This window comes from Cnephaeus nilssonii, assembly GCF_951640355.1.
Source record: "Cnephaeus nilssonii genome assembly, chromosome: 18".
NCBI lineage: Eukaryota > Metazoa > Chordata > Mammalia > Chiroptera > Vespertilionidae > Cnephaeus > Cnephaeus nilssonii.
The window spans coordinates 11,383,108-11,527,286 of NC_137089.1; the positions used below are offsets into that span (position 1 = coordinate 11,383,108).

Sequence of the window (144,179 nt, forward strand, 5' to 3'; positions counted from 1 at the left end):
GGGAAGCCGGGGCAGCATTCCAGGGGGAGGTTAGGACCTGAACCAAGGCTGTGGCTCTGGGTCTGGGAGGAAGGGAAAGGGGGGGTGGGATGCTGGGAGACCGGTTAGAGCTGACTGTGGAGTGGCTGGCTGTCAGGCACGGGAGGAGTTGGAGACGCCCTGAGGCCCAGCCTGGGCACGGGGAGCACGAGGTGCTGCTAACAGAAGTTTGGTGGGGGGCAGGCGGGGCGGGCAGGGGGTGGAAAGGGAGAAGAGGGAGGCGAAGGGGGCCTCTGAACACACTGAGAGGGCCAGGGCTGGGGGCAGGGGTCACGCAGGGGTGGGAATGCTGGCCCAGGTGCAGTGGCCATGCTCAGATTTCTGTGGGTTTGCACCCATTCATTTGTTGGGGGGCTCACAGAACCAGCGGGAAGAGGAGGATGAGGCTTGGAGAGGGGACAGGAACCAAGTGAATCCAAATGGCTGGCCCTGTGGCCACACGGCCAGGTCCTGGCAAGCGCTGGGTGGAGTCACTGGAGCCGTCAGAACTGGGTGTGGGATGTGCCACCACTGCTCGTGGCCAAAGGATACCCTAGGAACTGCCCCGTGCTCCAGTCTCAGGGTGCTGGGGACGGGAGGGGCGGCAGGGGGGAGTCCTGTTTTTCAGCTTTCAGGGCAGATGTGTGGGAAGCTTCCCCAGCGGAGCAGGGCCCCCTGCTGGGAGCCGAAGGAGACAGAGTCCCCGTTAGCTTGCAAGGGGGGCTGCAGCGGAGTCCCACACACCAGGGGGCACGTCACCGGAAATGCATTGTCTCACGTCCTGGCGGCCGGGAGTCTGAGGTCCAGGTGTGGGCAGGGCTGGCCGCTTCCCTCCCTCCCGAGGGCTGGGCCCGGGCTTCTGGAGCCTCGGCGTTCCCTGGCGTGTAGCCGGCTGGCTGCTCCCCGCGTCTTCACACCGTCTCCCCCTTGTGTGTGTGTCTCTCTCTACGTCCAAATTTCCCGTTTGTATGAGGACACCTGTCCTGTTGGCTCGGGGCTCCCGCTAGAGACCTAATTTGTCACTTGATGACCTCTGTAAGGACCCCGTTTCCAACAACAGTTCCATCTGAGGTCGTGGGGGTCAGGGCTCCCATGCATCTTTGGGGGACACGATCCAGCCCCCCTCAGTCCCCACGGCAGCACGTCGCTTTGGCTTGAACTTTGCTTCGCGTCTCTTCCTTTCAAGCACAAAATGGTTTTCGGACGGCCTTTATCGAACGGTCAGTTTTTAAAGGCGGGAATTAAATAAATCGGGTTGCTGCTTCCGTCCCTCATATAAATCGGCTCACGGGCTCCAGCGCCTCTCCGCCCTTCCTGTGGCTGGGTGGTGGGTCCGAGGCCGCCTGCGCAGCGTCCCTGCCGTGGGACACGCCGTGTCATTGCTAACTTCATTACCTTTGTTCTGTGGTGCAGCAGTCCGACAGGGGAGGGAGGCGCTTCTCGTTGCTGCTGGACGGAGCGAACGTGCCCAGCACGTGGGCTGGGTGAGGGGCCAACCGCCCATTTGCGGCAAAGACCTGTCCTGGCCCCCCAGGGCGGCCGGCTCCCCAGGCAGACCTTGGCTCCGAACACGCTTCCCCGGTTTGCAGGACGCGAGGGCACGTGCGTGTCAGGCCTGCTGCCCGGCCCGCTCAGCCCGCTGGGAGAGCCCATGCTGTCTGGGCCCCGTGCCTTTGCCATCGACTTTGTGCATGATGTTCTGGAGGCCGCGGGGCCCCTCTGCCCGCAGTCGGTGTCTGTTCTGTCACCCCCTCTTTCCCCGCACCTTCCTCGGAGGCCAGCGGGCCGGGAGGCCAGCACCCGCCATCGGCCGCCTCTCCCCAGGGCTAGAAGACGGGGATTTGGACATTAACCCAGCGGACTCCCCGGTCCGATAACCCTACACTCAGCAGAAGGAAGGGGAAGAGAAGCCTGGGGGCGGGGGGGGGGGGGAGTCCCTCCCAGGGTCCCCGGGCCGGTGGCCTCTGTCCGGATGCCAGGGAGCCCCGGCCCGCCTGTGCGGGAGGCGCGGGGCTGAGCGCAGGAGCCACCAGGAATCTATTTTTATTTGGTGCTGTCTCTCCTCTCCGGCTTTGGGCGGAGGAGAAGTCTGGATTCCGCAGACTCCTCAGTGAACACAAACAGGAGCGGGCGGTGCCAGGGCTGTCTCCCTCCTCCTCCTCCTCCTCCTCCTCCTCCTTCCCCTCCTCCCCCTCCTCCTCATCCTCCCCCTCCTCCCCTCCCCCTCCCCCTCCCCCTCCTCTCCCCCTCCTTTCCCTCCTCCTCCCCTTCCCCCCTCCTCCTCCTTATCCTCCTTCTCCCCCCTCCCCTCCCCTCCCCCTCCTCTCCCCCTCCTTTCCCTCCTCCTCCCCCTCCCCCCTCCTCCTCCTTATCCTCCTTCTCCCCCTCCTCCTTATCCTCCTCCTCCTCTCCCCCTTCCTCCTCCTCCCCCCTCCTCCTCTTCCTGTCCCCCTCCTTCCCCTCCCCCCTCCTTCCCCTCCTCCTCCCCCTCCTCTTCCTCCCCCCTCCTCCTCCTCTCCCCCCTCCTTCCCCTCCCCCTCTCTTCTTCCTCCCCCCTCCTCCCCCTCCTCCTCCCCCCTCCCCCTCCCTGTCTCCTCCTCTTCCTTCTCCTCTTCCTCCTCCTCTTCCTTCTCCTCCTCCTCTTCCATCCTCCTCCTCCTCCATCCCCCCTCCTCCTCCTCCTCGCGGTTTGGACGGTGCTTCCTGGTGGGGGACCGTGGAAGGCTGGGGCCTGGTGGGCTGGAGCAGGTGGTTTGCTTTAGAGAAAGGCCCACGGGTGGCCAGTGAGGGGAGCGCCGTGCCCGGGCACAGATGTCTGGCCCTGCCAACGCTGGCTTTCCCAGCAGCGGCCGAGGACTTGGTGTGTGTGTGGGGGGGGGGGGGGGGGAGGAGGTCCCTACTTTTGTCCTGAAGACCTCCAGGCCAAAGCGAGAAGGTGGCCATGGCGCACCTGGGCTGGAAGGATGGCCGAACCTTCCCGAGGGCAGAGCCAACTCGCCCTGGGATTCCTGGCCGGCCTGGGGCTCTGGCAGGAGCCTGGGGGGCACTGCTAGGAGCCGCCGCCCTCTACTGCCCCCAGGTCGTTCCTCGGGCGACACCTTGGGCCGCCTGCTCAGGGCTGCGCTCCCTGGAGGGCGGGCTCGGAGCTCGAAGTGCGGAGGGGCTCTCTTGCTGCTGAGCGCTCTGGCTCCCTGTGGCTGGGGTGACTGACCTCTCTCCCCCCATCATGTCTCCCGCCCCCGTCAGCATCTCTTTCTTCCTCTCCCGTCCCTCAGCGGCGTCTTGGCCTCCCGAAATGACCACAGAGCAGCATCCCTGCGCTTCTGAGGGCGAACAAGCTGGGACGCTCATGAGGTTAAGCTTGGGGTCCACTAGGGACTCCTGGTCCTCTCCGTGGGCCCACCTTCTCTGTCTCTTAAAACTGCCCCTGCGGGTGCGAACAGCTCTGCGCTGTGATGTGAGTTCTCCAAGCGCGTCCCTCCAGTTTTCAGGAAGCATTTCTCCCCCGGCTCTGTCTTCCCCTCCTGGGCTCGCAGCCCCACTAACATCCTTTGGGAACGCAGTGAGCGCCGTGAAAACGAGGCCCTTTGGGGGCCGGGCATGGACCGTCTCCCCAGCGCTGGGCAGGGAAGGGGGTTGCTGTTATGCCAGCCTGGCCGGGGCCGGGGGGCTGAGCCTGGCCTGTCGCAGCGGCTCTCCTGCCCCCCCCCCCCCCCCCGCGCCCCCTCGAGTCTTCGCTTCTCTGCGCCATCTGCTCTCTTCCCCATCCTCTGCCCCAGGCTCTGAGCTCTTTGCTGTGGTGATTCCTTCTTCCTTCTCACTTTTGGTCCCTGCTGAGGTGGGTGCCTGCACCCCTAGCTGTCCCCTCCCGCCGCAGCTCTCTGAGCCGTGGGACTCCGGGTTCACCCCCCACTCCGTGCCGCTCTCCCCGCCTCCCGGAGAGCGTGGCCGGGGTGGCCCAGCGCGTCCGTCCTTCTCTGGGCACAGCTTTCTGCCTCCGCCGTCTCAGCGGCCACTGCCCCGCCTGCGGCCCAGGGAGGATGTTCCTGGTGGGATGTGATGGGCCACAAACGCAGAACGAGAACTCAGCCATGATTTGTTGAACGTTTATTACGCCATTTAATATGGATAGTGAATTACTAAGGAAGATGCCAGGCACCTGTCATTAGGTTCTGAGGGGTGAGTTTTTGAAAAGACACTGATTGTGTCCTTGGCCCCCACCCCGAAATGAAGTCATGCCGCCATTTACCTTCCCAATCCAGCCCAGACTCTGGAGTCCTTTTTTTAAAAAAAAAATATATATATTATGTTTTTTTACAGAGAGGAAGGGAGAGGGATAGAGAGTTAGAAACATCGATGAGACAGAAACATCCATCAGCTGCCTCCTGCACACCCCCTACTGGGGATGTGCCCGCAACCAAGGTACATGCCCTTGACCGGAATCGAACCTGGGACCCTTCACTCCACAGGCTGATGCTCTATCCACTGAGCCACACCGGTTAGAGCCAGACTCCGGAGTCTTGATCAGAGCTGGCCACTTGCAGCCGCCCTCCTGGTCCTAGCAGCATCTTTCTCATGCGCCATTGACTCAGAGCTTACTTCGGGCTGCGGAGTTCCTCTTTCTCTCCCGGGCTTCCTCCCACGTCCAAGTTCTACCTGGGCTTCCGAGACCAGCTCAGCCTGTACTCCCGCTCAGCGAAGCGCTACACACCTGCTGGCTTCAACCCGCAGAAGTCTCCCTCGGGTCTAGACGACAGCGTGGAAATTAGGGGTCGGCGGGGTTGGCCCCTCCGAAGGCTCTCGGGGAGGCTTCGCCCACCCCTCCTCCAGGTCCGATGGCTCCAGGCATTCTGCAGCTTGTGCCTTCACGGCTCGGTCTCATGTGGCTTTCTCCTCTGTGTTTCCTCTTCTGTCTCTTGTAAGGACAGTTGTTGATGAGTTTAGGAGTCACTCCGATAATCCGGGATGCTAGCTATCTCAAGACCCTTAACTCAGTTACATCTGGAAAGCCCCCTTTTCCAAATAAAGTAATATTTATAGGTCCCGGGGATTCAGCGGTGGACATATCTTTGCGGGGGTAGGGCAGGCAACATTTAATTCACTATAATCCCCAGTTCCCTCGAAGACGTCCCCCAGCTAGAAGTGACCTTTCTCCCCTGTGGGCTTCCATGTCCTTATTCCAGTCACCTAAGGCAGTGGTCGGCAAACTGTGGCTCACGAGCCACATGTGGCTCTTTGGCCCCTTGAGTGTGGCTCTTCCACAAAATACCACGTGTGGGCGCGCACGTACAGTGCGATTGAAACTTCGTGGCCCATGCGCAGAAGTCGGTTTTCGGCTCTCAAAAGACATTTCAGTCGTTGTACTGTTGATATTTGGCTCTGTTGACTAATGAGTTTGCCGACCACTGACCTAAGGCATCTTTGTGCTTCTACTGGGCAGTGTCGATATGTTGGGACTAGTAGTAAGAGTGTGGGTTACCGAGTTAGCAGTTCTGCGTTCAGATCCCGGCCCTGCCACTTGCCAGCTGGACGGCACTGGCCAAGTCCCCTAACTCCCCTGCCAGGGCCAGGATGCAGCGAGGGGCCACTCTCCGGGGCCCGCGACTGCAGGGCCACCCCCCTCGCCGCCCATGCTGAGCTTCCTTACGTTTTGTGCCCGAGGTGCCCTTCTGCCTTTGCCCTGGTTTTTAAATCTGCAAAGTAGGGATCCTTATCCCGACGGAGAAATCGTCTGGATTGAGTGAGTGGCACAGCTAAACGCCTCGGCCCGCCGCCTGGCACGTAGCTGGGGCTCAGTAAACGAAGCCGCCGTTCCTCTGACCAGACAGTAAGCTCCCGAAGAGCTGGTCTTCACGTCTAATTCGTTTTTAGAGTCCCAATAACTCCAAGCGATCCATGATGCTTGAGTGAATGAATGGGCCCGTGCTCCGCTGGAGGCATGTGGTGACTGGGTTAGCGGTCTAGACGCGGGCAAACCACTCAAGCTTCGCGTCCCTGGATCAAGAGTCCTTGAGCTGATTCATTTCCTTGTTCGTGTCTAGTGCTTAGACTTAGAGGGTTTAGGTGAGGCGCTTTGGAGGGAAGGAGGGGAGCCCAAACCTCAGTACATTTCTGAGGTTGGTTTTCAAATTAGAACCATGAAGGAAAAGGCTCCCAAAGTGGGGTGCGTGCGCGCTGGAGGATTAGCGCGCGTCTGGAGAGCAGCGGCTCCGATGTGCAAAGCGGCTTTGGTCCACGCGGGCCGGGCCCTCGGGAGCAGCTGGGCTCCCGCTCGGTGAGGCGCTTGCCAGCGCCGGGGGAGGAGATGCTTTCCGAGAACTCGGAGGCTATCTTGCATCTGCCTGGAGCGCCATGGAACCCCTGGCAGCAGCGGGCCCAGGTGGGTGGGCCCCGAACCACACGGGCTGGCTGTTGGGACTGATGTTGCTCTTTGACGTTGTGGTTGGGGCTCGTTGACTCTCAGTGAGGACCAACACGGAAGGAGGAGTTCCTCCCTTCCAGCAAAAGGAATGTTTCCTTGGACAGGCCACTCGTCCTGCAACTGATTTCCTCTGCTGGCCCAGGACAGCCCGTGGTGTGGGACCCCAAGGCTGGTGAGAGGGGGGACGGACTCAAGAATTCCTGGATGGGAAGGCTTTTCCCTGCGTTGACCACAATTGCTCAAACACTAGGTTTAATAGCCTGAGAAGGTCTACATTTGCGTGGAGACGGTGTATGTGTGGAATTTTATCTTATTTTTTTGCTTCAAGCTGACCATCAGAGCCAGACTAGTGACGACCGTGACAATTCTAAATTCCCCATCCCGTCCTGGTAGGTTCCGCTCCGAGGTCTTGGTCCTAAACGTTCAAAGTGTGTGTTTATCTAGCAACCTCACTAAAGCACTCGTTTTCGCTGGTGCCAGACACATGGATCGGGTTTGCAGCCGGTTGCCCAGTTCAAGGGCTGCCTCTCGGACCCAGCCGCAGAGCTTAAGGGAAGCGGTCTGGCAGGCTGTGGGGAAAGTTGATTTTGGTAACGGCTGCATTGACGTGCATAAGGTCACCATGGAACTGGCAGGCACGGGGCCGCTTCGGTGAGGCTGAGCGTGTGCAGTCGCCGCTCCTGGCCGAGCTGCGTGCTTGGACGCGGGGAGCACAGAGCGGGCTCTTGGCTTCAGGAATTTGGCTCACTGTTTCCACCCACTGAGTCATGTCCACTGCTGCACCTGCTTCTTTTGGAGCAAAACTTGCACATTATCACCATTACTCTTCAATAGCACCAGAGTGTACTAATCTAGGAGATCTGTTTCTTTCCCTTTCTTTCTCTGCCATGAAATAAGATCTCCAGGACTGTGTATGTGTGTGTGTGTGGATGGGGGTTGAAAAACACCTTCTGAGTCATTGCCTGAGAAGTTTTTTATTGTACTTTTTTTTCAAGTGATTCAAGGTAGCGAGAGCAGTACAGGGCAAGCAGACATTTAAACGGAAAACAGCCAGGGGGTAAAGACTTCTGCCCTTCTCGGCCCCAGGACAGGTAACTCCCCGTCATTTCTGACGCTGTTAGCAAGTTGGAGAGTGGGGTTGGGGAGACTTCTCCAGTCGAGGTGGTGGCACACACACCAAAGAACCGCAGCCTGTAAGAGAGAAACTTCGGCACCAGTGATGGCCTCAGAGCTACCGTTTGTATCCTGTAGAAGCAGGAAGGTCCTGGGGCGAATATGGAGACAGGGTTCCACACGCCCATCACATTAGCTTGTCACGGACAGTGAAATGGTGCTCTTTTGAGCTCCCGAGTGCCCCAGGAACCAGAAAGAGGCCAGGGGTTGGCTAACCACAGCCCGAGGACGGCCACCTGCGTGGGGAAGTCAGGTTTTACGGGCGCCCAGCCACGCTCACTCGTTTCCGTGTTGTCCGTGGCTGCCTTCATGCTACAAGCGCCGAGTGGAGTAGCTGGCCGCACGGTATGGCCAATGCACCCAAAACATCATCTCTCTGGGTCTCTAAGGGGAAAGTTAGCAGACCCCTGGTCTAGACAAATAGTCAGATGAGTCAGGTGTTGGCTAAAAGTCCCCAACTCACGATGCCAAGAGGAGGACAGGGTTGGCTTTGGCTGTTGTCATGCACGGTGTAATTTTAAAACATCTTTACAAGCCGGCACGACGGAAAGTCTCATTCACCCTATTTTGGAGCAGCAAGATGGAAAGTAAAATCAGATCTGAATATCGTTTCTGTGTTACCTGGACTTCCAAAGCATGGCTCCATTGCTTATATATACACGTAAGTCAATGTCATTTCTCCAAACTTTAAAAAGATGCAAATGTTGGTGATCTTTAAAAATATTGGCATTATGCTTTTATCTGTAGCAAAATTCTACAATGCTCAGAATCAAGCGCTGTGGCTATCATTTCAGTCCTACTTCAGGTAAAACTCTTTAGGCTAATGGTTTCCCCATCTTTGAACCAGTTTTAAGAGTCACCAGAAGCCTGTAGGTTAAGACACCAGACACATTTCCGAGCTGAGCCTGCCAGTGCCAACACGCTGGGCCAATTCGGTAAAACATGCCATACAATGACGACTGTTTCATTCGAATTAACGGGACACTTTGCACAATGGCAGGAGTTCAAAAGCCAGACATGGGCTCTCGGCTATCATGCACACGTCGGCAACAGATTTGAATCTTGCCTTTGTGGTCAGGTTTTTTGGTTGGTCTGGTCAGGAGTGCAGGGTCTGACCAAGAACACAGCTCACAGACCTGCAGCCGTGAAAACCACAGTCTCCATAGGGCTGCGTTCACCAAGCTACACAACGGCAAGTGGCTGGAACCTCGCTGTCCTGACAGGTCAGAGGGGACCTGAAGGGTTAGAAATGTCCTGAAGGATAGGGCCTATTATTTGATGTTGGTTACAATGAAGGCTAACTCTTTTCTCCTCGTTTAAACATTGGGTAGATTCATAAGTAACTGATGATGATGGATGCTGCCTGCAGATGTGATCTTATTTGACTTGTGACCAGTGGCAACAGAAAAGCCCTTCAGGGGACAGGAGCCCCGGGCTTCCTCTCTAGACTCAGATGGGCCACCTGGCTGTGTGCTTTGTCTAGGGTTTAAATGGCTGGGACCCCGTGCTGTAACTGTGCCTTCTACCTGGGCGAATTTATAAAGCTTGAAATAATGACGTAGGGGAGAAACGCCGTGTTAGTGAAAATATCACCAGGAATTTAAATATGATTTTTTGAGATGTGTTAAGAGTTACAACATATAACTTATAACAACCCACATGATAAATTATAACAGCTAAGCAAACGAAGGCATAGGATATGAAGTTTTTTCTTCAGTTTCAAGTGTAATAGGATCTTAATAGCTGGAGGAAACGTCACCGTTCTATATTGTTATTTAAAAAAACTGGTCCTAGTTCTTAGGTTTTTTTCCCTTAAGAAGCCAGCAAGGTCTTTAGGTTTGGTCTGTCCCATCTCAGAATGCCACTTGTAAATCCAAACTTAAAGGCACCCTTCATGTTTAAAGGAGGGGCAGAGTAGGGCTGGTTTTCAGAAAAGATGACTCCCTGTTCTTATTGAGGAACAGAAAGGTGAGACCTTGATGGGGCGGCTAAGAAGAGATTTCAAAAAATGATTGCTCTCAAACCTGTGTTCCAGGAGTCAGGCTGCGGGTGGGGGGTGGGGGGTGGGGGGGAGAGTGTCTCTTTAAAGCAAAGCAGCCGGCACTCCCGGACGCTGGGAGCAGCCAGATCGGGGCACGTTTCTGCGTGGCAGTTCTGCTCGGGTAGCCAGGGTCTCATTAGGATCCAGGCGGCCAGAGGCCCGCTAGGGAGAGGCCCCGGGTGTGGGGGGCACTTCAAGTTACATTCCAGGCGAACATTAGACTGTCAGAGCGCAGGGGGGCCCGAGTGTCCGCAGAATGGAGGTGGGCAGAGACCTGGAACGCACGCGAGCACATGTCAGCGATAAATAGCTGCTGACACAAATGGAACATGTGCAGCTTTTTAAGAAGGTGGGATCGAGTAACAGGCCCACAGCCATCGCTCTCGGCACTTTAGACCTCTTTCTTCTCTCCACTTGGGCTCTTTGTTGAGTCACTTCCATCAGGCAGAGTTCCACGGGATAAACCGTTTGAATCTGGTTGTATTTTATCCAGCGTTTGTTTCCCTGCGGAGATAATAATCACACAGAAATCTTTCGAGCTCTTATAGAAGCATAAGTCTTCGTAATGTCTCCTCTATCTAGGCCACGTTTATTCCCTCCTTTTATACGATGTGGTCACCCTCGAAGCAGAAGAGGAAAACGCCAGCGGGGGGAAGGCCCAGGGGCCTCCATGCCCCTCGCCATGTGGTCAGCACTGCCCAGGGGAGAGGGCAGTCTCCCCGCCCAGAGGCTGCCACGCTGGGTACGGAGACCAGCCCGGGTCGGCCAGGAGGTGAACACGGTGCCTTCCCCCATCTCCAGAGCTTTCTCCCTGGAGTCCCGTCTTTTATGTTGAGCCTAACGCACAGGACTACACAGAAAGGCAGCCTTTCAGAGTGGCTTCTAACCGCCACGGATCCTATGCGTGGGGCTTTGTGAAACGAAAAAGAGTGGAAAGTAAGTGAACTTTATTTCCTACCGAACCTCTGACCACACAGGTCACCACCGCTAATGCACACATTGCCAGGAACTCCAGTTCTTAATTCTTGCCCTGAACGCTCTTAGCCGATCAGAGGGCTCACGTGGGAAATGGCACACAGAATTCACGGGGCCACGTGTTCTCAGGCGTGCGGACGAGGCTTTAATGGCTTGTGCTTCAAAGGCTTGGTCCTAACAGAACGGTGGAGGAACCTGTGAGGACACCACGACTCCTGTCTAGGCACCTACAGGTCACCCCCAATCCCTAGCAAAGCTGGAGACTGTTGGGGGGCGGAGGGGAGGACACAGTGGAGGGTGTCCTTCATCCTGGACATTGCTCCTGTGGGCTGTAGGACTAATGCGAGCGAGCGATTCTCAGGGAAAGTAAGGAGCTAACGGGAAAGATGATGCAGGTTAAAGGGACCAGGATGAACGAGGGAAGGAGGAGGGGAGAAGCCACTCATGGTCAGGGGTCCGGGGAGAAGGTCACCCTTGGCCTCACAGTGCACAGGCCGCCTTCCCCAGGGACGATGTTCCCTGGCAGCCTGGCCTCTGCCCTGTCCCTCCAAGGCCCCCCCGAGCACCGGGGCGGCTGCTAGGAGCCGTCCCTGTTCCTCTCCTCCTCTTTTCCAGTTTAAGGAAACTCACAGAGGAAATCGGCAACATCACCCAAATCAAGAGAACAGGGTCAGTTCTTTTGTAGCCCGTGTTCTGTGCAAACCCGACATCCAAATAGGTGAGCATTAGCACAGTTAATGATAATACCAGAGGTGATGCTTTAAGTGCTTATGTTTTGAAAATAATTATGTTTTCTGTGAATTTAACACCCTAAATCAGCGGTCGGCAAACTGCAGCTTGCAAGCCGCGGTTTGCCGACCACTGACCTAGACTCTCGATTCCAATAATTACAGGCTGTTGTTGTTCCTTGTGATTAAGCCCCTATCCCAGTGGTCGGCAAACTCATTAGTCAACAGAGCGGCAAACCGCGGCTTTTAGGAGCTGCAGTTTGCCGACCACCGCCCTAAATAATACCAGCAATGATTAATTTAGGAGGATAACATTTTCTATTGTAAATGAAAGAATATGCACTTTTACCGGGAATAGTCCCCAAGTCAATGTAAGACTGAGGCAGATGTTCCTTCTCTCGATGTCTTGTGACCAAAAACACACCCAGGAATGACAGAAAACACCTGTAAGAAGAACAGGAATACAGAATGCTGAAACAACGCATGGTATTAAATAACAGCCCCATATTCCACACGATGGCATACATTCCACTGGTTTTGTTCTTCCTGTTTCCCATGGTAAGCTGCCTAAAACTTGTCTTAATTGCTGCAGCCAATAATATTTGTCCTCAGAACCAAGCCTTGGAGAGCTTCCAATAAATCTCTGCCCCAGCTTTTCACCATCTGGAGACTAATTCAGGCTCTAAACCCTTTGGGTAGACATTAAGTCTCATTTTCTATCCATGCATGCCCAGACCCATTACTGGCATGCAAAACGAGCACACACACACACAAAAATAATTTATTCTTTAATTTTCTAAGAAATTTAGTTGTCCTTGGCCATAAGAATAGTCACAGTTTCCAGAGCCCAGAAGTTTAGCCTTGCCCAAATATCTTATGAAATTGCATTTTCAAGATAGATGGTTTTCTGTGCTGAGAGTAGTCTGTGCTCCAGTTTGCGTAACAACGGTCATGCAGAATACCAGATAAAATGTCCATATACCCAAAGCAATCTACAGATTCAGTGCACTCCCCCTTAAAATACCAATGGCATATTTCACAGACCTAGAACGAACTCTCCAAAAATTCCCCTGGAATAAAAAAAGACCCCAAATAGCTGCAGCAATCCTGAGAAAGGAGAACAAAGTAGGAGGGATCTCAATACCAGATATCAAACTGTATTACAAAGGTAATGATGCAGGTTAAAGGGACCAGGATGAATGAGGGGAGAACGTCACCCTTGGCCTCACAGTGCACAGGCCACCTTCCCCAGGGACAATGTTCCCTGGCAGCCTGGCCTCTGCCCTGTCCCTCCAAGCACCGGGGCTGTCTTGACTCCATTGTATTTTCTTGCCTCCTCTGTCAAATATTAATTGAGCATAGACCCAAACCACTATGCTTAATTAATATTTGACAAAGGAGGCAAGAAAATACAATGGAGTCAAGACAGTCTCTTCAATAAATGGTGTTGGGGAAATTGGACAGATACATGCAAAAAAATGAAACTAGACCACCAACTTACACCATACACAAAAATAAACTCAAAATGGATAAAGGACTTAAACGTAAGATGGGAAACCATAAAAATCTTAGGAATCCACAGGTAGCAAAATCTCAGACATATGCCAACTCAATTTCTTTACCGATACAGCTCCTAGGGCAATGGAAACTAAAGAGAAAATAAACAAATGGGACTACATCATAACAAAAAGCTTCTGCACAGCAAAAGAAACCATCAACAAAACAAGAAAGCCCACTGCATGGGAGAACATATTTGCCAATGTTATCACTGATAAGGATTTAATCTCCAACATTTACAGGGAACTCATACAACTTAACAAAAGGAAGATAAACAACCCAATCAAAAAATGGGCAACGGACCTAAATAGATACTTTTCTTTTTTTTAAAATATATTTTATTGATTTTTTACAGAGAGGAAGGGAGAGGGATAGAGAGTTAGAAACATGGATGAGAGAGAAATATCGATCAGCTGCCTCCTGCACACCCCCTACTGGGGATGTGCCCACAACCAAGGTACATGCCCTTGACCGGAATCGAACCTGGGACCTTTCAGTCCGAAGGCCGACGCTCTATCCACTGAGCCAAACCGGTTTCGGCCCTAAATAGATACTTTTCAAAAGACAACATACAGAAGGCCAAGAGACATATGAAAACATGCTCAAAGTCACTAATCATCGAGAGATGCAAATCAAAATGATAATGAGGTACCATCTCACACCTTTCAGAATGGCTATCATCAACAAACGACAAGTGCTGGCGAGGATGTGGAGAAAAAGGAACCCTCGTGCACTGTTGATGGGCATGCAGACTGCTGCAGCCACTGTGGAAAAAAGTATGGAGTTTCCTCAGAAAACTAAAAATGGAACTCCCATTTGGCCCAGTGATCCCACTTCTAGGAATATATCCTAAAGAAACTAGAAACACCAATCAGAAAGGATGTATGCACCCCTATGTTCATAGCACAATTTACAATAGCTAAGATTTGGAAACAGCCTAAGTGCCCATCAGCAGATGAGTGGATTAGGAAACTGTGGTACATCTACATAAAGGAATACTATGCTGCTGTTAAAAGGAAGGAATTCCTACCATTTGCAACAGCATGGACCTGGAGAGCATTATGCTAAGTGAAATAAGCCAGTTGGAGAAAGAGAAATATCACACGATCTCACTCATTTGTGGAATATAATGAACAACATAAACTGATGAACAAAAACAGATCCAGAGACAGAGAAGCATCGATCAGACCCTCAAACCTCAGAGGGAAGGTAGGGGAGGGTGGGGAGAAGGGGGAGAGATCAACCAAAGGACTTGTACGCATGCATATAAGCCTAACCAATGGACACGGACACCAGGGGGTGAGGGTGCAAGGACACATATGTAATACCTTAATAAAGAAAAAAAAAAAGAATCATTAAGCATTATTGGACTGCCATTTGGAACCAACGGATGATCCTATACCTTGGTGATCCTCCGTCAAAGTCCTGTTCTCTGCAAGGATGTCGGCAATGATGCCCAGCAATGAAGGGTTAAAGCTGGGCACCCAGATCCAGGAAAGGGATGTCACCAATCTGATGGCATTAGGTCCAAAGCTAGATCTGCCCATCGTGGTCTTGTATTCTAGGTGATCCTCGAGGTGTCCATGGTTCCCTGATTGAGATCTAACCTAGGGCTCCCCAAGGGTGAGATAGGTCTGCTATAGTATGAAAAGGCATGAAGTAGCTACAAGGAGCCAGTGGCTGGAATTGAAAGTCCCCAGTGTTTCAGAACCCTCAGACAGATACCTAAATCACAAAGTCAAAGTCACTGAGCCTTGTGTCGGGTGTGAAATTGAAAAATGTTTCCTTTAGGAGCCCAGGAAATGGTTGTTCTATAATTTTCCAGTTTTCGATGCCTCACGTACAATGCCAACAATCCTACATAAAGGTAATAGAACTTCATATACCTTATCTCAGACATTTACTCACCCAAAAAAATATATAAACATAGCGAGAAAAGCTGCACCCAGGAATTCATTATAAAATATGATGCCTATAACAGGAATAGAAGACAACATTTTAGGATAAGAATATTTACAAAAAGCTACACATTGTTTTTCAAATCACGTCAACAGAGGAGGTCCCCTTTAGCCTCGGTTTCGCTTTCTGTGGTTTCTGTTACCCAGGGTCAAAAATATTAAGTGAAAAATTCCAGAAGTAAACAATTCACAGGTTTTAAGTTGCAGGCTGTCCTGAGTTGCATGATGAAATCCCACACCCCCGGGACATGAGGTATCCCTCTGTGCAGCATAGCCATGCTGCATACACTTAGGTAGCAGCCGTCTTGGTGTCAGGCTGACTATGTGGTAGCGCAGAGCCTGTGTTCAAGTCACCCTTAATTTACTTAATAATGGCCCCAAAGCACAAGAGTAGTGATGCTGGCAATTTGAACACGCCAAAGAGAAGCCAGAAAAATGTATTAACTACTTTTAAAAATTTGCCCACTGGCCCTGACTGGTTTGGCTCGGTGGATAGAGCGTCGGCCTGCGGACTGAAGGGTCCCAGGTTCGATTCCGGTCAAGGGCATGTACCTTGGTTGCGGGCACATCCCCAGTGGGGGGTGTGCAGGAGGCAGCTGATCGATGTTTCTCTCCCATCGATGTTTCTGACTCTCTCTCCCTCTCCTTTCCTCTCTGTAAAAAATCAATAAAATATATTTTTTAAAAAAATTTGCCCACTGGCAGTCACATTGTTTGCCATGAAGTAAAAAAAGATGAGCCAGTTAGGAAACAGATAATGCCCTACCTACAGGAAATGAAATCTCAATATTGGTGAATTCATCCAATAAGCCAAAGAACCAATACCAAACAGTAGGAGTGGTGTACCTGGATCTACTATGTATTTGGGTTGGAACCAAGTTTAAATTTCATTCTTTTTAAAAAACACTATTGTGTCTGACACATTAAAAAACTGTCCATGAAAAAAAAAAATAGAATGCAATAGTAGAAAAATAGAGGCCAGGACAGCAGAAGCAGTTGTTTCTGTTCTCATCTGTCTGGCCTTCCTGGAACACTGGGTTCTGCTTTGGGCCCCACTCTCTGATCAAGGTGGTGAAGGCCAGAGAGGGAAGAGTTAATGGACCGGGGACGCTTGGTCCAAAGACAAGACACAAGAGGACCCTTCCACTGCTCTCATCACCAGCGGGGCTGGCAAAGAGAAGACTTCAGAAAGCAGAACCAAGACGAATGTCTTGAATTCACAGGGAGGCTAATTTCTGTCCAATATAAGGAAATAATTTCTAATAATTAGAGCTCTCCAAATAATTAGAGTAATTTAAACCGGGACTGAGCTGTCTGGGGAGGCGGAGAGCCTTGGGGAGCATTCGCACACAGTAGAAGAGCATGTCCTAGAGCCGTGGTGGTCGGCAAACTGCGGCTCGCGAGCCACATGCGGCTCTTTGGCCCCTGGAGTGTGGCTCTTCCACAAAACACCACGGCCTGGGCGAGTCTATTTTGAAGAAGTGGCGTTAGGAGAAGTTTAAGTTTAAAAAATTTGGCTCTCAAAAGAAATTTCAATCGTTGTACTGTTGATATTTCGCTCTGTTGACTAATGAGTTTGCCGACCACTGTCCTAGAGGGTGTTATGGAGGAAACTCAGACACTGTGTGAGGCTGGCAGGATATGGGTTACGCAGATCCTAATAACCGAAGGATTCCTTGATTTTCTTAGATGCCTGTTGTGGGGGTAGAACACCTGAGTACAGAAAGCCAAAACTCACCTGCAATAATGGCACTGGTTGTGAAGAACATATGGTTAACGGGCACCACCGTGGCTGTGTTGTAGAGTTTCGTGGCTTGATTCAGGAACCTAGAGCAGAAGGCACTTATTGAAGCTCTGGCTTTAAGAGATGCTCAGCAATAAGTTAACAATAACATCAAGAAATGCATGTTCTTCAGCTACAACTACAAAGGGAAAGGAAGTGCAGTAAAAGGGCATTTCCAATCAGCAGTCATAGCTTATATGCATCTGATGTATGAGATCAGATGTCAGGTTTTATGGTCTGTTTAAACCAACAACAGTAACAATGAAAAGCAATTAATCATATTCTGAGGCCACAGAAGTTTGAGTTGGAAGCAATTCAAGCTGCTGGACCGGTATCACACTGCGGCTGATTCATTACGATAGACCCTAGAATCTGTTAAATATCATATCGAGGGAATAGTATAGCTATGCCTTGACATGCCACGTGCCAAGAAAGAAGATGGAGAAGGAAAAGGAATGTTTAATGTTTTAAAAACAATGCTGAGGGCTCCAGCTGCAGAGCACATGTGGGAACTCAGCTTCTCACTTTGGCCACCAACCGAATTCAGGTTCCCGCACTGTGCCGTGCTGCCCGCCAGGGACTAGAACCTTCAACAGAGCAGTGCATTGCACTGACATCACCTGGGTGCTTTCAAAAAGCACGAATGCTTAGGTCCTATTCTTGAGCAGTTGAAAATAAAATAATTTTTGTGGGCAGAGCCCAGGTGTGCCTGTGCATGTATACACATGCATGCATGTGTGTATTCACATATACACATATATATGTGTAATTAAGCCTCCTCAGGTAATTTTAATGGGCAGCCAGGGCTGAAAGCCACAGTTCTCCAGTTCTAGTGTGTTCACAAGCTCCAGTGTGAAAGGTGCAGGGACCGGAACAAGGTAATTTAAAATGGGATAAGGGCGATAAGAATGCGTTTACCTGTGCTGTATCTACCTTTTAAATTCATCAAGCAGAGTTCAAAGATAATGATGCTAATCATTACATTCTAAAAGGTAGCAGAGCAGCCCTGATTAATTCAGAAGAAGAGACAAAACAGCAAGACTCAAGTATTAGAAACACACTCAGTCTTATAAGGAAATGACTAATGAAACAGTGACAAAACATTGGTTTCTCCAGTAATTGTCCACACTCCTAGTTACAGGGCCTATAGCCAACCCCTGACAATGAGACTTGACTTCTAGGACTAAGAAAGGAACCAATCTCTTCCCGAGTTTGGGCTCTGACTTCCTCGCTGGCACTGGGATGGTGGTGGCTTTGCATAGCATTTTGGGGGTAAACAGAAAACTTTCTGGTTGATTCGAGAGTCTAGCAGGCAAAGGCATCCTCACCATGTGAAACGGAGGGGAAGCTATCGGAGCAGAGGGGTGGTGGAGGGGGGGGAGGCGGGGAGAGCAGAAATTAAAAATGTTCCATGTCACCACTATTAGGCCCCAAGAGAAACATAAAACAATCATTCCACAATCCCTTGGGTACGAAGCAAATTCTGGCCAAAGATACAAAGTTCTGGGGAAAGGATTTCCCTCCCGGCCAAACGTCTGGTTTTGTCCATCTCTGGGCAATTAATGAGCATGAGCTAAGAAGCGAAGGTGAAGGGTTCATGTATTTCCTATACTTAGAAATGAAATCTGGATGTGGACCTGCCCCTTTGATTTATTGCTAATGACAACCTGTGTACGATGGATATTAATTACAAGCAGAAGAGCATCAGGAAAGTATCAAAGTGCACTTAGCTGGATTGTGGCTGCACTTTAGAGCTCACAAGATGTGAAGGCAATGCTCAGTAAAAACGTCTTATTGGATGTGAAGGATATTGCAAGGCATGTTAGCTGAGGATAAGCCGTAGACCCTTCACCCTTCTAAATCAGTTGCATCTAATTTTAATTATCATCTGAAGCCAAGACAGACTGATGCTCAGAGCAGCACAGGAATGCTGAAAGATGGGTGAGGACATGGACGCTAACTTACTTGACTTGGAAAACACAAGACGCTATCATGATGATAAACATTATATAGAAGATGGGATAAGTTAGCTGCGTTTTATCCGTCACAGAAAAAGTGATCATGCCCGAGACAGCTTTCACGGAAATAACAGTCAATGAGGCTGAAAGACAAAACAAAGGACACAAATAAAATACATACCTGAGACAGGATGACAAATACACACTGTAAGCGTACATGGTACCGGGGTCAATACCCCACTTATGCTTTACGCATGAAGACTCTAGCTAAGCAGTAGCCCTGGTGTTTCAGCTGGGCTGGGCTTCAGATTGGCTTCTATCAGCTGAAAATCTGCTGTGTGACTGTGCTTTTTATCTTTGGAGTAAGATGCTTATTTTCCAGCCGTAACTGTGGAAAGGATGCTATAGAGGTTATAATTACTAATAGATGGGAAAGGAGAAAACAATGAAGGGAGGAGATAAGAAAAGTCAGATTGTCCACGTGACATGAATGGGAAAATAACTATGAAGCTATACCGAAAAAAAAAAATTTAAAGCCAAATAGATGAGAAGACCGAAAAGTGAAAAGCAGCCCACTCTGTGAGTTGACTAAGAGTTGTACTTAGTCTATGCATGAACCCTTTGTTAATAAGTGCCTAGAAGTTTCATTAAAATATTTTTTGAAGAAGACACTAATAGGAAGCAGGACCAGAGCTGAGTATGCATTTCTCAGAGTCAACCATAAATCTAAGATTTACATAAGCATGTCTACACATTTTCTATGCTGAAGAGGAACCTGTTCTTTTTCTTAGTTCCAAATAGCAATGAAGAAAAAGTGACCTGACAAGGTTATATCAATGTGAACGCAATACAGCATTTTCTGGAAACACCATGTTTCGGTGGGAAGAAGACAGGGCTTCCTTTTTGTCTAGGTCCCTTGAAATTACATTACCTATGGTTCCATAAATTAGCTGAAAGCTACAGAAAAATAAAGAGTTTTACATGAAATCAAATATAATTATCAGTCAAAGGCAATGGGAAGGAGAGAAATACTATTTTTGTTGCTGCTGATATCTGGTCATAATATATCTGAACTTTACTCCTTTTAGTTTCTGAAAAAGATATATACATATATATATATATATATATATATATATATATATATATATATATATATATATATATATATAATGTGTTAAAAATAGCAGGTGAAGTGTTCCAACCAGGAAAAGCCTTCCAGAATCTCCTTTTCCAAAAACTGAAAGTATAAACTTGAAGGGTATTAGGGCACACTTCCAAATTAGGCATTTTCTTTCTGTTATAAGTCACTTAACAGAGGAGACCTGGTAATAAATTCTAAAAACAAACCCCCAATCCCAACAAAGAGGCCCTTACAACTGGGCACCTCTTCATTTTAAAATGTCTTTTGACCTGACCTTTTACATATTTTTCTACAGAGTATGACAACAGTCATATCTCAGCGAATCTAGAGAATGTCAAGTATCTATTGAGATGTGTGTTACTTGATGGTTTAAGTTTGTCAAGTTAGCTCTTGAGGGACCTTGATTTCCTCCTAAACCCGTTGCTTGTAATTAGAGCACAATGTGATTATGGTCCTGTAGTCTGAACAGCTTGGATTCCCAAAGGGATCGCTGATGGAGAAACAGCTGAACACACTGTTCCATTAGCCGCAGAACTTCAGGGTTGCCAAAGCCCTTAAAGGTCACCGACTTTTAAAAAATCATCTAATTCAAAATAAAAATAAAAAAATAAATAAAAAATAATAAAAAATCATCTAATTCAACCACCACCTGATGTTAAATTATACTTAAACACAAAATAAAAACAAAACTGGAATTCTTTACCAAACAGCTAAACCAACTATTAGTTGCTAGAGTTGATCATTGCATTTTCAAAGCATGCACAATCACCAACTGATTAATCACTATTTATTATAACTCAGAAAGTTATTTCTAGACTGGTATCAAGTTCTCCTAAGATTTTATTTTGGTGGGGGGAGGGTGGTTGATGAGGACAGATGGAAATACAAAATTGTAATGCAGTCTCACTCTAATATTGTATATATAAAAATAGAAAGTACTTACGTGTACACAGAAAAAAAAGATTAGAAGAACCTACATACTCTAGGTAGTGGGGTTACGAATAAATTTTAAACTAATTTTTAAAAACTATACAAATACACATGTTCGTTTAAGAAAATTTGGAAAATGCAGAAAAGCCTGAAAAGAAAAATGAAAATCACTTGTAACCTCAACACTCAACTCCAAGTCATTCTTAACATGGGGGAAATATTTTTGTAATTATTTTTCTATCTTTACATTTTTCAATTATTTCTAAGAAAAAAAATCCTAAAGTATTCAGAGAGCAAATATAATGACCAAAAAGTAAAAAAAATTGTTAAATATATATTTTAAATAATTAAATATATATCAATTTTAGTAATAGACATGCAAAGTCTAGTTTACATAATTGAGACTCAGTTTCTTTCTATAAGTCAGAGTTGAAAAGTAGAAACAATGAGAAAGGAATAGAATGCTCAAGTATTTTCCTTCAAATCTTTTTGACTTAGCATGGCTAGATTAGAAAATTAGGAAACAAAATATATCCTTACCTAGAAGTGCCACCAGGGTTAGAAGAATCACAATGTGCTTCATTCCTTTTCTTTTATAGAAATATAGGAGAATGCAGAAAATTAATATTTCTAAAATCTGGAAATAAAATAAAAAGTGTTCAGTATAAATTATTTTATACAAAGTCTTCAGAATGTCACACTTCTTGGGTTTTGCAAGTTATGAGAGTTGGTGAGGTGACTAGAGTCCCTAAGGACAACTATAAACATAGGAGAACAATATTTAAAATCTCAGCTGTCCAGACTCAGAGCTCTAACATCACCTACATGCCAATGGTGCCCAAAGCTAGATCTCCAGTCCTGACCTCCCTACAACTCCAGTCTCATTTGTCCAACTACCTACTAGACATCTCCATATGCATGTTTAACAGCCATATCCCACAAGTATGGGCAACACTTAACCGTTGGTTGCCTACCTTCCCTACCTGTTCTTCCCGGGGTCTTCACCCCCTCAGCAGGTGACATCACCACCCTGCTCCCTTCCCCTCACTCCCTGCCACCCTCTGACCTCTGCAATGGCTTCTCATTCATCTCTGATTTTACTCTTGCCTCTCTACAATCCAACCATTCAGCAGCCAGAGGAATTATTTAAAAGCACAATCTAGATAATAAAATATTTTATTCCTAGATCATACATGTGATATACATGTAAGGTATTTACAGTGATAGGACAAGCATGCATGTAGCCCTAAACCTACGAAATAGAACTGACCAATACCTTTGAAGTCTGTTGTCTGCTCCTCCCCACTTGCACCCCTCTCTCCTGTGACCTCCCCAGGAACCACTGTACTGAGCTTTGCGTTTACCACTCACTTTCTTGATCGTTGACCACATTTCCATGTATCCCTAAACGACACCCTGTTTATTTCTGCATCTGTTTGGACTTTACACAAGGGGGGGGGGGGTCATATTGCTTTCACTTGCTTGCTTTTTTTCACTCTGCATTATGTTTATGAGATTCATCCAGGATGATACATGCACTAAAAATGTAAGTTAGATCCAGTCATTCATATGGTTTCCTATCACATTAAGAATAGAATCCAGGCCCTAGCCAGCTTGGCTCAGTGGATAGAGCGTTGGCCTGTGGACTGAAGGGTCGCAGGTTGGATTCCGGTCAAGGGCACATGCCTGGGTTGTGGGCTCGATCCCCAGTGGGGGGCGTGCAGGAGGCAGCAAATCAATGATTCTCTCTCATCATTGATGTTTCTATCTCTCTCTCCCTCTCCTTTCCTCTCTGAAATCAATAAAAATACATTAAAAAAAAAAAAAGAATAGAATCCAGTCCAGTTGGCATGGCTCAGTGGTTGAGCGTCGATCTACGAACCAGGAGGTCACCAGGAGGTTTGATTCTTGGTCAGGGCACATGCCCAGGTTATGGGCTTGATCCCCAGTGGAGGTTGTGCAGGAGGCAGCCAATTAATGATCCTCTCTCATCATTGATGTTTCCTCTCTCTCTCTTCCCTTCCTCTCTGAAATCAACACACACACACACTCCTTCCTGGATATAAAAGCCCCAGCCAACTTCTCTCACCTCATCTTGTACTACTCACTAGGGCAGTGGTCAGCAAACTGCGGCTCGAGAGCCACAGTTTGCCGCTCTGACTAATGAGTTTGCCGACCACTGGGATAGGGGCTTCATCACAAGGAACAACAACAGCCTGTAATTATTGGAATCGAGTCTAGGTCAGTGGTCGGCAAACTCATTAGTTAACAGAGTGGCAAACCGCGGCTCGCGAGCCGCAGTTTGCCGACCACTGCACTGGGGGATGGTCCAATCTGCACCAGCCCAGATGGCCTTTTCTCCTCCCCAGCATTGGCAGTCCTCAGACTGCTCCTGCCTTTGGGCCTCAGCGCTAACTGTGCTGCCTGGAGGGGTCTTTCCCTGACCTTTGCACAATGGCTCCTCTGGACACTCAGCTCTCAGCTTAAAGGTCACCTCCCCGGGGAGGTCTTCCCCGACCACTTTGATCTAACAGAGCCACCTAGTCATCCTATCCCACCCCCGACTTCAGGTGGCCACTGTGAGCATGTTATCATCATCTGTCATACTTCCTGTTCATGTACTGAGGTGTTTCCTGTCTGCCTCCCCACTAGACACCAGCTCTATGAGGCCTGGTCCTTATCCTTATCGGCTGTGTTTGCCACCCTGTCCCCAGTATTTAGGGAACTGAGAAAATTACACCTCAAATTTATGATGAACAACATGCCGAAAAACAGACCTAACTCTAATAAACTGAAGGTTCAATAAATATTGACTAAATGTCTAAATTTTCCTACCCCCAAGAAAACTCTAGTGTAAGCCTGAGTTCTCAATTTTATTTTTGTTTTAACATTTTTTTTTTTGAGGTCCTTAAGATAACCTGAAGCAACTCTTTTTTTTTTTCCCAAAGAGATGGTATCCATGGACTGAAATAATATGTTTACTTTTCTGACATCAGACAAGTAAACATACCAACAATAGTTGTGTTTTTTTCTTAAAAATTACTAGAATTAGGCACTTCACTACTATTAGGACTGCCTTTTACTTATGGAGCTCAAAGTCAACAATCTCTCCTTTTCCACTGAAGGTTTTGCCTGTTGGTTTGTTTTTTTCCTTTAATCCTTTTGGGCACAGAAAGCAGCAGGACCAAACCTTCTTCATTTAAAAACCTCCTCATCTACAATGGAACATTAGGTCATCCCCTAGTCTTCCTTTCCTGGTAAATTAAACCAATTATTTTAACTCTTCCTTATAAGACTTATTTGCCAGGCCTTTGATTCAACCAAGCAGTGCTACAAAAGCGACTGAACAACTGTCTCTTTGCCTTCCCGAAAGCGGCCATCAGAACACGGGGTGTCCCAGCCTTTGTACCACGCATCGATTGTTAAGAGAAATATCGCTCTTGGCTTGGTCTCTGCTCAACCACAGGCTTCCATTTCTCACAGGATACAGGGACCACAGTTCCCACTGATGGAGAGAAGCAAGCGCTTCCTCACTAACACGGAGCACGTTAGCTAAATGGATGAGCATGCCGATTATTAATTTTTTTTGGTGGGGTGGGGGTGGGGCGGGGATGAGGGTCGTTATCAGTTCTAAAACTCATGTATGACTTTTTGTAAACCCACTTCTGAGGCTTCAGACAAATAAAACATGGGTTCCTATTATTCATAGAATGACTGCAGTTTCCCTGGGTTCTGTCTTGTGTTAAGACGTCATGGCGCTCCCAGGAATAAAATATTTAAGCAGCATGAATTAATGTTAATTTTTTTCTAGCAACATTTCCCCCCCTCTGTGGAAATATCAATATTAGAGAAGCTGTGATTTCTGCAGGTTGCTGCAACCCACAAAGAGGCTGCTTTGCTGCTATCTCTGAGGTCAGAAATAATAACAGCGCTTACTGCATGCTCACCACATGCTTTACTTGTACTAATTCATGGAGTCCTCACAGCAACCTTTGGAGTGGCACTCTCATTATCCCCATTTTACAGATGGGGAAACCAACGCTCAGAGGGGTTTTGCTGGCTGGGCAAAAGAGCAGTTTTAATTACTGTAGTTATGATCTTTGCAGTCATGGTTTACAGAAAAAGCACAGAACCTGCCACATCCAAGGATTAAATATTAATTACTTAGATGTTAACAGATTTAAACCAAACTTTAGATCAAGATATTAGTATATAATTGGTAAGTTCTGGTCTTTAGAGATGCAACATCTAACAGATTAAATTTCAAACTAAGATAATATAGATCTATTTCCCTTAGAGTCTAATGCCAATAGTGTTATTCAAACGTGACTTTATTAAAGGTTTATTTTATGCTATCTTATAAATATCTGGAATTATATACATTTTTGGTGCATTTACTTTCAAATATATTTTTATGGGACTATGGATCTCTCCCAGGACTGTGAAATTTCTGCTACAGAAATTCCTCTCTCTACCCAGGACGACTAATAAATTGAGTTGACTTTGGAAAATGGCAAAATGCAATTAATTTCAGATTTTTTGTGTGGAAACATAAGGTTTAATAAAAAGTAGCCTTATTCTTTTAAAATGTTTTCTCTGGTGTTAAAACAATATAAGATACATCATCATCTAACAATGTTGTTTATTCCCCCCCAAAATAAGTCTTGATGCATCTTTAATCTCCAAAGGATTTAACTTGGGCTATTAAATTTCTGATCATAAACTATGGGACCCCTTTCTCACTGGATGAACAATTTGTTTTGCCTATAGACAAAGAATAACATGTGTGGGTAGGACTTCAAGTTTAGACTCTCATGAAATACAGAACAAGTCCTTCTAGTTCTTAGATTTGAGGGATGACAGCTGCAGTAGTTAAAGGACTGGGTACGGTGAACAAGTAGGAAGATGCAATGGGGTGGGCAGGCAGGAGACCTGAGTTGGAAAGCCCAGTCCTAAAGGCTGATGGAGGGCAGGGATAAGGGGAGCCTTCCAATATGAGAGAGGAGGGCGTTGAGGAGAGAAGATGGTGAGTTCAGTTGTTAAGATGCTACATTTGAAGAACCTCTGGGACATCCAGGCAGGGAAGAGTAATCAGTGGACAGATGAGAACTTGGATGTGCAGCTCAGAAGAGGCCTGGGGAGAACGGTAGGTCTGGATTTGGAAGTCCTTCTAAAGGAGGATGGTGGGGTGGGCAATGAGCTCACCCTAGGAAACCCTGGATGAATATTTAGCCTGAATAGGTAACAGTGGTTGGCAGAAGAGAAGGAGGTGACTATCAAGAGTCTGGGATGGAAGAGTTGGAGAAGAGGAGGAGAAACAGGGAAAACTGAGGAAGCAGAGAGGTGAGCAGTTCGAGATGATGATGATGGGTCACGAGTAAATGCTGCTTAAGGTTCAGGAAGAATTAGGTCCCCCCCCCCCCCAAAAAAAAAAGAAAGCAATTGCATTTGGCAATTTGTGGGGAGGGACCCACTAGATTATAACAAATGGTGAGTGAGTAGGAGCTGAGAAAACAGAGGGGAATAAATGGTGGTGAGTGGAAGAGAAATAAGAGTTTATTAAAGGGTGTGTAGTATGTGAAGATTTTTTTTAAAAAACAGAGGAATCTTTGTTGAGTAAGAGAAAGGGGTAGAGTGGATAGAGCGGGAGACTACAAAAAGAAAAGACCTATCAACATTTATGCTCCAGTGGTCAGAATTGTATATCGAGGATAGTAAGATATACAGAATTCTTGTCACATAGACGAGGAACTGCCAGGTAATAACGTAATACCAGGCAGTTCCTGCTGTGACAGCCCGAGTTACTCTTGGAACAAAAATTTTTACATAAGAGGCGTATAAAGCAGGATCGTACTGCGTTACCTGTTTTAATGGCAGAGGACTAGAGCAGATCGTTTTTTGAGGTCACGTCTACTCCTAAAATTACATGGTTCTGTGTGCTTTGATCCTTTTTACTGAATTCACAATTACTTTACCAATCCAGTTCTTGGTTAAATGCTCAACTATCCCAGTTTTGTTCTTACTACCTGTCTTTCCTGTAATATTCTTATTTTCCACCTAAACCGACTCCTGTAAAAAGTTACGTACCAACCACTTCAATCATGTCCTCTCTTTATACCCACCAGATATGGCCACTGCAGCAAATAAAGTATCCCAACTAGTGGCTTCCAATTTCTGTACCAGCTCACCCCATTCTTTCTTTTGCACATCTCTCAAGCCTTCTCCTCCTGTGGCCTGCTTTTCCACGGACAGCCTATTGCATTGTTCTCAAGGAGAACTTTTTTGAAGAGAATATCTACCTTGAATAAAATTCAGGGAAGAAAAAGGGGTCTTCAGGCACCTCCCTTTGGACTTGGAAGAGAGGGTTTTGGGGGTTTGTTTGTTTGTTTTTACTTTGAGTTGTCCTAAAACATGATGCTCTGAAATTTGCCAGATTCAATGTGGTGGAAATGGTTCCAGTCACGGGTCACCCTCAAGGATGGGATACCTGGGAAACTGGGGACGTCTATTGCTGAGCTAGTGTTTCAAATGCTTCCATGTTGGTCAAATATATTTGCATTGTAATGAGATATTAATGCTGAGAAGGAAAGACTGTGTTAGTTCTCTAACATCTGCAGGTACCAGCGGTCTAGATAACATAGCTCCGCCATAGTAATGAGAATGCTTACCACATAGATCAGGAACTGCCAGCCAACAAAGTAATACTGTACTGTTCTTGCAGAGACAGCCTGGGATATGTTTGGAGCAAAGTTCACCAACAAATATGATCCTGCAAATGCCAGTGTCATACCTTTAAGTAAAACAGAAAAGACAAAGCAAGTTGAAGAGAGACATTTTAATCTTTTGTTGATGTAAACATTACCTATAGACTGAGCATTACTCGTAAAAGTGCTGACAGTCCCGCCCTATTAAAATATAATTCATCAACCATCCCTAGATAGCGTCACACATTCACCTGATAGCATTACCTGTCAAGAGGGATAAGGGCCCTGGCCGGTGTTGCTAACTGGTTAGAGCGTTGGCCCATGCACCAAAGGGTCATGGGCGGGTTCATTCCTGGGTTGCAGGTTCGTTCCCTCAACCCCAGTGTGGGAGGCAACCAATTGATGTTTCTCTCGCATTGATGTTTCTCTCTCTCTTCTATCTCCGTCCACTCTCTCTAAAAAATCAATGGAAAAAATATCCTCGAGTGAGGATTAATAAAAAAAAAGAGGGATAAGGGCCAGGGAATGGTTGGGGCAGGACATAACTTGTGATTTTTCTCTGTTGTTCCAGATAGATCCTGGCCTACGCAGAGAAGTGCTCTAAGATGGGGAAAATCGGAACATGTGCAAATGGAGACGTGAAAACCCAACCAAGCCGGCTGTTTGTGTTCTTATGGGCCAGTCAGTGCAAGATGGACCTGGATTTAGGTTTAGATGGCAGAGCCCAGAGGGTGGGGAGTCCATCACGTGACCATTTATTCTGCACTTACTCATCTTGGGAGCCTTACACACACACACACACACACACACACACACACACACACACACACACACACACACACACGTGGGTGATTTTACACTTAGAAACTCTGGTAAATGAGCATCTTAATCATTGCCACTTTTTTTGGCGTCCCTTTAGCAGAAATAATGAAGGTGAACATTGCCTTTGCTCTAAGATTTATCTAGTCCAATTTAGTATCTAGAATTCCAGGCATAGCTGAGTAAAATATCACATAATAAACCTATGAAAGGAATGTGTTACTGTCATCACTTTAACATAACTTAAAATAATGGAGGAAGGGCATGTGCTGGGGGAGTGGCCGTGGATGGAGGGGTAAAGGAAGGACACTTCCAAATAACACCGAAAGCTACATATTTGTTAATAATTAGCAGCCTGAGAAAAAGTGACACACGTAGCCCTTTTCAGGTAGCACCCTTGAAAACATAATTCAGCTCGCTCCGCTGTCACTGAGGTCAGAGTGTTCTGTACATAATTGACAACCAGCATGGACTCCAACCCGAAACAATCCGATTTGTTGATAAAATCTCACACTTTGAAGACACCAATTTCCTCTTCTTCTTAGCCAAATGATTTATGACTTTGAACTCTAGTTTCTGAGAACAAAGAGCATCGATTTTTCACACAAGCTAAACAATAGCTGTTCAGGGTACTGTAGAAGCTATAAAATAACTTTCATCGAGGTAACAATATATTCTGTAATGCTTTGTGAAGACAGAGATTATATACACAATTTTAAAAGCTTTTTCTAATGAGTTTTAAAAATAAAAAATACATTATTAAGCACTGTAATAAAAGGAAAATAATAAACACCATCTATAAGAACTTGGGCAAAATTACTGGTGAGCCTTGTCCTTTCTTTAGGAATAAAAATTCTTTTATAATTGTTCAATATTAGGTTTCTAGGAAGAAGGGTTTAATAAAAACAGTTTTGTAAACTTGGTAAAGTAGAATAAAAGCACTGAATGCAATTTAGAAGTCTCAGAGACTTCCAACTTTCTTTTGTGAAATCCAAATTTCTTGTTTAGATTGAGCTCCTCTGCCAGCTATTTCTTTATCTCATTTAACTGTCTCTAGTGTCCTTTACATTTCTCTCTAAAAACTTACTTTTGGATGGGTAACATATGTATATGGTAGAAAATGCAAAAGCACACAAGGGTGATGCAGGAAGAGTTAAATCTCTCTTCTACCCTGATGCCTCCATCAGTTCCAAGTTCTTGAGGTTTCCTTTTCTGAGAGATACTTTATGCATGTGTATATGTGGGTGTGTATGACTTTTGGATTTCTTACACAGACAATATTATACATGCTCTTCTGTACTAGTATGTGTTTTATTTGTAATCAACAGAACATCGTGGAGAACGTTTCAGTATAGGTATGGCAGCCTCATCCTCTTCGAGTCTGCATAGTATCCCATTATACGGAGGTTGTGCTATTTATTTAACTTTCCAATATGGTCCCCATGTCACATCCTGACACAACCCCTCTCCCCCACATCACATCTGCTTCCACATTTGTCTACTGTTCCCATTTATACCAATGTAGATTTTCACTGCATTTCAAAACTCCTTAAAAACAAATAAAATGACTAATGATTCCACAATTATACACTGAGTGGTCAGATTATTATGATCTCTGAATGCATAATAATCTGGCCACTCAGGGTATATCCTATATAATAAAAGGTTAATATGCAAATTGTCCCCTCAACCAGGAGTTCAACCAGCAGGCAGGCCAACCAGCCGCCCATGTCCCCTCCCCCTGGCCAAGCTGGCCGGACCCCACCCATGCATGAATTCATACACCAGGCCTCTAATATATATATATATATATATATATATATATATATATATATATATATATATACACACACACACACACACACACACACACACACACACACACATATATACATACACATACACATACACACATTTATACACTGAATGGCCAGATTATTATGTGTTCAGAGATCATAACAATCTGGCCATTGAGTGTACTTTCAAAGTACTTTTTCATATGCGTTATTTCATCTGAGCATCACCTCACTGTGAGTCTGGTAAGTAAGTCTACGGCAGCTCAGTAGGTCATAATATTCTTAATAATTTTAATTTCAGCTACCTCGGGTACTTACAAAGGCAGTCGGGATAGCTGCTACCTGTTATATGCTTGTATATCTGGTGTTATTAATTTTTCTGTGTGATTAACTATCTGCTTCATAAAACATGTGCACATTTTTCAAAAGTGTTGAAGGTAGTCATTAGCAGTTCCTTATGTACATTTCCTTAAAATTTATTTATATCCCACTTTTTTCTCAAAGTGGCGTGAGACGCCAGTTCCTGCGATTTTTATTTCAGTAAAGCCTTGGATATTCCCTTTTGAAAGACACAGGTGTAGAAAACTTGCTGTTTACCTCCTGCTGGTCCATTTGCCCAAAGGAGTGTCTGGAAGAGTGAGCCACGGAAGGAAGGAAAACAGCACTTGACACGCTCTTTGCCCAGGAAACGGTTACATTTCCTGTTAGGAACCGGACTGTGGAAGTCTGATCTCCACTGAAACTGCTCCCACAGAACTGAAATGTCACTGCTACTTGCTGGCTGGGAGTTATTTATCCCTCTGTGACTCAGTCTTCTCATCTCTAGGTACACGTCAAAGGTCATACCTGCTAGATGCCAGGAATCTGGCTCTGTCAGAGGCCAGTGTGGGGAACCGAATGCTATGTTTGAAAAGCTCACCTGCAGGCCTGATGTGACAGAAGATCCTGGGACAGTGACCTCAGGATGCTGACTGCCAGGAGTCACAGGCCATCTGAGTTGAGCTTACAAATGAATTCAAAATTATGTCTCTACTGTTACAGTCCAGGGGTCCAAAGGAAATGACCTAACAGATCACAGAGAAGAAACACTAGCAGCTCTGTATTTGCTGCCCACTGCTGTCCTCAGGGAGCTGGTGCGTAGCCCCAGGATCTGGGTATTGGTGGGCACGAAACTCGGAGCAGCTGTGGGCAAGCTGCAGGTGGGAGTCAAGGACTGGACATGACCTTGATACAGGGACGTGGCCCCACCTGCCACCCTCATGCTTAGACCTGCAGCAAATCCATTTCCCTATCAAATACAGCTCAAGTCACTTAAGAGTCTACAATGATCTGGTGGGAACTTCAGATTTAACTTGATATAATATACAAGCATTAATAAAATCTCTTCCTATAAACTGGCCATAAACAAGTAAACAAGCTCATCCCTGCTGTTTGTAGACCAGGTATACTGTGTGTGGGGGCCTATGCCAAGGGAGGGCCATCTTGTTTCTTTGTTAATCCTCACCCAAGGATATTTTTCCATTGATCTTTTAGAGAGAGTGGTAGAGAGAGGGAAAGACAGAAAGAAACATCGATGGGAGAGAAACACATTGATTGGTTGCCTCCTGCACGTGCCCTGACCAGGGCCAGGGCCGGAGAGGAGCCTGCAACCAAGGTACGTGCCCTTGACTGGAATCGAACCCAGGATTCTTTGGCCCACAGGCCGATGCCCTATCCACTGAGCCAAACCGACTAGGGTGGCAATATTATTTTTAATGTGATGTTCTTAGCACTAGATTTCATAGACAAGTGTGGTTGACATGAGCATCACATTGTGATCACCATCATACTGAAGTGTGATCATCATAACTATAATGGTAATAGCTAATACTTATAAGCACAATTCTAAATGTTTTATATATAACTTAATCCTTATAATAAAACTGTGAAAAAATAATTATACTACTAAGTTATTAAATTATTATAACATATACTATATGTATATTACAAGTATATACATAATATCTCTATATATAAAAGGTTAAGTGACTGACCGACCGTCCGTCTGTCCGTCTGACTGGCTGGTACATATGATGCACAATGGCTATTTAAAAATAAATGTTGACTCGTGCATGCATGATACATATAAAGCTCTTGCTGGTGCCAATTGCACGTGTGTTTTAATTTTATAATACCATATTATAGATACTATTTTGACATGTAATTTTTTGCAGGAACATAATTATTGCATAAATCTTTCTTCTAATTAATATCCTTTCAATGTGCACGAATCTGTGCACCGGGCCACTAGTAATATATAATATTGTATAAAACTATGACTGTCCCTATTGAGCATATGAGGAAATAGAGTCAAAGAGGGAATGACTGTTTTATCTGGAATTTTCTAGCTAAGTGGAGAGTGTGGATTGGAACCCAGGTAGTTACTTAATGATCACACTCTCCTGCCTCTTGTATGCCAGGGCCGATGCATGGACAACTCAGCCCTGCCATTGTAGTCTCAGCAAGTGGCACCCAGGAGTTGGGTGTAGCATGACCTGAGGCCTCATGCAGCGTTCCCCTGGGGACAGAGGAACTGACCTCAATGGCAGTGGGCCTGGCTGGCCTGAGGTTCCTTCAGACGAGCTCTCCAAACTGGAACCCGTTTCATAAGGTGGACGCTCCACCAAAAGAGGTCCCACGTCAAACTGATTTGGGAGGAGGTGAGTTCAACGAACTTAAATGGTTCTTTAACGGAAAGAACCTCAGATCCTCAGTGCCGTAGTGTTCACTGTGAATCTCCTCGAGGAGGATATGGTTGTAATATTCCTAAACATGTCTGACCATTAATATCATCCTGAAGGAGAGCTTTGCGGAATATTTTCTACTCTGGGAAACGTCTGACATTTAACTGGATGCAGCTGTGCGGCCTCTTGCAGGAGGCGCCGCTGCCCTAGCGTAGAAGTCTCCTGTTGAAACTCGCGGACGGAGAATGCAGTACAAAGTGGTTGAATCAGAGTGACGCTTCTGTTCGCTGGCACCTCCGGCTGCTGTGTCCTCTACGCAAGCCCTGGATCCAAGATCTGCAGCCCCGTTCTTCCTCGGCTGACATCCGGTTTCCCAGCCCACCCGTCCTCTTAAGCAAAACCTGAAATCTCTTTTAATTGGTCTCTACCCCCAGCTCCAGGCTAGCGGGTGTTAACTGTCTATTGCCTAGCTTCTGGCATATCACTTGACCTTACTTCTGGCCTTAAGACTTTTTTCAGATTCAGCTGAGCCCGACTCCAATGAAGATTGATGGGGGACTCTCTTGGTCCTGGGAATACGTCTCCTGATCAACAGGGGTCCAGCTATTACTTTTGTGGGATACCAGGAGTCATGGAATAAACTGGGCTCCTGCACACCCCGTGGGACATTCTCTCCCGATTCTCGGGCTATGGCCATGAAACCCTGAGGGAGGCCTGGATTGAGAAGACTCAAGAATGCAGGGAATGCAGAGTCCTGAACCTGCCATCGGAGAGCCTGCCCTTCGTGGGGCAGCTTGGAGGCCCAAACAGCCACTCTGTCCTCTCAACAAGAGACAATGGCTTGTTTGGCTAGATCCGTACTCTAGACACTGGCCCCACACAAGCTGACCTCTGGTGTGGGAGAAGGAAGCGGGAGATGGTCCTCATCTCACAGTGAAGTTCTTGACATTCTGTCTGGGGAAGCCATTCATAGGTGACTTGAAGTCAATACGTTACTGGTCTCTGGAGAGTGCTGATGAATGGACTTCAATTTTTATTTTTATGATAAGTATCTGGAATAAATCAGCTAGGATCTCCCAGACTATTAGATTCCATACTTTTGATGACAAAGGGAGAAGAGAGGGGAACATACTATCATTTTTGGCTGATTAAAGGGGAGAGAAATCTGGTGCTTTTTTTTAAAAAAAAAGAAAAAAAATCATTAAAATAATTTAAAGCTATTAATCCACTGAGAATCAGAACACAGTCCAAAGCTTGTCATTGAGTTAATAATAGTTGGCGATGCCTTTCAGACATAGCTTTTGTGAGGTCATTTTTTGAGGCCAGTGGTGAAAAGCTTCACAGTCACAGAGCCACATTTGGCAATAAATTAGTTCAGCTTGTTCCCACATGGTCCAGAAATCTTCATTTGTTCCATCATGAAAACAAACTGCCATTTGCTTCAAGCAGGGAAAAATAAGTGATTTTCTTTTGCACATTTTGACAATTTAATTTTTAGCATGCTTATATGCTAATCTTTTTTTTTTTTTTAAGTCACTATTCTTTTCCTTGTTTGGTTTTAGTCTGTGTAAAGGAAAAAAAATGCATTTTTAGCTTCTACCAGAAAGAGCCAAATTTGCTCAAGGCAACAGCAATACAGGACAAAAGACAAGACATGTGACAACACATTGCTGAGTGAGGCTGAGGAAAAACCTTTTCCTAAGCATGAGGTGGGTGATTACACTTCAGATCACGATAGCTTATGATACCGCTGTTGGAGATGTGGGTATGGAATTGGTGACTAAATCCTTCCTTATTCTTATACTAGATTGAAGTTAAGAATTAACCAGTTTTGCCTGGCTGGCATGGCTCAGTGGCTAAGCATCGACCTATGAACCAGGAGGTCACGATTCGATTCTGGTTGGGGCACATGTGGGCTCAGTCCCCAGTAGAGCATGTGCAGGAGGCAGCCGATCAATGATTGTCTCTCATCATTGATGTTTCTATCTCTCTCTCCTTCTCCCTTCCTCTCTGAAATCTATCTATCTTTCTATCTATCTATCTATCTATCTATCTATCTATCTATCTATCTATCTATCTATCTATCGAGAGAATTGACCAGTTTTAACTAGAGTATGCAACAAATCAGTGATATAGCCCTACTAAAAAAGCATCAAGTTAGGAAGGCAAAAAAAGGACCCCAACCAGAGCTATGGGAAGTGAAACCTAGATTGCTAAAGTGTGCAAAGATATCCTAATCTGGTTTCCTCTGCTGAACCAGTAGAGTGCAGAGGTGGCTGGGGTGGATGTAGGAGTAGGATAATGATATTATGTGATAGGCTCCATACTAAGAGTTTTACATACATGAACGAATTTAACCCTATGAGGTAGGTAATATTATCTTCACTTTAAAGATGAGAAAATTGAGACTTCAAGACAGGAAGTAACTTTGCCAAGGTCACACAGCTTTCTGACAAGGGAGACGCACCTGAGCCTCTGCCCTGGAGGGCTACCTGGCTGCCAGTAGGGGCGTACTGGCTCACCACTTGCTAGTTCTATGACCTTGGGCAAGTTATCTAACCTAGGTACCAATTCTGTAAGTGGGTTGGTTCCTACATTTAAGTGGGATAGCTCATTTAAAACACTTATAATACCAGGAAAGAATAAATATTTAATAAAGTTTTCTGTTATTAAAATAAGAGAAATTAGTGAAGAATTAAATAACTAACAGAGGTTTTACTTTGGCGTGTGTGTGTATGTTTCCTATTCCTCTTTAGTATTACCTCTTGGGCATAAAGTTGGCTACACAAATGATGACCATGAACAGGGCTTTACATTTTTTCGAAGTGTTTAAGTGAATGGCCCAATTTGATCCTTAGAACAGTCTCTCATACTTGTCAGCCAACAGGCTTAGAGAAGTGAAGTCATATGCTGGCCACACAGTTGATAGCAGAAGCCGAATCCAGATCTGAACCCACGAGAGTGAGTTCAGTTCATGTCCTTTGATGCTGAGCCAGTTAACTGCTGTTAGTAATGCTTAGTTGATTTTGGGTTTTCGAAGTAGATGATCAAACCACCTGCACCGATTGATACTGATATTCTTCCCTTTCACAGTTTGTGACTAGCATTTATTCTTTCCCTAAACCTTACAGGCAGTGGTTGTAGTACAGTACCAAACTGAAACTTACCCTTTTGCACCTTTGTTAACACTGCTCGTGTTATTCCCTCTGTTTGCTTTCCTCCCAATGCTTGGATGTGGCCCTTGCCTGTCCTACCCAGCCACCAGAGAGGACTCAAATGTTACCTCTGCTGTCAAAAGTTCTCTCTGAGCTTCCCGGTTACAGTAATCTCTCTTTACCCTAAACCAGTAGTTCTCAACTGGGGGCAATTTTACTCCCCTCTCCCCACCGCCTGGGAACAGTTGGCAATGTTTGAAGTCATTTTTGGTTGTCATAACTGGTGTAGAGGGCGCTACGGCATCTAATGTGTCAAGGCCAGTAGGGATGCTGCTAAATACACTATGAGGCACAAGACAGCCCCCTACAAAGAGGGAGTATCCAGTGTAAAACATCAGCAGTGCTGAGGTTGAGAAGCCCTGTTCTAAACTAAAGCTTTAGGCCTTAATGGTACGTATTATTTCCTGCTTTTAAAAAACATTCATCGGTATTGTTTGAGGGCACAGATTCTGTCTTAATTAGTCATCTTTTTACCACGAATATTCACGATAATTAGGCATCTCCCTTTATATCTGTCTGTATTGCTTCGTTAAATATCTTAGATTAATTTAAGCATTAGCCGACCATTAATTACAAATGATGGCATATGATAAAATGATATAATGATTAGATAAAATGATTTAAAGTTTCCTGAAGACATTACATAAATGAGAAAAATGACGTAGGGCCTAAGGTTTTTAATTTATAAAACACAGGCCTGGCTCATTCTTATTTCTGATTCCAAACAACTTCCCCAAATGATTGTACAAACCATCATCTATTTAAAAAACATAGAAAAAGAAGATATTTGACAAGATGCAGTCCACATATGAACAGCATTTGGGAGAACATTTTAACCATGAAGAATTTGACAATGTTGACAAAAACTCGAGTAGCAGAATCCAAGCGAGGAGGGAAAGGAACAGCGCCAGCCCTGTCCCGACACTCGCTCCCGGGAAACACGACCAGAGACAACCAAGGCCCAACATAGCAACACCGGTGTCACAGCCACAGCTCCCATTTTAAAAACAAACGTGAGCTCCTCGGAAGCGAGTGGACATTGCTTTATTTCAAGTACCCAAGTATCATCTTCATTGTCATACGTCAGCAGCAATTCAGACAGGAGTTTGTCAAGGAAGAAAACAGGAATGTCCAAAGTCTTCTCTTACCAAGGACATTTCCAACAAGAGGCAGAAGATAGAACCAATTTGCAAATAACCAATCTGTCTTACAGCCAGGAAGGCTACTGTTTCTTTCCACTGACTGCTGTATTTCTAAATAAAATTTTATAAAAGAGCAAAGTTCTATGTTATGTTTGGAGAGAGCTAACCACAAACCAGGTAGCTACTGGTACATCTAATTTGTGTGTGTGGTTTTCCTTTTTTTGTTTTTTTTTGTTAATCCTCACCCAAGGATATTTTTTCCATTGATTTTTAGAGAGTGGAAGGAAAGGAGGAAGGGAGGGAGAGAGAGGGAGGGAGGGAGGGAGGGAGGGAGAGGGAGGGAGAGAGAGAGAGAGAGAGAGAGAGAGAGAGAGAGAGAGAGAGAGAGATGTGAGAGAGACACATCGATGGGTTGCCTCCCGCACATGGTCTGACCAGGGCCAGGGATCGAACCTGCAACCCAGGTACGTGCCCTTGACCAGGAATGGAATTTGTGACCCTCCTGGTCCGAGGGCCAACACTCTAACCACTTAACACTGGCCAGGGTGTTTTGTTTTTTTTCCCCCCATGTATACTTTCATGGGACAGTCTAACAAACACATCCTTTTAAATAAAATTTACTGGATTTTATTATGCTCGTAAAAATTTCATAAAATTCACAATCACAATAGTATAAAATAATAATTTGCTGTGGTCAGTAGTATGGGGAGTGGGTGCAATGAAGGTGGAAGTATTTCCCATGGAAGAGCAAACAGCAGCTCCAAGATCATATCATTTCAGTAATTTGTTCCCAGTTTTCAAAGCACATATTTCTTATGGATAGTATTATTTATTTCCCTGATCAAGCAGCGCTATCATGACATGAATTGAAGAATTACTTACCTAGAACATCGGAGGCTCTCAAATTTTCTTTCAGAAACATCACAGAAATAAAGGCACTACCTAGAAAGAAAATGACCATTAGTGGTGTTTCCAATATAAAAACATATATTATGCAATGGCATTTGAAAGGAGTGAAGCAGTTCGTGTCCTAAGATGGCTAGCTGTGTCCTGGTCAGAGACACCCAGTGGCTGTGGCTGTAAAATAACTTCTTTCCTGCTCACGGTTCAGGATACATGGAAAGTAGCCTGGCTCACAATGGCCCTGGGACTGTGATTGGGATGGTGCCCCATGTACAGTGAGGGCTTAATAACTGCATGAATGAATGGGAAAGAAGGGATGGAGGAAGGGAGGGAGGGAGGGAGGGAGGGAGGGAGGGAGGGACTGTGACACCAGTGTTGCTATGGAAAGGCAGAAAGAGATAGAAGCGAAGGAAAGAAAGGAAGGGTGGATAGAAGTCTTAGTTTTATATCCCAAATGGAAACTCATTATTTCCCATCACCCCCTCCTCTAATCCTCACTCCTATGATACCTCTGTCGAGCACCAGAATCCTAGGACTCCGCCTGGCTGCCCCCTCCCTCACACCACACATCCAACAGGCTACTGGGTCTGTTAAGTGTGCGTCTCTCTCTCAAATCCACCCTCTCCTCTGCATTTCGCTGTCGCTGTCCCAGCTCAGGCCAGCTTCCCCTCTGGCTCAGGCCACTCTCATAGCTTTCACTGGGGCCTCCCATCTCTCGACCCCTTCCCCTTAGCACCACCAGAGTCATCTTTCTAAAATGCAAATCAAATGTCAAGCCACAGCTCATCAACCTCTTGTAGCTTCTTCTCATTCTCAGGGGAGAGGCAGCCATGCAAAGACAGCCAGCCATGATTTGTTCCTGCCACTTTCCTTGCCACGTGTGCCCTTGACCTTTTATATTCCACACTCACTCTTACTAAAATAGTCACAATCCCCAGAACCTCCACTTAGCTTCATGCTAAAGGACTGCTATTTGTGCCATTCCCTTTGCAACTCGGCCTCCATCCTCGCAAGCACCTTGAAACTCAAGCATAACCTCTGGGCCCCTCCCCGCCCGCACCCCCAATTCCCACCACCAGGTTGACCACTCCACCCTTATGGGTGTCACCCTTTGTAATAGAGCTTTCACCACACCTAAGATCTGCGTGTCTCCCCTAAAACTATCCATCCACTTGACTCTGAGGTATAGCTTATTCTCCCAAGATCTCCAGTGTGTGGTTCGTGCCTAGCGCGTAAGTAAAGTGTTTGTGGATCTCTGTCCTGCACTTGCTGGCCCTTGTGATGTGTAAGACCCTCGTTCCATTGCCGATGCTACTGAGTTCGCAGCCTTGTAACTGAGCCATGGCCTCTGCCACGGCTCAGCTATGTGGGCAAGGTGACTTTTCCCACATTGTTCCCCTTATGGAGCCATTCCTCGACGAGTGGAGGCATGGGAAAAGGAAACATGCAATAATACAAAGAACAGACACACAACACGATCTGTATTTTAAATTAAAAAAATTATTAGCTGAGTTTTTTTTTTTTTAAAGTAAATATACAGGGGAAAACTCATTATAAAATAATTTCATCATTTAGAGAAAACTGCAGTTGGTGTGTGTATTTTCCTTAATTGAGATAAACTATAATGCAAGTTTCTTTTCTCGGTTTCCTCAGTTACTATATTATGCACCATTTGCCGTGTCATTAAAAATTCTTCATAGATATCCTTTTAATGAGTCTGTATAATAATCTATTAAATCAGTTCAATTTGAATATATCTGATATTCTGGCAATTGATGTAAAACAAAATAACAATTCTACACCAGAAGCTCTCATTCAAGGTAAACTGGGATCCTCATGGGTTCTCGCCATTTTTTCTCAACGTAGCTCTCTCATTCAAGTTCAACTATATCCTTGCGAACTTTTCCTGGGCCGGTTGTTTATAGGAATGAACGATTCACACAGAATAAACAAAGCACGGGAAATGTCCACCAGGCATGAATTTAATTGTGTGGTATGGCTCCGAAACATTAAAGAAACATTTTCTGCACACAAATTAATCTACCGATACATAGCCCATTACATTAAGAATTGAGTTTGGGGCAGACTGAAAATGTCTGAAAATCTTGTTTCAGGTTCGAACCAACATAATTCAAGTCAACTGATTTCACATGTTAGAGAATTAGAAAAGGTATTAAAATCAAGACCCCACTTCCACCCCCATCACTGACTTCCTGTGTAGTAAGGTAAGGAATGTTTCCAAGCAGAGGGAGACAGATTAACAATAAAAAATAGGCAAAGTAGCCCTATGCTAACACACACACACAATACATTCCACTGTAACGACAGATGACTATTTCATAGCTAAGATACCAGTAGGGAGGGAGACACTGTTGACATGGAACGAGGGAATCCTAGAGCGACTAGGAGACAGAGATAATCTACTCCAGGGCCTACATGTTAGAACTGGGAGACTGAGGCCCAAAGAGGTTGTGTATTCATCGATCTGTTCATCTAACAAACATGTACATTATAGCAGGAGTGGAAGCATTACCCGTGTTTCCTTATCCCAGCCCAGAGCTCTTTCTAGTAAACTACATTCCATTGCTCCCTTGAAGTAAGAAAAGCATCATTTTCCTTCTCTTTTTGTTGCTAAGCCACCCCTTCATAAATACTTTCACTTTCAGAGGAATTGGGGGAAATGTTATGTAGGAGATAATTTCATTGCAAAAAGCAAAAAGGACGTGATTGGTAACAATAAGCTTGAACTACACGAATGCTTCAAATCATATACATTTCTGTGAAGTAGTTACCAGAGTTTTATGAAACATAAATATGCTGTTTTTACTTTCTGGAAAAAAAAATGTCTGATGCACTTACATACTCATTTTTCTGTTTTAAGAAAATATGAGATTTTCTGTAAAATTTTTACATAAGAGAATAAAAAGATTTTAAGTTTCATTTATCTAGCAAAGAAAGCAATAAAAAAGAACACTCTATTAAGATCTATTTACTTGTAACTCATTTACCCTGCAAAACATTGTTAAAATGAGAGCTGGGTTGAGCAAAAACAGTATCAGAACAACAGCTAATCACATGACTTCCAAGTAGAGAAGTAAATGTTTAAGATGAGGAAAAAATAAACTGAAAGTGCTCCCATATACATTGGCAATCAGAGATCTGTCAAACTCAACCCTGTCTAGTTGTGGCTATAACCATGACCATTGTGTAATGAACACTTAGAAAGGGGGAAAACCTATTACACGTTTATTCCTCTAGTAAAATCCAATATTTAACAACAGAAAAAAAAGAAGTCGAGATCAAAAGCATTAAAACAGAACACGCTTGTAAATTAAACAGATTTGTGCTGGGTATAGCTACTACTGAGCATGCACACTGTTGTGTACATTTTGGACTACACGCATATTTGGGCAAAGGTTCATTCTGGCTTTCATAGGAATGGGTCTACACAGAGAACGCTCCCGGCCACTGGTCTACACAGAGTGCTCACAGACACGGGTCTACATGAGTGTGCATAAACTCCGGGGTTAAATTCATTACACAGCGTCACACTGTGACTCCAGAGATAGACACTGGACTACAAATGACCATAACACATTAAAAAAAGGTGAAAAGCAGCATATGAAGTGGTTCTGTAGGAATCAGGAGGGGAAAAGATAGCAGAAATATTATCCATAGGGGAAAGGACAAAAAAAACCCCCCAAAACCCAAAGTATTTTCTCTGGTTCACATAGTGCTCCATGGGGAAGTTTATTTATATATTCACTTGGCCTTGACCATAGAGCTTCATGGCCATGAAGAATCTTAGCAATAGTTACAATGGACTGACTACTATTGATGAGTCGTCTATACTCTCTTCAGCCGTTAAGGGTCACTCAGGTTAGCAATCGGAATGAAGATGCTTTCTGGTCAAGGTTGACATAGGAAACGTACACATGGGCATTCTGATTTGGATTTCCAGATGAAAACAGATAAAGGCCAAGCAAGATTCTGGTGGCTTCCGCTGAACCAAGTCTAGATGTGGGGGACCGTTCCAGTCCCAGGTATAGGTATGCGTCCTGGTATTGAGCTTCCTAATACTTCCTGGTATACTTAGGAACAAACTCTCTATTTGTTCTTCATTTACCTCCTTTCTGGCGTCACTTAGACTTGGTCTGAAACCTGGTTGTTATTATGGAAGAGTTCCTTAGCTTAATGTGGCCAAGAGCAGGAGTGAGAGAAAGAAACCAAGAAGCATAAATTAATTTGGTGCATGAGAATTCAGATAGGTTGTACAAACTTGATTTGGATTTCTTCTGTGATAGCTACTAAGGATCAGAAGTTAGGCACCAGTTTTCTATTTAGACAGGACAAGGGTCTCAAGGTCTTGGCAGTTCTTAATGCTATTCTTGCTAGATGTTAAAAAATGCACAGTGTTTTGCAGATGCAGCTGCAATAGGATGAGCTTGACCAGAACTACACCTACATACCGTATTTTCCGGCGTATAAGACGACTTTTTAACCCAGGAAAATCTTCTCAAAAGTCGGGAGTCGTCTTATACGCCGGGTGTCATCTTATAGGGTGGGTATATCCCAAACTCTATATTTTAACTGGAAAAGTTGGGGGTCGTCTTATACGCCGGAAAATACGGTAAGTTTAGGCAACTGCAAAGAAGAAATGGACAGGTAATCAACCAAACAGTGTACATAAGCAATGGCTAAGCCTCCCTTTGGGAAGACAGAGCTTTGGGTGTGAGTTTCACTTGCTGCAAGAATAAAACTAATGGCAACCGTGTCTTGTTCTTGAATAAGAACATCCCAAGTGGCAAAGCCCTTGACTTTGGTAACATTTCTGTAAGATAGCAATGAAACGTCAGGGTAGATTTTTACATATCATTTTTGATTTTTGTGTCTGTAGAGTGATAGGTAAATTGGCACTTCCTTTTTCAATTTGCAACACTGAATTACCTGTGTACATTTTACTTAAGTTATCTACCCCTCCAAATAATAATTTTTTATTGAAGATTTAATAGCACAGAAGAAAGTTCAATAACTATTTAAATGTGTTATAGTATGGCTATTTAAAAAAGATTTTAATCCGGTGGATTAAAAAACTGTGGTACAGCTACACAATGGAATAGTATGCTGTTGTAAAAAAGAAGGAACACCTACCATTCACAACAGCATGGACCTGGAGGGCATTATGCTAAGTGAAATAAGCCAGTCGGAGAAAGATAAATATCACACGATCTCACTCATTTGTGGAATATAATGAACAACATAAACTGATGAACAAAAATAGGTCCAGCCCTAGCTGGTTTGGCTCAGTGGATAGAGCATTGGCCTGCAGATTGAAGGGTCCCAGGTTTGATTTCAGTCAAGGGCACTTGCCTGGTTGTGGGCTCAATCCCTAGTAGTGGGTGTGCAGGGAGCAGCTGATCAATGATTCTCTCTCATCATTGATGTTTCTATCTCTCTCTCCTTCTCACTTCCTCTCTGAAATCAATAAAAATATATTTTAAAAAAATAGATCCAGAGACAGAGAAGCATCGAACAGACTATCAAACCTCAGAGGGAAGGCAGGGGAGGGTGGGAGAAGGGGGTAGAGATCAACCAAAGGGCTGGCATGCATGCATATAAGCATAACCAATGGACACAGACACTAGGGGGGTGAGGGCATGTGCTGGGGGAGGTGGGGAATGGGGGACCTGGAGAGCATCATGCTAAGCGAAATAAGCCAGTGAGAGAAAGATAAATATCACATGATCTCATTCATTTGTGGAATATAATGAACAACATAAACTGATGGGGGAGGAAAGGAGACATATGAAATACCTTAATCAATAAAGAATTAAAAAAATAAAAGAGATTTTGTTCACATGTACTTTTCATTTTTTACCCTTTTATGACCACTTCTTAAAAGACAAATTTAATCCAAAACTTAAGAATAAAAACAATTACACATTACCTATGTGAAATTATGATATGATATTCTTATTTGATTCAATTGGAAAGAAAAAAACCCATTCAGGTCACGAATGCAAATGCCGACAGTGGCCATTTAGCTGATCCCGTAGCCATGAGGCGCAGTGGGCTGTGGTGCCTCGGACTGCACAGTGACAGGGGGCAGCCATCACTCAGCCCTCGTGCACTGCGAGTCCCGTGCTACCAGATCTGATTCTTTTGGACAAAAATCCAGTTCTTGTGTGTCACGGTCCAGTTTCTAAACATGGGAAAATAATTTGTATTCTTATAAGCATTGTTTGAGCCAAACAAAACACAGCCGAGGCCAGAGCTGGTCGGCAGGCCACCGCCAGTTTGTGAGCACTGACCTAGTCCTCAATTTCCATTTCCTGGGCATTCGGGTTATTGTTTCGTGTCTACGATCTGAAGAGAACTCAGGGTATGTGTTTATAATATAGGAAAGTAGAAGACAACGTAGTAAAGAAAACTCTTCTTTTATTAAGAAAAAAACGACAAAAATACCCATGACATGAAAAGAACAGACTTACATAATCATGCTACAAACAGATCCTCCCATGTAAATATCTGGCTTGCGGTTTCTGACCACTTAGAAGGGCAGCTGTATCGTACGGGGAAAAGCAAACCACAAAGCGCTTTCATGTCAGTCACAGCCCAGCATCAAGCACGTGCACACATGGAGCGTGCTCACAGGCTCAGTCTGCTCTAATCGTATGGAGGCACGGCTGCTCCACCATGACCATTCCCTGTTAGTTGTAGCATTACATGTCAATTACCATGGACCCCGTGGAGTCAGGATTTGAAGATCTGAGGACACCTTGAAAGACGTTTCTTTACAGAGAGAAAAGTTAGCCTACCATCCCTAATGGTAGGAATAAAAGGGAACAAGTAATTCATCTTACTAAAAAAACTGCTATTGTCATTTATTGAAGACAATAAAAAGGTAATTCATAGGTTATTCGCATAATTTCAAATGAGGAAATGTACCTGGATTAAGAGCAATAATCCCTTCTTTTCTACATTTTTTTTTCTTGACACACAGTAGTGATTAAACTTGAAAATGACTCCAAAAAAATGAAAATGCTACCATTGGAAAGATTAACTCTGTATTATAAATTTAAATGTGCATTACTTCAATAATAGCCGTTTCTCTAGAAATACATTGTGGTGTTCTCAAATAATAAGGATGGACGGAAGAGACATTTCAAATAGTTTTTAGGTTTTCAGAATGCTTTCAACTGAGTGCATGAGCGGACAGACATAAGGTGCAAACCTCAGAGTTTTATTCCACACACTAGAGGCCCGGTATACGAATTCATGCACCAGTGGGGTCCCTCAGCCTGGCCTGCAGGATCGGGCTGAAACTGGCTTTCCGACATTCCCCGAGGGGTCTCGGATTGCGAGAGGGTGCAGGCCAGGCCAAGGGACCCCACCGGTGCACGATCAGGGCCGGGGAGGGACGTGGGAGGTTGGCCAGCCAGGGAGGAACCATGGGAGGGCTCCAGGGGTGTGTCTGGCCCGTCTTGCTCAGTCCCGATCGACCTGACCCCAGCAGCAAGCTAACCTACCAGTCAGAGCATCTGCCCCCAAGTGGTCAGTGCATGTCATAGCGATTGGTCGACCGGTCGACTGTCTGCCCCCTGGTGGTCAATGTACGTCATAGCAAGCAGTTGAGCGGCCTTAGCATATCATTAGCATATTACGCTTTGATTGGTTGAATGGACGACCGGACACGCAGCATATTAGGCTTTTATTAGATAGGATGTTACTTAGGCTGGTTTTGGGACCAGGTGCTGAAGCAGACAGCCCAGCAAGTCACTGAGAAAAGGGGTATCTTATCTTTGCACATGTCCAACATGAAGATAAACATCCATGCGAAGGGCCACTGTCACAGGCAGCTGTGAGGTTTGGAGCTCCAGCGAGTTCAGGGGCTGGCACTAAGCACAGGCTCCAAGCGCTGGGCCACGCGCGGTATCTAGGTCTGTGGAACGCGATGCCACTCACTCATTGGCCTGTTTACGCTTCCTTTCATTTGTTTCTAATGAAAACCTTGGAGACCAAAGTTTCTGCTTGGGATGACTTCTCTGGAACTCCAAAAGGCCTCGCCCGGGCGTCTGGCTATGCTATGCCCATCATCTAATGGATCGCAGGCATGTTTCAGTGTAGAGCTTCCTAACAGCACAACGGAAACACACGAAACAACATATATTCCACACCGTGCGTTTCATTTTGAGCAAAAGCCAGCATGTTGGGGGAAATGAGAGACGGAAAAGACTTACCAGTCATAGGTCTCACTCTCTGCTCCAGTTTTAATCCAAATTAGCCACGAAGAGGGTGACTCCTTCTCTTAGGAAACTGCCCCAGGGCCAAGGAGACATAGCTGCTATTCGTTTTTATCATTCCATTTAATATTCCAAGTGTTTGATCTCGTATAATTCACCTCAAACTTCATCTACTTATTACTCATCTCTATTCATCTGGGAAATAATTGAGGAAAATGAGCGTATGTGGCTCAGATGGTACCTGGCACAGAGGATGCACATTCAATGTTAGTTTCTTACCTTTCGCTATTTCTAAAGGACTGCCCGAGTTTAATTGGAGAAAGATGATGTCTTCTCTGAACTCTTTTCTAATTACTTCCAAAAAAACATACTCGGAGACACAAGACTGGAGAATGTCCCTCGTGTCCCATCTGTCCCACCCTCCTGCCCGGGCAGCAGGCTCCCTTCACGGCCGGCTCCCGTGCCTCCCCCGGTGGATTTCATACTGAGTAAGCTGCCCTGAATCTTCTTCACTGTGTGTGGCTTCACCTCTTCGGGTTGTTGGTAACGTAATGATTTTAAATCATCTCTCAACGCACAGATCACAGTCACGGGGATGAACAGAATAAAGGAAAACGTTGCACGAAGGACACCCTTTGTCGATGCACAAATAACCCGACCCAACCCCCAAAGGACAGTCTTATAAACCTCTGTGTATTCACAAGAGCAAATATCCACAAGACCCTTGCAGTGAAATGTGTAACCATTATGCTTCGTCAGGAATGGAAATCTTTGAAACACATGTTCTTTTCGGTTCCAACACCCCAGAACGGAGCCGCCCACCCTCGTTTTATCTCCATTCCGTTTCAAACCAATTCCCCGAGGCTGTGCTGTGTGACTTCCCCGCGCCCCTCTCCTAGAAAGAGCCAACGGCAGGCAACCAGACACGCACAGTCCCAGTCCCCTGGGTCTCTCGGTCGGACGGCCAGGACCGACAGGAAACAAGTCACTGAGAGCACGAGGAGACTTGCCAAAGGGGAGGGGCAAGGTCAGGACCGGCCGGGGCCGCTGGGCAGGTTGTGCAGAGCACAGACAGTGCATCGGAGGAGGCGCCACCCACATCTCAGAGCCTGCTGATTAGTATATTCCCCGGGACAACTTCCTGACAGATGGCCCCAGAGTGTCCTGCTTTAATAAAATCAGTGTAAGTACCACGAGAAAGGCTGCCTTTTGCCAACTCACCAAAAGGCACTACGTGGCCGAGAGGACCCACAGCGGATGGGAAGGGAGCGGAGACCACGCCTACTGAACTTGGCCTAGGAGCCAGGAGAGGCCTGCTGAGGGGGAGGGCGCACCTGAGACAGGCAGTAAGGCAGAAGTTTAAATTTTTAGAACAAGTTCTACAGCTATCCACTTACTTCTTTTTACTAAGTTTTTAGTATAGTAAATAGTTCTTCAGGAACTATTTTTCAAACCTTTTGCACTCGGATGTCGAGTGTGACTTGACACGGTTAGCATTAGAATAAAGGAATCGAGAAAAAAGCAAGCGAGTGCAAAGGGTTAAAAATATATATATTTTTATTGATTTCAGAGAGGAAGGGAGAGGGAAAGAGAGGTAGAAACATCAGTGATGAGAGAGAATCATTGATGGGCAGCCTCCTGCACGCCCCCTATTGGGGATTGAGCCAAAACCTGGGCATGTACCCTGACCGGGCATTGAACCGTGACCTCCTGTGGTTCATAGGTCGACACTCAACCACTGAGCCACACCAGCTGGGCAGAAAACACATTCTTAAATTGCAGTTAGACCTGAAAAACTCCGCCCTTCAGCCTCTCGGAAGTTAGTGAGCGAGCGAAGAAAGCACTGTCAAGGGAGAGTAGCAAGAAGACAGAGTTGCACACACATCTCAGGCTGTTACCACTTGTCCTCTGACTAACTCCTGGGTCCGGTTTCTAGACGCATTTTGTCTTGGTAGGTTACCTGGAAGTCCTAGAATTTCCCAGCTTGTTTTGGTAGGGAATGTGTGGAGGAGTCCAAGCGTAATTACTGCTTAATGGCCCAAGGGAGGAGCCGGGGAGATCCGACTGCTCAGCTCCCTGAAAGTTAACCACTGGGCGGGTAAGAACGAAAAGCTTTTCCAGAACTGGTTCATCCACTTTAGAAACTGTAACCACTGGCCACCTTTGGGCGCCTGGAGGCAACGCCGTGGTAGGGAACTGGGAGCTTCGTTTCTATGTGATGAGGAGGAGGCACACTGTACTGACTGCGCAGCTAGCTCTGTTCTGGGGGGGGGGGGGGTGTTACCCCATTTCCTCCTGTGACCACTTCTGAGGCAAGCACTCTCTTCTTTTTTAAAAACAATTATCTTTATTGTTGGGAGGATTACAGATGTCCCACTCCGACTCCCCATCCCATTAACCTCCTCCACACAGCACCACCCCACCAGGCCTTCACCACACGATGGTCTGTGCCCCCGGATTATGTATAGATGCATATAAATTCTTTGGTTAATCTCTCCCCACCCACCCACCCCCACGTTCCCTCTGAGATTCCAGTCTGTTCCAGCTTCCATGTCTCTGCATCTATTTTGTTCATCAGATTCCACCTATGAATGAGATCATGGGAGACTCGTCTTTCTCTGACTGGGGTGAGCACTCTTTTTACCCCCATTTTACAGACTAGAAATCGAGGCATAAACCGGTTTAAACACCTTGCCCGAGGTCACAGAGCTTTCCAGGGGCAGGACTGAGATTTGAACCTCAGTGTGGCCCGAGAGCTTGTGCTCCTGACCATTCTACTGCCCTGGCTTACTGGGGAGGCCCCCAGCCGAAGGTGAAAACACTACCCATTAAGCTTTCTTAATTATGGAAACACAAACACAAGTCTATAGTTAACCACACTGCTGGTATCACCAGCCTTTCCGGCGGAATAGCATTTGGGCCTATTCTTCACTGACAAAGGTGACACAAGGATACGAGGGCTCCGACTCTCTCTCTCAAAAAGCAGGACCCAGGCCTGGCCACTCCGATCTGCTGACACACCAGGACTATTTCCCGTCATCCGACCCCACTGCCCGCTCCGGCGAGTGGCCTGTCCCGGCCGAGTCCCGAAGCTGAGACTGCTGTGAGCACTGCCTTCAGAATTCCCCGAGGGTCCTCAGCACAGCTGTTGTTTGTAGAGATGCTTCGCAGAAAAGCATCTTGTGATGGACAGGTGTGGGACACCTGGCCCACTGCCCCTGCCTCTGAAAGACTGACCCTGCGCCTGGACCCATCCCAGGCCCCGGGACCCCACACGGACGACACCTGCGTAACTGGAAGCCTAGTGTTTCAGAAACGTGCTTGGTTAGGGCATTCTTTGTCCCTTAGGACACCCATGAGAGCACCGGAAAAACTCCCCCTGGGAAACGCTGTCTCAGGGTGGACACGTCAGTGGGGACCAGCGGGACACAGACAGAGGGCCAGAAAGGACAGAGATGAAGATGGTTTGAGGCGGGAACGTGGAGAGAGTGCGAATGGAAATATCCATAATGCTGACCATAGTGCTTCTTCCATACTGGGCCTAATTAAAAAAAACAACACACACAAAAAGCCTGCTCGATGGCGGTGGACAGAGGGAGCAGGAGCTCTGATGACCAAGACAGAGCCGCAGGTCCGACACATGCGCACCCGTGTGTGGTGAGACTGCACATGGGGTCAAGGAGCACCGAGGGCTGGAAGGAGCGGACCAGCCGGGGGAAGAGGGCAGACGGTACCCTTCACTTGGACTTAAGAGCTAACCTCTCTACAGTGTCTTAGATTTTAATTTCTTTTTTAAAATTTATAAAGCAGCGGAAGAAAAAGAGGCCAGAACAGAATATGCAACCTCCGTGCAACACTGCAACAGACATTATCATTTTTTTCTTAATTCAAAGGGAGATGTGATTTCTTTGTGGAAGCTCCCAAGGAATAATAAGGGGGGAAAAGTTCTAGCAAAGAAGTGTGGACACTCTGCTGCCTTATCTGTAAACACCGCCATAAGATACGTCTGCGTGAAAAATACTTTCCCCTTCGCTTCAAATTCTCTCGCGTTTCCATCATCTTTATCAAGAATCTCAGGATGGTAGGGGGTTGTTCTGGGGGAAATTCTCCATCACCAGTAGTCCCTACCCCATCCACGACAATTCATTGTAACCTAAATTCAGCTCAGGAGTGCTGTGGGGATATTACTTCTGAGAATATATTATTATAATTATTATTTTTAAAAATATATTTTATTGATTTCAGAGAGGAAGGGAGAGAAAGATAGAAACATCAATGATGAGAGAGAATCATTGATCAGCTGCCTCCTGCACACCCCCTACTAGTATCGAGCCCACAACCCAGGCATGTGCCCTTGGCCGGAATCGAACCTGGGACCCTTCAGTCCGCAGGCTGATGCTCTCTCCACTGAGCCAAACCAGCTAGGGCAATGAGAATATATTATTATTTGCAAAGATTGTAAAGTAGGAAATGATTTGTGTCTGCGGCCATCATTTACTTCTTTGAATCGTTTGAAATGGGCAGACAGGGAAGTTGCTAAAAATGCTCTAAATGTGAAGCATTCATTGCGGCCGAGGCCGCACACACAAAGTGATGAGAAGCATTAAGCAAAGCCCATCGGTCAAGGCAGTGGACTCAGAGTTTGAGGTGGGCAGGCTGGCCCCACAGGGACATGGGGGGACAGGGCAGTGAGGGAAAGGTGGGACCCCTTAAGCTTCCTGTGGTTAATGAGAGCCTGGAGCAAGTCATGCCGCAATGAGCAGTTTCACTGAAGATCTGCTACGAGGGCCCTACATTTCTGACAACTTCTGAATTTCCACCTCAGGCACCAGGAGGCCTGGCTATATTTCATTCCTGGGAAGTCTCGGGTCTATACAATAAACCCAGCCATATCCCTCTTTCTTTCAGCTGGTTAGAGTAGTTCTCTTTTATTTTTTGTTCCCATAAAAATGATTTCCCAGAACTGGGTATCTGGCGATCAATGGAGAATTTCAGTACAATCTGGTGCCCTCGGCCCTGCCCCCGGTAACTGCTTGATATCCCTGGGCACTTTTTTCCCTTTAGCAATTTCATGGAAATTGAGGATAAAGCAGAAAAAGAAACAAAACTAAAGATCAGCTCTAACTATACAGTCAGTATGAAGAATAATATAACATTTTCAGAACAATTGGGGAATTGGGGCCTGAAGTCCCACGTTGACAATATAACTAGATCTTTTATGTTATTTCTCAGATTTTGAAAATAAAATCTAGGACATCCGTGTACATGGCATGAATACTAAATAGAAGATAAGATATACCCAAATTGCTCCCTTTATCAGGATGTTAAGAATGATAAAGAATTACATAAACTGTGAGCTTATTCAGAGTAAGAACAGCATGGCGATTTTAACGGAACAATTTCTAGAAGTTAAAAAAAGTGGTCTTTGCTAAATGTTCTATTATCATCTATCATAAATGTATTTAAATATTTTAAATGATTAAGAGGGGGAAACTACTTGCTAAACAAAATGAAATTCTCTATGAATACACATTATTTCAGTTTAAACGATGCATTCTTTAAGACTATTTTATACTTCTTAGGAGAAATACTAAAACTGGGATATGTTAGCACATGTTATGCTTGATCTAGTTGTTACTAGACAATAACCATCAACTTGTTTCTATTTCAATGGTTTCCAAATTCACAGAAATCTAGAAACATGCTGTTTCCATAGCAGCAAATAGAGAGTAAAAAAGAAAAAGATCTTATTGATTTAACAAGGTTTAGAGAATTTGTCCTCCTTTTCAGCAGTGATTTTTGCTCCTTTTTTAGTCTTTTTGCAACATCTCACATTCTCTTTCCTACACTTGATCTTAGCCAAAAGGCCGAGAAGCGATACATTCTCTTTCCTAAATGCATTTAGTAAATCATATAAATTTTAAAAGTAACAAATATTTAATTTTTCATGTCAAAGGGATGCTTAACCTATGCAGTCGAGATCAGGCACCCAAGAGTCTAAGTAAATGCAATGTCAGTTTAACATCTGAATAAAATATAAATTGTATTACAGATGCTTTGAGATGAGATTCATTAATAAGTAACAAGCACAGCCTAACATTTGCTGTTACTGTGAATTTATTAAGACGCAGGCTGGGAAGTGGGCTTTTATGCACAATGGTCAAGCTACCAAAGGCAAGTTTATTCATGGTTAACGTGGCAGCAGGACAGCGGATACCCGAAATGAGTAGTATACTGTTTGACGTTCACATGCTAAGAAGACAGGAAAGAGACCTTCGTCCTTTCTCTGTGTGTGGTTTAAGTTGTGTGTTGTTCATCAACTTTCTGATCTCTTAAAATTTCCATTTGTCAAAACATGGGAAATCGGCTCACCTGTAACAGACATACAGCCTAACGGAGCGACGAGAGTGACGGGGGCAAATCCGTAGGCCACGAAGTTCCCCGCCTCTCCCAGGGCCATCAGGAGCGCCCCGCCCCACCACAGCAAGCTCCTGAAGAACGGCCTCGCGTGCTCCCGGTGCGCCGACTGAAGATGAGAGTATTTCTAGAGGTAAATCAGAATGTATGTAAGAAGATATTTAGAACTTGTTTGAAAAGTGTTGGCCCTCTGCATTTGCACCGTGGCCTTAACATTTATTTGCCAGGATCCCTGGAGAGCAATGATTATGTTCTTGTGTTTGTGTCGAGCATATTCGCAGCCGAAGTGATTCACACTGATGGAGCCTTTTATAGCCCAAAGGGCCCTCTCACCTCTGAATGTTGCTTCATTCTCATAGCAACTCTGTAAAATAAGCATCAATACTATCAAAAGTTGAGGTGTATGTGAAGGAGTTAAGTGACTTTTTGGTCCACGACCAAAACACTTCTTTTATTATTTTTTGGTTCTCATTAAACTTTGTTTTAATGCGTCTCAAAATTCCGTGACAGATTTTTGGTCAAGCTTTTTTTTCCCATTAAAAAAAAAAAATACTGATTTTAAAAACTAATAATTTAAAAATTGCCACACACACACAAAAAAATCCAAATGGCCCACAACACACTCTCCTTTCCTTCTGAAGGGTTTACGAGGCATGAATCGTTCACCAGTCTTTTCCTATTAAACCCAAATGGCCAATGGAGACAAACAGCCCCGAGACTGTCTCCCACCACCGATGAAGCAGGGGGTGGCAGGTATGGGGATGACATGCATTTAGCTCCTGAGCTTTGCCAGCTCCAGCTGCCTTCTTGCCCACTGCTTTGATGACACCCACAGCGACTGTCTGTCTCATGTCACAAACAGCAAAATGGCCCAGAGGAGGAGAGTTAGGGAAGCTCTCCACACACACGGGCTTGCCAGGAGCCCTACCGACGATGGCAGCGTCACCGGATTTCAAAGTCTCTGGGCCCTCTTCCAGCTTTTCCCCAGAATGACAACCCGTCTTCTCCTTCAGCTCAGCAAACTGTGCAAGCAATGTGCGCCGGGTGGCCATCCGGCACCGGTGCCTAGCCAGCACTGATCTGGCCTGGATGGTTCAGGGTCATCACCTGAGCTGTGAAGCCAGCTGCTTCCACGGGTGGGTCATCTTTGTTGCCACCAGCCACACTGCCATCCTTGACAGACACGTTGTTGACATCGAAGCCCTCGCTGTCTTCAGGAAGAGCTTCATTCAAAGCTTCCTGGTGCTTCTCTGCAGATTTTGCTTCCGTTGTAACACCGCCTGGAGCACAGGTGGCCATGATGCTGGATTTGAGAACACCAGTCTCCACTGGGCCCACGGGGACAGCACCACCACCACTGATTTTGTAGACACCCTGGAGGGGCAGGCTCCAGGGCTTGTCAGTTGGACCAGTTGGTGGCAGGATCCAATCCAGAGCTTCAAGCAGCGTGGTTCCACTGGCATTGCCAGCTTTACCGGTGACCTTCCATCCCTTGAATCAAGGCACGTTATGTTAGCACTTGGCTCCAGCATGTTGTCACCATTCCAACCAGAAACTGGCACACATGCTACTGTGTCAGGTTTGTAGCCAATTTTCCTAATGTAGGTGCTGACTTCTTTAACAATTTTCTCCTATTTCTTCTGGCTACAGGGCGGCTGAGTGGAATCCATTTTGTTAACATCAACAACCAGTTGGTTCACACCCAGGAGAGTGTGCTCAGCGGTCTGCCCATTCTTGGAGATGCCTGCTTCAAATCCACCTACGCCAGGGGCAACGGTCAGGACAGGACAGTCAGCCTGAGATGTGCCTGTAATCATGGTTTTTTATGAAGTCTCTGTGTCCTGGGGCGTCAGTGATGGTCCCATAATACTTACTGTTCTCACATTCCCACAGGGAGATATCAGTAGCGATACCATGTTCATGTTTCAGCTTTCAGCTTCTCCAAGACCCAGGCATACTTTTTTTTTTTTTAAATTACTTTATTGATTAAGGTATCACATATTTGTCATCAACCCCCTCCCCCCGTTCCCTTCCCAAACCCTCCCACACGCATGCCCCCCTCCCCCTGTTGTCCGTGATCACTGGCTCATATGCAAGCACACAAGTCCTTTGGTTGATCTATCTCCCTTGTCCCCACCCTCCCCTACCTTCCCTCTGAGGTCTGACAGTCTGATCAATGCTGTTCTTGTTCTTCAGTCTATGTTGTTCATCTTTTCCCCCAGATGAGTGAGCTCATGTGATACTAGGAATACACTTATAGGAACCGAAAATGAGACAAGCAATAATAGTTATGCTGAGAGGCAAATGAATCAGTCTATAGTGAGTTTTTTTCTGGGCCAACAGTTCTTTTGAGTCCCGGTTTCTATGTCCAACAGTTGTTAATGTGTTCATAACAGCAATGATATTTCAGGACCCAGGCATACTTGAAGGAGCCCTTCCCCATCTCAACAGCCTCCTTCTCAAATTTTCGATGGTTCTTCTGTCAGTCCCATCACACCTGAGCAATGGCCAGTAGTGGTAGACTTGCCGCAATCTACATGTCCAATGACCATGATGTTGATGAGCCTTTTCCTTTCCCATTTTGGTTTTGATTTAGTGGTGGCTTTCACAACACCTGTGTTCTGGTGGTAAATCCTTTGCTCCAAAACACTTATTTCAGAATATCGAAAAGTCCAGATGCCAAAATAAACATAATTGAAATGAAGTTAATAAATTACTAAAGAAAAACTTTTTGAAAAAAGATTCAATATTTAAGTCAAAGTAGCGATCACAATGAACACGCCATGGCAAAATGCTTTGGTAGCAGGGGGTTAGGTTGGGGGAGTCTTACTTATATCTGGCTTGAGTATTTCTCTGTATTTTAAACATATAAATTCCTGAAAAACTGGCCATTGAATAAAGCCCCATTTCCTTATTGATTTTATGAAAACTGAACTTCCTTATTGCAAAGTATGTACAATTCTAGATTACTTAAAAAAAATTTAAAGACAATAATAAAAGTACTAGAAGAAAACATAGAACATTAAAGAAAATCTTATCTTATGCCAAGACTATGAATATCTTTCTAAGTGTGGTACAAATTCATAAGCTACCTACACACCTTGCCTCGGGTATACAATACTATCAAGAGGACCACAAAAGCATTTATTTCTTTTGAAATCAGAAGAAGAGAAAACATGACTGTAATCCAGTTGGATTATATTTCTCTTTATATTGGTGAGGTCATAAAATATAATTTTAATATTTTTAATGGAGGAAGAGCCCAAGAAGGCAAAAGTGCCCATGGCCCATTAAAGTCATGTGCTAGAAAAATTCAGAATTAGGAAAACAAGCTCTTCTTACCTGAATATTCAGGGAAATGCTGATGACCAAGTTTCCTACAACAGCCAGCAAAACTCCAAAAAGGTGAAACTGAAAAAGAAAATGTTTTATTTAAATGGTGCACTAAATAGCACTTGCAAGGTATTTACTAAAAAAACAAACACCCCAAACAGCAAAAAAAATTTTAGGTTGATACATTCATACATTTGTTTATTCAGCAAATATTTACTTGGCATCCATTTGGGAGGGTTGTTTGAAACATGAATAATGACTTTATTAGGATTAGTAGCCCATCTTTACTTTCTCAGACTCTAAATAGTGAACATCCCTTAGTCCTTCTTTTATATTGTCATATGTATCATTAGGCTCTATAAATAGATGGCGAATTCTCTGAGGAGAGAGAACCATGTCTCAGGCTTCTATTGGGTCTTTGATATCATCTACTAAACAAAATTAGGGGCTTGAACAAAACTTGCTTAGACATATGTACAGTGGTTTAAAACAAAAACTATATAGGTTAAAAAATTATTTCTTTCACATTGCCCAAGATGTTTACTATAAATAGTGCATCTATTACTTGATGACTTCAAAAGATGCATTAGCAGCTCCTATCTAAATACAAAGGTATAATATCTTCTAGTATTATAAATTGCAATGATTTAAGGGACTTTCCCCCTTGCTTCAACTTCCAAGGAGTTATTTGAATTTCAAATGAACATTTCAACCATAAGGAACCCTTTTCAGAATGCAAAATGTCTTTGAAGTGTTAGAAGTTTATAGGAGCCGAAGTGAAATTCAGTATTTTAAAAAAATGAAGCAAAAAAGTTAAAAACCCATTTAATAGTTGATATATAATATCCATAGTCTTTAATCAGTTAAGAATTTTCTTTTCCTAATATAGGCAGTTGGCAATAATTTTGATCACTATTCCTCCTGGGGAACAATTGTATCATAATACAATGTGCTATTTCCATGTTTTTGATTTCCATTTAAATGCATTTGGCAGAAATCAGGAAAATAAAGATTCAGATGAAGTTTTGGATTGAATGAAAAATTATGAAAATCTCCCATAGTTATAAAAGTAAAATGATAAATAGAAATAACTTCAAAATTCCTTAAATCATTAACTGAGTAGTTTAAATGCCACCATGGCAAATGTTTAGAAATTGGTAGCAGTATTTGGCAATGATTTCTTGGATATGACACCAAAAGTACACAACAAAAGGAAAAACAGATAGATTGGACTTCGTCAAGATTAAAATCTTATATTCCTCAAAGGACACTCTTAACAGAATGAAGAGGCAACCCACATGTGTGAGAAAATATTTACAACTCATATATCTGATAAAGATTGATATCCAGAATATATAAAGAACTCCTATAACTCAACAACAAAATAAACAATTCAATTTAAAAATGGGCAAAGGACTTGAGTAGCTATTTTTTATAAGACAATATAAAAATGGCCCATAGGCACATGAAAAGATGCTCAACAATACTAATCATTAGGGAAATGCCGATCAAAACCACAATGAGCTATCACTTCACACCCAATAGGATGTCTAAAAAAAAAAAGAAAATAACAAGTGTTGGGAAGGGTGTGGAGAAATTGGAACCCTGTGCTTTGCTGCTGGGGATGTAAAATGGTACAGCTGCTGACCTCACACCATGTACAAAAATAACTCAAAAGACCTAAATGTAAGAGCCCAAACTATAAAAAAATCTCAGGAGAAAACATAGGAGTAAATCTTCAAGACTTTGGACTTGGCCATGGATTCTTACTGATAAAACATCAGAAATTTAAGCAACAAACGAGAAAATATTTGGACCTCATCAATATTAAAAACTATTTTATTTCAAAAAACACTATCAAGAAAGTGAAAAAACACACCATAAAATAGCAGAAAATATTTGTAAATCATATATCTAATAAGGGACTTGTATCTAGAACATATAAAGAACTCTTACAACTCAATACTAAAAAGACAACCCAAATAAAAGTGAGCAAAGGATCTGAATAAATATTTCTATAAAGAAGACAAATGTCTTATAAGAACATGAAAAGATGTTCAAGATCATCAGCTATTAGAGAATGCAAATCAAAACCACAGTGATACACCAGCTTGACACGGAGTAAGATGGCTAACACAAAAAGCCAGATAATAACTAGTGTTAGCAAGAATGTAGATAAACCAGAACCTCATAACACTGCTGATGGAAACCTAAAATGTAAAAGCACTTTGGACACAGTCTGGCAGTTCCTCAAAAAGTTAAGCATGGACTTTCCATTGGACTTAGCAATTCCACTCCTAGGTACATATCCCAGAGAAATGAAAACATATGTCCACACAAAAACCTGTACAACAAGCATTCATAGCAGCATCTATATATATAAAAGCCTAAGCAACAGGCCAACCTTATCGACCAGAAGCTATGACGTGCACTGACCACCAGGGGGCTCAACACAGGAGCTGCCGAGCTGCTGTGACTTAGCAGTTGCAGTTTTCGGCTGATGCACCTGGAACCAGAGAGAAGGGAGCCTGATTCCAAGGTGTGTCACCTGAAAACCACCCTCTCACAATCTGGGACCCCTTGGGGGATGTCGGAGAGCTGGTTTCGGCCCAATCCCCGCAGCCAGGCCAAGGGACCCCACCAGTGCATGAATCCGTGCACCAGGCCTCTAGTTATTCATAATAGCCCAAAGTGGAAATGACTCAAACGTCCATCACCTAATGAGCAAGCAAAATGTAGTACATTCATACAATGAATATCATTCAGCCACAAAAAGGAATGACGCACTGATGTATGCTACGACCTAGGTAAGCCTTGAGAAGTTTATGCTAAGTGAAAAAAAGTCTAGTCACAAAGACCACATATCCTATGATTCCATTTATTTGAAAGGTCCAGAACAGGCAAATGTATAGAGATAGAAAACAGATTTGTGGTTGCCTAGGGTTGGGAAGGATGGGAGACGTGGGGTTTAAGCTAAAGGGTGGAGGGTTTCTTTCTGAGGTGATGAAAATGTTCTAAAATTATTGTGGTGATGGCTGCATAACTCTGTAAATATACTAAAACCAGTGAATTGTACCCTTTAAATGAGGAATTGTATGGAATGGGAATTATATTTTAAGAAAGTTGTTATAAAAAATAAAATAATTTTGAAAACACAAAACATTTACATCTTTGTTTTTTGTCCTAAGAAATAAAATGCTACAGATATAGCTATTTGTATGTCAGTCTTTTCCTGGCTGCAGTGTGGAGGATGGACTGGCAGGAAGCAAGAAGAGGGATCAGAAGACCAATTCCAGGAAGGGAGACTTCAGGAGTTCAGAGAAGAAGTAAGTAGGGGCAGTGAAGACAGTTAATTACACCAGGGCCATGAAGTAACAATATTCACATTCATAGCAGCCAACTTTGGTGACAACCTGAAATACGCAATACTTTTCAGATTACTGAGTGGGTTGGACTATCCTTACCACTAATCTCATTGCCCTTGTATGTAACTGAGTTGTCTGCAACACTATCCCAAGCTGAGTTAAAACTAAAATCCCATATGTGAAAGAGAAGAAAACATTTCAGTCAGGAACAGATTTAAAAAAAAATTCTATATATATTGATTTCAGAGAGGAAGAGGGAGAGAGATAAAAAACATCAATGATGAGCGAGAATCATTGACTGGCTGCCTCCTGCAGGCCCCCAATGGGGATTGAGCCCGCAACCCAGGCATGCGCCCTGACTAGAAATTGAACCATGACCTCCTGATCTCCTGGTTCAAAGGTCAACTGCTCAACCACTGAGCAACACCGGCTGGGCAAACAGATTTTTAATTTATCTTGCTTATTGTATGCTGAAAGGTTATTGCCTTTCTTTTTTAATTATTTATTTATGTAAAGTAATTTATTTGTTCATTCCTCTATCCATCCATCCTCCTACCCACCACTCATCCATCTAAGTCAAGAAATAGTTATTGAGTACCTGCTACAACTATGAGTTCCAACTATGGGGATACAGCAGAGAACACGTTAGACAGACTCTGCTCTCAAGTAGGTTATTTTCCTTGGAGACAGATCAGCAACAAATAAACAATAAAATACATCTAGTGAAAACTGGGAGACGAACATACAGTAATGCCATAGAGGGTGCGAGGTGGGTGGCCCACGAAGGCCTCTGCGAAGACAGCATGTAGCTCAGGTGGGAGCACCAGGAAGTAGCCACTATGGGAAGAGGAGGGAAGAGCATTCCAGCACAGGGAACAGCTCGCTCACTGTTTTGCCTACAGATTCTGGAGTTCGTGCCGTAAAACATTCCTCTGGAGATATTCAGGGGGCTGGAATCTGGCCCTTTCTTTGGAGGCTCAAAGCAGCATCTATCTATGAACTACTACAATGGTGCCCGTGTTAAATAGTTTGAGACAAGTGTTTTCCAATCCTTTTTATGGATGCAAGATTTTAATACTTCTGACAGCTGTGTCTTCCCACTCTGCAGTCAAACTCTAAGGCATTTTCTCCTGGATGGTGTTCTCTTCCTGTTGTTTTTGTTGGTTGTTTTGTTTGCTGTTGTTTTTTCATTGTCCTTGTGGTTGGCTCCTTCATTTTATTTTTACTTAATTTATTGGGGTGGCATTAGTGAATAAAATTGTGTAGGCTTTAGGTGTACAATTCTATAATACATCATCTGTATGCTGTATTATGTGTCCACCCCAAGTCCAGTCTCCTTCCATCACCATTTATTCCCCCTGTCTTCACCCTCTTCAACTTCCTTTCTCTTTGGTAATCACAATACTGTTGTCTGTGCCTATGCGTTAAACACACACATACCCACCCACACACAAACCCATAAACACAGACAACAGTATGGTTATTGCCTTTCTCTCCTGAGAATGTCTCATGACACTGAATCCAAATCTGGTGATTTAAAGCCAGCAAAGAAGGTCAGGGTTACATAACACGGCATATCGATGCTGTTGTTCCATGCCATTTTTTTTTATAAACCTTAAAACCTAGGTAGAAAAGCCCAACATATTGCCTTCCAATACAACTAAGAACTATTACATTTTTTTCTTTTACTCTAGAACACATTTACTTACATAATTGTACACTCATTATTTTTAAAAACTGAACTCCACTGAGGATAAGCCTTACCAAGCTTACTAAGAAGCCATTATGGTTCTGCTCTTGAGAAATTTGTTTCAGCAGAACAAATTTTTGGGAAAAGTAATACATTTAATAACACATCCTCTGGGGCTTTTAACACTTTGTTAAAAGGAGAGCAACGATAGTCAAGAAAGGTGAGACATCAGTTAAGGAAGTCTTAAACTTGGTTCTATCACAAAACAAATCTATCCCATATAATGGAAAGGGAATCTTTGAAACAAGGACATTCTGAACATTATTGTTTGCATTCAGATCAATATAAACTCCCCTGAGTTTCACATTTTATAAGAACACTAGAGGCCTGGTGCACGAATCTGTGCACTGGTGGGGTCCCTTGGCCTGGCCTGCACCCTCTCGCAATCTGGGACCCCTCGGGATATGTCAGATAGCCGGTTTCAGCCCGATCCCTGCAGGCCCGATCCAGACAGGAGGGAGCCCGATCCTGTGCGTTGAGCGTCTGTCCCCTGGTGATCAGGGTGCATCATAGCGACCCATCGACCGGTTGGTTGTTTGGTCATTTGGTCACTTAGGCTCTTATAAATATAGATAGTCATCGTCATAATTTTAAAAATCTTTAAGCTTTTTTTAAAAAAATAAATTGTATTGATTTTTTACAGAGAGGAAGGGAGAGGGATAGAGAGTTAGAAACATGGATGAGAGAGAAACATAGATCAGCTGCCTCCTGCACACCCCCTTACTGGGGATGTGCCCGCAACCAAGGTACATGCCCTTGACCGGAATCAAACCTGGGACCCTTCAGTCCACAGGCCGACGCTCTATCCACTGAGCCAAACCGGTTAGGGCAAAAACCTGAAAGCTTTTGTTTCCAAAGAAGCAGATGGCAGGCTGCCTTCTGCAGGGCCAGCCCAGGGTTTGGAAGAGGCTTCCTACCCTAAAGCTGGAAACTTGAGAGCGGGCTTAGTTACCAGTCTTGGCCACACCTGTCTGGGTTTCTGCAGTACATGTCCCCTTTGAAAGCAGTGCCTACCTTGAACTCTGGCTGTATTTTGCCAGATCCATTCCCCTGAAGGCTGAACCCTATTGTCCATGTCAGGCCCCAGCCACAGGGAGAGTTTCTGCCTCAGTATGGGGGAGGGACCATGACATTGCCAATCACTGATAGACCTTTGCCAGACTCCCGTGGCCCTCCCCACCCCCAGACCAGGTCTTTCTGACAGCAAGGCAGGGATCCAGTTCAAGTTGCCTACACCTCTTGGGCATTGTTATGTGAGCTCTGCGTTGCCTCTAAAGGGCCAGTCCTCATAGCCAAGATAATACCTCCTACCCCCAAGCCCCCATTCCTGGCTAAATTCTCACATCCTACTGATCCAGCAGCCACATCCCAACACACTCCAAGGCCAACCTACATATGACACCCACAGAACTTAGCAGTGGTGATTGTGACTTGGGTCTGCAAGTGTATTTCATACGAATAATAAAATGGTCTACGTGTGTGTGGTCACAGAGAACCACACGTTTCTCTGCTGCTGTGAGTCAGGCTGCCATATCCAAAGGTATATGACAATTATTTCCTCCTCTTCTTTGGCTCTCTTATTTATGATTACATAACTGTCCTACCATGCCAGTCCTGGAGGCTTACCATAAAGCATCCATCAGGGAGTATAAGAGGGCAGCGTCACACCAGTCCTTCAAATGTTGTTTTTCAAGTATTTCTAAAGCATATTCCACCCCCCCCTACCACTCTCTCTCTCTCTTTCTCTCTCTCCCACATTATGTAGCTACATTTTGAGGACACAGTCCATGTTTTCTGATTTCTTTGACATCACTTCCCAACACTGCTCTGTTGAGAAGGGCTCTCTGCTTATGATTTGTATTGAGTGGAATGTTGGCTGCATCCAGGCCCTTATTGTCAATGAGCTGATCAAGCTTAACGTGGGCTGTGACAGAAGGGAACACAGTGCACCTACCTTCCAAACAGCCCTGGGACAGTCAGAGCTCTGCAAGTCCAGAGCCTAAAGAAATAAAGAACCCCCAGAATTCACAGGGTTCTCTTTGAACTTGAATTAGATATTGGCAATGCTAAATGGCTTCTAGGACTCAGTGCAGCATTGCACTCACATACCATGCCTTTTTTCCTAAATCCACTATCTCTTGGAAGATTCCTGCCTACTACAGAGGTGGCTGTTGATGGTAAAAAATTGCTAATCAGGCAGAGGCAAGGCAGGGACTGAGCCAGGGACACTGCCTTTGCCAGCTGATTCCCTTTGACTTTGACATCAGGAGGCAAGACAGGCCTTTCTAGTCGTTCTTTTTTAAGTCACTGCTTAGTGATGATGTTAGCAAAAATGTTTTGAAGGAGATGATGGCTCATGTCCCCTCACAAAGACAAGGAAGGCTAAATACGGAGCTACATTTCAGGGGTTGCTCCTGCGAGACAGGATACAGAGGGAAGGTCACAGGTGAGTTGGGAGGGGTGTTAACCTGAGAGTTGCCCAAGAAGACATTCATCCACAGGAGGAGGAATGAAGCCCACCTGGTGGGCTCTGCATTAGGGCCACGTAGTATCCCTTTCTTTTGATCACAGAACCCTCTTTCACCCAGCCCTTCCCAAGCGTTCCCATGTTCTTTGGGGACACCAAGCCCAGCAAGCCTAGGTACGTCTAGCCTTGGTGACTGGTACAGGAAAGGACATGGACCTAACCTCGTTTAGTCAGACTAAAGCCCGAGTAGGTTGAGACAGTTGAGCTTTCTCTTCTGGAAAATGTAGGGTAGAGTGGTAAGCCTACTAAACATGGGACCCACAACCCCGAGGAACAAAAGTTGAAGAGGAGGGTGAGAATCTGTTAAAGCCTCTGAATGAAGGTTTATGTGAACCCATATTTCTTCTGGCCTTTCATGTCACCCACATGGATTAATTTCTTTGATTATTTCAGCCAGTTAATGTCAAATTGTAGGTTTTCTGTGACTTGCAAATTAAGCCTCTTAACTCACAAAGCATTCTTGGTAGGGAAGCCAAGTACAAAGGCCAGAAGAAAGAGGGACTCCTACTGCAAGCTAACGAAGGGAGGCCGGCGGCCCAAGTTATGGAAAGAAGAAACCATCTGAGAGGTGCAGAGTAGGTGATTTAAGACACCATTGTGTCCGCGGGGGGGCAGGCAGCAGGGCGTTCACTTTAGGCAGAGCTCTTTATGCCCTGCCAAGGCCAGGGCGGGTCCCTGAGGAGCCATGCCAGGACAAACACAATCGTCAGAGAGGTGCGGAGTGCATAACTAAACATATGTTAGCCGTGTGGGGAGTGACCCAAGTTCCAGGCAGGTGACAGGGGAGGCAAACGTCTCACAGGTGTGCACATGATGAGAGTTACGTGGAGGGGCAGTGGAGCGTTAGCTGCCAGTCCCCAGGCAATTATGATACTCTCATGACTCAGGATAGACTGGGAACACAGGGGCGGTGGGGGCGGGTTATAAAAGGTATAAACTGGCCCTGGCCGGTGTCGCTCAGTGGTAGAGCATTGGCCTGTGCACCAAAGAGTTGCGGTTTCCATTTCAGTCAAGGACACATACCTGGGTTGCAGGCTCATTCCCTGGACTAGTCAGAGTGTGTGCAGGAGGCAACAACCAATTGATGTGTCTCCCTCACATTGATGTTTCTCTCTTTCTCTCTCCCTCTCCCTCCTCCTCCTCCTCCTTCTCTCCTCCTCCTCCCCCTCCTCTTCCTCCTTCTTCTTCTCCTTCTCTCTCTCTCTCTCTCTCTCTCTCTCTCTCTCTCTCTCTCTCTTCCCCTTCCACTCAGAGGAATGTTGGACTTTCAGGAAAAAAACAACAACCCAAGTTAAAATAAATGGCATCAAAGTCTTAATACTAACACTGTATGTACCTTCCCAGGCTAGGGGTGCTGGTCCTACTGGAGGGCTAAACTACAGTTGGTGTCTGAAGATGTGATCCCACTACTGCCACCAAAATATCTGTCAGCTGTTCCCAGATCCCCAACCCAGACGCCTGGAAAGTGGTAAAAGGCCTGTGAAGAACCCTTGCTTTCGTACTTCAAGACAAGTTTTCCAATTAGAAGGTTCATTAGGAAGTGTTCTGGAATGTGAGTACATCTGAAGAGGGAAGGGGAGGCAAACATCAAAGGGAGTGAGAAAGGTATGAGGTATAGAGAAAGCAGTGATTGTAGATTCAAGAAAGCAACACCTCATCAAATCACTGATACATCTTCCTCTTATTTCCACTTGTCATGAGCTAAGACCGATGACTAATTATTAGAAGTACTGCACCTTTTGTGACATGTCTTATAATCTAGGTGGGCTGCAACCTATTACTAATAGCTAGTACTTACGAGTGCTCTTTGTATGCAGAGCATTTAGCTAAGTATTTGACACACGTTCTCTTATTTTATTCCTACACCATCTCTATAGGTACATAGTGTTATTATCATTGTAATTTCAATAGAGAAAGCTACAATTAGGGGAAATTAAGAAACTTGCTAACACATCCAGTAAAAAGACTGAGCTTCAAAACGGCATGAGACAAGAACAAAAAGGATATCTTGGGGGAATGTCATCCTTGCCCTGGTAAGCTTTCAAATGCCAATTTGAACAATCACCAACATTAAAAAAAGAAATTATTTAAATAATCCTCATAAGCAAATAAAATAAATACAGCATAGCATTTCCCACGTTATCTGGATAAAACATGTGAGCTGAACAGTTATGGCAAGGCCAATATTATTTTTAAACTTTTAAAAATTGTAGAATAGATACAGATAACTGCAAGGAGAATGATATAGATGAATGAAATGAATTATTATAAGGCAAACACCCTTATCACACCATCCAGATCAAGAAACAGAAATTGGGCATGCAGCCAAGGCCCTCCCTTTGCCCCATCTCATCACATCCCCTCCCTTCCTTAAAGGAACCACTGGCCTGACTGTATGGCAATCACTCCCTTGCTTTCCCTTAGAGTTCTGTCACCCAAGTCTGCATCCGGAAATACTGCAATTGAAGGTTGTCTTTTTTCTGATTGCACTGTTAGGTCTATTTTATTTCATTTGTTTTATTTTTTTATATTTTATTTATTTAATTAGTTATTATCATTAAATTGAATTTATTGGGGTGACATTGGTTAATAAAATTATATAGGTTTCAGGGGTACAATTCTATATTCCATCATCTGCATGTTGTATTGTGTGTTCACCATCGCAAGTCAAGTTTCCTTCCATCACCATTTATCCCTCCTTTACTTCTCCTACCTCTTCCTACCCCACTTTCCCTCTGGTAATCACCATACTGTTTTCTGCCTATGAGGTGTTTGTTTGTTGCTTAATCCTTTTTCCTTTTATCAGCCAGCCCCCCTATCCACACCCCTCTGACAGCTGTCGGTCTGTTCTCTGTATCTGTGAGTCTGTTCCTATTTTGTTTGTTAGTTTATTTTGTTCATTAGATTCCACATATAAGTGAAATCATGTGGTTATGTCTTTCTCTGACTGGCTTATTTCACTTAGCATAATACTCTACAGGTATCATAACACTCTCACTCATGCAATCATGAAAGGTAAAATTTCCTTCTTTTTTTTTATGGCTGAGTAGTAGTCCAATTTTTAAATGTACCACAACTGTTTTTTATCCACTCACTTATTGATGGGCACTTGGGCTGCTTCCAAATCTTGGCTATTGTAAATAATCTGCAACGAACATAGGGTGGGTATATCCTTTCAAATTAGCGCTTCAGGTTTCTTCAGATGCATTCCCAGAAGTGGAATCACCTAGAGAACCCTCGTGCACTGCTGGAGGGAATGCAGATTGCTGCAGCCACCGTGGGAAGCAGTGTGGAGTTACCTCAAAAAATTACAAACGGGACGGGTAGGTCTATTTTAATCTACAGGTTCTCTCTCCATTCATTCTCTCCCTTTGTTTTTCTTGTAAACATGACTTATGAAGAAAGTGAGTCTTATAAACCCATAAACTGGCAAAGTTGCCCACAGCCTGAATTTTTCTGATTGCATCAATGCCAATATTCATACTAGTTCGTATGAACCAAGCCATCAAGAGGGTAGCAGGTAGATTTAAACGCAAACACCTGGTCTGCCAAATCCACAAGCGCATTAAAACGCTGTTCCTCTAACAAGAACCACGGGATCCTCATTATGATCACAAACGCTCTGACAGAGTTGCTTTGAGGTAATCTTTCTTCCCTCTTCTTGCTGCCTTACACACATAACTCACAGAATAGCTGGTAAAGGGGATGTGCTTGTTGTATACATAAGGAAGGCAAAAAAAAAAAAAAATCAATATGCATTAAAACAAACAAACAAAAAAAGGGATTTTTCTTGGGAAGAAAATGGAGAAGTTCAGCAACCTGAACCTGGCCCTTTGACTATTTGTAAATTTTGGCACTTTTCTTTAAGAGACAGTAAGATGCAGCTACCAGCAGAAAAGAGATAGATGGAGGGAAGGCAACATCAATAAAGGGGCGATATGAAACTCAACGCTATTTTTTTAGAACACTGTGAAAAGCCATATGCACTGCCCCCTCCTCCCATTTACTCTCACCACCACATTCTTTTCAAGCCGAGTTTCTAAGCAATGGCCTTCAGGCATGGAATAAAAATAGCTTTGCAGTTAAACCTACTTGCTGTAAGAACTTGAGGCAAGTTATTTAACACAAGTTTCCTACGTGAACAGTGAGGATAATAGGTACCTTACGAGGTTGTTGGGGGCTCCAATGAGATAATAGCTATAAAGTGTCACATAGTAAATGCATAACAAATGTCAGTCTCTTTGCTTTGCCTCTTCCCTGCCAAGTTGTATCAGTTTTCCTTTAAAGATGTTGACTTTAAAAATTCAAGTCCCTGAAAATCAAAAGTTCAAATAAAGGACATCAAAAATTCTGAATTTTCATTCACCCTATGCAGAATGAACCTTTTGACAATGTTCTTGTGAATTTATATATTTAGCAATATGCTGTGCATAAACTTAAAGAACCAGTAGCAAAACCCCTCCTTCACATTATTTCCCACATTCTTCTATCCCCTCTAAAACCTTGTTGATTTGCCCTTAATTTTTTTTATTTTAGTTTTTAAAAATATATTTCTATTGATTTCAGAGAGGAAGGGAGAGGGAGAGAGATAGAAACATCAATGATGAGAGAGACACATCGATTGGTTGCCTCCTGCATGCACCCTGACCAGGGCTGGGGATCAAGTCTGCAACCGAGGCATGTGCCCTTGACCAGAATCAAACCCAGGACCCGTCAGTCCGCAGGCTGATGCTCTACCCGCTGAACCAAACCGGCTAGGGCGGTTTAGCATTTGGAGCCTGGAGAACTATTTCAAACCTAGTTTTACAGGTAAAGAAAGTGAAGCTCAGAGTGACTTGCCCAAGAACACTTAACCAGTCAACAGCGAAGAACAGACAACAGTCTCTAACACTGGTTGCAAATTGCCTATAGGGCCAACAGGTTAAAGGATGAGAGCAAAGATAGGGGCTTAAGTGGGGAGCACAGCTGTTCTAAACTGTCAACTCCAGCTCACAGTTACCACGTGGGAAAGGGGGCCAAGTGTTGCTCGAATGTCTAATATTTAAAGAGATCATGGAAACTTCCTATATCGTCTATTCATTTTTAAAGGTTGGCAATGCATTAAACATTTTCTAAACCTCTCTGTAGGTCTAACAAGACATCTCTGTGTTGGAAAGGGTCCACAGTTGGCCAGTTTGAGGCCTCTGCATCCTGCTAACCCTAATTTAAATTTATTTTATTTAATTCGCTTTCTCAAACGCCCTTCTCAGAAAACCTTCAATGGTTCCTTGAAGGAAACTCCAAACTCCTTAACCAGTCCTGCAAGGCAATCCATGCCTATACCTAAGACCCCAAACTATATTTCCACCTTACAATTAGTCTTCCACTACAACCGGAATGGCCACTGACTTCTATTCCGGGTACAAAAATGCCCAGGCCACGCAGGCTGCTCCTTCATTCCCAGACTTTTCCTTTTCTTGGAATGCAAAGCATCTGGATCTCCCATCAGTGAAATCCTGTCCATCTTTAGTGTCCGGCTCACATACCGCCTCTCCACAAAACATCTCTGATGGTCCCTGCCAAAAGCCACCTCGCTCTGAATCTCCATAGGACTTTATTTAACTCACATGACACGCACCACATACTGCCTTGTTTTGGAGTTACCTGCATAGCTCATTCCCCCCAAACACCTAATAACATTCCTGGAAAGAAGGGTTTGAGTATGAAGATCACAGTAGCCTCCCCACCCCCTATCCACAGGTTTGCTTTTTTGTGGTTTCAGTTACCAGCTATCAACTGTGGTCTGAAAATATCAAATAGAAAACTCCAGAAATAAATAATTCGTAAGTTTTAAGCTTCATGCCATTCTGAGAAGCCCAATGATATCTCGGGCCTCCTGGCTCCATCCCACCTGGGACATGTGTTCCACGTATCCATGCTGTATACGCTTCCCTGCCCAGTAGTCACCCCCCATCTTGGTTGTCAGATCAGCTGTTGCAGTATCCCAGCACTTGTGTTCAAGTCACCCTTATTTTACCTGACAATGGCCCCCAAGTGCAAGAGTAGTGATGCTGACAACTTGGATATGCCAAAGACAAGATGTAAAGAAAGTGTTTTCTTTAAATGAAAAGGTGAGCATTCTCAACTTAAAGGGGGTGGGGGTGAGGGCGGGAGAAACACCTTGTAGGCTGAGGTTGCTAAGATCTATAGTAAGAATGAATTTTCTATTTGTGAAATTGTGAAGAAAGAAAAGGAAACTCATGCTAGCCCTAACCGGTTTGGCTCAGTGGATAGAGCTTCGGCCTATGGACTGAAGGGTCCCAGGTTTGATTCCGGTCAAGGGCATGTACTTTGGTTTCGGGCATATCCCCAGAAGGGGGTGTGCAGGAGGCAGCTGATCAATGTTTCTCTCTCATCGATGTTTCTAACTCTCTCCCATCGTAAAAAATCAATAAAATATATTTAAAAAAAAAAAAGAAACTCATGCTATTTTGTGGTCGCACCTCAAACTGCAAAAGCTATGGCCACAGTTTAAGTGCCCAGTTCAGATGGAAAAGGCATCACATTTGTGGGTGGAAGAGACAATGTAAGTTTCAATTGATGGCAATGAGTTGCACCTGAAAGCACTGAGCCTCTAGGACAGGCGTCCTCAAACTACGGCCCGCGGGCCACATGCGGGTGTTTTTGCCGTTTTGTTTTTTTACTTCAAAATAAGATATGTGCAGTGTGCATAGGAATTTGTTCATAGTTTTTTTTAAACTACAGTCCGGCCCTCCAACGGTCTGAGGGACAGTGAACTGGCCCCCTGTTTAAAAAGTTTGAGGACCCCTGCTCTAGGAAGACTTCAGCAAGGGATTGCCAGAATCTGTGACACCAAGCCATTTATTTCAAGTCAGAGGTAGTTACAATATTTTGAGAAAGTGACCACAATCACATAACTTTTAATACCAAAGTGTATTGGTACAATTGTTCTATTTTGCTATGTTATTGTTTATCTCTGATTGTGCTTAGTTTATAAATTAAACTTTATCACAGGCATGTATGTATAGGAAAAAACATAGTATATAAAGGATTTGGTACTATCTGTGGTTTGAGGCATTCACTGGGGGTCCCTCACAGGATGGAGGGAGACTATTGTATGTTGAATATCCTTACTGTGCTTTGTACAAAACAGGGAGTGCAATTACCATTTTAGAAACATTGTCCTTTTATACTGAAAACTTGTGGATCGGACATAAAGAAAATATCTTTGTAGAACTCTACTGCATCCACACTTGTATAGGCAGGCCTCACTTCCCTGTCTCCCCAAAACATTTTCCCCACTACTACTCTCCCCCCACTACTTTCTGCTTGCTTTGAGAGTTCCTCCTTTAAAGTACTCAGATCTTCCTGAGACAACACTGATGCTAGGGGGCCACTGTTACATATTCATCTCTCACAGAAAAGGGTTTCAGGGGAGTTGGTCTTTTTCTAGGAGTGAGGTTAATTAATCAGATCTGATGGTTATCACTGGAGGGACACAGAGAGCTGGGCTCGCAGTAAACAGACACTGTCCAAATATTTAAGTTGTGATAAAACTGATTAAACCCTGGCTTTCCAGTAACCAAGGCTAATTTTGAGTGTGGGAGTCCTAAAGTTTTATTTCACATTTTGTTTTTCTTCAGCCATCCTCATTTTCAGCCTTCTATTTTTTAGTTAGGAGGAGGAGGAGGAGGAGGAGGAGGAGGAGGAGGAGGAGGAGGAGGAGGAGGAGGAGGAGAAGAAGAAGAAGAAAAATTAAACTCCATTTTACTTTTATTGGCCTGGCTAGCACTAGAGGCATTCAATAAAACGTTGGCCAAATGAATAAAGAAATCAATTTTTTACTTTTGCTTAAAAACAAATGCAATTACTGAAAGGGTAAAATATGACAGTCTTATAAGACAGCCTAAATTTGCACAATAATGGGAAAAGTGGATATGGTCTTCCCTCAAACTAGCTATAGTTTAAGTGCCAGCCGAGTCATTTCAATTAGCCTATTTTGGGTACAGCCTTTCGAACCTGTATAAATATATCGTCAAAGGCAAGTCAAGAGTTGCAAACAAAGTCCTCACATTTATGTCACGTGGTCATCTGTATTCAGGCGTCAGAAAGCCAAGACAGTCTTGAATTCCAGGAAACATTAAATAAAGGAAGACTAATGACGACAGAGGCTTCCGCTGCGAACACAATGGTTTCTCCTGTTTTGGATGATGCCATGGTAGCCCACAGGTCTTAACACTCTCATTTCTTTACCAAAAGAGAAAAAGTCATTCCTAAACTCCTATTAGGAGTGCTTCTCCCATAAGCACTTTGTAACACACCCATCACATATACTAGCATTAGCATAATACAACACGTACTCAAAGAACTTCCCCTAGGAAGCAATTTTCTTTCTAACTCCTGTGACTAGAAGAAAGGAGACAGGGAATGTGTTACATACAGTAATCAAGAGGCTCTGGGGCCCCACACTTTTCCTGTTTTAGTATATTTTGTGGTAAGACTTAAAGCAACACTCTTCCCTTCAGTGGAAAGCTACGGTGAACCTGCTTACTTTGTCTTTACACAAATAATCTTGTGTTAAATTTTTGAAAATGATATTTCAACATTTCAGAAACCGACATTCAAAATGCCTTTTATGCATACAAGGATCCTAGACATTTGTTTATTGGCTAAAAAAACTCTGCTTTCGACCAACAGCAACCAATGGCTAGATTGTTGTAAAATAAAAGGGCCCACGGATTTGTTCAAGAACCAGAACAAAGTAAGGCGGGAGGAAGCCTGCAATCCGCCCTCTCGGGTCACTTGTCCCCACTAGAGAGGATAACGGCAGCCAGAGCAGGGCCCCTCCGGGACCTTTTCCTGACCTCAGACCAAGCCCCAAGTTCAAGGGCAGCTCCAAGCCCCTTCGCTGTCGTTAAATGTTTATCTGCGGCGTAACCTGGTGCTCTTTGGGCTGGCAGTGTTCCCTAAAGGGCCGGAGAGAAAGAAGGGGAGAGCCAGGCAGGTGCCCCTGCGAGTAAGGTGCTCCCGCGCGGGCACGGAGAGCTGCAGGGGCTCTGGGAACGCACCCGCGGGGCGCGCACGCGGGGCACCTGCGCGGGGGCCCTTCCTGAGCCCCCTGCTTCTGAGAAGGGGCTGTCACGGTTGTTAACTGGGGGGATACGGATGCAGGAGGATTCACCCCACACCCCAAGAATCCTTCCGGGAGGAGAGGCAGATTCAGGCTGGAGGGGCGGATTGTTCTGGACCCAGCGGCCCAGGAATGACGTGCGGAGGCCAGAGCCGCAGATCTGTGCGCCCCACTGCCGGTGACGGGGGGTGACTGGTGCCCAGGGGTGGAAGCCGAGGGTGCCCCGCCCCCGCCCGCTCTCCCCCTCGAGGGGCAGTGACGTCAGCGTGTGCAAACAGCGGCCCGGCGGGTCCACGTGGGCCGCGGGCGTGCTCCGGAGAGCTGGCGGGCGGGCACGGAGGAGGGGGCCCGCGCGGGTGCGCACCGGGCGGCGGGCGGCGGCCCTTACCTGGTTCCGGCGGTACCAGGCGCCCGACAGGGAGCCGTTGCCGGCGCCCAGCGCCCCGTACGTGAAGTTCCGGGACAGCTCGTCCAGGGCGGCGCCCCCGGGGCCTGCCATGGGGTCTCGCTCCGGCTCGGGCTCCCGCCTCCCGGGGCTGCTCCGTCGAACAGGAGGCGCGCCCGCCCAGGCCGCTCCCGGACCGCGCTGCCTCCGCTTCCTGCTGCGGCCGGCCGGGCGGGTGCTCGGGGCCACCTGGCTCCCGCCCCGCCCCCGCCCCGCAGGTGCGCTGCCGCCCCGCCCCCTCCTCCCGCGCCGGCCCGCGGGGAGCCCCGCCCGCTCCGCATCCTCGGGCCTCGGAGGTCACCGCGCCGGCCAGGGGGTCCGCACCTGTCAGGGCGGCGCCGGGACCCTCGCCAAATGCCCGCCCAGCCCCGCTGGTGGGCGCTGAGTCAGTGTTTGCGGGGCGCATGGGAAGGGAGGGAGACACAGGCTGACCAAAGCAGCTACCTTCGCCGGTCTCACCTGGCAATTCCAGCTCCCTGTCGCTTAGCAGTGCTTCTCACTTGTATTTTTAAATTGTTTGCATGTGGGAAAGTCACGCGTTTCCCCAAGTACTGTAGGCAGCCCGAGGATGAAAGTTGGATGGATGAAATCTCAGTGCCGACCCTGGGTAGAGGCTTCCTGCAAGGAAGGAAAGGACCCCCAGTGGGAGCGGGAGGACCCCAACCTGTGCTTGGGACCCGATGGGGTTTCCTTCCAAGGGAACCAGGAGGACTGGCTGAAGGGCTGCCAGCAGCTGATGTCAGAGTTCGGGCTGGGAGATCGTTGTTGTTAATGGTCTTAAGGAGCTGTAACCAGATGTTCTGGGTTTACCTGTATGCAGCCTGTGCCGTGTTACTCCCAAGGTTTCTCTCTGCCAGGTGTCTCTCACCTGTAGAACTTTGTGATTCTGTATTGTTGCCCCAAGCTCTGGAACTTGCAAATCTTTTGTTGTTTACTCCAAGCTGAGATTCTTCTCATCCAATGTGCATTGACTGCCAAGACTTCCTGAGAGACCTTCAAGAGAAGAGGGCGTTTCCAGTGATTTTTAGGGGAAATGTGCAAATGAGAGAAGAAAATGAGGAATAATAATTTCAGATAGAGAAAAGACATGTCGTCTCAGAAGTTGTATCGTTTCTTGCTTGAGCACCCAAAATATTCAGTGAGCAGTTAATATGGTAGATATTTCCAATTTTAAGAGGCTCATTTATTTATAACTAGAGGCCCAGTGCACAGGTTTGTGCACTGGTGGGGTCCCTCGGCCTGACCTGTGGGGATCTGGCTGAAACCGGCTCTCCGACATCCCCCGAGGGGTCCCGGATTGTGACAGGGCCCAGGCCAGGCCCAGGGACCCCACCAGTGCACGATTGATTGGGGCAGGGAAGGACCACAGGAGGGATCCAGGGTGTGTCCGGCCAGTCTCACCCAGTCCCGATCCATTGGACCCCAGCAGCAAGCTAACCTACTGTTTGGAATGTCTGCCCCCTGGTGATCAGTGCATGTCATAGCGACTGGTCGGATGGTCGAACGAAAGGTCAGACACTTAGCATATTAGGCTTTTATTATATAGGAGGATAAATATCTGAGAGTGTCTCTTTTTTTAAAATATATTTTTATTGATTTCAGAGAGGAAAGGAGAGGGAGAGAATCATCAATGATGAGAGGGAATCATTGATTGGCTGCCTCCTGTACACCCCCTACTGGGGACCAAGCCCACAACCCTTGCATGTGCCCTTGACCGGAATCGAACCCGGGACCCTTGAGTCCACAGGCCAACGCTCTATCCACTGAGCCAAACCAGCTAGGGCTGAAGAATGTCTCTTTTTAATATGTTCTATACACCACCCAAATTTGTGGCGATTTTATTCATGGTTCAGTTGAGAGGCTTTAGGATCCAAGGAACCGAATATTCAAGTAACAGTGGCTTCAACAACAAGCATCTGTTATCTCCAGGGGAATGTGGCTACTTATGGTTCTATGATGTCATCATTTCCATCTTCCTGCTCTGCCATCCCTGAGGGATTGGCCTTGTCCTTTTCCATGGCGGCAGCTCAGGCATCACCTGCCAACATGACCACCTTTAGAAAGGAAGTGGGCATTTCTTCTGATGCATCTTTTTATTAGACAGGAAAACCCTCTTCAGAGTCCTCCCAGCTGCCTTCCCTCTCAGGCCCCATTAGCCAGGACTGGGTCACATATGTATGTTTTACCTGCACGGGAGGCTGGGAAAGTGACGTGGGCATGTTCAGCTGGCAAGGAAGAACCAGGAGGTGGTTGGAAGGCAACCCACTAGAGCCTGGCACAACCAGTCTTCAGTCTATTCTATGAGCCAGACTGTAACGAGTTATACAGTCTCTAACAAGCAAATCACAAATGGGTCATGTTACTCTCCTGTTTAAAATGCTTCCAAACCTCCCCACTGATGCAATAAAGTTCACACTTTTTAAGCCTGGCTTATGAGACCCTTTATGATCTGGCCCCTATCCTCTGCTACACTCAGCTCATTCCCATTTCGTTGTTTAATTGAAAAAATCCTTTTCAGGTTTTTTTTGTTTTTTTTTTTTGTGTGTGTGTATTTGTTTAAAAACCTCCAATTTTAGAGAAAGACATCACTTGGTGCAGAATAGGTGCGACGTGTGCAGCCTGTGTCGAGCGGTTCTGCACATTCCCAGGTGCCCCTGCAGTCACCGCGGCTGTCCCCGCGAGAGAGCGGGGGTGGCTGGGACAAAGGATTCGTGACCAGTGTTCCTTCCCACACGGTTCACAGGGAGGCAGCACCGTGCGCTGTGAGCTATTTTGGTCCCAGCGGTGTGGGCGGAGCTGGAGGCTGTTCGGGACTTGGTGATGGCCTCTGCCTCTTGCTGGGGTGTCTTCAGGGGATACGCTGCTCACTTTGCAGGATGCCGGAGCCTTTGATCAGCCTCCTGTCCTCAGTGCTGAAAAGGCGGAGCTCTGTCTTCCTCAGTTAATTCAAAGAATTCCATTCTGGTGCCACATCATTTGAAGCTGGACTTCATGGTGAACTCAGACAACAGGGTCACATTTTGCCCACCTGGCCTGGGATCACCTCTTAAAATTTTTTTAAAAATTGATTTCAGAGAGGAAGGGAGAGGGAGAGAGAGAGAGAGAAACATCAATGATGAGAGAGAATCATTGACCGGCTGGCTGCCTCCTGCACGACTCCCCTCCCCCTAGCCTCTGGGGATCAAGCCTGCAACTCAGGCATGTACCCTGATCAGGAATCGAAGTTTCGACCACCTGGTTCATAGGTCAACGCTCAACCACTGAGACACACCAGCCGGGCTGGGATCACCTCTTGCAGCATCCACACACTAGTTTGTTTGTTTTTTAAATTCATCTTTAGCATGAATCAGTCAACACTAGTTTCATTAATGATGAATGTCCAAGGGGGAAAGGTAGTTATTACAGTAAAGATTAATTCAGGCATCTCACTTCATGTATAAAAGGCAACTTCAGATTATATGGCTTAAGGAGAAAGGCAAAACTTGAAGCATTTTAGAATAGCATGGCACGATCTCTACCACTATTTTGAGCAGCTGTCAAAATGCAGATGCTAAAGACAGCCTGTTTGGGTTCAGATGCTGACTCCACTGCTTACTTGCTGTGTGACCTCGATCAAGTGGCTTAATTCCTCTGTGCCCTGCACTCATGACCTGTCAGAGGGAGACAATGAATACTGAAACAGAGAGTACTAGGTACGTCCTGGCTTTTACTGTTTATCACCTTAGGATAGGGAAGGATTCCTTAAACAAACAAAACTGCAAGCCACAGACGAGAAGATTGATACAAGCAATTACAATGAGATTAAGGACTTTTATACATCAATAGACCATAAAGTATGAAAAGAAAAACCACACACAGAACATGTATTTGTCACACATATGACTGACAAGGGATTCACATCCAGTATGTATAAGTGACTCCCAGGGCTCTGGAAAAGAGGCGTTTCGAAGGTGTGTTGACCCAGATGCACAAAAACACTGCACAGGGCTCGCTCAAGGCAAATAGAAACCTTTTACTAACGAAGTTATATGCCTGGGGCAGGACTACACATTAGAAATGACCTGCACAGTAGAAATTTGCGATGAGATCACCCTGTGAGGTTACTTTGAGTTGGATTCATTATAGCACCCCTCTTTTGTCCACACTTAGGGCCTCGGCTCGGAAAGGTAAAGGGAGTGTGGCACATTGGGTATTGCTCCCAGGCCTTGGTGTCCCCAGCGCAGGGATATCTGCGTGGTGCATCCCCTCCCACTGCTGAGTGACTGCAGCTCCTCCCACCGGAGGCATCTTCCCTGGGATACAGGGTTCGGCCACATGGCTTGCTTTGGAGATGTGGGCAGCAACACTGGGATAGTTCTGGGCCATGACCTTAAGAGTATCTCACGTTTCTGCTTGCTCTGTGCTCCTGGGCTCCATCCTGAGGAGGGTGTGCCCCAAGGAGCCCGGGGCCAGAGAGAATGAAGACACCCGTGGAGCGCACCTGCAGCTAAACCTTGCTGCATCTGGCTCACAGGCCCACAGACTTTAAAAAAAAATGGATCGCTGAGATTTTGAGAGTATTACACAGCAAAACGGATTGATTAAGGGTATTCTCCACCAGCTTCGTTGACAAAATCCTGGTGAAAAACTCCGATTGGCCTGGTTTGGGACATGTGACCCATTTCGGCACCCATCACCGAGGACAGAGATTTGGTACTCGGAGTGGCCCTCCTGGGTCATGTGCCCTCTTTATTCAGGGAGGTGGGGGCAGTTGCCAAGGTGAGGAGAAGAAATGCTGAGCAGACAAAAGCAACAGCAATGTAGTGGTGAACCTGCCTAGAGGGGTGCCATAGAAGCTTAGGCAGGAGATAGGAACAAAAACGAGGGTGTGTTGAATAATGCCATCGATAGCAAAAAGGACACCGACACAAGAAATAGCATGTTTATTGGCTCCGGCAATAATGACCAATAAAGGTCACTGGTGATTTTTCCCTGTTTCCGTTGAGTGTTGGGGTGACTGCCTGATTACGGTGAAAGATAACATTTCAATGAATTAGAAGTATTTCAATAAGTTAGAAATCACTACTCTATTTCAATAAATTAGAAACCAGTATAGGTATGTTGGTTATTACTACAAAGGACCTTAGATAAGGGACAGGTTTTCAGGGAGAGCCAGCTTTATTTATTTGTGCATCACTTTGAAGCCACAGGAGGCTTTGGGGAGGGGCGTGTTGGGATCGCCCACACTAGAGGGAGGGAGATGATTCTGGAAGGAGGAGAGATTCCCTCGCGGGTGGGACTGGGCTAAAAGGCGGAGCACAGTCCTGGTGTGACCCTCAGGGCCTGCGGCGGAGTGAGTTGCATCTTTGGGGACCACATGGAACATGACGGCAGGATCCAAGTGACGTGGACTTCAAAGCAGCAGGGCTTAGCGCGAGATCACGAGGAAGGTGAGAGAGGCCAAGGGAGGAGAGAGCTGATAAGGCTATCTGGTCGCGGGCCCGGAGAAATAAAAACAGAGCCAGCTCCAAGCACAAGTGTCCAATTGACAGCATGTGACTCCAGTGCAGCCCCTTTTAGGACACTGACCTTTTCTCGACTTCGGTGGAGACCTCTCTCCTTCCCCTTCCCCAGCCCCTGTCCCTCTGCACCCCGTCCCTCCTGCTTTTACTGACCTCTGACTATATAGGACTTGCCAGGGCTGGGTCCCATCCAGCCGGGTCCTCCCCACACAGCATACCAGCATCTCTCCCTCTGCCTCACCTTTAAGCGTACTGTCTATGTCTCATTCCGTTGCTCTCTGCTTTCCAAGAGGCATCTGGGAATGCATCCGTACTAGCACAGCAGATCTGCTTCTGCGTTATTTGCCTTCCAAATGGACTTTTCTGGTAACATGACATTGTGCCCAAAGGAGTAACTTTTGTCCAAGGACTAGGAATTTGGCAGATGGGAGGAGGTAGGGCGTGCAAAGTTGCTCCTCAAATTTTACCACACCATAGGTTTGTCACTGACGAGGCTGGTCCTGAACTATAGAAGGTTTTGAAAGAAGTTAGATAAGAATCTTAGTTTTAGGAATAAAATATTTACTTTTAGGTGGCGACACAACAGATTTTAAATGTAATTAATTGCTAAACAAAAATGCCCTGAAGTGAGAAATATAGGGTTAGACAAATGGCCACACATTTCCCTTCCAGTTTATAGTTACAAACACTCTCACATCTGCTATTTCACTCGATTCCTTGCAAAAGCTTTGTGAAGTAGGCAAAGCATTTGTGTTTCTTAAAAGCATTTTTAAAAAGCAAAAAACTTCAACGTGGAGAGCTAGATTACTTATCTCAGGTTCACTGCTGGTTTGTGGAGTCAGGATTGCCACTGCTGCCCAATCTAAGACAGTCTGTGTGAGTGGGTGTAAGTCAGGGTTCTCCAAAGGAACAGGATCAATAGAGTATATTCTCTCTCTCTCTCTCTCTCTCTCTCTCTCTCTCTCTCTCTCTCTCTCTCTCTCTCAGACTAAGAAGTCCCATGATCTACAGTCAGCAAGCTGATCCAGGGGACCTGATGGTGCAGCCCCAGATCTAGTCCAAAGTCCTGAGAACCAGAGAACGGATGGCATAACTCCTAGTCCAAAAGCCGGCAAGCTTGAGGCCCAGGAAGAGTTCATTTTTTAGTTCAAGTTTGAAGAAAGGAAAAGATCGACGTCTAGCTCAACAGTCAGGCAGTAGACGTTCCCTTCTACTCGGTCTTGTTCTACTCAGACCTTCCACTGTTTGGATGAGGCCCACCCACATTAGGGAGATCAGTCTGCTTCACTCGGTGTACCAATTAACACGTTGATCTCATCCAGACACACTCTCACAGACACACCCAGCATCATGTTTGACTAAATACCTGGGCACCCTGTGGCCCAGTCAAGTTGACCCATAAAATTAACCATCCCCGTGAGCTCCTCAAGGAAGAAATGAAAGAGTGAATCTCATTTTGCATTTAGTATCGATGAAAGGCTTATAAAGCTGATGTGACAAATGTGGCAAGTGGAAGTTTCAGAGACATAAATGCGATCATTTCCATCATTTTCCTTTGGCCTGGAGTTGGATCTCTGCAGTAATCCAACTTGTTCTGTAGGTTTTCCTGACCATTTTACTGTAATAGAATTTACTTTCTATCTTTCGCCTCCTCTCCTGCTCATTTCTCTCCATCATCATTATGATCATCAGCATCCAAGTGTTACTGAGGGCCCGGGGCTCACAGGGCTCTGCACCAGGAAGGAATTTGCAGTTCACAGGGGAAACTAGATCTGTCCCTTGCTCTGAGGGGCTTAATTCCAGTTTAGGAGACAGAACATGTCCATAAAGGCGTGTAAATGAAGTATGAACTGGATAACTGCAGAAGGCTAGTACTCTTAGGTGCCAGAAAAAGGGCTGATTGGCAGGCTGAACACAGTCTAGAAAAGCTTCGGGAAGGCTGTGATCCTTGGGCTGGGCCGGAGGGAAGAGTGTGACCTAAACAAGTCGGGAAGCAGAGAGGCTGTCGGGAGCAGAGAATTCCCAGAACAAAAGTAAAAGGTGCAATGTGTGCCCAGCGCCAGGCCGCGGCGTGGCGTGGCGTGGCGGGCACCTGCACCATGGAACAGGCTGATGCCTGGAGACCAGCATCCGGGAACAGCCGCAGGCCCAGGTGGCCAGTTAACATTACTTTACGGTGTGTGAAAACTTCCAAGGTCAGTGTGGCGTGTCTTCTCCCAAACGCGACTTCTTCAACCTGCCCAGCCGGTCACTGCCGTTCGGCCAAGCTCCACAGGTGTCCTCTGGAAAGCAACTTCTGGATTTGCACATGATTAAAAGAAAGAAAAGCAGGCTTTTTGGGTTTTTGCCTGTTTTCATCAGAACACAACCCATAACTTCAACATCCGTTGCACAATATACGCATATGCAACAGAGAATTAATATTTCAAGGCACTTCTAAACTCGTTATTTAAAGTATCAGCTCTCATCAACTCTCAACTGTTTGACAGGATCAACTGTCGTCCTCTTTTCACACGTCGTCAAAGAGCTGTATCTACTTGGATCTTGCCTATATGCAACCCTGTCTGAGGATTCACTTGCTCGTTCAATTTGCTGAGCGCCTACTATGTGTAATGGAATTACAAATATAAAAATGAGCAGGAAGGATGCAATGCCTGCCCTCGGGAACCTTAAACTTGAGATGGGCGGGCAGATGAGTAAGCAGAATCGATTACATAGTGCGATGAGGGAACTAGATACCAAGTATTCTGGAAGTTAGACAACAAACCTGACACGTGTGTGTGTATGTGTGTGTGTGTGTGTGTGTGTGTGTGTGTGTGAGAGAGAGAGAGAGAGAGAGAGAGAGAGAGAGAGAGAGAGACGGGGGCAGGGACGCCTGAAGTTTGAGTTGAAGTTGGTGTGTGGGGTTGTTGGGGAGTCGAGCTGGGGAAAGGAGGAGAGCATGCCCAGTGAGAAGAGAGGAATCACATGTCCCAGAAGGTACAGAGGCCTGCAGGGGCCTGCACATCGCCCCACCCAGCTGGAGTCCAGGAAAAGGACATTCGTGGCATGGATAGATGTAGGGAGGCAAGGGTTAACTGGCCAATAATTTGGACTTAATTTAAATTCAATGTCTAAGTTCCTGGAAACTTCGGCTCTGCTTCTGATGTCTTACTTGCCTTCTTATTCTGTATTTCCTGATGTTTGCAGGGTACCCCCCTTTTTCACTTCAATTCAGCATGCTCGGATCACTCAACACCTTTCTCCCCTACTAAATATTCCACACTGCTTCTCTGTCCGCCTGTCTTTGTCTGTCATAACGAGATCAGCAAAATTCTAGTCTCTTTCCACAGCTAAGACATCTTTCGTCCCTTCCGTAGCTTCACTCCCTCTACCCAAGCTGACACCAGATCTTGCTAATTTATTTGACTGGATATCTGAAGGCTTTTGGTTCAAGCACTTTCTGGCTTCCTTGGAGATAATGCATCACTCATTCTCCTATAATAGCTTTAAATTTTCGCCAAGGCTATCTAAACTCCAAGTGAGTGGTATAACTTGTACTCCTCTGAGATATCGTTTTGGAATGAAACAGCAGTTTTAAAAATCACATCAGATTATAAAGCAGGGAAGTAATTTCAGCGGTCCAGAAAAGCCCCACGTCATTTTTGTTGGAAAAAAAAAGACAGTCCTTAATGCTTTATTTATTTGTTTTATTCTGTCTTCCTTTATCTTTAAAGAAATTCATCCACCTGCCTCCGGAAACCATCAGGCGTTATTACCTGCACAGAGCATCCATGAACAGGGATTTTTACTTGTCGCACCGTGTCCGTCCCTTTCCGTACAAGCCCTTTCCTGGATTCGTTACCTGCACGTTCGCTCACACTAAAAAAATGTTCAACACTGTTTAAACTTGCCCTTGATTACCAAGTGCCTTACTTCATACTGGCCCGGCTATTCATTATAGCCACACCCTGAAAACTGGACATGGAAAATTTAAAACACAAGGACCAGATTGCATTCTGTGTCTCAGGAAGAAATGAGAAGAAAAATGATAATTTCTCCCAGTTGTATTTTGTCATATTTTAAACAAAATGTCCACTGGCTGGAAATTCCATTTCAATCAGTAAAGTATTTACTGAGATTTAAGGACTGTGTTCAGCATGAAACTACTTACTTGTTAGAGGTCTGGTGACCATATTTTCTACAATTAAAAATCAGGGCACATGGTGTGACGATGGGGCAGGGCATTTGAAATCAGTACTACCCTGGAAAACGTGGGTTACAGGATCGCCCCAGTGACAGGACATGCAAGAGAAATATTGCCCCTCAAATTTACAATTGCATTGGAAACACAAGTCCAACCCACATTCACTTACTTGGCCACTGAGTAGGTAGTTACTGAACACCTAGTATAGGAGGTACTTTGTTAGCCAGTAAGATGGCAAGGATGAAAACTACAGGCAGTCACCTTAAATGCCCGCTCAAACAAGGGAGGCCTCTGTGAGGCTCATCTTCTGTGTCTACTTGGTGGGGGTAGGTGTGGAGTTGTTTGGTCAAGCACCAGCACAGTGCTGCTGTGAAGGTATTTTTTTTTTCTATGTGAATAGCACTTAAGTCAGTAGACCTTGAGTGCAGTAGATTGATTACCTTTCATAATGGGATGGGCCCCATTCAATCAGTTGAAAGTCCTAAGAGCAAAGGTTTCCCCCAAGAAGAGGGAATTCTGCCTTTGGACTCAAGATTGCAACAGTGACGCCTGCTGGAATTTCCAGCCTACCAGCCTACCCTGCAGATTTTGTACTTACCGATCCCCAAATTGTGTGAGACAATTCCTTCGAATAAATCTATCTATACCTATATATCTACTAGAGGCCCAGTGCACAAAATTCGTGCAAGGGCGGGGGGATCCCTCAGCCTGGCCTGTACCCTCTCCAATCCGGGACATCCCTCTCGCAATCCAGGATGACTGGCTTCTAACCACTCACCTGCCTGCCTGCCTAATGCCCCTAACTGCTCCCCTTGCCTGCTGGATCGCCCCTAACCGCCTCTGCCTGCCTGCCTGGTTGCCCCTAATGGCCCTCCCCTGCCGGCCTGGTTGCCCCCAACGTGCATATGGCTGGGGTCCCTCAGCCTGGCCTGTGCCTTCTCACTGTCCGGGAGCCCTCAGGGGATGTCCTTGGGGGAGCGAGCCTAAGCCAGCAGTCAGACATCCTTAGCTGCTGCTCTTGCCAGCCGTGAGCCCAGCTGTGGGAGCACACTGACCACCAGGGGGCAGCTCCTGCATTGAGCATCTGCCCCCTGGTGATCAGTGTGCGTCATAGTGACTGGTTGTTCCACTGTTTGGTCGATTTGCATATTAGCCTTTTATTATATAAGATATCTAGGTCTCTATCTCTACCTCTATTCATATCCATATCCATAACCATATATCTATCTTTATCTTTATTTCCTGTTGGTTTTGTTTTTCTGTGTTAAGGGCAACCTTAATACAGCTCTCATAAGTATTATCATTTACTTCCCATTCCTGAAATAACCCATACATTTTAAAGCATAATTGTATAATACCTGCTTTTCCACAAATAGTAACGCCCCACTTGACAAATGTGTCTTTAGCAATGTTTTAAGCACGTGGCATCTACTTTCGAGACCCACCTTGCTGCGGGAGAGAAGCCCCAGTGACGTGATCTGATGGAACAGAGTTGCCCACCTTTGGGCGGAATGAGGAGTGTGGGATTCGGGGAGCTGAGGAGACCAGGGCGTGCTCAGATTGGGCGGCAGCAGGCACGCAGCGCAGAGCAGGCTGTGCTGGCCTTCTGGTCACAAACCCCGGAGGAAAGAAACTTCATGGACGATAGGGCCTGTGTCTGTGGGTATCTTTATAGCAGAAAAAGATCCTGTGGGAAGAAAAGAGGAAAGTAGTGCAAAATTGCTCAAAGCAATTGGGATAATAATAAAAATTGCTTGGGGTCAAAAAGGAGTAGATGTTGTCCAAGAGCTAGAACTATGAGTTCAGCGCTAGATTAATATTTGGGGAATTAGACTTTTTATGAGTTGTTCCACTGGAAAATGGTACAGGTTGATCTGTTCTAAAAAGAAGTGCGGCATGTAACATTATATTTAAGATCATTTTTCTTAAAATATTTTTTTAAAAAATTTAAAAAAGAAGTGTGGGTGCTTTGTAGCAAGAGAATTCTGGCTGGAATAAGTGGTAGTCAATTTTCCACAACTGATTTGAGCATGTAGCAGGCCCACTTCTCTGAACCTGCAATAGAAAATACTTGGAAGGGGGAAAATCTTATGAATAATTAGACATAATTAGGTTGTCAGCTCATATATCATTATGTCTTGCCTCTCGGGGATGTTTTGCAGATTAATTAGCTAATGTTTGTGAAATAAGCTCCAAATGCTGTGTATCATTGGCATAGAATTTGATTTTCAGTATGATGAATGTAATTAAGTCATGTTGATTTCATACGGACTTTCATTGCAGAATAATGTCTGTTCGGGGGCACGGATTCTTGCACTGGCATTTCATCAAGGAGAGATCTTGATGTTGGAAGCACTGTGGCAGGCATTTTGCATCGTGTGTGATGCACATCTCAGGTAGACGAGGCATTTAAATGGTCAGATTAGAATTGTGGCTTCTAGTGCCGCCAGTGTGGCTAGTGGTTGAGCCTTGACCCATGAATCAAGAGGTTACTGGTTCAATTCCAGGTCAGGTAACATGCGCCGGCTGTGGGCTCGATCCCCAGTAAGGGGCGTGCAGGAGGAAGCCAATCCATGTTGCTCTCTCATCAATGTTTCTATCTCTATCCCTTTCCCTTCCTCTTTCTCTCAAATCAATAAAAACATTTAAAAAAAAAAAAGAACTGTGGCTTCTACTGATGAATAAAGGTTATATTCATATGTGATGTTCATCTTGACATTACAATAATTAAAGACAAACACTTTAAAACCAAGATCAACAGGAGAGAAAACATGTCAACCTTGCCTAAATGACATGTACATGAAATATTCTTCAGTTAGGGTTCATTTTTTTAAACCCCAAATGGCTTCAAATATCCCCAATTCATACCCATTAGTAAGCTTTTCTTCAACAGTACAACTAGTTATTGACTCAGAAGTTCCAATATATATTTACTAGTGCCCTGGTGCATGGATTCATGCACATTGAAAGGAAATTAATTAGAAGGTGGCTGGTAGGGAGGGACTGGGTGAGACGGGCCAGACACCCCCTGGATCCAACCTCCTGCGGTCCCTCCCCAGCTGGCCGCACCTGGGGTGGCACTGCGACTCGAAGGGCATCTGCGGAGTGAGCAGGGTCCCTCCGGCAGGTGGGGTCCCTTGGCCTGAACTGAAGGGATTGGGCGGAACCCCACTCTCCGACATCCCCCAAGGGGTCCCGGATTGCTAGAGGGAGGTTCTTGGGCGACACACCCCAGAATCGGGCTCCCTCCTCTCTGGTTCCGAACTGTGTCACCCAAGAACTGCAGCTGCCAAGTCACCGCAGCTCAGCAGCTCTTGCATTGAGCATCTGCCCCCTGGTGGTCATTGCACATCATTACCTGTCGGATAGTCAGACTCGCTTAGCCTTTTATATATATAGATATTTTGGATTTGGTGATTTTTTTCACAGTGGAATCAAATAAGGTCTAGGACAGTGGTTTTCAAATGTTTTGGTCTCAGGATCCCTTTAACCTTTTGCACTTGGATGTCGAGTGTGACTCGACACAGCATTAGAATAAAGGAATCGAGAAAAAAGCAAGCGAGTGCAAAGGGTTAACAAAATCTTCAAAATCATTGAGAACACCAAAGAGTTTTTGTTTATGTGTTATATCTACCAATGTTTATTGTATTAGAAATCAAAGCCGAGAAAAAAAATATTTATTTATTCATTTAAAATAAAAAGTCCATTATACGATAACATAAATGAGACTTTTTTAATGAGGAAAGGTGGGGAGTGGCATCGTCTTACATCTTTATAAATCTCTTCAATGACTAGCTTAAAAGAAAGCAGCTGTAGTTCCATATCAGCTTCTGCATCCAATCTGATGTGATACATCATTTTGGTTGGAATAGATGAAGAAAATTTGGCTTCACATAAATATGTAACTGGAAAAGGGAGGAGTGTTTTAATAGCCTTTTCAGATCATTCTGGATGTTCCTTTTTGATTTGACACCCAAACTCCACAAGTGGCAGTTTTTTAAAGGCTGCTTTCTTAAAAGTTGGTGGGTTCTGAAAACACATCAAGGACTTTTTTGTACTCCGTTGCTTTACAGCGCATTGGCCTGTCTTGTATTATGTATTGGTCATTTGGAAAATATGGATTCACTGAGCTATGCAGACCTTCCAAACGTTGACACACTTCATTATACAGTGTCAAACAGTCACTTTCATTAGTATCACCACTGATGTCATCATAAAATTATTTAAGTATTGGTATACTCTCAAGTTAAAATTGTTTTTGCACTGTAAAGCTGGAATTTTATTATTGGCCATAAGTACTTTCAGTTGTTTTTCCGTAAGTGATAATCTCACTTTGTTCATTTTAGAGACAACTGTCTGCCCAGTACCCGCATCTGAACAAGCGTCATTTGTTTTCAAGTAAAACTGGCATTCCACGAAAAAGCAGCTAGCTCAGCTCGCAACACGCGCGATTTTCCTTGAGAGAGCTATTGCAGTTGGTATGCATCGAGGTCTCTGTGAGAACTTTCCGTTTCCTCCCACAGAATATTAAAATGATGTGTGCTCAAGGGTCAACATTTCATAAAACAAATACTTTTTTACTGCTGGATCCAGGTCATTGTAAATGAGACTGGCACTTGAAGAAAAATCTGCACGGGCATGGCCTTTGCTCCACCCATGCACATGTCAGGCCCGTGAAAAGGCAAAGAATGCCCTCGTCTTCCCAGGAAATCTCTGGGATGTGTAGACTCTCTGTAAGGGCCTCGGGGACCTTCAGGGGCCCGTGGACAACACTTTGAGAATCACTGAGGTAAGAAATGCACTGAGGACAGAGCACAGGAGAGAGGCGGGTATCTTTTTAAAGCAGCTGCGTCGGCAATACGGAGGACAAGTACAATTTGATGGAATTTCCTGCTGTTACTGTTTTTTTTTTTGTTGTTGTTGTTTTTTTACGTAGCAGGAAGCATATCGTGCTGCCCTAAATCAGTTTTTCAAACTTTGTTGACTGTAATACACAGGAAGATATATTTTTTTACATTGTAACACGGTGTACACACACACACACACACACACACACACACACACACACACACACACAGCTGCTGTATTTACTGAAATAAAAGTGGAATGAAATAATAGCCTTACAATTTATGATACAGCTTTATTTAGTCCTTTTCCACTTCTTCTGAAACTATTGGTCGAGACCCACTAGACTGATTGCACAGCCCACGAGTGGGTTGGGAACGGCCGTTGGTAAGAATCTGCTCTCAGTAAAGACGCTTTCGCTTTGTAACCCATAAGCCTCCCTACAGGCTGGCCACCTCTGGCTGGAGACTAAATGTGGACCCAGGCGTTTTGAATAGTTGTTTATTCTGCCATTTCTTGATTCAGTTGCAAATTATTTAAAAGTGTGGTCCAATGAGAAACACTTTCTGTCAAGGAAGCGATGTGTATGTTACTACATAAAATACCTTCTTAAAGTTTGTTTTCTCTGATAAAGTCTAAATGTTTACTTGGGGTTCAAAAACAAACAAACAAACAAATAAACAAAAAAACCCAACACAAAACAACCCTAACTTTGTTTCTTCTTCAGCATTAGTGGCTAAATACACACAATATAACTTCAGAAAGGAGACTGTATTGACACTGGTGTGGTAATTACTGCTCTCATAAAAAGAGCTCTTGAGTACAGTCCCGGGATCTGGGTTGATGTTCCAGTCACACTGCTCAACTTCCTATTCTGCCCCTGTTTTGAGAATCATTGCTCTCTGACTGATGTAGATAATTGTAAAACCCACATTTAAGTGGCTACCAATTTGGGGTGTTTTGCTTTAATGCTAGTTGATATTTTTTTGGTGATATGTAAGAAGGTACTAACGAAGTGGAATGTATCAGAATGTTCTCTTCAGAATTTGGCCCCTCCCTGCTTCTGCTAGGCTTTCAGGATATTCTTTCTCTCTCTCTCTCTCTCTCTCTCTCTCTCTCTCTCTCTCTCTCTCTCTCTCTCTCTCCCCTCTCTCCCTCTCCCTCTCCATCTATATTTTTTCAATATTTTAGGGATTGATCTATTGATCTATTTTACCTCGACCCTTAAATGTTGGTTTTTCCCCCTCTGTTTAAGGTCAAGGACCCGTCGAGTCTTGCCTCCTCTGCTTTGGCATTATTTACTCCCCAGTATGGAGCAATGTGTAGGCAAGGCCAGGCAGGGAGCTAGGAAGTGAGGAAAAAAAAGGTAGACATCATTGCAGTTGTTCAGAAGAGAGGGCAAGAGGCCCTGAGTTAGGGAGATGCCACTGGAAGGGCAACGAAGGGACAGACCCTTCGTATTTGTCTCGCAGTTGGCGTGGGGATACGGAAGAAAAGAGGTTCTCACTTAGGAACTTGGTCAAGTAGAAGGAGGAGCTGATACAGGAAGAATGATTTTCAAACACATCGGAGATGTTAACCAGGTACAAGAGAAAGTCAGAGTGAAACTTGAGAGAGTGCAGGGCTTGAGAGTTGAGCTAAGTCATCTAGACTTGAGCAGTTTTTGAACTCGTGGGTAAGGATGAAGCCACTGACGTAGAGAACAACAACAACAACAAAAGAATGTGGCTGAGGATAAACTTTAGGAAACTTGGAAATTGGAAAGAGCAAAAAGAGGATGAGGAGCCCCTGAAGGAGACAGAGAAGGAGAAACCCAAGGAGTAGAGACCCAGTTGGAAGAGTGTTAGCCCATAGGGGCCAAGCAATGTGACAGCATGTGAAATACTAAGTGACAGTCCTGTGGTGAAAGGACACCTCTCCCTTCTTCTGAGGAAAGAGTGACAGAGAGCAATGTTCCAGGAGATGCATGATGCGCACAGAAAGATCCTAGAATTTGGAGCCGGCAGCCATGGGTTTTCATTTCCTCATAAGCGTTTACTGTTTGGGCAGAAGCTGCAAAACAGACAGGAAACCGTGGGAGAACAACTGAAGGCGAATCTGTGTCCAAAATGTTGTCAGAAAGACACCAAGTTTAAAAGAGCGCAGCTGTCTGATTTGAGAAGTTAGAGAGCATGTCCAGCTTGAGTGTCAGTGGGTCAATAGGATTTTGTCAGATACAGTAATGGAGGAAGAATACATGACGTAAACAATTTTGCTTTGTCATCTAGAGAAGAGAGAACTGAAGGCATACACTCCTCCAGGAGAGAGTGCTTGTGCTTCCCTTTTCCTTGTTTGGGAACTCAGAAGCCTTGTTTATTTGAGACATTAACATGCAATAGTTTGGTGCTTGATGGAAGAAGAAGAGTGGAACAGTTCACATTTACACTGAGTGGCCAGATTATGATGATCTCTGAACACATAATAATCTGGCCACTCAGTGTATATACTCTATGATAAAAGGCTAATATGCAAATTGTCCCCTTGACCAGGAGTTCGATCAGCAGGCAGGCCGGCCAACCGCCCATGTCCCCTCCCCCTGGCCAGGCTGGCCGACCCCACCCATGCACGAATTCATGCACTGGGCCTCTAATACACACACACACACACACACACACACACACACACACACACACTGAGTGGTCAGATTATTATGCATTCAGAGATCATCATAATCTGGCCACTCAGTGTATATGGAGAGCCTTCCATTACAATGGATGGTTTGTACTTTATTCATTTTTGAAATGTACCCCAAAAGTCTTCAATAAGGTGCTTATGTTATTTGAAAGTTAAGCAACCATGTAAAGATCCCCCACTTTACAAGCAGGAGGTGCAAATAAGCAGCTCATTGTTTAACTTAGAGATGAAGCGTGGGCATCCTGCAGTGGAGGTCTGGGAGACAGATATTCGATGTGATGCGAATGTGCATCTTGGATCACAATAGGAGAGAACGACAGGGGTTGATTTCAAACTGAAAAGAGACACAGGGGGAATACAATTCAGAGGAATAAATTATTTAAGAGTATTGTGACTTTTAAGATAAAATGTCAGTTTGGTAGTCAACCAACATTCTTGGGCTATGATGATGGTTCCTTTGGGGGGAAAAAATCAAATCAAGCAAATAGAAAGGCAGTTTATTCCACTGTCTTTGGGGAAAAGACAGTCACAAGTTTGACCTCTAAGAATCAGTTCCAGAATGCTAAGGGCTTTACCAACCATGCACTGGAACAGGATCAGCAGTTACGTGGCGACACTCGGTCACTGCTGAGAACTGTCTGCTAGGCATTGCTAGAGGCTCCAGGAAGGGTTGTGGCATGGTGCACATCACTCTGAGTGAAACCAGTGAGATCACCAGCACTCACTGCAGTGCGGACAAGCTGAGGATTAGCAGCTTTTCGAACTAAAAACCAGAGAGTACTAAATGTGTCGTCATTGGGACACACACAGGGATCACTACTATGCTATTAATCATTTACAAACAATTCCTTCATAGACACAGAACAGAAAGACAGCTGTCAGAGGGGAGGGAGTATGGGGGCTGGGAGAAAAAGGTGAAGGGATTAATAAAGTAATTCTCATAAGCAGATAACAACATGGTGATTACCAGAGGGAAAGGGGGTTCGGGGGGAGGTAGAAAGGGTAAAGGGGGGCTAAATGGTGATGGAAGGAGACTTGGCTTGGGGTGGTGAACACACAATATGCTATACAGATGATGTGTTATAGAATTGTACCCCTGAAACATATAATTTTATTTACCAACTAGAGACCCAGTGCACAAAATTCATGCATGGGGGTGGGCGGGGAGTCCCTCAACCCGGCCTACAACGATGCCAGCATCCCGCGCCCCGGCCAGCCTCTGGCCAGAGGCCCGCCCTCCCTCCCTCCGTGGGCCGGGGTGCACGGGACACTGGGGCTCGTCGCGGGGGCGCTGCCGCCAGCATCCAGGGCCCCGGCCACTATGGGAGCCGCCATCTTTCGTGATGGAGTGACAGTTAATTTGCATATTACCCTTTTATTAGATAGGATGTCCTCCCTATAAGTTCAATTTAAAAACATTAAAAATGATTTCTTAATTATATAGGCATTAAAGTCTTGCATCATTGACCACATATTTAAAATAGCTTTGTATCACTTACAAAACCAATTTAAAGTATCAGATTATTGAATTGTCTCTGATCCAATGTCCAACTGCCTTCCAGCCAAGATGAACTTATGTATTGCTTTGTAATTACATTAAAAAGCTTTATTCTCTCATTGATCAAAAAATTGAAATACAAGGATATGAGGCAATTTACGCATATCTATTCAACCATCTAGGTTTAAAATTCAAGAGTTGAACTCCGATTTTTTTTTTTTTAAACCTGGTCTGTATTTGTACAGTATGCTAGGCAGGCAGCATACTGTTAAAAGAAAAGAAGGAAAATAATGAAATAATGATAATAATAAAAAAAAACAACACCTATTAGCTTTGAGTTGAATAACAAAGGAGCACCAAATGGAAACTCACCTCCTAGCCAAGAAGGGCTATCTGCCCTCCCCCGTCCATCACCACCAGCTGGCAGATGGGCCCAGGAGGAGCGCAAGCCTCCTGAGATGCCAAGTCCTCTGCTGAGGCAGCAGGCTGAGCCTTGCCTGCAGGGGTGGAGGACAGGGAGTGGCTGAGCCTGCAGTTCCATGTAGCAGCTCATCCCACGGCAGAGGAGACTCTTGGGGTTAGCCAACAGAAATGGAATTCAAATCGGGAACCAGAGTTCACCTGATACATTTTAATTGATTGCCATGACACGGACCATCTGTTTATCATTTGAGTCTCTTTTCTTTATACGAGAAGTGCTTTTGTACAGGGTGGGACCCATGCTCCCCTCAATTTCTATATGGAAAAAAAAATCTTTTCTATCTTTTCATTGCTTTGCTGAGTAGCTTTCAACAAGCTTTTGGAAAAAGTCTGGATCCAGATTTATAAAGTATCAACTGATGCTAAAACAATGAGGTATTTTATGGGCTGTAAAGCTTTTATTATTGTTCTTTTTTTGGGGGGTTGTGATAATTTTAATAATCATGGTACAATAAACTATTTTAGAGGCTGAAAGATAAAACTTTTAAAATCAGTTGAGATTATTTAAATTCAATTTATACCTTTAAGGACTAAATCCAAAATATTATTTGGCTATAGCTTTAGTCCTATAATTTATTTGAATATCACCATTTAGATGATTCATAGAAACTGATACTAGCTAGGATTATAGCTCAAAATTATTTGTCCTTAAAATTTCTAGAAATGCAGAAGTTGTTCTATTTTTTCCGATTTAAAATATGTTAATCTTCATTGGTCCAACTTTTATTCTTTCATCTCTTTATGAGTCTCTTATCAAAGTTTTGGTAGTTAATATATGAGTTTGGGGTTGCATTTCTTAAGGAAAAAGAACATAGGTTCCCAGACTTTGGTACATCAGAATAACCAGCCCCAACCCAAGGAATCAGTATCTGGATAAGGACATCTTTTTTTTTGTCACGGGTGCTCAATTCATTCTGATGCACACCCGAGTTTGAGAACAAGTGCACGAGGCCAATCTGTAGGCCGAATCTGCCTCCTGCGTGTTTTTCTAAATACCATTTTATTGGAATACAGCCATGCCCACCACTTCGGTATTGTAGTCCCTGGCTGCATTCACACTGCAATGGCTGGGTTGAGTCATCGTGACAAAGACCCCTGGCCCACAAACCGGAAAATATTTCCTCTCTGGCCCTTTACAGAAAAAGTTTGCCGACTCTAACGAGATGAATGATATAAAAATAAATACATCCCTCCCACCCCAGGTCTAGTTATTTCAGTTCCCTCCATTCATTCATTTATTTACCTGGACATGTAGGAACTAAAAATCATAGGAACACTCATGGGGTTCAAAAAGGACTTTAGATACTGCTTTTTCATTTTCTCCAAACCTTTCAATTATCTCAAGCAGAGAAAGGAAAATTAAGGTAGATAGTATGGTGTTTTGTTTTGTTTTTAAAAACTGTATTTGATTAAAATTTTGGATATTTAATGATTCTCCAATTTATTGCTGCAAAACGACTCATTGCTAAGTTAAACTGCGATATCATGAATTTTAGCAGTGATTAAAGTAACATTCAAATAGAAGAAAAAGTTAAACCTATTCATTTCAAAAGGTGGGTACATATTTAAGAATATGTAGGGGCCCTCACCGGTTTGGCTCAGTGGATAGAGGGTCGGACTGCAGACTCAAAGGTCCCAGGTTCAATTCCGGTCAAGGGCATGTACCTTGGTTGCGGGCACATCCCCAGTAGGGGGTGTGCAGGAGGCAGCTGATGGATGTTTCTCTCTCATCGATGCTTCTAACTCTATCCCTCTCTCTTCCTCTCTGTAAGAAATCAATAAAATATATACATATTTTTAAAAAAGGTGGGTACATATTTAAGAATAGGTAGGGGTTTAGGAATCCTTGTGTTTGGATTCCACAAGGCAGTGAAGTGGGGAAGAGGGCTAACGATCTTCAGAGCTCCCTAGCCAAAGACAGCACATCATAAAACAAGGATGCTTTCTGGTGATGCAGAGCAAGAATGCTCTCTGCACAGTATGAAGCATCTTGAAATGTGAATAAATCTGATGAAGTTCCAAAAACAATAGATATGCTCAAGTGAATGGGAGGCCGGCGCTGCAGCGAGGCCTTTGATTTACATAGTCTGATTGCTTCAAGGCGCGCACAGCTCCTCCCAAGAGCCAGGCTGGAGTTTCCTCCCAGGGCCTGCAGGAGTGTTGAATTGACATCACAGAACATTGTCAGCAGAGAAGAGAGACTGATGGCCGGGCTGCAGGAGGGAGCTGGAGAAGGGAATTAGTTTCCTTACACCTTGTTCATCATGTCATTCACTTGCTTCTTCAAAGATCTTCAATGACTTTTTATTACTTAAAGGATTAAAGTCAAACCCTGGCTGGCATTTCAGGCGTTCTCTGATCTGCCCCGTATGCTGGTATCACAAAGCATTTTCATGCCCATTACGTCATTCGATCTTTACAGTTCCCTCAGACGAGGCGGAGGAGGAGGTTCTATCTTCACTATATAGATGAATAAGCTCAGGTTTAGCTGGCGTAACGGACTGGCTAAAGGCCGCACAGCAGTCAGGGTCTCAGTCAGGACTGGAACTCGAGTCTCCTGCACCATGTGCCGTGTTCATGAATCTTTTCCTCTAAGTTAGACTCTTGTTCCCAAAACAAGCCAGAAGCTCACCTACTTCTCGTTTGCTCTTGCCCCGGGGAATTCTGCTCCCTTCTCCACGTGGAATGCCATCTTTTGAGTTCACTTCCTATCTCTGCTGGCTAACCTTCCCTCAGCTCTGGTATTCAGAGCTCTCTTTCTCCTCCTCTGAACTCACACACTCTCTGTTGATACCCTTCCTTTTCCTTAGAATCCCGTCATGCTCTGTGGCACCTCTCACCTTATTGGTGCTTGTATTGTGCAGTGAGACCCTTCAATGGCTCCTTAACTTTGCACATTGGATGCCCACGTCTCCAATGGAACTGTGTGCTTTCTGAGGGAGCCTCCAGGTAGATTTTTCTTTTCTCCTCCATGACGCCTCGGGTAGTGCATGAAGAAGGTGGGGGCCCAGTACATAGTTGTCGGACAAATGATTTCATTCTCGTGCTATCTTAATCAGGACTATGATTAAGAGAAATGAGATGAAGCTGAAAAAGGGAGACCAGGTTGAATGTCAACAATGTGTTTTTAATAGCAAATTCTTTTCTATTGAATCAAAGTACCCCAAGGACAGCAACGGATGCTCCATGTTCAGCCGAAGCCCAGAGTCCTAAGGGCTGAATGATCTCAAACTGGGCATAACATAAACCAGCCCGTCAGAAATTGAGATTTGGAATAGACACCAACAAGACCTAAGGCCAGCAGCTCACAGGCAGCTGGCATCACAGGAGAAAGAGAAAGACAGTGTTTTCTTCTCCAAATGCTGGCCTTGCTGGATCCCACCTTCCTGGGCCAGTGCTATGCTTTCCTGGCCTGGGCTCAGGGGCGCAGCTGCGATGAGGCAAACCCTTCCTTGGAGCTTCGACAAGGTCTTCGCATCTCTCTCTCTCTCTCTCTCTTTCTCTCTCTCTCTCTCTCTCTCTCTCTCTCTCTACTTTTCAATTTTATTTTATTGTTTAATTACAGTTGACATTCAGTGTTATTTTGTATTAATTTCAGGTGTGCAGCATAGTGGTCAGACAACCAGACACTTTACAAAGTGCGCTCCCCCAATATTTCCAGTGCCCACCTGGCACCAGGCACAGTTATCCCAATATTACTAACTGCACCCCCTATGCTGTACTTGACATCCTCATGACTGTTTTGTAACTACCTTTGGTTGTGGGATTCAAACTAAGCAGAGTTGCCTTTGGAAATTCTGGTAAATGGGCAATCAAGTTCATGGAAGTATTACCTCGCAGGTTTGGTGTTTCGGGCAGCGCAGGTTTGACCAGCCCTGACGGCCTCTGTGGGTCACTCAGGATAATTGTGCGTCCTCCCCAGTCGCAGACACCATCTCCTCCAGGGTTAGTGCGTGAAAATCCAGGGCTAATCTCACCTCCTGCACTGACCACACCTGTGATCCGTATTTCCTGGGTTCGGAGCCCAGGCAGCTAGGCCGGGAACGTCTCCACCACGTTTCCCTGCTTCTGGATGAGTACACTGACCACACTAAACCTAAATGCAAGGTTATACCTGTTTACACTGATGACTTCCTCTCAACTAGTCCTTCTGTCACAGAAAGTGATTAATCTGAGGGCTACCTGGGAAGTTGAAAACTGATGTGGTTTTTATTACTTCTGCAAGAGCCTTTCAATTACAGTCTACGCACACATTTCTTCACTTAAGAATTAAGCAGAGCTGTGTAAAGTGAGCAGCATGTTTACAGTAGATCCCTATGGCTTGCTATCAAATTAGTGGCAAATCAGTATTATAGTAAACAGAGGTCAAAGATCAAACCCACAATTTCACATAAAATTCAAAACACGAGACATAGAGTACAAAATAGAAGGCTCGTGTCATGAGACCATCAACTACTCTTAAAAAATAATCAAAACCAGAAAAAGATGAGAGGAAACAAAATTTAAACATGATTTTAGTCCAGAATCTGATGCAAAAGTCAGACCTTACAGAGATCTTTTAAACACCATGACAACTGATGACATGTCACTCATCTTAAATGGAAACACACATCAAAAGGTGGCAAGACCCAAGACTTAGCAACTCCCAGATTCTGTTCATGGACTTGACACTGAGTTTGGACCAGTCAAAATCTGTTTTCATTTCTTAGTCTGAAAAGCAGGGTGGAAACTATTGTTTTTACTTCTCTTGATGGACAACTCTGGGGAGAGTCGTACTAATAAGGAGACAGTGGTAATTCTCTCCTAGATTTGATTAGCTATATTTTTGAAAGGTCAAATGATTTAGTACCATGAAATGACACACACCACAGCCCACTTTTACTGTGGGCAGCTTTCCACTCTTGGCTTCTAAGCAAGAAACTAGAGAAATCACATATATTTCATGTTAAATTATTCCTTGAAACAAAAAGTGAACCCATAAAAATTGATTACCATTTAGATCTTATTTCCTAAATTAGTGAACAGTTCACACCTCTCATTATGAATCTAGGATTAATTAATCTTGAGTTAAAATATAAGGTTTTACTGAAGGCTTTAATGAAGGGACTAGGCCGGATGAGAAGTATTATAGGGAAAAAGCAAAGCCTTTTAAAATAGTTTAGAAAAGCGCCAAAGGAATTCTGAATATTGAAAAAACAATGCAGTCAATCATTTTAATTACAATGCTGCTTATTAATTTGTAAGCATTTGCTTAATCAATGCCACCAGATGTCAGCATATCCTGTACGATTACCACTGAGTTCTCAGAACCACCCACTTAATGACAATGATGGAGTGGGCAAATAATTACGTCTCCCCCGAGGATTATAAATCCTGTTCCTCGGCGTTTGTTATGTTATGGTAGGGGCCATACTTCCCAATGCAAATTCCCAACTTCCCCATAAATCTTGGCACCGAGGTTCTTGAAAGTAGGGATGCGGTGATCGGAAAGTGATGTCTACTCGTAGTCTTAGAGCTCGAGTAGCCCGTTGAAAAACACAAACTTGAGCACAGCTGCAGCTAGTCCAGCTCCGGACCGCTCCTTCTGTGTTTTTCTAGCCTATTGACCTGACTTTTCCATTGGAGAAATGTCTGCTGGCATTCGGGTTTTAAACTAAAGAAGCTGTCAGTGTGATAAAGGGAGTTTGTATTAACAAAGAGGCTAACTCGACTGAATGCTTAGATATGTGCTAAGACTCTTACCGGTGTTATCAGATTGAGACAATAAGAAATTGAAAGAGAAAGTTCTAAATGCCCTCTAAGCTCAATATGGATCTCTTTTTTGACAATATTAAAGGCCTTAAACGGAGTTCAAAACTTTCAGAATTTTCATTTCAGTTAACAAAAGTGATGTCGTGGCCAAAAGATTAAAGGTCTTAGTCAAATTGGCAAAATTTTGCATTTTTAGGTTATTATTAAGCAACAACTGGTCTATTCTTTAACAAGATAAATCTGAGAGGCTTTTACTAAGTAGTAAGGATAAAATTTTAAATGCTATTTAGCAATATGCCTTTTTTAAAAAAACATTTTTTAATTTATTTTTAGAGATAAAGGAAAGGGAGAAAGAAAGGGAAACATTGATGTGAGAGTGGAACATGGATCAATCGGCTGCCTCCTGCAGGCCCCCACTGAGGATCCAGCCCACACCCTGGGCATGTGCCCTGACTGGGAAAAAACCCGCAACCTGAGACCCCCTCAGTTCAACCAACTGAGCCACACCGGCCAGAACAATATGTCTTTAATTATTAGATATATGTGCATTTTGGTACCTGTAAACATTAGAAATGTTCAAAGTCCCTTGCACTTTGCTATGTTTTCAGAATAAAAGTGAATTTTGTATAAATAACATCCATGTTGGAACTTCACGTTATAAAGTCCGGCAGTACAACTTCTAGCACTAACCAACAATGTCCTAATATTTTATTTTATTTATTTTGTTAATCCACAGCCAAGGATATTTTTCCATTGGTTACTTTTAGAGAGAGTGGAAGGGAGAGAGAGAGTGAGAGAGAGAAACATTGATGTGCGAGAGATACATTGATTGGTTGCTTCCTGCACGTGCCCCAACTGGTCCAGGCATGGAACATGTAATCCAGATACATGCCCTTGACCAGGAATCGAACCCGAGACCCTTTCAGTGAGTGGGCTGATGCTCTAACCACTGAGCACCCCATCCAGGGCTGTCCTAATATTTCCCCCTCTCTTTTATTGTTGTCCTGATTTATTTCACATATTCAATATCTTAGCTAAATTATAGGTTTGCTTTCTCTTGAAACCTATAACCCCCCTGAGGATAGTCCATATGTCACCAAGGAAATTAAATGTAAAAAAAATTCCCAGCAAAGAATGCCATTCAAATGTGCTTTGAAACAGACACTTACCATGGGTATGCTCAGCAGGCTTCTGTGTGCTCATGCATTCGTTTGAATGGGGCATAAAAAGGGAACCTGGATCCAGAACCCTCAGGTTGGCTCAGTGCTCCAATGTCCTGTTTGCACTCTGTAGCTCATCTTTCCCCCATTGCTCATCTCTAATTTAAAACATCCAAAAGAGAAAGAAGAAAAGCAAGAGCGCATTATACCCTGATGATTTCATTATCGTTATGTACAGTTTTTATCGCATCAACAAGTCCAGGGTCAAAAAAGTTAATATTTAAAAATCCAGTCTTGTTTTTTCAACTTGGGTCCCCATAGACTTAGGTGGTATTAAGCTTTCAAGCAGACCTCAATACAGAGCGAGCAACGGGAAGCCAGTCTCTTTCCCAGCCAGAGAGCTCTGTTTGTTTCTAACTGGATGGCTGAGGCAGTTGCTACTCTGGTGTCTAAATGACGATCCTTAGTGTTTTAGGAAAGGAAGAAGATCCTCTGTGGGGCCGGTCCGGAGACAGCCCTCAAAAGGTCGAAGAATACTGAGTCAGGGAAGATCCGAAGGACACCAGCACTCGGCCTCCTGGCCACCACGCTGCTCTCAGGTGCATGGGAAACACACGAAACCAGGAGGAGTGGCAAGGAAAATAACTTCACAGGATTGCACAAGGATTACTTATTCCTTTCCACTAGGGAAATTTACAGCGTTTAAAATACCACTGTGGTCAGTGTTCGCTCACCAATGGATCCTTCGAGGGATATTCAACTCTTCATAAAAATTCCAGCTGCTCTGACACAATGGAAGAGAATCTCTTACTCATGTGTGTTTGCATACTCTGTGCAGGGGATGGATGAGGCCTGACTCTGGCTCGTCCCTTTGCAAGTCCTTTGGCTATGACTGGCCTAAAGCCCAGGTCACAGTCTGCATCCCTTCCGAGGGCCTAGACATCTCCATAGCAACGGGCTATTCCCAGACTGGTGGCAGAGCTGCTCCGGGGGCACCTTGAGCAGAGCCAGGGATTCCAAAGGCTACCCATTATCTGCTTTGCTTTGTTTTTAGGGTAAACACACTTCTGTGCGCGGGTAAAGGAAAAAACAACAACCGATGTTTCCTTGCCCCAAAAAGGCAAGCTCGGAAACCTCCATGTGACAGAAAGAATCTAGGCTAGAAAGAAATGACGGGCTGTTGCAACAATTTGCACCGACAATATAGTCTATGCTTTGGAAAAAAGAAATTAGGATACTCAATATAGGAGTTTGAAACCCATCAAATCACTCCCACCTTATGCCTGCTTTTCTTAATCATATCATAATAGTTGAAAGTAAATTGTCTGGCTTTCTTACCTCCAACTGTTGTGATATTGTGAGAAAAGAACCTGATTCTCTCTTGTTTTTTATTATCGAAAACTTTTAATCAACGTTTATGCTCAGCATGTCATTTCTGACACGAATCCCTCCTATGGCTCCCCACCGTCATAATACTAGCTCAGAATTTCAACATTAATAACAAAATAATAGAACTAACAGCAATAGCTATTATTTATTTGTCATTTGTATGGATTACCACTTTGCTGAGAGTTTTATATACATTATTTTATTTAATCATCACAATAGTAAGCAAGCAAATAAGGTTACCACCAAGTGCTTACTAAATGTGGTGGTTCATTTTGTGTGTCCACCTGACTGGGCCAGGGGAGGCCCAGGTATCTGGCTAAACATGACTTCTGGATGTGTCTCTGAGGAGTGTTCTGGAGGGAATGAGCATTTCACTGTGAACAAGAGTAAAGCAGATGGCCCTCCCCAATGTGGATGGGCATTATCCCATCCACTGCAGGTCTGAATAGAACAAAAAAGCAGAGGAAAGCTGAATTTGTGAAAGTCAGTCATTTCTTCCTAGCCTAGATTTCTTTTACTACATGGCATTTTCAAGTTTCTAAGTTTTGCCTTTGGACTACTGCATTAATTTCCAAAATTAATGACAGTTGCAGCTTCCAACATATCAGATTTACAATCTTCCTTTTCTTCAATCCGTCAAGGGTTTATTGTTGCCTTCACGGTGAATCCCGAACTTGTTGGGATGGCGTTGGAGATCCACAAACATTGAGGGCCTTGATTCCCACTAGTTTCTGCCACTCACTGCAGGTGTAACCGGCGAATGTGGCATCTCTCAGCTCCACGGCGTTCTTTGGTGCCTAGAGCGTGAGCATTGCTACTTGGGCCACGACGCCCCCATCCCTGCCTGCCATTGCCACTCGTTCCTAGACACCTATTCCTCAGGTGAATTACTGCAGCCACTTTCCACTGCTCTTCCTGCCTCTCCCCCTCTCTCCCCTCCAATTCATTTTGTACTCACTTGGTAGCAGGATTAATCTTTCTACAATGCAGAGATGAACATGGGTGCCCTTCTCAGTTGTGGTGCTCTCTGCTGGGGGGCCCAGCTTGGGGATTAGATCCCAGAGTTCTCAGTGGCACCCCCTTCCCCCCACAGATGAGATATCTCTCTGGAACTTCAGTTGCTGTCTGTGGGTGCCCAGCCTCGCCCCTCCGTCCCTCCTACCAGTCTCTATGCGGTCTCCACTTTCGGTCCTCGGGTATCAGGGTTCTGTCCTGAGAGTCTTCCGTCTTCCATTGATGATTCAGGAAGTTTTTCTGTATTTTGGTTGTAATTCCAGTTTGTTCCTGGGAGCATGTCCGTGCAGCAGCCACTTACCCTGCCGCCATTTTTAATCTCCAGAGCTGAGCATGGCATGCCCACGCTGAAGGCCTCTCAGTAATTTCCCATTGCCGGAGGAATAAATCCAAATTCCTTCAAAGGGCCCTTTATGGTCTTGTCCTGGCTTACCCTTCAGTCCTCATCTCTCACTGTCCTCCTAAAGGGGCCCTTTCACCCCTGGGCCTTTGCACAGAAAGGCCCCTTTGCCCAAAATATTCTGCTTCAATCCTCACCTGGCCAATACCTCCTCCACCTGCAGGGAGGTCATCTCCTATGGCACATGGTCCTTAACTCCTGTCCCCACCCGATGTCTTCCAGGCCGGAAGCGTGCTGTGCCATTCGTTGTGCCACAGCGCTCTGTGCTCACTACTCACCGTTGTCCTTGTTCCAATGTCACAGCCTGGAACAAGCTTGTCACAGCTTGTCAGCTTCTAACATTCAACTGTGCACTCCCTCACTGGCAGGGCTGTCATTTTATTCGCGATGTCTGTCACAAAACAGGAACTCTATAAATGTCCCGCAAAAGGAAGTGAACAGATGAATGAATATCTGGAATGCCTGCCCCGGGCTCACATCTTGTTGAAATACCTTCTTTGCTTCAAAAATGGGCTCTGACCTCAGTTCTCTTCTAGAGCTGTTCCCGCCCTGCCCCCTCTGTGGAGTGAGCATACCTTCCCGTGTGCTCCCCTGGCAATGTGGCGTTATTTATGTATACTGTGTGCCAGTATTTAGCAAGACTGCGGCCTACGGTCTTGCTAAATTGTAAGGTCCTTGAGGGTAGGGATTCTATTTTGCCCACTGCAAGCTTAGCCCCTGGCACAGAGCCTGGCACTTAGTAGGCTGTTCATAAATGTTTGTCGACTTGAATACTGTACTTCACGTTGCCTCTCCATCCACATCAGTTGAGACTTTTCATTAGGATTGCATCATCACAAATGAAAGGAAAAGGAGGGGTCAAAGAGAAAACAAATTGAGGAAAGCTGTAGCATGGTGATGCAACGATGCACACTCCTTGCCAAATAAATACCCAGTGCTCTGCTCCTCAGGCTTTGTGCACCCCACACCTGGGCACCTGGGCATCTGGGGTACCAGGTCTTAAGACTATTATCTTCCCCCTTTACCTTCTTTCCACAATGCTTAGCACATGCTTAGCCTCTTAGAAAGCAAATCACATTTTCCCCCCCACTATGTTAACATTCACTGCTTAGCAGAAACTAGATGCGAGAAGGTGGCATGTGTTCAGAGGGCTTCACCTGTTGTCATTGACACATCAGTCAGGGGCTCAACCCTCCAAGGAGGTTTCTCCTCAAAAAGAGCCAGGTCACCCATTCACCTTGACTCTATGTTCAGTCTAGTCTACACCTTCCATACAGCTGGACATCCCCTCTTCCTGGTCACCCACATGCCAATGTGGATTCTCCCCACCCTAGGGTCCACCGTCCCCTCATTTATTGGACCACTTCTGTCTGCTTGGAAAATTCCCCTTGATAGATGCATTTTCTGATGGCTGCTTCTGGGAGTTTTTCAACATTCACTTATTAGTCTGGTTTTCCTCACAACTCAGGTTCTTGAAGTAAATTCCTTTTCCTCTTCATCCCCCTGGCCATGGGTCCACCCTACCACGTCTTCTGCGCGTGGTCCCTCAAGCCTCTCACTCTGTTTCCCCTTCAATTCACTTCAACACTTTTACAGAGGGTTCCCCAGTTGTTAGGCGCTGCGGGTACATGAAGATAAATAACCAACAGCGCTCACTTTCAAAGGAACTATCCGAGACACACAGAAACCAACAGATACAACACGGAGTGGTTACGTGATAATGGAAGTTCATGCGGGACTGTCTTAATTTGGATTCTCCCAAGAAGTAGACCTTGTGATAAGGAGGTGGGTGCCACTCACTTATTTGCGAGGTGATCTACAAGCACAGTCAGGGAGTAAGAGGGTGAAACAGAGAAGGAGAAAGGCCGATCAAGACTGTATTAATACGAGGTCAAGGCTGTGGGCGACGGAGGCTCAGGCCTACCAGGAACCCTCTGAACCTGGGTGGCAAGCACCTTCCTCACTGCCCCACTGTACAGCAAGGAAGCTTATCAATGCATCCCTGCACCTCCGTGGGGAAGGGATGCTCCTGGGGCATTAACTCCCTGGCACGTTTGCCCACTCCATGGGAGTTTGACATGCTCCCTTGGGCAGAGAAAGCTCTCAAAATATCATCAAAGGCTGCTTGAGAAATGAAGCCACACACACACGTGCGGGAATTGTCTATGGGATCTCCAGGTGGCTTCCGGAGTAGTCCCAGGGCATGAGTGAGGCACCGACAACGCCTGCTACAGGGACACAGAAACATGTGAGGATGTGAAGGCTGGGTATCGAAGGTCACCAAAATCTCCACAGAGGTGCTGTCCCCACAAGGTCTTGAAGGCGGAAGGTTCTCCAGATGGACAAGTAGGGGAGATACTATGCATGAGGGTTTGGAGATGCGACTGAGCATGCTAATGGGGTATCTGGGGATAGATGAGTCAGGGCGGTGCTGGGAGACAAGGGGCCAGGTGAGACTGGAGACGTGTGATAGCACTACATCTTTTCAAGGCCAAGGGGAAAACACTCCACAACATAATTGGATTTTGTCAGGCTTGGCCACGTGACCTGGTTGTAGGCTGTAGGAGTAATTTGATGGACAGACAAGGAGGTCCGATCACAGATCTAGGATAGCCTCCACATTTATGGAACGTATTTAAACCCTCTACACATTTTAGCTTCTGGCGTCTTGTTTTCTTTTGGTTTGTTTACTCCCTTTGATGGAGGGAGAGATTTCCTTTTCCTGAACTTCTCAGTTTTACCCTAGTCATTAGTAACGTCATGTGGAATAAAGATCTCAAGAAAAATACGGAATTTCATCCCTTATGAGGAAGTGTAATTTGGGGCTCAAGGGGAACTGAGCCTGTGTTATTGACAGAAGAAATACGACCCTCACAGGGAAAATAGAACAATATGGATTGGAATACTCATACTTCAAACATATACCACTGTGTTTAAACAAATAAATAATCCAGAAATATCTACCGTGGGGAAAGCACAATGAACAAATTATGATGATCACATTCCACCTGTGCATCTGCCTCCCTCTGAGGTGTTTGACCCTCAACGGAGTTCCCAGAAGCAAGGCTTTGCTGTGCTCCGTGAGCTACTTACTACTAAGCTACAGCAGCAGTCTTTGACGATATTTTCTCCAATAAATTGTGTTTTACTTCATCAGCAAAGAAAAAAAATCAATGACATAAACAAGGGGTATTTTGGGACTTGTTCTTGTTTATTTAATTTCCTTTTTTTAAAAAAAAAAAAGCAGCTGATGTTGGAGAAGGGAAAGGAGGGTGAGAGTATTTAAAAACTAATTATAGCACAAAATCATCCTAGAGTTCTGTTTCAGCTCCTGTCAAAGTCCCAGCTCTGTGCTTATGGATGAGTCAGAGCCACCCGAGGGTCAAGCTTGTGACTCCCAAGAACCATTTTTGTGTTCAGTTGTTTATGTGGAGGATTGGAATGCAATTGGTGCCAATCCCAGCCCATAATATATAGGACAGGTTTCTCAATCTTGGCACTATTGACATTTGGGGCCAGATAATTCTCTGTTGTGGGGCTTAGTCCTTGCATTGCAGGAAGTTTAGCAGCATCCCTGGCTCCATCTGATACATAGATGCCAGTAGACAACCCCTCTCCCAAACTGTGACAACCCAAAGTGTCCCCCATGAGGGGCAAATTGCCCATTTGAGAACCAATGACATAGGGCCACACAACCATTGCTATGGCACAAACTTATTCCACAAAATCTCTCTAAGTGGGTCATTCTGATTTATTTTCCCAGAAGAAAAAAAAAGAAACAGGTTTTCACCTTTCCCACCTTCGGTCTATAGTTGCTTTTCTAATTTCTGGAGTCTTTTTCTTGCCTGAAATACACCTTCCCCTATAATACTTCGATTTTCTCGGTTCTCTCAGGCAGATCATGGCTGCCAATAAAAACCCAGAACCCATGGCTTGGGAACCTTAGCTAATAATCAAACATTTGCAGACACTAAAGGGGCAAAGAGAATTTTCTGATGTCCTTTCTATTCATAATACTCTGTTGTAAATGACATTTTAATTTCCAGAAAAATTGTCAAGGTTGTCATTTCCTTGAAGTCAGAGACTATGTTTTGCTCCTCTGAGTATAATTGCGTAATTCTCCACGATGCTTGGCACCTGGTAGGTGCCCAATAAATGTATGACAAACTGACTAAGCTTGATCAACTAGTAGTTAGACTCCTAGCAGCCTCAGTCATAGGGAACCCAGAAACAAGCAGACAGACCTCTAGGTAGGCATCTTTTTTTTTTTTTTGAGTGATTCACTAGTGAGGAAGCATCCCCCAAATCCACATACTCTTCTCAGTTTAGATCTGTTTAGTGAACATTTATTGAGTGCTTAGTGCGGTGGGACTGGGACACAGAGGTGGAAAAGATGCAGTCCCTACTTTTGAGACACTTAAAGCCATTTAAAGGCACATCAGTGGATAATTTCAATACAATGTGGTATATTCTAAGATATAGGGGCGTAACCAGTACTGTGGGAGTCTGGCAGAGAGAGACCCCAACCCAGCCTTTGCTAGGGGTTCTGAGCAAGGTTGGAAGATGTGATGCCTGAGTTGAGCGTCAGAACAACCAGAAGTTGGTCATGTGAGTGGGCAGTGAAGGAGTAGGGGAGTAGAAAGGGTCCTCTGGGAAGAGGAAGAACATAAACAAACCTATAGAAGCAAGTATTGGCAAGATGTGGGAGGGGGATTAGGTATGATCTGATGTTGCTGGGACTGGGAATTATGGGAGGGGCATCTGGAGAGATGAGAGGCCAAGTCATGGGGGACCTGGCACTGCTGCAAGGAGTAGGGGACTCCACATGGGGAGGGCCCTGAAGGGTAAGGCAGCCTAATTTGTGTCTTGCTGCAGCGTGAAGCATGCATTTAAAGAACAGAGGCCAGATGAGAGACTAGCATCACACTCAAGGGAAGAGGTGCTCTTGATAAGGGAAGTAGGAAAGGTGCAGAGGCAAGAAATGGAGCAGGATGTCCCAGAACAGACTGAACTACAAATGGAAACCCTCTGAGCAAGGGAGAGCCCACGGTGGTTGTGTGCCTTTGAGAGATGTGTCTGATCTGTTGGAATCTGGAAAGTACTTTTCCATCACCTCTGTGCTACTCTCAGATTTTTGTGTTTTGCTTGTTTGTTTTTTAGGTAGAGAAGATAAGCTGTCTTGCAGATATTCCTTATAGAGGCCTTTGTGTTTTTAAAGTTCTGTAGGCTCATCAAAGAAATAAAGTTGGATATCAAAGAAGGAGTAACTGGTTTTCCCAAATGGTGGTGCTGCAGGAATGGGAAGGAAAATGAATCCGTATTTTAAAAGGAATGGAGGCCTGGGTTTTCTAAGCTCAGTGTCTCCAATATGGCAGAGGCTGGGAGGAAATGGCCCGAGTCAGCAAATTATATTTAATGTGCTTCATACCAGCAAATCCGCGAGTACTCATGAAGTTCAGCACAATGCCAAGATCTGGAGTGCAGGTGAAGTTACCTGAAATTGAGAAGGGCAGAAAGGTTAAGCAAAGCAAAACAAAACAAACAAACAAAAAAACTCTCATACACACAGACAACAGTATGGTGATTACCAGAGGGGAAGGGGGTGGAGGGAGGCAGAAGAGGGTATAGGAAACTTAATGGTGATAAATGGTGATGGAAGGAGACTTGACTTGGAGTGGTGAACACACAATACAATACATAGTTAATTTGTTATATTAATGTGTACACCTGAAACCTATATAATTTTATTAGCTAATGTCACCTCAATAAATTCAAAGAAAGAAAGAGAGAGAGAGGGAGAGAGGGACGGAAGAAGGGAGGGAGGGAGGGAGGGAGAGAGAGAGGGAGAGAGAGAGAGAGAGAGAAAGGAAGGAAGGAAGGAAGGAAAGAAGGAAGGAAGGAAGGAAGGAAGGAAGGAAGGAAGGAAGGAAGGAAGGAAGGAAGGAAAGAAAGAAAGAAAGAAGGAAGGAAGGAAGAAGGCCAAGAATCCAAAAGGCTAGAATGTATTGCATGGGCCATCCATAAAGCCATTGAAACATCCTAGAATAAAGCACATTTGGCAAGAGTAGAAATGGAGATGCCGCCCTTCTCTTCCCAACTGCAGCCCTGTTCCATTCTGAGGTGGGAAGGGGCTTGCTCTCATGCCTGTGTGACCTCAGCCTGCACATTCAAGGGCCAGAGCAGGGCCCTCTAAAAGATGGGGCTCAGGGTAGAAATCCTGGTGGGCTAGGTCTGAAGGTAGTCATGCCAGAGATTGGGATGGAGAGAAGAAAGGCTGTGAGTCAGGGCCTTGATCTTCAACGTATGTGTGTGTGTGTGTGTGTGTGTGTGTGTGTGTGTGTGTGTGTGAAGGTGGCTGGCAGCAATAGCAAAAAGAAGGTGAAGAGGAAGACCATCCTTGGTCCAACCCTATTGTCCTGGAATGTATGGATACTGCTCTAGCAGATTGGCTTTTTCATTTCCCCTTATAATCTTTAGTTCCTGCAGAGTTTAAAGACAAGCAAGCTGAGTGGGAAATGTTGGGAGATGACACATGAAGAAGTGGTAGCTGGCAGCAGGGGAAAAAAAGACAAAAGAGTCCCCAAATGGAAAAAACCACATTAGTTGGGGGTCATTTAGTGCCAGGGCAAATAGCCCTACATGCCTCAAAAGCTCCTTGGGAAAATGATGGATGTGCTTTTAGAAGTTTCCATTTTTGGGAAAAAGCATTTGCTTTCAGTTGTCTTAAAAAAAAATCATTAATTTAGAGCTCCTCTTCTCCAACAATTCAGAATAAATCGGGTACCACAGCCATTTAATCTGAGACTTCCTGCTGCTTCTCCTCTACATCTGAATGACCTGATCAAGTTTCACTGTTGCTCTCCCTCCTCCTCTCCCTCCTGATCTGCCAGCCCCTGCAGAGCTGCCCTGCAGGGCTCATTGGCTGGTCAGGCAGCATAAAGTCAGCTCAACTAATGGAAGCCTGAAAATGAAGTGACAATTCTGCTGTTATGTCCTAATTCACAGCCACATGATTAAATTGTTCATTATAACCTCCGATGGGACTTTTAATTCTCTTGCAACAGCTGGCAATCGGGAGGAACAGATGTGCCCAACCCTGGAGCTGCTTTAGCAGGAGCAGGAAAGGAGGAGGAGGAAATGGAGTCGATAAATAAGGTCCAGTCGTCCCCCTTCTCCCCAGCTCTCAACCCTGGACCAGCTGGGCTTCTCCCCGGGGAGGCTTGGTGCAACTCGGCAAGAGGGGCCTGGATCTCTGGGCTTTCCTCTGAACAAAGAGGCCTGGGGGGGTCATCCTGGCAATCCAGCCGCTGTTCATGGTATAGCTCTTCTGGATGGTGGTTTTCAGTGGCAAACAGCTGCCTTATGATCATGAACAAGTTGGGGTCATCTTATGTGTGTGCATTTTGTGTTTACATCTCCCCAACACTCATCTGCAGAATCAGCAGCCCAATTTCTGGGGCCAGTCCTGTTCTGAATAGGTGGGTGAGATGCGATGATGATGAAGGAGAAGAAGGAGAAGAAGGAGAAGGAGGAGGAGGAAGAGGAAGAGGAGGAGGAGGAGGAGGAGGAGGAGGAGGAGGAGGAGGAGGAGGAGGAGACGATGACGACGACAATGATGGTGGTGGTGTTGGTAGGAGGAGAGCTAACATGTTTCACAACCCTGCTGCTCTGTAATCCCAGTGCTTGAAAACAATCATGCCATGTCATGGCCATGACTATTCTGTGAGGTAGGCATTACTAAGCCCCTGTTAGAGATAGGAAGCTGGACTAGGATTATCTCACTTTCCTGAGGTCACAATAATGAGGGATCATAGCGCACACCTCCATCATTTGCTGGACCAAGTCCTCTCACCCAGGGGTCCTTGCACACACACACTGTACTTCTTGCACGGCTGTCACCTGCAGTGATTTATGTGCAGCCTCTGGCCTATCTCCCCTGCAACATGTGGATGGGATCCCTGGAGCGCAGCATACTTGAGTCAGCATTTAAAATGCACAGATGCCCTAACTGGTTTGGCTCAGTGGATAGAGCGTCGGCCTGCGGACTGAAGGGTCCCAGGTTCGATTCCAGTCAAGGGCATGTACCTTGGTTTCGGACACATCACCAGTAGGGGGTGTGCAGGAGGCAGCTGATTGATGTTTCTCTCTCATTGATGTTTCTAACTCTCTATCCCTCTCCTTTCCTGTCTGTAAAAATCAATAAAAATATATTTTAAAAAATAATAATAAATAAAATGCACAGAGCCCGGCTTGACTTCCCCGGAGTCCGTGCCTTGGCCATCCACTATTTACCTGGGCTTACCCTGTTCGTCTGCCATGCCACTTCGCAGCCAGCCTAAAGGCAGAGCTTTTTCAAAATCAAGTCCAAGAACCTCCTAGCTACCCCCTACTGGCTGTGCTTGTTCCCTGTGGGGATCCATGGCGGCTGCTGCTGGTGCTATGGGTGGAGGGGGTGTCCCCAGAGCCACACTGGGGGGCTGGGCTAGAGATAGCAGTCCTTCACTCCAAGCTGCCTGAGCTGGTGGTACTTTGGCCTTCTGCCCTGACACCTGGTTCTCGGGCTGCTGATGTGCCCGCCAGAACCTGGAAAACTCAGGGTGAACCTCCTGAGTTGGGAAGGAACTATGGCGATTGGGGTGAGGATGAGCTGTGTGGCCATCACCCAGTCATACTTGCTGTGTGCTAAAGAGTCCTGGATCTGGTCCCACTGAAACCCAGGGGTCATCAGCCCCTTGGAAGCCTGAGCTCCTCTCTTGACCCGTGTTTAGCCATGAGCCCCCCCATGAATTATTTTCAACTTCCTAACACCCAGGAATAAATCTCCATCTGCTCAAATCAGAAAGAGTGGATTCTGTCACCTACAGCTAAGCACTGTGACTATTACAAATTCAGATTCTGAAATCACCTCCATTGTTTTCCTTGTGTGGAGAAATAAGAAAAACACATAAAAATGATCTGTAATCCCACGAGATGGAGGTAATTGCTGTAATATTTTTGCATGTTTGCTTCTGGGCTTTGAATTCTACCTATTATTGATACAGTCAAAATGACACTTTGTATTATTCTGTGCCAGTTTTGCTCAATTAACATGGATTATAAATATTTCCCAGTGGCCTTGTCCATGAAACCTTTTGTTTCCTAACCCAAATCAAGTTTTTTTCTATCTACTCTTTTTTTTAAACCACATGCACTATTTTTTAAACCACATTATTATAATCAACATACAAAAAGCATTACATTTCTACAGCTTGATGACTTTTGAGATAAGCATATATCTGTGAAAGCATCACCACATTCTATGTCATATGCACATCCATCATCTCCAAAAGATTCATCCACACTATTTATTTCCTTTCCTCCTCCTCCTCCTCCTTCTTATTTTATAAGAACACTTACTATAAGATCTATCACCTTATCCAAGTTTTAGGAAAACAGCAAGGCATTATTAATTCTAGGCACTAAATCTCTAGGATTTACTCATCTTGAATAAGATGCTATACCTTTTGATTAATATCTCCCCATTTCCCCTTGTCCCAGGCTAGGCAACCATCATTCTATTTGCTTCTTCTATGAGTTTGACTGTTTCAGATTCCTCATGTAAATAGTATTATGTAGTATTTGTCCTTCCATGTCTGACTTATTTCACCTAGCAATATGTCCTCCTGGTTCATTCATGTTGTTGCAAATGGCAGATTTTTATTCTTTTTAAAACAGAATAACATTCAATTGTGCGTATATACCACATTTTCTTTATCTATTTATTCACATTTAGGCGGCTTTCAGGACTTGACTATTGCAAGCAATACTTCAATGAACATGAGAGTGCAGATATCTGAGATACCGATTTCAATTCCTTTTAATATGTGCCCAGAAGTGGAATTGCTGGGTCAAATGGTAGCTCTATTTTTAATTTTTTGTTTGTCTTTGGAATCAGGGTAATGGCCTCACAAATGAGTTCAAAAGTGTTCCTTCTTTTATTTATTTTTAAACAGCTTTAGAAGGACTGGCATTAATTCTTCTTTAAATGTTTGGGAGAATTCACTTGTGAAGATAACTGGTCCTGGGCACACATTTTATGTTACTGATGTCACACTTTACATCTTTTCTATTGTGCATCCACTCATTAACACATTTTTGTAGTTATAGTTATTCACAGATTTTTGTCGTTATATTCTTAATAATTCATTCTTCTATTACACCATGTTTAATAGTGATTTATGTACCACTATTTCAGAATTACATTATTCTGTATCTGTCTATATATTTACCTTTTCCAGTGAGATTTATACTTTCATATGCTTTTGTATCCATTCATTTCCATTTGAAGCCTACTTGTAAAGTTAGGGGTCACAAACTCAATTTTTGTTTGGGAAAATCTCTATCTATCTTTTTTTTTTTAAGTACAGTTTTTCCAGGTATAGCATTCTGGGTTGGTAGGGATTTTTTTCAAGCACTTTACATGATCCTACTATCTCCTGACCTTTAAGGTTTCAGCTGAAAAATCTGGTGAATATTGCATGGGGTTTACTTGTATGTGATATGTCACTTTTCTATTGCTGTTTTCAAAGTTCTCTCTTTTGACAATTGACTTTTGACAATTTCATTGTAATGTGTCTCACGATAGACAACTTTTCATCCTATTTTGGGTCTTTGGGCTTCATAAACCTTGGAAGTCTACAGCTGTTTCTCTAAATAAGCTTTTATCCCTTTCTTCTTCTCTTTCTGGAACTCCCATTATGTCATATTGCTTTTCTTGACGATGTCTCCCTGTTGCAGAATTTACCAGGAGACTGGAAAACACACAATGGGTACTGAGAAGATTCAGGAAAAACTCTTTATTCCAAGCAGCGCTGCTGGCTCAGGCGATTCGAAGATCCAAAGCCTGAACACCTAATACAATGAGATTACTCCTTATATATTCCTCAGTTCTTTGTTTCCTAACTTCCAGGCTTTTGTGGCGGACTTTCACAGCCCTACCTAAGTCAGTTAGAATGGGGAAGTAAGATTATATCTAAAGGCCTGGCCTGGGTGGCACCAGTGACCTCCCCTCTGGCTAAGCTGTTCAATGGTTTATGGCCCTTGTAAACTGGGAGTATTTAGGAAAACAGATTATTCCCTAAGGAAGGGACAGTGACTTAATTATAGGCTAACAAGAATGTGCATCAGAATACTGGTGGTTACTGGCACAGATTCAGATTGCTAGGCGCCATCCCCCCCCTCCCCCCCCCCACCGCCTGCCCAATTGTCTTATATTTCCCTTCATCCTTAGTCTCATAGGCTTTCTTCACTCTTTTTCATTTCTTTTACTTTCTGCTTCTCTAACTAGATAATTTCAAATAACCTGTATTTGAATTCACTGATTCTTTCCTCTGCTTTATCAAGTCTGCTAAAGATGCTCTCTATTGAATTTTTCAATTCAGTCATTGTATTCTTTAGTTCCAGAGTTTTTATTTGTTTAGTTGCTTGGCCCTGACTCACTTTCCACTCAGACATCACCTCCCTGACCCTCTGGCCTTCTCAGACTTTCAAGGGCACCCCAGTCACAAGACTAAAGGGAAAGTTTTGGAGAAGATAGGGTGAGCTATGGAGTAGCTGCTATGGAGTAGCTGTGGAGTGAGAGAAGTGGAGATGAGTGGGAAATTTATTGTGTTGCTTAGGATTAAAAATTGGATCCCCATCTTAGAGAGATTAAAGACTAGTATACTTTAGTTTCTGAAATACATTTTCTTTGAATGTGATTTTGGTAAGAGACTGGGCCATGTGGGACCCTAGAACCATAAAAAACCCCATTAAAATATTGTTCCAGGCTACTGAAGACACAATTGTTTTCATGAACCACCTGCCAAATCCTTAGAAAGGCATTGGAGAGGAAGTTTACCCTATTCCACCATGTTTTGCCACAGCCCCCCTCATCTGGGAACCCATCCCACTCCCTTACTTGCTTCAAACAAACACAGACAGTTACTGATTGCAAATACTCTGAGAATCCCCACAAAGCCAGGCTGCCCGGGAATCCCAGGAGGAAAAAGACGGGGCAATATGCTCAGCACGGTTTAGGCATACTCCCTGCCCACTGCCTTTTTCTTCCTCTTTTCCTTCCTCTTGTCAAATGGCCTTGCTTTGATTTCAAGAGTGGGATAGACAGCCTCAGAGGGAAAGCCACCTGGCTGAAGCAAGAGAGCATGAGTAAGAAGCCTGTCACTTCCTCACCCTGCGATACACAGGGCAGTAAATTTAGGATAGCCGAATTTTTGAACTGCATATCCAAGGTCAGAATAAGAGACATACAATAAAGGATAGGTCAGATATTTGGATACCCTTAGAAGCACAGAATTTTAGAGTTGAAAGTCCCACATATCAGTGAGAATGTGGAAACAGGTCATTTTCAAACATTGCAAGTTACAAAACCTGAAGTAGTTTGAGATCTATGCATACCAGCTCTAGCATAGACCCACCTACTCTAGACCAAAGGGTTACATGCCCAAACTCTTATAATGGGAAACTGAGCTCATAATTCTTGAATAGCAGTAAGTAAAGCAGCTCTTCAGATACCAACACCATTTCTTTACACTGAAGGCACCGAGTAACCATCTGATGCTTTTCGCCATTTCATACCAGTGGGAATTCTGTCTCTCACTCGACTTTCCCGGTTTGGGTCTGTCTAGAGCTTTGCTAATAAGGAAGCAGCTTTTTCAAAATATTGGACATCAGATATAGAACTTTCAGAAAATCATGGCAGCACAATTTTCAATCTCTCTGAATCCCCTAAACACACACACACACACACACACACACACACACACACACACACACACACACAACAGTGCAGCTAGACTAGATAGAAAAACTGAAAACTCATGGACAACATTTAAATAAAACTAGGTATCCCCACCAACCTCAAAATCAAGCAGATGGAGACAAATCACCAATCGTCACAAAATTGGCCTGCTGGTAGGGTCTGATAGGAGAAAGAAGAAAGAAGCAGCTGGGAGGGTTTGATAAACCCAATAATAAATAGCCAACAGACACACACTGGAAAGCACACTGGGCCAACTTGAGATGGAGGCTGAAACTGGGAGGGTGTGGACTTTTCCAATACCATCAAATAAAAGCAGCCCGTGTTGAGAATGACTGAAGAGGCTGGATCCTCTAGCCCTTTGAACTCTCAAATCTAATTCAGAGCTCCCTTCTAGGACAGAGCCACACAGTTAGGGGAAACTTATGGGAACGGAGGCCCATAATCAGGACATAGACAATAAGAAAAGGATGGAAGAAAAAGTCCAGTCCAATGTGGAAAGAACAGAGCCTAGCAGTGTCAGAAAACAAGCTCATGGATTTATTAGCACTACACAACAACAGAAGAGGGAGCTCTGAGCAGTTGCAAAAGCTTTCCTGAATCTATTTCCTGCCTCAGTCCACATGCCTAGGAAAACTGAAGTCACATAAAAGCAGCAGCCAAAGACCATACAAAGTTACTACTTAAAAATAGGATCCAATGAGAATAACATCCCTACAAATAATAAAAACACCAGAAAGATGTGTCCACAAAAACAGTTCAAAATTATAACTTATTACTTCAAAATGAACCAAAAGACATTAAGGAAATAATTTAAGACTTGAAAGAACAACAAAAGTCAGAAATAGAAAAACTCAGAAATAAGCTGACAGAACTCAGGAAAAATGTAAAAATAAAATAAAATAAAAAACAGTTCGAAAACAAAGACTAAACTATAAGGAACAATGAGTAAAAATACAATAGATAATGTCTTAAAAATAGAAGTAACAAGAGGAAAATTTTAAAAACAAAAAAGGAAGAATGAGATAAAAATAATTCAAGAAAAAAGAATAAATCTTGAAGCTAGGCAAGGAAAATTCAACGTATGATAATAGAAATTCCTAAAGATGAAAATTAAAGCAGGAGAACAGAAAAAATACTAACATGTCTAATTCAGGAAAACATTCCTGACAAAGAATTGAAACCACGTATTGAAAAAGCACAGCACACCTCTGTGTTCAGGCCACAGTACAGTAACAGGGGCTGGATTTACTCTCCAATATGAAACAAACCCTCCAAAATGGGAAAATATAAGAAACAATGGAGGACAGTGATCCCTGAGACCTGGGAAATAATTGAAGTGAGACTTATGATTGGCCCAACTTGTTTGGTGAGCGTTTCCAGGTTGTGGTGCAGGAAAGTGAAACCCAGGAGGTTCCTAACAGGCTCTTCAAGTTGAGGAGACAAAGCTATGAGTCCAGGAAGATCAAAAGGAGCTAGAGTTAACATAACAGATTACTGAGAAGCAAGCTGCACGAAGAAAGAACTCCAGAAATCTGAAGATACCATCTTAGGTGGCTAATCCTATATAATAAAAGGCTAATATGCAAATTGACCGAGAGTTAGACTGTGCGCTGACCACCAGGGGGTGGCGTGGAACATGGTGGGCATCAGGGACGCGGTGCTGGCAGCAGCAGAAGTGGAGGCGCTGCCAGCCCTGATGGGCCCCAACAAGAGCAGGACCTGAGCGTGATGGTGGAGCAGGTGAGTAGGCAGCGCCAGGCCAAGGCGGGTGAGAATGGGGGCCCCAATCGCCCCACTGGTTGCCCCAAAGACAGTGACCAGTGATGGTGGTGGTGGGCAGGGCCAGGGAGCGGGCGACTCCAGGCCAAAGCAGGTGTGAGTGGGGGCCCCCGATCACCCCAACGGTTGCCCCACAAATCGGCCCTGATTGCCAGCCAAGCCTAGGGACCCTACCCGTGCACGAATTTCATGCACCGGGCCTCTAGTATTAAAAGAACAGAAAAATAGCGTGTTGGCAAAGATGTGGAAAAACGGGAACCCTTTCTTGTACACTTCTGGTGGGAATGTAAAATGGCGCAGAGACTAATGAAAACTAGTATGGCAGTTCCTCAAAACATTAAACATAGAATTACCATGTGATCCAGTAATCCTACTTCTAGGTATATATTCCAAAAGATCTCAAAGAGAGACATGTACATCCATGTTCAAAACATAGTTATTTACAATAGCCAGAAGATGGAAGCAACCCAAGTGTCCATTGGTAGATTAACAGATAAAATCTTTTGTATAAACACAGCTTTAAATAGGAAGGACATCCTTACACATGATACCACATGGATGAACGTTGAGGACATTATGATAAATGAAATAAGACAGTCATAAAAAGACAAATATGGTGTGATTCCACTTATCTGAGTATCTAGAGCAGTTAAATTAATAGAGAAAGAAAGTAGAGTGGGTAGTTGCCAAGTGCCTGGGGAAGGGAAGAATGGGGAGTTTGTTTAATGGGAATAAAGTTTCAGTTTTGCAAGATGAAAAGAGCTTTGGTTGCATAACAATGTGTATGTACTTAACACTACTGAACTGTACAATTGAACACAGCTAAGATGGTAAATTTCATAGTATGTATATTTTACTACAATTAAATATAATAAAAAGAAAGCTAGAATTGGTATATTAATGTCAAACAAAGTAGATTTCAAGGCAAATAATATTACCAGAAATGAAAAGGCTATTTTAGAACACTAATAAAGTAGTCAATTCAGCAGGAGGAAAAAGTGCACCATGTGCTTGGGACTATCGACCTGAATGACCAACTCCACAATATGTTTTAATAAAATCACAGGATTTTCAGAAAAAGCAAAGTTATATTTTGGGCATCTAGAAAAAAAAAAAAAAAGAGCATGTGGCATAGAAGAGAAAAAAATAAATTAGCATCAGACTTTGACAGTGACATTTTATGCCAGAAGAAAGTGAAGTCACATGTTTAAGATACCCAAGGAAAGAAAATGCAAGCCAAAGATTCGTGTGCAGCAAAACTGACTTTCAAGTGTAAAGGGTACAGGCATACTCTTATCAACATGCAACAACTTAGGGAAACTGGTCCCGTAAGCCCTCCCTAAGAAGTTTACTAGAGAATAAACTTTGAACAATCAAAATGGCTAGAGAGGCATTGTGGGGAGCACGAAATATATCATTACTTGTCACACTAAGACTAAATGAAGGCTAACAGGGAGAGTAGAGTATCTAATAGTTCCGTGCTCTAAAAATGTAGATATAGCACAACTATTTTTGAAAGAGAGGAGGGATGAAGAGATCATACACAAAATCTTTTAATGTTATTGGTCATCACAATGATGATAGAATTGGTATGTTATTCTGAGACAGACTGCTGTGTATGCAATTTGGGATAAAACAAATGAGTAGTTGTGGGATATTCTGATTCTATCATCCCCTGTGCCCTTGAGAATAGGACTCAGCATGGATAAAAGAAAATACAGATTTGAGAGGTCCATAAAAGCTCTATAATCCTAAGGACATTACCAAATGGCTACCCAACTTGCTAAACATATCCATCATAAAGTGCCTGTGGCTGGAATAGTGTCAGGTGTTATCTTTCCCAGGAGTGTCAGTATTTGAACAGGAAACTTTCAGACACCCAGTGCCCTTGACCTAGTGATTATCTTCTGTGGTGGACACTCATATTTTTCCGTACAACATTCGTTCTCCCTTGCCACCCAAGTGCTGATTTTATGGTAGTAGAATCAAGTGCCTAGCATTCTCTCTCCTTCCCTCCCTCTCTCCCTGTGGTTTTTTCTTTTTTTGCATTTATTTATCTCTGTATGTCTGACACATTCTTTTTGCCCCGCATTTCAACTTTGTAAGTTTCTCCATGCATATGGCAGAAAATGTCTTTGTGAGAGCTTCCAAAATTACATGCACCATAACAAGACTAGCTATTTCTGAACTACAATTCTGAATTTCTGGGACAGAGAGTCCTATGGTCCCGGCTTTGGGTAGGTGCATTTCTTTGATCCAATCAATTGGATCTAGGGGGAGCTGTATAGTACCAACATGACAGCAACTGCTGGAGCCACCCCTACACCCTTGTGAGTAGGTAGTTTGGGTGTAGCACTCAGAAAAGAAGGACAGGGGCTTTGCCAGGTACTGCAAAAGGGTATCACTGCAGCTGATCCATTCTGGCTTTCCAAAGCTATACTCCCAGGACTGTGATCTTGTTGAAGCCAGGGCCAAGAAGGGCTGCGGGTTAGTATAGATACTGCAGCAGGACCTCCACAGTTAGGTAGGCATGCTGGATGGAATATCCATCAAAGCCAATCACCAAGTCATTCCAGCTCTCTGTCTTCTGGGCAGGTAGGATTTCATTTCTGGCACTCTCTGAGGTTGGATGGCACCATGTGACAAATTCTGGCCAATGCGCTATTTAATTACTTGTGAAAGGTTTTCCAAGATGGTCCTTTCTCTCTGCCACGAGCACTGACAATGTTTCAGACAGTGGTTGTTATATCAGTTGTATCGTGGTGTAAATATTACAATGCAATGGTCATGTGATTGGCATCTACACTAATAAAAGAGATGACCATCAGCCAATCAGGCGTGAGTATGCAAATTAACCCACCAAAGATGGCGGGTTAATTTGCATATGCAGGCACAGAGCAGCCAGGCGGGGCAGGATGCCTGCTATGAGGGGGAGGGCAGGGGCGGAGGGAGCTACAGGAGCAGTGCTGCAGCCGGGAGCAAGGACTTGCAGGCTCCCAGCGGCCGGGAGCGAAGCCAGGGGAAGGAAGGCCTATTCTTGCACGAATCTTCGTGCAACGGGCCTCTAGTGTAATATAAGCAGAAATAAGTCATGGAGATTCAGGGCTGTTTGTTAGTGCAGAACACCTACACTATCATGGCTGATACCACGTGAACTGGGCTGGAATCAGCATCATATCTGGAAACAAGGAACTTGCAGTCTCTAACTCACAGCACCAAGTCTGCCACACAGACGCTTCTCCCCTCCTCTGTTCTGGGGATCCTTTATCCTTACCTCAGAAAGGAAAGTGCTATTTCCTAGTACTTAGTGATACCACCAGGAAATAATACAATAGAGAGTTTCTTGCTTGGAAGGGGTGATGCCCAGGGGTGTGCATACATGGTTAGGGGAGGTTGGCACTCACTTCAAGACTCAAAAAGAGCTGCCCCTTTGTTGAAACTCAACTCAGCCTGGTTTTGAGAAGGACAGGGCCCCAGGCAGGGGATGCAGCATGATCTCATGCTCTCAGGTAAGGATCCTGATGCTGCCCTCCTTCCTGCAAAATCCTGGGAGAGAGGCTTAGGGGTCCGGGCAGCCAGGCTGAGCACCCTGGGTGCTCCAGCACACATGCAGATCCCAAATGTGGGAATGCTATGTGATGATTTTATGAAATATAAAAGTCAAATGAATTTTTTATGAAGAAGTTATCTTCCCAAGATGCAATAATGGAAAATTCCTTTCAAGAACTGGTGTTTAGACCTCACAAAAATGCGCAGCAAATTGCATTGTGATTTATTTGTCAATGTTTTTATAGGTTAGGCGTTACTTTCTACCCCACAGCTGGAGTCAATTTTTAATATTTAAAAGTGGAAAGAAAGCAAAACCTAAACACATGCAGAGCTGTCTGTTTTAGATTGAGCTTTTCCCAAACAGTGCTGTTTAGAACTGAACCCTGAGCATGGTCGGTCAGCGGCCAGCTGGCACTTACTTCCCTGCAACATAGAATTAAAATATCTGGGACTGGGCAGATTACATATAAGACCTCCTAAATTGTAGTTGGTGGGTCTGGTATTTATAATCGCTTTCAAATGCATGTAGCCTGTCTGCCCTCTCGATTGAAGGAGGAAAAAGTCTTTGTGCCTTTTATTCTGGGCTTCCCTTCAAGCTCCAAGCTAAAGGTGCCGTGAACATAATTTTCAAGGCCAGTGGTTTCTGGCCCCCTTTGAAGGCTGGGTTAGCAGGGATCCCACAAGACGGTCCCCTGGGTGATTTCCAGCACACCGACCAATTGTAGAGAGGCAGCCAGGCCCCTCTAGACTTCGCCTTCCTTGAAGTCTAGTCTGGGAACTACCCAGGACCCATCTTCCCGGGGCTCCAGGTAAAAACCACACTGCTGGCCTTGAAGGTGGGCTTTCCCGGCAAGGGTTCAGATCACACAGGGGTTCTAGCCTGGAAGCTGAGCTCCATTCATCATCCCCTCAGGCCACGTCTCCAGGCTCAAATGGGGAGCCTCATTATATCCGGTGACAAAGGGCTCACAAAGCAAAACTGGGTCTGTGCCTTTGGGAACACCACCGCATGGTGTTCCCAGCAACGCAGCCTTCATACCTCCGTTGCCTGGCACATCCTACTTCATGCTCAGTTGCAGCCCCCATTGTTGAAGCCTTCAGGCTGGCACCGGCCGCCGCTAAGGCTGCCATGTCTGCGCTTCCCAACAAAGGGTCTTGTAACACACAACATCTGGAGGCAGGAAACACAGCCCTAAGTGTGACAGGCGCAATCCCTCTGGGAAGGGTTGATACCCTTCCGATGGAGGGGATGGTTCTCTTTGCCCTCTCTCTCCTGCTCCCTCCTGATCGTTCTGCAGCCAAGGCCCACAGGAGGAGCTGACCCATTTCCAAATGTGGGCATTGGTCCAGCTGAATCAACCAGAGGGGGGCCCCCCCGAGGCTGCTGACAGCACCCCCCACCGCCACCCTGTCAGGCTGGGAGAAGCATCAGCCGCTTCACAGAGACAAGCTCGGGGTCACAAGGAGCCTCAGCAACCATGGAAATGTCAGAGGTGCAAGCATTTCGGGCTCGGCTTCAGCTCCAGGGCCTTTCCCCAGGGACCATGCTCAGGGGCTTCAGCAGGAACCACCAGCATCAAGAGAACCCCTTCAACAAACCCCCAGATTCGCAGCATCAACAAATGAAGGGCTGAGGGAGGGTAATGAGTATTACCCATCTCCAAAGGATTTCTCGCCTCACGCATAGGATTTTCCCTGGGTTACCCCAACAACACGCACCATGTGATTTGATTTAATGCACACGCCTCCGGAACGCACCCAATGCTTAGAGGGAGATGGCACAGGCTTTTAGGGCTCAGGCACAGAAGCGCTGCCGGCCAGGAGGGGGAGCTCTTTCCCTGGTTCAGACAGCCATCCATCACAAGTCTCCAATTCACCCCCACTTTACCCAATAAAAATATGTGGGGCTGAAAGAGTGAGGAGTCAGGGCTGAACCCCACTGTCCAAAAGAGCACAGACAAACTATGGGTTTGGGTGTTACCCTGAGAGCAGAGGTGGCCACTGCAGGCTCCTCAGGGATGATGGGGTGGTATTGAGTCATTCTGTCTTTTTTGCCCAGTGTCTGTCTCTGATGGCTTAGGGGAGCCATCTTCAGGAATGGTGTCCCTGCATTTTCAACCACTCTGAAACGGCATTACAGCGATGACCTACAAACCAAATACTTTTTAGGGACAAGGGCTGGTTCAGGGTTGGGGGTGTTTCTCAGGAAGTGTACAGCTTTGTTTTATTGGGGGCCAGGGGACAGAGAGGCAACGTTTAGGGGAATGGGAGGGAGGTGGAGTTAGAAGTGTTATTGTTTTATGCTCCAGTAAAGCTCCAAACCTTGAAGCAGGCAACTTGACTCCGAAAACGGTGCTGTTTGAGAGCTGATGGGCGAGACATTCTGAGAAGCGGGCTGTGGAGATAAGCATCGGGAGGAAACGGCCCCGTTTGAAGTTCGCCTGCGACCGGGAAACCAGTGCGCGCACACATGTGCTGGGAATCCAAGCCCCATCCCGGGACAAACATCTCAGAAGTAAATGAAGGGTGACTTTTTTGGGGGGAAAAAGAAAAAGAAAGAAAAGAAAAGAAAAGGAGCTGGGGAAATGGTATTTCCTTCCTGTGCTGGGACCAAGTCACGTGTTTTTGGGAAGAGAGGTGAGCTCCCAGGGCAGAGCCTGGGCACCGTCCCTGCGTTCCTGCTGAGGATGGGTAGGAAGAGCAAACGTCTTGGCCTCAGAGAGCTCCGAAGGGCCGAGGAGCCCGAGGGGCAGTGAGGAAAACGAGAAGCGAGTGTTGTCTGGAATGAATACTCGACACCAGTGGCAGGCCATTGTGATGTCCCTCGGGAGTGACTGTACCGGGTTTCCTCCCTGTTTCTGAATGCCGCCTGTCTCCTCTCCCCGCCTCCTTTCCCCTCCATAGAGCTGCCAGAGGAGCTTTCGACATTTGATCTGCTTAGAATCCTTCAGTGGCTCCCCACTGTTCCCAGGATAAAGCCCCAACTCTTTGATACAAGCTCTAAGCCCCCCATGCCCTCTCCTCTGAGAATATCTCTGACGCCCATCTCTTGCCCTTTCTGCTCTGGGCATTAGGCGTGCCACGTTTGGAGTGACTCGGGAAAGGTAGGTTCTGGGGCTTTGTAATGTACCTGGGTCCTTTCTCCTTCATGTTGCCTAGATGTTGCCTATACTCCTGTGGTTGAGAGGGCCCCATGGATTGGGACCTAGGCCATCTGCCCGCCCCGCCCCCCGCCTTTGCTCCACCCCCGTATAGTTTTCACTCTCCCTCTGGACCTCTGAACATACCCAGGGCTCTCTTTGCACCCCTCCACTTCTGTTTTGTCCCCCAAAAGTTGACTTAGGCATGATTTCACCAGGGAAGCCTTGCCTGAGCTCCAGGACTAGGAGGGGCACCCTGATGTCTCCTCTCATGTCACCCTGGGCTTATTCCTACTGTGCCATTTGCACACGGTGCCTCACTACCCGCTGACCTGCCCATTGAGCCCTCTAGACTGTGAACTCCACAGAGGCGGGCCTTTTCCTGCTGTGTCCCCATCCTAGACCAGTGCCTGTCATCCTGTAGCAGCCCAGGCAGGCCCTGCCTCCTGCCCACACTGCTAGGGCAGTGGCTTCGGAGATGCAGCATTTCCTTTTTAAACTAAGCATGACAGGCCTGGCTGGTGTGGCTCAGTGGTTGAGCATCTACCTATGGACCAGGAGGTCATGGTTTGATTCCTGGTCAGGGCACATGCCTGGGTTGTAGGCTCGATCCCTAGTAGGAGGCATGCAGGAGGCAGCCACTCAATGATTCCATCTCATCATTGATGTTTCTATCTTTCTCTCCCTTTCCCTTCCTCTCTGAAAAAAAAAAAATACTTACTGACTTTGTGGACCTCAGGGGACTTCTCTGCGCCCCAGTCTGCTCATCTCTGGGTTGTTGAGAGGGTTAGATTAACTAATGAGGTGCTTAGAACAGTGCCTGACAAAGGTAAGCATCCCAATAAATGTGAGCTATACCTATGACCTTCGTAAGAAGAGTGGACAGACTTTAATATATGTTGGGTTACCTCAAAGTCATGAGAGTTCAAAATGTCCCCCTCCAGCTGCCCTGCTGCGATGACGCTGATGAACAGCATGGCAGCGTATCTTGTGTAAATGGCGACCATTTCATTGGAACATTAGAAGTTTAGCCTGGCACGCTGGCTTCAGAAGAGACCTAGAAATGAAGTGGTTTTGCTGGTCTGGTCAGGCTGGAGTGAGCTGTGGGGACAGGCTTTCCGAACGGGGCACTGGGGGTTCAGGAAAAGGAGCCATAGGGGAGTTTTGTTGCTTCTCAGCTCAGACAACAGAGCGGTTTGACTCAAGCCGGTCCCAAGGCTGGGTGACCTCAGCGTAGCCAGTCCCCAAGGCTGGGTGACCTCAGCGTAGCCAGTCCCCAAGGCTGGGTGACCTCAGCGTAGCCAGTCCCCAAGGTTGGGTGACCTCAGCGTAGCCAGTCCCCAAGGCTGGGTGACCTCAGCGTCGTCCCTGCTGCTGGCCCGAGTCCTCTGTAAACTGGAGCTGGCTGTGACAGGCTGCACGAGCTCCTCAGTGGAGCCCGTTAGGTTGGATTCTGGGTAGCAAATGTCCCCCTGGGGAGGTCTGTGCACACGTGTTCCTTTCTGCGGGGCGTTCGGAGGTAGGCTGACCCGGGAAGAGATGTACTTAGAAGACAGTGGAGGAATGTGGTTTGAAGGGAATCCACAGCCCAATCAACAGTCAACGGGCACGTTTTGGGAGAACACTGACGCGGATGAAGGTAACCCAGAGGGAAGGTGGGAGGAAAGCACCAGTTTGGGATCAGCACTGGGACCAGCACTGACAAGACCGTTGACAGATTGGATGGGGTCGGGGAGGGAATGGCTCCAAGGCTTTTTTTTTTTTTTTGCAGCAAATGGGTGGCTTTGCAGGCTGAGCTAGGTGGCTGTGAGAGTCCCACAGGTTCCTCCTCCAGCATCCTACTCATCAAAGCTCCCCTCCCCACAGGTCAGTACAGACTCACTGTCCTTTAGAGCAGCGATCGCCAACCTTTCGGACCTCACGGACCACCAGGGGTCCACGGACCACCAGTTGGCGACCGCTGCTTTAGAGAGTCCAGGGTGAAGGCGCAAGCACTTTGGGGCACCTTTCCCTGGAGCTGAGGGGGGTGAACAACAGAGCAGATCCCTTGGGCATCTAGCTGACTGGCGGGTGGGCTGCCGGGAAGATGTCCATCTCTTTGCAGATCTAGGGCGGAGGCCTCTTCCCGGGCACGAGCACCGTTCCTCTGCCTCCCACCGCGTTCTGCAGCGCAGCGTTAGAAACTGGGGTGCAGAGGAAAGAGTGTGATGCTTCCCCTGAGTCACCGTCACAGAATCACGGCCAAGCACAGGGCTGCACGGAGAGGATGCTCCCTTCACCTTCTCAACTGCAGCTCTGGCCTGTGTCTGCGCCCTCAGCCGGCACCTCGACAGCCAAGAAGGAGACTCGGCAGGTCTAATTTGCAAAAAATCTTTTCAGATGTTAAGACTTAGCTATCTGTTTCTAGAAAGCTCCTACATAATCATGATGTCTCTGTCTCTCTCTCTCACACACACACACACACACAATTTTATTTACACCCCAGGAAACGTCCATACATTCTGAATATATACTCCACCTTCCCCACAAACCACTGTAAAATTCTAAAAAAATACCCCTGCATGTAAATAGATCACCCTTAAACGGAGCAGGATCTCTGAATACCCCATGAGTCATGCAGCTAAAATGTTCCCCGGGGAGCCCGACTTGGCAGCACACATTTTCCTGTAAAAAAAAAAAAAAATAGAGTGCAAGCTTTCCATGGCACCCAGCTCTGTGCCAGGGAGAGACCATCTGTGTTTGGTGGGGAACCAGCAGTCAGGAAACCTGTGAGGCCCAGGCCCTTCACCTGGAGGAAATGCTCCCCCCGGGAAGTCACTTAGCCCAACAATGAGAGGCTCACTGAGTAGAAAGAGCAGTAGACTAGGAATGGGGGTGGGGGGGCGAGCGTTCTACTGCAGGCCCCGTGTTCCCCTGGGAAATAGGAACCAGATTAAATCCAACCATCACTGAGAGCCAGATATATGCTGTGGGAAGGGAAATAATTTAAAAGCCAAAATTCAGCGTGGGCCCTCAAGGAACATGCAGTCTTGTGAATGGATAATGATGTCGTTGCATGGTTAGGGTTTGGGGCCCCCAAGGAGGCCGCGAGCCACCGCTCCCAGATTTAGGAGGCTGATGGTTTGTGTCTCCCTGACCAGAGCAGCGTCAGGTTGGGGTGAGTGGAAGTAATGTCACCACAGAAATGTCACAGCCAGTGGGGGGGCTGTGGACGCCTTCTCTCCTTCACTACCGAACATGGCTAACCTATGGAGCTCCTACATGTACACACCCCACCTGACACTAGCAAAGTGCTGATGGGGACCGGAGAGGAGGACAAAGAGCCTGGCCTGAGCAGCCCCCCAGCCCTCTTCTATCTGCGCCTCCATCAAGCCAAGCAGATCTTAGCTGAGAAGCCAGAAGCTGAGAAAAGTCTTCTTACTGCGTTGGTAGGTGTCACTTTACTGAAGGGCCACTGGGGGAGGCAGCCGGGGATTCCTGAAGTATCTCCAGCCCCTGGAGTTCTTGTAGGGGGACAAGGACTGTTTCCCATGGGCCCCTGGCAGCCTCAGACAGAGGGTGGCCTTGACATTCTTGCCTGCAGATTCTGGGCCCTTCTCCCTCCCGCTCACCTGCTTTCCATCAGCTGCCTGCTTCCTTCCACATCTGCGCCCTCAGCAACCATGGCTACCTCTGAATTCCCCCGTGAAGGAAACAGATGGGGTGTTAGAGCCGCTGGCTGCCAACTCCCTCTGGTCCCATCTCAACGCTCCTGCCCCTGCCTTCTGCTCCCACACGGGGACTAGTGAGGCCTGCTAGCTTCTTTTCCCAGAGGCTCAGCAAGAGCCCAATCCCAAGCCATATTCCTTTTCCTCTCTGGTGTCCCCTCCCTTAACAGTGACCTCTCCCCAAAGGCAGAGTGGCCCAGGTCTCTTCTTCTGTTCTTCCTAACTAAACTGTGACCATGACTGCCTAACTCCATGGCTGGGATTCTTTCAGCTCTGAGCTGGGTTGTCACCATTTGCTCATACCCCTACTCCAGCTCTTCCCTATTCGAATCCAGGGGCGGGGGGGGGGGGGGGGGGGGCAAACTACATCTATGGACTACATCTCCCAGAATCCTTTGTAACTGGCTTCTCATAGGGTTTAGCCAATGGAAGGCACGGGAAGAGTTTAGAGGCTGGGAGGAAAGATAAGTCAGGGTATTTCTTCCAGGTGCTCCCCACCCTCTCTCCTGTTTGGTGTTGTCTCGGGCTTTAGGTGAGGCTCTCCACAGTTTCAGTTCTCACTGGGCCACAGTCACACTGTTCCTTCCCCCCCTCCCCGTAGCCTTGAGGGGTTAATGACTTCCCACTAATGCTTCATCACCCTGTGTGTTCCCATAACCCTGCCCACACTCCTGTCATAGCCTCCGAGCCTATTCTGTTTCCTGTTGTGACCGTATTGATGCAATAGTCCTCTGGTTTTTATTCCAGAGTTTGACTCACCAAACTTTTTAAATTATATGATTTTTTCCCCACCAAGATCACTAGAATGGATGCTTTGCTTTTAATATTATGCCGACTAGGAGTTCTAGGGCAGCTCCGGACAGGTTAAATTCCTTGATAAATCCATGAGCCATAGGGAGAGAAGGCACTCTCTCAGAGACAGGATGAAAAGGTCCCCAGAGAACAGCGAGAAGTTTCTCCCATGATGGATGGGACTCCTGGCTCTCACTCCTTGATGAAAAGAAGTGTGGGAGATCCAGGCCCTGGAAGGAGGGAGGGAGGCAGAATGATCCCGGATCTGCATATTTTTAACAGAAAAAAACAACAACACAAAACCCTGAAAGAATCCATGTGCCAGCCACCAGAAATGAACAAATGCTTACTTTAAAAAATGTACTTCAGATCTTTATTAAAAGAAGTAAAACACTAGAGTTAACATACTAGAGTCCGCACACCAGACCTGTTCTCCCTGCCTTCCCCAAAGTGACCACTATGATGAATTCCACATGTCCCCAGTCCTTGTCTTTACCTTTTAGTATACATTCATGTATTAATAAACAATATGTAACACTGTTCCATGTTTTTAAACTTGGATGAAAAACAGTATCACCCTACATATAATATTCGTCAACCTGCTTTTATACCTCAACATTGTCTTGTCTAGCTTTAGCTCTATTGCTACATGTAGCTTGGGATTCGTGCATTCTGGTTGCTGTATTGCTTTCTATTATATGGATACTAGAGGCCCGATGCATGAAATTCGTGCAAGAGTAGGCCTTCCTCCCCCCAGGACCGGGCTTCCCTCGCAGCCCCGGCTTCCTCTGAAGGTCGTCCGGTCTAATTAGCATATTATGCTTTTATTATTATAGATTATTATAGATGGACTCCCCATCTCCAGTATCTCCCTTTTCAATGTTGCCCTGCACTCATCTACTAGACCAGTGGTCGGCAAACTGCGGCTCACGAGCCACATGCGGCTCTTTGGCCCCTTGAGTGTGGGTGGCTCTTCCACAAAATACCACGTGCGGGCGCGCACGTACAGTGTGATTGAAACTTCATGTCCCATGCGCAGAAGTCAGTTTTCGGCTCTCAAAAGAAATTTCCATCATTGTACTGTTGATATTTGGCTCTGTTGACTAATGAGTTTGTCGACCACTGTACTAGACCCATCTTAAAAGAATCAGTATTATCACCTGATTTATTGGGTGCCTACTGTGTGCTAGGCTATATGCTAACTACCCGTACATTAGTCATTTGTCCTCTCGGCTCTAAGAGGCAATCCCTGTTTTGCCAACCAGGACATTGAGACTCAAAAATTGAGTAACTGTCTCATGTCTCACAGCCAGTGAGAGACAAGGCTGGGCTAGCACCAGGTCTGTTTGTTCCCAGTGTGTTCCTGGTGCTCTATGTCCATGGTCTAGCCTTCAGGACCTCCACAATGTGGTCCCCGCCTCATCTCAGAATGCTCCCGTCTGTGAAATGGGGACATTAGTCCTTCTTTGAGGATTTGTCATAGCATTGTGTGAGATTATAAATGCGAAAGCCCTTGGCACAGTGCCTAACACATAATAGGTACTCAATAAACACCAGCTAAGTCTGAATAAAAAGTATGCAACAGTTGCCAAAGGTTAAAAAAAATAAAGTTTATCCCGGCCCACTAATCCCTGCTTTTGCATCCCAGTGGGAGTTGGGCAAGAGTGAGTGGGAGAGCGTGAGTAGGGGGAGCAATCATCTTGGGAGAGCTCCCCTTTCCACTCGGCTTCCTCTGGTTAGGGGCTCCCAGGAGCAGCAGGAAGACGGGCAGGGAGAAGCTGACAAGGACAGGAAAGCCTCAGAAATCGTATTTTATTCCTCGGGGCTCAGGGTCCATAGCTGTTTTGTAGCTCTGGACTTGCACCGCACGCTTATCTGTTGAATGACCATCCTGACCCAGGTGTCTCATCGGCAGGCACCCCGAGCCAAAGGGGAGCATCTTCCTTCCCCTCCCGGCTGCCTGCGCTTGGACTGCAGCCAGCCATCCCTTTGGTGATTACCATGGCAACAAAGCAACTCGAGGCCGCCCTCGGAGGAAGCAGGTGAAACAAGACAGCCTTTCCGGCCAGCTCGCTGGCTAATGGGAACCACATGGAGGGAGGACGCGGCCGGGCTTGAAAAGCCCAGCGCTAGCGTGTGGCTCCCTTTAATGCTGGGGGATTATGGTCACTTGCAATTTTCTTGCTAATTGAAGTTTTCGTAGGAAAAGCAAACACATATATACACATGGATGTCGTGCCACGCTGACTCTATTTCGGGAGCAGCGGGCGGGGCCCTTCGGTGGCCGCTCTCTTTGATGCCACCGCGCACATCTGCGCTGTGTCACCCACAGCCCCGCCCCCCGCGGCCCGGACCCGCTGCAGGTGCCAGCACCACAGGGGAGCACCAGCGGGAGGACGGGGCCCCTCCCCCTCGTTTAACTTGGAAGTCCTGCCCGAGGCTCACAAGAAGCAATATGCTGGGCCCTAAAAGAGTTGAAAGCTACACCCCAAATTACTCAGAGAGAAACCCCAAAGGGTGAGGGGTGTGGAGGCAGGTGCGTCCTGCCACGGGGTTCCTCCGAACATGACTCATTTGGAAAGGGCGAGAGCTTTCCCTTAAACAGTTTCTCCTATTCCCCAAACCAAGTGGGGACCCCGGGTCCCCATCACCTCTCTATAGCAACACTCCACCTCTGTTTACAATCGCAGAGATTTGGCAGTGCCCTCGGCGGCCCGGCTCCGCCTCCTGCTTCCACAGTGTTTGGGGGCACAGCCCCAGGGCCCCCCTGCCTCCAGCCTCCGCCCCTCCTGCTCTCCTCCATCTCCACCTGCAACACCACCTGCGGGCCCAGCCCGCACCCCGGGTTCCCCCCTTCACCCCTCATTGCCGAACCCTCAGGAGCTCCCCATCCGCCAGAAGGACCCCCCCCCCGGGGAGGCTGCCCCCCGCCTGGCAGCGGCCTCTGGGCCCGCACCCACCTCTCTCGGGGCTTCGTCTCCACCGCGACGTGCGGCTCCGAGGGCGCGGGCTGCCCCGCGAGTTGGCGGAGGAGCAGCTGCGGGCGCGGAGCCTCTGAGAGACGGACACCAGCGGGGCGTCCTCCTCCAGGCCGGGCCGAGGCCTCCCCGGTGCGGGGGCCACACGCAGGGCCATGGAGCCACCTGGCCTGGGAGAGGGGCCTGACCCAGGCCCGTGGAGAGCTGCAGGCCCTGGGTCTCCCCGCAGGCCCTCAGCTCCGGGACTTCCTGCAGAACCACTTCCGGGCGAGGAGGTGCAGCTCATCAAGAAGAGGGGCCACACCTGACTCCCCTCCGCAGGCGGCCGGCCCCAGGCTGGGCTCACCCTCCAGCACCACTAGGCGCCTGTGGAGCCCCCAGGCCTTTGAGGGGCCCCTCTGCACCCCCTGGGGCCTGGCTTTTACCTGAGCCTCTTCCCGAAACTACTAGCCATTCTTTAACCACCCTGAAGCCCTCTCCCATGCATTGGGCCAAATGAAACAATAAAGCTTTTTGCAGCAAAATAATAATAATAATAATAATTAATAATAATAATAATAAATTGCAGATATTTGAAGAAGCAGCTGTCCACTATAGGGGAACTAAAGGACTCCCCTCCCTTGTTATGCTAACCTGGTAGCACGCTGGTGCCCACCCTCTGTTGTCACACACGCCCACACACACCCTCAAACATGGCGACGTTCATATGCACACCACACTTCCATGGACATGCTCAGGGCTAGGCCAGCTCCAGGGGGTGGCACACCCCCTTCTTCTGCATTCACCGAAGCATAGTGAGCTCCAGTAACAGATGAGAAACGGAGTTCACTCACCACAATCATTCCTGATTGTGACCGATTCACTGGGATGCATCTCAATGAGGACAGCGCCAGCTTGGAGACAGGAGAGCTGGCTCTAGTCCTGGTCCTGGCGCTGGCTCAGTGACCTTGGGGACGGAACGTCTCTGAACGTGGGTTCTCTCATCCGTGAACGCGTGAGGTTAGGCTGGTGGCCTCTGAGGGCGCTGGCGGCACGAACATTCTCTAGGGCAAACTCCTCTTGTGCTGTGTGCCACGAGGCAGGTCTGAGGCCCCCGGGAAGCAGGACTTGCCAGAATCCCCCGGCCTCTGGCCATTCTTGCTGAGCCCTGCAAGAGCCCTTTCTCCCGTGGAAGTTTCTGCCCAGCGCCTGTTCCCTTGAGTAGCAGACATTCTCCTGGTCTCCATCCCTTCCCCTTGAACAGTGGCCCTTGAATAGAAGAAGGAAGCTTGGAACCGGAGGAGTGGATCTCTAATGGGGGGATTTTAACTGGAGAATTGAAGGGCAAGGCATTTGGACCCTACCAACACAGAGGCTTATCCTACTGTGGATGCCTAAAATGTCACCATTAACAAGTGAGTTCTTTTTTTTTTTTTAATTTTTTTAAAAAATATATTTTATTGATTTTTTACAGAGAGGAAGAGAGAGGGATAGAGAGTCAGAAACATCGATGAGAGAGAAACATCAATCAGCTGCCTCCTGCACACCCCCCACTGGGGATGTGCCCGCAACCAAGGTACATGCCCCCGACCGGAATCGAACCTGGGACCCTTGAGTCTGCAGGCCGACGCTCTATCCACTGAGCCAAACCGGCTTCGGCAACAAGTGAGTTCTTTTGCTAAAACTATGAAGGGCCTCCTCCCCATGAAAGTAGTGTATTAACATTCAGACATCATTCAGGCCTTGATGGGAAGGAGTTATTTAGATTCTTTTTTAAATGCCTTTTAAACAAGGCTGGGGATGGGGGGGGGGGGGCGGGGGGAGGTTGTGCATGGAGATGGGGGCAAGAGGATAGGAAACTTAACAACCGAAGGATGTGAGAGGAATGTCCTGAAGGAAAACAACCACCACCACCACAAAGGGAGCACTTGGGACCCCAGAGAATAAACTTCAGTCCCACACAATGTTGGCGAGGGCCTGCCCTGTAATGGGACCTCCTAAAGGGAGGAGGAGGGGCCCCGAGAAGGATGAAGTCATTTCGGACTTGTTGGAGCGGCATGGCCTTGAGAGCTAACACAAAAGAGGCCGTGCTGAGTCACTCCCTAAAGAGGAGATGCACCCCCGGCCAAAAGTGAGGTTCCCATGTGGAGACTGATGTCACCACTCACGCACCAACAGGGTATTAAAAACGGTTTACTTGCACGATGAAGCTTTCTAGGGGGATCAGGCCCAGGATGCAGGGAAGATCTGAAAGTGACTTGAGATTTAATGGTGGTTACAGGGCGGGGTTGGGGGGGGGGGGAGGGAGTTCCTGCCTGTTGCCAGGGGCCTGTGTGCCTTGAGCTTCCAGCTGGTGCTGAGGGAAGGTGCCCTGGGCACTCTTACCAGCTCCCCAAGAAGGGAAGGGAGTGGTGGAAAGAAAGCTGTCAGTAGTCAAAAGTCAAGAATGGGATTTTGAGTTTTTTTACAGGCCCGGAAGGAGCAACACCTCCTGTTGGTTTCCGGGGCCTATGGGGACCCTCCCTAACCCCACCAGCTCCAGGGGACCTTCGGTGCCGGTCTGGGACTGAAGTGACGCCACCACTCTCAGGTGAGTGGCCCAGGGACTTCCATTCTTTTAAGAACTAGGGAAGCCTATGGAAACATTTCCTGAGTCCACAGGCCGGGCTACAGTGTGTGTGTGTGTGTGTGTGTGTGTGTGTGTGTGTGTGTGTGTGTGTCTTCAACTGGCTTTAACCCTGACCCCAAGGTCCAGGGCCTCTTAATAAGAACTGGCAGCTCCAGTTGACCAATAAGGTTGACCATCTCCTAGCTACTCACCCAGCCCACGTCACGTACAGCAGGAGGAGGAATAAAACCCAGAAGACACGCCAGAATGTGAACTCACATGGGCGTCATCCTTCCGGGTGGTCTGGACGCCACACAGCATCCAGAACTGCGAGCACTCCCCGCTGGTTCTTGGGACCAGCTCTCCTTGGGGCAAGGCTTTCGATCCAGGTAAAAGCGAACCCCGTTCCCTCAGGGTCACCGTTTTTACATTGTAGGTGGTATCCACCAGGAGACAAGGTCTTGGGGTTCAGTCAGGCCCGTTCAAATCCCAGATGCGTGATCTTTGGTTGTTTTCTTTCTATATGAACCTCAGTTCCTTCGTCTGCAGAATGGGGACACTAAGGCCACACAGAACGTTATAAAAGGAGGGGTGCTCTATGTGAAGGACCTGCAGAGCGTAGGCATCCAATACTATATTTTTACTAGGTTGTGCGCGCCTACAGAACAAGAAATGACACGATTTGCTGCGTTCCCAGGTGTCGAGCACAAAAGAAGGTATATAGTAGGTGCCCAATATTCCTTCATTGGATTGGAGTCGTAAAGTGATAACGGGTATATCCATCCTTCTGATCCCACCTGCTGAGGGCAGGGGAGAGAAAGGAAATACACACAACACTGAACACTTACTATGTACACTTTCCTGTACTTACGTCCTTTCATTCTCACAACTCCACGTATGTCTTGATGGTCTCGTTTTGACAGCTGGGGAAAAAGCAAGGCTCCAAAAGGTGAAATACTACTCCGGAGGTCACACAGCTGGTGAGCGACAGAGCCAGGCTTTCCCGCAAAAGCCGACGGCCATTCGAGGCCAGCAGAACACAAGAGCCGGGGGAGGCAGCGCATCAGGAATGCTGCACGGATATTTCCTCCCAGCGCTCAGCCCTTCTCCACAGAACCCTTCCCAGACGTGTCCAGGGCCTGGCAAGTCTTTAGTCGCAAAGCAAGGAGTGGTCCCACACCTGCCGGGGAACGGAACTGTGCGGTGACCCCTCTGGATTCCGCCTTTTACTCGGGCCAAGGGCCACCCGGCAGAACCCCGGCTCAGCTGCCCGGAGGCCTCAACGCAGTCCTTACCGGGAGCCACTGCTCCCCCGCCCAGGCCTAGGTCATCGGAGGGTCCGATGGTGGAATTGTGTCTCCCAGAAAGAAACGTCAAGTCCTCACGCCCGGCACCTGCGAATGTGACCTTCTTTGGAAACATGGTCTTTGCTGACGTAAACAAGTTCAGACGAGGTGATATTGAGGGAGGGTAGGCCCTTGATCAAATGTGACCCGTGTCCTCATAAACGGAGGGGAATTCGGGCACGGACACCAACGGGGTGAGAAGGCCACGTGGAGGCGGAGCAGGGATGACAGCGGTCCAGCTGCCAGCAGAGGAATGCCAGGGGCCAGCTGCTGCCAGAAGCGACCCCGCCTCAGAGAGACAGACCCTGGTCCTCCTGCCACCTTCCTGCCAGACTTCTCGCCCCGGAGCTGCGAGGGAGGCCGTTTTGATGTTTTCAACCCAGTTTCTATGGCTTGGTTCAGGCAGCCCTGGGAGAGGAACACAGAGGGCTCTTCTGGGCAGCCCCCACGTCCTAGAACCCGGTGCCCCAGCCATCAGCTGCGGAGGCGCACACACTCCCTCAGTCAGGACACCCCGCTCGCTCCCCAGCCCTTCGGCCATCCCTGTGAGACAAGACACACTTCAGCTCCTGGACACACATCTCCCCGGTGCTTTTTATTCAACTCTTAGCTCAGAACACGTGTTCTGTGGACACAAGCACCACGACGCTGGCTCCTACTTACGCACGTCCCCAGTGAGGGTGGAGGGTCCGGCGCGTCGGCTCCACTCCAGGCCTGGGGCACAGAAGCAGGGAGACTGTGCGTGGGGCCCAGGGAAGGGGGAGGGTAGGGCAATGAGAAGAACAGAGCATTTAGGCTCAAACAGTTCCAATTCCAGCTCTGCTCCCTGCCAGCTGTGGGACGTTAGAAAGTCTCAAAGCCTTGGCCTCCTCATCTACAGTATGAGGAAAAGAACAGTCACACCGTAGGGTTCTTCTGAGGACTAAAGGATAATGCACACGAAGCGCCTGGCACATAGCAAGGAGCCAATAATAATCGTTGCCATTAGCTTTATCGTTGTTGTTGCTATCGTTCATCGTTATGATGCACTTCCCTGAAATGGGATAGTCCACGCCATGAACGTTAGTACAAAAGAGGGGGAAGTACCTAGAGAGAGTCAGATGCCTGGTCAGGGGCATGTACCTGGGTTACAGGTTTGGTTTGATTGCCTGGCAGGTCAGGGAGCATGTGGGAAGCAATCAATTGAAATGTCTCTCTCACCTCTCTCTCTCTCTCTCTCTCTCTCTCTCTCTCTCTCTCTCTCTCTCTCTCTCTCTCTTCTCCGTTGATCACTCCCTTCCCCTTTCTCTAAAATCACTGGAAAAAATATCCTCTTGTGAGGATTCACACAAAAAAAGAAATACCCTGGGAGAAGCATGTTGGGGGCACAGGATTGTCTGGTCTGACTGACTGTGGGTGAGTGTTGAGGAGCCAACGTGTCCTGGCCATGGGAAGGGTCGATTTGTCTAAGCCAGTGGTCCAGGCACCAGCCTCTGGCATCTGGTGACTTTACAGAATGGACGGCCAGCGCCCAGGAATTGGATAGTGGTGCCTGAGTTCCTTTCCAACCACAGTAAAATGAAGCCATTTATTCTACAAATATTTACCAGATAAGCCAGGGGCCTGAGACAATAGCAGTTAGAAGCTGAGCATTTATTCCTGGCAGTGACTTGCCCTTGGCAGCTGCAGCCGGACTGTGTGGACCACGTACCTGGCTGAGCACTTCGGTAAATAGGCCCTCCAGGCCCCTTGGGTGCTGTCAGTCCTGGAGAACAAATCTTTCTTGCCCAAGGATTTTGTATACAATATGTGAAAACCATCAGCTAAACCAAACCCAAGGCTGCAACTAAGCCTTCTCCCAGAATTTAGGAGCCAAAGAATAGCCCTCTACTGTTAAGGGGGAGAGCCCCAGGATCTACTATTAAGAAAAATAAATACCGTGTAAACTGTGTTACTCTTGGAAGAAAGCAGAGGAAAACAAAAATAATAATCTTATTTGCTTGTGTATACATAAAGAAACTCTGGAAGGATGCATGAGCAACTAATAACTGGATATCTCTGGAAGAGGGGGGTGGGTAGGAATTAGGTAAATGGGGGTGGGGGTGGAAGACTTTATTACATACTTTACATTTTTTTATTATTAAAACTAGAGGCCCAGTGAATGAAAATTCATGCACTGGAGGGGGGGTCCCTCAGCCCGGCCTGCCCCCTCTCACAGTCTAGGAGCCCTCAGGGGCCAGGGGGGGGGAGGCGACCAAGCGATCAGGGGAAGGCAACACCCCCATCACACCTCTGCTGCTGCCACTGCCGAGGCGCAGGTAACCATGGCCTGCCCTGGTTACCTGCACCTCGGGCGGCCCTGGGCAGCTGGGCAGAAGCCATCCGAGGCTTGCCTGTGCCTCGGGCCAGCCCTGGGTGGCTGGGGGCTGAGGGGACTGGGCGCCGCCATCTTGTGGCTGTGGACACCGCCATCTTTGAGGGTGTGACAGTCAATTAGCATATTCCCTCCTTATTGGCTGTGGGTGTTGCCATCTTTTTGTGAGGGCATGACAGTCAATTAGCATATTCCCTCTTTATTAGATAGGATAATTATACAGTAAAATTGACCCTTTTTGAGACCTTTTATAAATTGTAACATGTGTACAGATGTATACAATGCCACTATAATCAGGATACCAAACAATTCCATTCTCCCAAAAAACTGTCTATACTGTCTCTTTAATGTCAGTGTTGACTACTACCTTTAATCCCTGGCAATGACTCATCTATTCAATAATTTTGTTTCTTTAAGAATGTTGTAATAATGGAATTGTGTGGTATGTAACCTTTTGTGCCCCCCCCCCAAAAAAAAATGAAAATAAATGGGTTTTTCCTGTGTCTTTGGTACTTCTGTGTATTTTTTGGTCGCCTGGTAAATTCTGTAACACCCACTCCACTGCCCCACTGAACATATCTTTGGAATTCATCCAAACTGTTGCATGGATCAAAAGTCCATTCCTTGTTATTTCTGAGTACTAATGACACGGAATTTTTGGACTGGAACCCGGATTCTTTGTCTGCCGGAGTCAAAGAATGTATCCATGGACAGAAGATGATATAGCGAAGGTGGAAATTTATTAAAGAACAAGTACAGACGCCCACATAGGGAGGGGAAAGAGTCCCACAGAACGGACTCTCACGTGGGGAGGGGGAAAGGGTCCCCCTGAGTTCCTTTTCCCTACAGCTTATAAAGGCTGCAGATCTTGGTGCCTTGATATCCCCTCTGATTGTTCACTATTCCCTTAGACTGGTTACTATAGTAACTCCTGAGCTCAAAGGTCAAACCTCAGGTGGGACATGTGAGATTCTCCCTCCTCCTTCCTTATTGTTTTCCTATTCCCTTTGGGCTTTCTTCTCCTTCTGGATGAAGGGCTTCCTTCCCTTTATTTGGTAAATATAGTCCTTTTGCTGTTCCCAGCTCCCTCATTCTATGGAAATGTACCTGTTGCAGCTTTTCAGCTCCCCTATTCTATGGAAATACACCTTCTGCTGCTCTGCAGCCCTGTGCTTCCTCCATGGTCCTCTTAATTTCTAAAATTTCCTAAGACCTGTCTTTCTCACTCCCCAAGATTTCTGTTTCACTAGCCCATGGTGTCCCAATTATGCCCCAATTAATTAATTATCTGTCTAGACTTAGTGGGACAAACACAGGTGACCAGGAGTAAGCAATAACGGCCTATTCCCTGGTGCTTCAATGTCTAGACAGCTGAGCCGAACCGGAACACATGACACACAAGACAGAATGAGTATGCAATCACACAGGGTTTATTTACCTATTCCTACTGGGTCCTAGGCTCCAGCAAAGGCCACCCGGCGATGCACACTGAAAGATAGACAACAAAGATGGAGACAGACAGGCGGCCGCAGTTGGTTCAGGCTCACACAGCACAGCAGAGCAGTCAGTCAGGGGCTCGTCTCACGGAGCAATGAGGAGTCCTCCTCTATCAGGCAGGAGACGTCGACTGAAGAAAGTCCCAGGCTTATATAGCCGGGAGTAAACAACTTGTGTCTTATCGGTGTGGGCCAGACGGTGTGCCTTATGCTAGGAGCAGGGCATTTACACTTTAAGGGCTCAGGGCGTTCACATCAAGAGAGTGGGGTGTTCACCAATTTGGAAGTTACAGAATATTGGGGTCTCCACACAGCAAACATTTCACACAATAATTATTTCATACATTAGAGGGGTTTCCTTATGACCATGACATTATTATAACACATGGATAGAGATAATCCAGATCCCACCCCCACCCCACATTCACCCACTGAAGGACATGTGGCTTGTTTCCAGGTTGGGACAATTATAAATAGACCTGTTATAAATATTCATGTACAGGTTTTTGTGTGGACATACATTTTCATTTCTCTAGGGTAGAATGCAGGTGTGGGATTATTGGGTCATAAATATATGTTTCACTAAATGAAAAACGGAGACTTTTTCAGTGGGGCGGTCCCATGTTGCACTCCTTCCAGCAAGAGATGAGTTTTAGTTGCTCCATATCCTCATCAGCAACTGGTGCTGCCAGTATATGTGTTTAAAAACATCCTAACAGCCCTGACCGGTTTGGCTCGGTGGATAGAGTATTGGCCTGCGGACTGAAAGGTCCCAGGTTCGATTCCAGTCAAGGACATGTACCTTGGTTGCAGGCACATCCCCAGTGGGGGGTGTGCAGGAGGCAGCTGATCGATGTTTCTAGCTCTCTATCCCTCTCCCTTCTTCCTGTAAAAAAATCAATAAAATATATTATAAAAAATAAAAATAAATAAAAACATCTTAACAGGTGGGTAGTGGTATGGTGGGTTTATAATTTGCATTTTCATAATAACTAACCATGTTCAACATCTTTCTATTTGCTTATTCTCTATACTTATATCCACTTTGGTAAAATGTCTGTACATGTGTTTTACCCATTTTAAAACTGGATTGTTCGTGTCCTTGTTGAGTTTTGAGAATTCCTGATATATTCTGAATACAAGACCTTTGTCTGATATGTGACTTGCAGGTAGAAAATTATGCCATCTTTGAAGGGTGAGTGCTTTATTTTTTCATTGCCAACCTGTGTGGCTTCTCTCTCTCTCTCTCTCTCTCTCTCTCTCTCTCTCTCTCTCTCTCTCTCTCTCTCTCTCTCACCTTGTTTCCACAATTAGAGGGAAAGAATTCCATCTTATGCCATTAAGTGTAATAAATTAAGTTAATTGAGGTTTTTTGTAGTGCCCTTTATCAGTTGAGGAAGTTCCCTTCTGTTCCTAGTTTGTAGATTTGGGATGATGGATAATTGTATTTTGTGAAATGCTAATTTCTTTGTCTTTTAATTTGTGTGTTTATACAAGTTGCATTTAATGTACTTACTAAAATGTTTAGATTTAGGTTTACCATTTTGTATTGGTTTTCTGTTTATTTCTTTTGTTTTTTTCTTGTCTGTCCAATTTTATAATTGTGATAAAATATATATAACATAAAATGTACCATCTTATCTATTTTAAGTGTCCAATTCAGTGGTATTAATAAATTCATAATATTGTGCTACTATTACCACCACTCATCTCCGAACTCGTTTCATCTTATAAAACTGAAACTCTATACCCATTAAATGATAACTCTCCATTTCTCCTTCTCCCCCCCCCCCCCCCCCCAAGACCCTGGCACCTACATTTCTACTTTCTGTCTCTATGAATTAGACCTCATATAAGTGGAATCATAGTTTTTGTCTTTTTGTGACTGACTTATTTCTCTTAGCATAATGTTCTCCAGGTTCATCCACATGGTAACATGTGCCAGAAGTTCCTTTCTTTTTAGACTGAATAGTATTCCATTGTATGTATACACCACATTCTGTTTATCCATTTATTCATCAATGGACACTTGGGTTACTTCCATGTTTTAGTTCTTGTGAATAGTGCTGCTAGGAACATAGGTACAAATATCTCTTCAAGACCTGTTTCTATTTCTTTGAGGTATATACCCAGAAGTGGAATTTCTGGATTATACGCTAATTCTATTGTTAATTTTTGAGGACCTGCCATACTGTTTTCCATAGCAGCTATACCTTTTTATCTCACCCACAGTGCACAAAGGACCCAATTTCTCTACAGCCTCACCAACACTTGTTATTTCCTGTTTTATTTTATAACCAGAGGCCCGGTTCACAACTTTCATGCACTGGGGGTGGGGGCTTTCTCAGCCCAGCCTGTGCCCTCTCGCAGTCCGGGACCCTTCGCGGGATGTCCAACTGCAGGCTTAGTGGGCCCGCAGTGGGCCTAAGCCAGCAGTTGGACATCCCCTGAGGGGTCCTTAGCGCTGCTGCAGAGGCAGGAGAAGCTCCCGCCACCGCCGCACACTCGCCAGCCATGAGCCCAGCTTCTGGCTGTGCAGTGCTCCCCCTGTGGGAGCGCACTGACCACCAGGGGGCAGCTCCTGCATTGAGTGTCTGCCCCCCGGTGGTCAGTGTGCATCATAGTGACCGGTCATTCTGCTGTTCGGTCGATTTGCATATTAGGGTTTTATTATATAGGATAGTAGCTGTCCTAGTGGGTGTGAGGTGGTATTTTATTTTAGTATTGACTTGGATTTCTCTAATGATGAACGATATTGAGCATCTTGTCATGTGCTTTTATATCTTTAGAGAAATGTCTATTCAAATGATTTTCCCATTTTTGAATCAGCTTATTTGTTCTTTTGTTGCTAAGTTTTAGGAGATCTCCATATATTCTGGATATTAATTGCTTACCAGATATATGATCTGCAAATATTTTCTTCCATTCCATGGGTTGCCTTTTTTTGTGTGTGTTGATAATGTCTTTGATGAACAATTAAAACATTTTTTTTTTCATGAAGTCCAATTTGTCTATTTTTTGTTGTTGCCTCTGCCTTTGGAGTCATAGCCAAGAAATCACTGCCAAATTCAGTGTCATGAACTCTTTGTGCTATGTTTATTTCTAAGACTTTCATAGTGTTAGTTCTCACATTTAGGTCTTTGATTCATTTGGAGTTAATTTTTGTATATAGTGTTAGATAAGGGTCCAACTTCATTCTTTTGCATGTGGACATCCAGTTTTCCCATCATCATTTGTTGAAGAGTCCTTTTCCCCATTAAAGATTCTTGGCACCCCTGTCAAAAATCATTTGACCATATATGTGAGGGTTTATTTCTGAGCTCTCTATTCTATTTCATTGGCCTATATATCTGTTTTTGTGCCAATACCTGTAGCTTTGTAGTAAGTTTTGAAATCAGGAAGTGTAGTTTTCATTTACAAGTATTTCACCTCCTTGGTTAAGTTAATTCCTAAGTATTTTTTATTAGTGTTGATGCTATTATAAATGAAATTGATTTCTTAATTTCCTTTTCATGTTATTCATTGTTAGTGTATAGAGATGCAACTAATTGTTGTGTGTTGGCTTTATATCCTGCTTCTTTGCTGAATTTATTAATTAGTTCTAACAAATTTTTGTGTAGAATCTTTAGGGTTTTCTATGTATAAGATCATGCCATCCACAAACAGATTATTTTACTTTTCCCTTTCCAATTTGCATGGCTTTTATTTCTCTTTATTACCCAATTGCTCTGGCTATAGCTTCTAGTACTATTTGAATAGCAGTGGCCAGAGCAGGCATCTCAGCTTTGTTCCTCATCTTAGAAGAAAAGCTTTCATTCCTTCAACCTTCCCTGTGGGTTTTTCATGTATGGCTTTTATTACCTTGAGGCATTTTCCTTCTACTTCTACTTAGTTAAGTATTTTTCATCATGAAAGGATGGTGAGTTTTGTCAAATGTTTTTTTCTACATCAACTGAGATGATCACAGTTTTTTCCTTCATTTTATTCATGTGATGTATGACCATTGACTGATTTCCATATGTTTAACCATCCTTGCATGCCACTTGGTCATAGTGCATACTCCTTTTAATATGCTGCTGAATTCCGTTTGCTAGTCTGTTTTTGTTTGTTTGTCTGTTTCTCCTTATTTGAACCTTCTTTAGCATTCCATTTTAATTAATTTATTTGATTTTTATTCTGTCTCTTAGTGTGATTGTTTTAATAGTTACTGTCAAAATTACAAATAACACACTCAATAGCCTGCTTAGAACTGATATTTTACCATTTCATGTGGAATGCAGAAACCTTAATACCTCCCCCCATTTTGTTAGAATTGCTTTATGTATTACATCTACATATATTGAAAACTCCGTCAGAAAATATTCTAATTTTCCCTTCCAGCTGCCAAGTACATTTTCAAAATCACAAGAGGAGAAGATTAGTATTTTATATTTACTTAGATGTTTGCCATTTCTATTTCTCCTTCATCTTTGATATTCAGTTTTTTTTCTGGTATCATGACTCTTCTAAGAGCTTTCTTTAACAATTGTTTTAGAGCATGTCTGCTGGCAATGAATGTTTAGCTTTCCTTCATCTATGAATGCCTTGATTTTGCCCACATTTCTGAAGAATATTTTTGCTGAATACAGAATTTAGGGTTGACACTTTTTTTTTAAGCATTTAAAAGATGTGAGAATTCCTTTTGGCCTCTATGGTTTCTTATGAGACATCTGCAGTCATTCAAATTGTTTTTGTTAAAGTAATACATCATTTTTCTCTGGCTGTTTTCAAGATATTTTAGTTTTTAGCAGTTTAAATACAAAGTGTTTGGATATGGATTTCTTTAGGATATGCTTGGTTACTTGTATTTCTAGGTTTATGTCTTTTACCTAATTTAGGAAGTTTTCAGTCTTTTTTTTTTTTTTTTACATCTTTTTAGCACTGTGCTCTTTCTCTTTTTTCTTATGGCACTCGCATGACATGAATGTTAGAGCTTTCTTAATGTCCCACAGATCTTTGAGGCCCTGATCATGTAAAAAATGTTATATATTTATTGTTCAGATTTGATAATTTCCATTGATCTTATATTCAAGATCAGAAAGCAGTTACTTGCCATTACATTTTTATTTCGATTTAGTTCTTCTTTGTGTCTTTTATTTCTTTGCTAAGACTTTCTGTTTTAGCATTTGCTGCAAGAGTATTGGTAATTGTTCATTTCCTCTCTCTGAAATCAATAAACATATATATTTTTAAACCACATATTGTATGTTTTCATTTATAGCAAATGTCCACAATAGGCAGATCCTTAGAGTCAGAGAGCAAATGAACAGCTGTTAGGTGATGGGCAGTCGGGAGAACTACGAGTGACTGCTAAGAGGTATGGGATATCATTTTGAGGTGATGGAAATATTCTGGAATGAGACAGTGGCAATGGTTGCTTAACAATGAACGTGCTAAAAAAAACACTGAACTGTACGCTCTAAAATGGTGAGATTTATGTGTATGAATTGTATTTCAAAAAAGCCTTCAAAATTAGACAATAATGAACATTTATCAAACTCACTGTTCACTGTAGGTCATGA

The 144,179-nt window shown here is 45.4% G+C and overlaps 1 protein-coding gene across 1 annotated transcript; it reads right to left on the bottom strand.

Annotated features, from left to right (window-relative positions):
• Window positions 1-7,083: 7,083 nt before the first annotated feature.
• NIPAL2 (NIPA like domain containing 2) lies at window positions 7,084-73,340 on the bottom strand. The gene is made up of 11 exons (XM_079796697.1): window positions 73,139-73,340; window positions 55,988-56,056; window positions 52,601-52,772; window positions 37,965-38,024; window positions 27,352-27,473; window positions 21,224-21,320; window positions 18,620-18,755; window positions 16,610-16,698; window positions 14,822-14,885; window positions 11,706-11,800; window positions 7,084-10,157 (listed from the first exon to the last, which is right to left on the bottom strand). The coding sequence occupies exons 1-11, from the start codon at window positions 73,247-73,249 to the stop codon at window positions 10,045-10,047; spliced, it is 1,128 nt and encodes a 375-aa protein (XP_079652823.1). The 5' UTR covers window positions 73,250-73,340; the 3' UTR covers window positions 7,084-10,044.
• Between the last annotated feature and the right edge of the window lie 70,839 nt (window positions 73,341-144,179).

Coding starts and splice junctions, on each gene's coding strand:
- NIPAL2 (XM_079796697.1), bottom strand. CDS start 73,249: ATGGCAGGCCCCGGGGGCGCCGCCCTGGACGAGCTGTCCCGGAACTTC. Junction 38,025..52,600: donor AGGCTGTATGTCTGTTACAG/GTGAGCCGATTT, acceptor TTTTCTTTCTAG/GTAGTGCCTTTATTTCTGTG. Junction 11,801..14,821: donor ATGTTTATATATTTTTTTGG/GTGAGTAAATGT, acceptor TTCTTCTTACAG/GTGTTTTCTGTCATTCCTGG.